Source organism: Schistocerca nitens, chromosome 1 (genome assembly GCF_023898315.1).
Source record: "Schistocerca nitens isolate TAMUIC-IGC-003100 chromosome 1, iqSchNite1.1, whole genome shotgun sequence".
NCBI classification, from domain to species: Eukaryota; Metazoa; Arthropoda; class Insecta; order Orthoptera; family Acrididae; genus Schistocerca; species Schistocerca nitens.
Window position 1 is genome coordinate 598002998 of NC_064614.1, and position 144179 is coordinate 598147176.

Consider the following 144179-nt stretch of genomic DNA (forward strand, 5'->3'; position numbering starts at 1 on the left):
GACTTCTTATTCCGAAAGTACTATGGAACTTTTATTGATAACAACGTGGCATGTCAACAGGTCACAATTGTTCGCGATTTGTTTTCAAGAACATTCTGGACATTTCGACCGAATGATATGACCATACAGATCGAACGACATGAATCCCATCGAACATTTATGGGACATAGTCAATAGGTCAGTTCGTACATAAAATTCTGCATCAGCAACACTTCCGCAATTATGGACGGCTATACAGGCAGCATGGCTTAGTAATTCTGCAGGGGGCCTCCAACGACTAGTTGACTCCATGCCACGTCGAGTTGCTGTAATACGTCGGGCAACAATATTAGCAGGTGTCCCATGACTTTAATTACATCATTTCATTCGGGTGGTACTTCTACATCTACATCTACATGGATACTCTGCAAATCATATTTAAGTGCCTGGAAGAGCGTTCATCAAACCACCTTCAAAACAATTCTCTATTATTCCAATCTCGTACAGCGCGCGGAATGAATGAAAACTATATCTTTGCCGGCCGCGAAGGCCGAGCGGTTCTAGGCGCTACAGTCTGGAACCGCGCGACCGCTACGGTCGCAGGTTCAAATCCTGCCTCGGTCATGGATGTGTGTGATTCCTTATGTTAGTTACGTTTAAGTAGTTCTAAGTTATAGGTGACTGATGACCTCAAAAGTTAAGTTCCATAGTGCTCAGAGCCATTTGAACCAACTTATATTTTTCCATACGAGCTCTGATTTCCCTTATTTCATCGTGGTGATCGTTTCTCCCTATGTAGGTCGTGTCAACAAAATATTTTCGCATTCGGAGGAGAAAGTTCGTGATTGGAATTTCGTGAGAAGATTCCGTCGCAAGCAAAATCGTCTTTCTTTTAATGATTTCCGGCCCAAATCCTGTAACATTTCAGCGACACTCTCTCCCGTATTTCGTGATAATACAAAACGTGCTGCCTTTCTTTGAACTTTTTCGATGTACTCCGTCAGTCCTATCTGGTAAGGATCCCACACAGCGCAGCAGTATTCTAAAAGAGGACGGACAAGCGTAGTGTGGGCAGTCTCCTTAGTAGGTCTGTTACATTTTATAAGTGCCCTGCCAATAAAACGCAGTCTTTGGTTAGCGTTCCCCACAATATTTTCTGTGTGTTCTTTCCAATTTAAGTTGTTCGTAATTGTAATACCTAGGCATTTAGTTGAATTTACGGCTTTTAGATTAGACTGATTTATCGTGTAACCGAAGTTTAACGAGTTCCTTTTAGCACTCATGTGAATGACCTCACACTTTTCGTTATTTAGAGTCAACTGCCACTTTTCGCACCATTTAGATATATTTTCTAAATAGTTTTGCAGTTTGTTTTTATCTTCTGATGACTTAATTAGTCGATAAACGACAGCGTCATCTGCAAACAACCGAAGACGGCTTCTCAGATTGTCCCCTAAATCGTTTATATAGATAAGGAACAGCAAAGGGCCTATAACACTACATGGGGAGCGCCAGAAATGACTTCTGTTTTACTCGATGACTATCCGTCAGTTACTGCGAACTGTGACCTCTCTGAGAGGAAATCACATATTCAGTCACATAACTGAGACGATATTCCATAAGCACGCAATTTCACTAAGAGCCGCTTGTGTGGTACAGTGTCAAAAGCCTTCCGGAAATCCGTAAATACGGATTCTATCTGAAATCCCTTGTCAATAGCACTCAACACTACATGTGAATAGAGAGCTAGTTGTGTTTCACAGGAACGATGTTTTCTAAACCCATGTTGACTGTGTGTCAACAGACAGTTTTCGTCGAGGTAACTGATAATGTTCGAACACAATATCTGTTCTAAAATCTTGCTACATATCGACGTTAACGATATGGGCCTGTAATTTAGTGGATTACTCGTACAAACTTTCTTGAATATTGGTGAGACATGTGAAACTTTCCAGTCTTTGGGTACGGTGCTTTCGTCAAGCGAACGGCTGTATATGATTGTTAAGTATGGAGCTAATGCATCGGCATACTCCGAAAGGAACCTAATTGGTATAGAGTCTGGACCAGAAGACTTGCTTTTATTAAGTGATTTAAGTTTCTTCACTACTCCGAAGATATTTATTTCTACGTTACTCATGTTGGCAGCTGTTCTCGATTCTAATTCTGGAATATTTACTTCGTCTTCTTTTGTGAAGGCATTTCGGAAGACTGTGTTTAGTAACTCTGCTTTGACAGCACTGTCATCGATAGTATCTCCAATGCTATCGCGCAGAGAAGGCATTGATTGTTTCTTGCCGCTAACATACTTCACATACGACCAGAATCTATTTGGATTTCCGTCAAGTTTCGAGACAAAGTTTCGTTGTGGAAACTGTTGTAGGCATCTCGCATTGAAGTCCGCGCTTCTGTAAAGGATCGCCAATCTTGGGGATTTTGCGTCTGTGTAAATTTGGCATGTTTGGTTCGTTGTTTCTGCAACAGTGTTCTAACCCGTTTTGTGTACCAAGGAGGATCAGCTCCGTCGTTTGTTGGTTTATTTGGTATAAGCCACTCAATTGCTGCCAATACTATTTCCTTGAATGTAAGCCACATCTGGTCTACACTTATATTATTAATTTGGAATGAGTGGAGATTGTCTCTCAGGAAGGCGTCAAGTGAATTTTTTATCTGCTTTTTTGAATAGGTATTTTTTTCGCTTATTTTTCGAGGATTTGGGGATTACAATATTCAGTCTCGCTACGACAACCCTGTGTTCACTAATCCCTGAATCGGTTTTGATGCTCGTTATTAACTCAGGATTATTTGTTGCTAAGAGGTCAAGTGTGTTTTTACAACCATTTACTATTCGGGTGCGCTCATGAAGTAACTGCTCTAAATAATTTTCAGAGAATGCGTTTAGCACGATTTCGGATGATATTTTATGCGTACCTCCGGAATTAAACATGTATTTTCGCCAACCTATCGAGGGTAAATTAAAGTTACCACCAACTATTTTGGTATGAGTGGGGTACGTGTTTGAAATCAAACTCAAGGTTTCTTTGAACCTTTCAGCAACTGTATCATCTGAATTGGAAGATCGGTAAAAGTACCCAATTATTAATTTATTCCGGTTGCCAATAATGACCTCTGCCCATACTAACTCACAGGAAGTATCTACTTGAATTTCGCTACAAGTTAAACTACTTCTAACAGCAACAAACACGCCACCGCTGAGCTTACATCCGGCTTTAGCCAGCTTTCAGTGCCTATAACGATTTGAGCATCAGTGCTTTTTATTAGCGCTTGGAGCTCTGGTACTTTGCCAACACAGCTACGACAATTTACAACTGTTATACCAATGGTTCCTGCGTCTACGTTCTTCCTGTGTTCAGCCTGCACCCTTTGTGACTGAAGCCCTTCTTGTGCTTTCCCGAGACCCCCTAACCTAAAAAACCGCCCAGTCCACGCCACACAGTCCCTGCTACCCGTTTAGCCGCCTCCTAAGTATAGTGGACACGTGACCTATTCAGCGGAACCCGAAACCCAACCACCCTTTGGCGCAAGTCGAGGAATCTGTAGTCTACACGGTCGCAGAACCGTCTGAGCCTCTGATTCAGACCCTCCACTCGGCTCTGTATCAGAGATCCGCAATCGGTCATGTCGACTATGCTGCAAATGGTGAGCTCTGCTTTCATCTTGCAAGCAAGACTGGCAGCCTTTACCACTTCTGTTAGCCGCTCGAAACTGGAAAGACTCTCTTCTGATCCAAAGTGACACACATCGTTGGTACCGACGTAAACAACCACCTGCAGTTTGCTGCATCCTGTGCTCTTCATGGCATCAGGGAGGACCCTTTTCACATCTGGAATGACTCCACCCGGTATGCACACGGAGTGCAACTTTGGTTTTCTTACCCTTCTTGTCAGCCAAGTCCCTAAGGGGCCCCATAACACGCCTAACGTTGGAGCTCCAAACTACCAATAATGCCACCCTCTGCGCTTGCCAGTATCTTGCAGGCTGAGTGGTTTCCTCTGAAAGAGGACAGGCGACAGCATCTGGCTCAGCGACAGTGTCAGCCACAGACAGCACCTGGAACCTGTTTGTCAAACAAACCGGGGAGGCCTTACGTGCGCCCGCCTGGGAAGTCTCTCGCCGCCTGCTTCGCCCGGGGGCGACCTCCCACTCCACCACAGGTGAAGGGTCAGACTCAGTGCGAGCACCGGTGAGGACCGATCGGAGGACTCTGACGTGCTGGACGTCCGTTGGATCCCCTCACCGGCTCGCAACAGTGGTGCCCATCCACTGCAGCCTCAAGCTGTGTAACCGAAGCCATCACAGCCTGAAGCCGAAAGCGAAGTGTCACCAACTCGGCTCGCATCCGCACACAACAATCGCAGTCCCTGTCCATACTAAAGAACGTGGAAAACTAAACAATGCAGATAAACGAACTATCGGCTCGTGCTGCGCAACTCTACTGTAGACCCTGACGAAAACACACGAACTGTGTCTAGTAATACGGATATATTCGAAAATCTAACTACCGAAGCATTCGTGTGAAACTAAATAATTTGCCCCTGATTAGGAACTTGAAATGTGTCACCGGATTACTTTCCGACACAAACGAAAACGCGACAACTGCAGCTATTAGGTATTAAATTTACACCCAGAAACTCAAGAAACTAAACTATTAAAGCACACAGATGATACAATAAAATTCGCTCCTGGTTAGGAACTCGTAAATGGCACAAAAGCTGTTACTTCCCTGTTGCTGCGTCTATCTCGCTCGGCTACTGCTGCCTTACATTCAAACGTTTATTTTGTCAGTGTTTTGCGTGCTAAACTAGTGATGAAACGAGTATGTGGTCAGATATTTATATGAGAGGATTTGCAGAGGCACAGAAATAGTTCGTTTTTAGTAAGTTGGATGCTCATTTCAGGACCATGTTGTAGTTACTTAATGCAATACCACATGCTGTCAGTTTCGTCATTCTCTTCTGTATTTTAGATTAGTCAGTGCCTTACCGGCAGATGCGTATAGAACACTTGTATTTTCATGATTACTAGAAATTCGATTCACTGCAAAAATTGACATAATGTCTTTCGAAAAAATATGCGATTACTTATTAAAACAGACTTTTTATTGTCTGTCAAGATTGCATTAATTTTTTTTCAAATCATTGATACGTCTCCAATGCCTGACATAGCACAAAATTTCCGAAAATTGACATAATGTCTTTGCAAAAATCCGCAATTAGTCGGTAAAACTGTTTTTTTGTCTGTCTTGATTGTACTAGTGTTTAGCAATTAATTTTGAAAAGTAATGTAATCAAAGTGGACAATAAAAAGTCAGTTCAAATTATGTTCACACAATGTATTTTCTTAGTTGGTGAATTTGAAGTTAATGTAGAATAGCTGTTCATGTTCATTGTTATTGCCCTTTACTTCTGCCCCCCCCCTCCCCCCCCCCCCCAGTCATTTATAAAATTTTCGTACTTACCTTTGATGCACGTTTTGTGCGGTGCACTAATGAGCATACTTGTTGCTAACTTCACTTTGTCTATTCAGTTATCCATGGCACAGGGAATGAAATAGCTCAATCATATGCAGCTTTCTATGGTTATTACTAACGAATATCCAGTTCTATTGCATGACTAATTTTCAGGTTGTGAAAGGTAAGCTCAAACGCTGTTCCGGAATGAAGATTGCTGTGGCAGATTTTTGCAGTGCGTACTTATGTAACCAAGAGATTGCTTCACAGGAAAGGGTAGCGATGCCTTCACCTTTTGCAATATTACTTGCAGACTTTGTATTAACTACATCATTATTTAATTGCTTTTGATAGACATTTTCAGTGATAGACCATTTTCAGATTAAAGTAGGGTTATTCATTCACGGGGCATCACCCCATTGCATTGTATTTGGTTACAAGCCGACGACAGCCGTACTTTGTAATTCTGATAGGATTTTCCGAATGATATTCTTACTGTGTGATATTCAGTCATATAAGCTATGCCTGCCAGTATGAAGTTGTGAGTTTATTGTAGGTATGTTCCACTATGATTGATTCTTTTCTTACTATTTATTCAGACTGTATTATAATATTGATCAATGGGTCACAAACACTCAAATAACAAAGCTCAACTTCAATAAATCAGAGCTTACTCAATCCACTCATATTAGCAGACCTCGTATACCAGGACACTTACAAGGCATTTAATCATCGCTGTGATAACATCTTTGAATACTTGTTTCATTCTTTATTTAGACTGACATTCATATTCATTACTTCCATATACTAGGAAAATTGGTAGTGAATATATAATTAAATGGGTCAGCTTACCTAGATGCTGGTGTTCTCGCGTAGTTATTTGTTTGACGTGCTCCCTGTTATCCGTACCGTGATTCTAAATTATACAATATGTTTTAGAATTAAGCAATTTTTTGGTATTCAGCTTCTCATATGCGTGTCAGTACATTTGCGACAGTGTGGTTTACAGTATCAAGCACAAATATATTAGCTGTGATCAAAACATCGTTGGAAGTCAGACTTGTGTGGTTTTATTATTAAATCTGAAACGAACTTCGTAACGTTTTGCTGACACATAAAGAGAAGTTGCAGTTTAATTAATGTGCTGTAATTTAGAATTAATGAGTTGACAGTGGATGTTCGATGAAAAGTCTGGCTGAATCTTCTCTTGTTCGATATCTTGCGTGCTGTGTGGAACATCGATGTATGTTATCGTTATGGAGTAGCTTCGTTCCCCTCTTCAAGATTTTTCATTTGGCGCAACAGCGTGTAGAACGAGTACGACGCATTTAATAGCTACAACAAAAAAGAAACGTATCTTTACTAATTAACGTAGGAAAATTCTGATTTGTTGCCTTATTGAAATTATGTAAGAGCTAACAAAGAACTGCGAAGGACTAACTCTGGAATTTCATTGTGCGATGTTCTAAACATATAACCTAATTACTAGCTGTTTTACAGACAGGGTATGGGGAGCGCGGAAGCATACAGCGGTGCCTAATACAATCATTTAAAGGGGAACATACACCGATTAAAACAAAAGAACGACATTATCACAACAACTACACAGACAATAAGGTGTATTTCAGTAATTAGCTGCAACATATACCTGACAGAGACGGGGCGTGGCCTCTATGAGACAGTAAAACAGATATCGATTGCAATCATCTGTTGGAAGGGTTCAGTGACTGCCACAGAAATTTGAAACTGTCTCCTTCAACTCAGCTGATGCCCTTCGAGAGGAGTAGGCCACTTCCCGTCACCTGATTTCTACTATAGCATCACAAACACAACTGTACACCGCACAAGCACTCATTGCAGTAAGCCACATCATGAAGGTATAGAACTGATACTTCATGATAGGATGGACGATTCAGTAGCAGACTGACTTCTTTGGGACCCTGCCAAGAATAGCATTTCAGGATTCCCACATCAGCTCGTTAAGCTCATTTCGTGAGTAAGGAGGTCCTTTTGGCTTGTAGTGAGGTAAAAGTTTTGGCATTTTAGGTAATATAGCTTTATTTTCGTGGAAACAATCGTGTTTTTGCTACGTGAGTGGGCGCGGTTTAATTTGCTTTATTATTTTGTTATTTTGGTGTAAGCTTACGTCTACAGCCAAAACCTGTTGAGCGCTTTCACTCGCTTTGGTCACTCCTAGAGGCATCTTGCAAACCGGACTAATCCTCCTATCCAGTCTAATCTGCTCAAGAAATGGTGTAACCGTGTCTGGTGCACCTGGATGGTGCATCGGGTCCCTTTATCCAGCGCCTCAGCGCGAGCAACCGCTGGGAACGGACGCGTCCTCAAGACAGGCAAGCGCTGATTGTGTACAGGCTTGTGCACTTTGTATGTGCTTATGAATAAAAGTATTTTTATAGCGCTTCAGTATTTCTTCCTGAATATGGAGGTTCTTTTGGCTTTTGTGAGGTAACAGTTTTAGCATTTTAGGCAATATAGCTTTTTAGAAAATTCAAAATTCTGTGATCAATTGTGTGCCAAGAATACAAATTTCATGTGTAACCTTTCACCACGGACAACGTTGTGGCCGGAGGCGTTCATTTAATGACTGAGACCAGCAGCATTTACGTAGAGTTGTCAGTGCTCACAGACAAGCAACAATGCGTGAAATAAGTGCAGAAAACAATGTGGGACGTATGATGAACATATCTGTTAGGACAGTGAGACAAAATTGGGCGTTAACGGCTTACGGCAGCAGACTACAGACGTGAGTGTCTTTGCTAACATCACAACATTGCCTGCAGAATCTCTCCTGGGTGACAGACAATATCAGTTGGACCCTAGACGACAGAAAAACTGTCACCTGGTCAGACGACTCCTGATTTCAGTTGGTAAGAGGTGATGGTAGGGTTCAAGTTTGACACAGAACCCACAAAGCCGTGGACCCAAGTTGTCAACAAGGCACTATGCAAGCTGGTGGTGGCTCCATAATGGTGTGTGCTATGTTTACATGGTACGGACTGTGTCCTCTCATCCAACTGAATCAATCACTGGCTGGAAATGGTTATGTTCGGCTACTTGAAGACCTTTTGCAGCCGTTTGCAACAGAATTTTTGTGGATGACAATGAGCCATGTCGCCAGGCCACAATTGTTCGCGACTGGTTTGAAGAACATTCTGGACATTTTGAGAGTGATTTGGCCACCCAGATCAGCCAACATAAATCCCATTGAACGTTTGTGGGACATAATCGAGAGGTCAGTTCATGCGCAATGTCCTGCACTGGCAACACTTTTGCAATTATGGATGGCTATAGAGGCAGAAGGGCTCAATATTTCTACAGACCTAATAATATACACGATGTGCATGGATCACAAGGAAACCACGAGGGGATAGTAGTAATGGAAGAATAAGAGTAAGCGTTCAAACTAAAAAGGGCACAATTTAGGAGAGTAGACTTGCATCTACTGTTAAACCTGTACATGAAATGCCACAGGAAACAAAAAAATTTGGAAATGCGATGAAAATTCTGAATGAAAGGATATCAACTGTAGCAATCATTGAGGATATTATCATCCTCTGTGAAAGTGAGGAAGAATTAAAGCATCTCTCGAATGGAAGGAATAGTCTACTGGGTGCAGAATACAGACTGAGAAATAAAAAAAAAGGGAAATGAAAGTATTAGAGACCACCAGGAATGAAACTAGTAACAAACCTAACTTCAAAATTGGAATAGCTGACAAAATGTACAAATTCTGCTGCTTTGCAAGTATGTGATATTTGATGATCTCCTGGTGGGATCGACTCAGGAAAATGTCATCATCAGGAGAAACAAAACTGGTGTTCTATGGATGTGAGCACGGAATGTTTGATCCCTTAATCACTCAGGTAGGTTAGAAAATTTAAAAAGGGAAATGGATAGGTTGATGTCGGCTGTAATGCGAATCAATGAAGGTCGGTGAGAGGAGGGACAGGACTTTTGGTCAGGTGAATACAGGATTATAAATACAAAATTAAATAGGGGTAATGCAGGAATAGATTTAATAATGAATAAGAAAACAGGAATGTGGGTGAGCTACTATGAGCAGCATAGTGAACGTATTACCGTAGATAGACACAGCCAGCAGATGACATTCTGTGAGGACTACTGATATAGCCTTAATGACCTTGGGAGAGCCAAGTCTTATATTTGAAGTGAAATTAAGGAAACAGTAGTAAGTTCTCTCGCACCTTACCCTCAACACGGATGTACCTACCAATTCAGGACCAGATGCCTGCAAGTCAACTGTATACGTTTCATATTAGACTAAGGAAGCGTTTGTGTAAAGTTCAGATTTTATGTTTTTCTATTTGTGTGCCAGAGCAATCGGCCGGAAACTATGGTACAGCCCGACTGGGAAACTACATTAAAAAATCTTGTATATTCCCATGAAAAGTGTTCTCTTAGGTAGACAAACATACAGACATTTGAAATCCTTTTGGTTAACTCTTAGTGAGCCCATTTGAAACGGCCAAACTTATCTTCCTGATGAGGGACGTTACGCTGTCAGCCTGTGCAAGGACCCTTCTGCTACAGTAAGAAATGTGACTGTAAAATGTGTGTGACAGGTGATTCGACTATATATACTGAAGGGTTAGGAAAAGTGCCGTCTAAAACTTCCGGTTGGGTCGTGCGGTTAAAGGCGCTACAGTCTGGAACCGCAAGACCGCTGCGGTCGCAGGTTCGAATCCTGCCTCGGGCATGGATGTTTGTGATGTCCTTAGGTTAGTTAGGTTTAACTAGTTCTAAGTTCTAGGGGACTAATGACCTCAGCAGTTGAGTCCCATAGTGCTCAGAGCCATTTGAACTTCCGGTTGTGTGACTTTAACGCCCATCTCAAAGGAAGAATTTCTGTTGGTGATGGACAGCTTGCATGATGCCCCTCTATAGTCTAGGAAATATCTCTATTTACAAAGCTGACTTGATTTTGTGCCTCTTCAACAAGAGGCTGGTCTATGTAGATCTGGTAGCGAGGTCTTGGGTTCCTTTTAACGGGTGGATAGCATTCGTAAGTTGGTTGTTAGTGGTAGGTATTTACCAATTAGATCAAATCTCTATTAGGAGAGTAAATCTTTATTAGCAGCCATTTACTTTGAGGGAGATGTCTCGGTTTCAATGATGACCAACAACAGAAAGTGAGAAGTCCCAATAAGCGAGATCTAGGAAAATAAAGATGTCCAAGCAGAAAAGTCCTCTATGGTGCCACTCTATAGAGAAGAGAGTATTCTTCTACATCGGGCATTCACCAAGAGCCAAATGGTCCTTTCAGTGGCATAGATAGAAGTTGGCGTTCGACAGCGAGAGGAAGGAGTTACTGTTGTTGGAGAGATGTTGTATTATGAGATACGAAATGTCAGGAAGGCACCGAGCGAGGTGGCGCAGTGGTTAGCACACTGGACTCGCATTCGGGAGGACGACGGTTCAATCCCGTCTCCGGCCATCCTGATTTAGGTTTTCCGTGATTTCCCTAAATCGCTTCAGGCAAATGCCGGGATGGTTCCTTTGAAAGGGCACGGCCGATTTCCTTCCCCATCCTTCCCTCACCCGAGCTTGCGCTCCGTCTCTAATGACCTCGTTGTCGACGGGACGTTAAACACTAATATCCTCCTCCTCCTCAGGAAGGCACCCTGATGATGGGGTAGTTCTCAAATGGTGGATAGTAATTTAGAGGAAAGTGCTGCTCTTGATGTACTAGACCTCTAGTTCTTACATCTACATCTACATGATTACTCTGCAGTTCACATTTAAGTGCTTGGCAGAGGGTTCATCGAACCACCATCTCTCTACCATTCCACTCCCGAACAGCACGCGGGGAAAACGAACACCTAAACCTTTCTGTTCGAGCTCTGATTTCCCTTATTTTATTTTGATGAACCTTCCTACCTATGTAGGTTGGGCTCAACAAAATATTTTCGCATTCGGAAGAGAAAGTTGGTGACTGAAATTTCGTAAATAGATCTCGCCGCGACGAAAAACGTCTTTGCTTTAATGACTTCCATCCCAACTCGCGTATCATATCTGCCACACTCACTCCCCTATTACGTGATAATACAAAACGAGCTGCCCTTTTTTTCACCATTTCGATGTCCTCCGTCAATCCCACCTGGTAAGAATCCCACACCGCGCAGCAATATTCTAACAGAGGACGAACGAGTGTAGTGTAAGCTGTCTCTTTAGTGGTCTTGTTGCATCTTCTAAGTGTCCTGCCAATGAAACGCAACCTTTGTCTCGCCTTCCCCACAATATTATCTATGTGGTCTTCCCAACTGAAGTTGTTCGTGATTTTAACACCCAGGTACTTAGTTGAATTGACAGCCTTGAGAATTGTTCTATTTATCGAGTAATCGAATTCCAACGGATTTCTTTTGGAACTCATGTGGATCACCTTACACTTTTCGTTATTTAGCGTCAACTGCCACCTGCCACACCATACAGCAATCTTTTCTAAATCGCTTTGCAACTGATACTGGTCTTCGGATGATCTTACTAGACGGTAAATTACAGCATCATCTGCGAACAACCTAAGAGAACTGCTCAGATTGTCACCCAGGTCATTTATATACACTCCTGGAAATTGAAATAAGAACACCGTGAATTCATTGTCCCAGGAAGGGGAAACTTTATTGACACATTCCTGGGGTCAGATACATCACATGATCACACTGACAGAACCACAGGCACATAGACACAGGCAACAGAGCATGCACAATGTCGGCACTAGTACAGTGTATATCCACCTTTCGCAGCAATGCAGGCTGCTATTCTCCCATGGAGACGATCGTAGAGATGCTGGATGTAGTCCTGTGGAACGGCTTGCCACGCCATTTCCACCTGGCGCCTCAGTTGGACCAGCGTTCGTGCTGGACGTGCAGACCGCGTGAGACGACGCTTCATCCAGTCCCAAACATGCTCAATGGGGGACAGATCCGGAGATCTTGCTGGCCAGGGTAGTTGACTTACACCTTCTAGAGCACGTTGGGTGGCACGGGATACATGCGGACGTGCATTGTCCTGTTGGAACAGCAAGTTCCCTTGCCGGTCTAGGAATGGTAGAACGATGGGTTCGATGACGGTTTGGATGTACCGTGCACTATTCAGTGTCCCCTCGACGATCACCAGTGGTGTACGGCCAGTGTAGGAGATCGCTCCCCACACCATGATGCCGGGTGTTGGCCCTGTGTGCCTCGGTCGTATGCAGTCCTGATTGTGGCGCTCACCTGCACGGCGCCAAACACGCATACGACCATCATTGGCACCAAGGCAGAAGCGACTCTCATCGCTGAAGACGACACGTCTCCATTCGTCCCTCCATTCACGCCTGTCGCGACACCACTGGAGGCGGGCTGCACGATGTTGGGGCGTGAGCGGAAGACGGCCTAACGGTGTGCGGGACCGTAGCCCAGCTTCATGGAGACGGTTGCGAATGGTCCTCGCCGATACCCCAGGAGCAACAGTGTCCCTAATTTGCTGGGAAGTGGCGGTGCGGTTCCCTACGGCACTGCGTAGGATCCTACGGTCTTGGCGTGCATCCGTGCGTCGCTGCGGTCCGGTCCCAGGTCGACGGGCACGTGCACCTTCCATCGACCACTGGCGACAACATCGATGTACTGTGGAGACCTCACGCCCCACGTGTTGAGCAATTCGGTGGTACGTCCACCCGGCCTCCCGCATGCCCACTATACGCCCTCGCTCAAAGTCCGTCAACTGCACATACGGTTCACGTCCACGCTGTCGCGGCATGCTACCAGTGTTAAAGACTGCGATGGAGCTCCGTATGCCACGGCAAACTGGCTGACACTGACGGCGGCGGTGCACAAATGCTGCGCAGCTAGCGCCATTCGACGGCCAACACCGCGGTTCCTGGTGTGTCCGCTGTGCCGTGCGTGTGATCATTGCTTGTAAAGCCCTCTCGCAGTGTCCGGAGCAAGTATGGTGGGTCTGACACACCGGTGTCAATGTGTTCTTTTTTCCATTTCCAGGAGTGTAGATCAGGAACAGCAGAGGTCCCAGGACGCTTCCCTGGGGAACACCTGATATCACTTCAGTTTTACTCGATGATTTGCCGTCTATTACTACGAACTGCGACCTTCCTGACAGGAAATCACGAATCCAGTCGCACAACTGAGACGGGCACACCTGACGCGGCGGCTACTCACCGAGAGGAAGGTGTCCCTGTTGATGGGGTGCACCTTGCCGGCGGTGAGGAACGACGCCTTCTGAGCCCTGCTCATGACGATGCGCAGCAGGTTGGTCACCCGCCGGTCGGCTCCTGGCCACCGGCAGCTGTACACCGCGAATGAGACGTACTCGCTCTGTGGGCAAAATTTCCAACTTCAGTGGCTGACAGCACGGATTCATATTTAACCCTTTTGAAACTTCCCCTTTGAATGTAAAGAATGACAGTGCTAGAAAAACTCTTACGTTATTTGATTTTCAAACAGCTGAGCAAAACTCAACGTACTCAGTTTTCTCTTTACTTATTCTGATCATCACTAAACTGACACACAATATTTTTAGCGCAACTCAGTCTGACTTTTAATAATCCCTACAAAAGAATGGCCCTGACTAACAATAGCCTATACCTTTCGTGAATCACTTACCTCACAAAAATCTTCGTTACTCCAACTACTGCAATACAGCGAGCGCCAATGCTGCCAGCTAAATATAAGAAACTACTGAAGGCACTAACTACTGATAGGCATTGTTAGCAAATGAAAGATTTTGATAGAGAGTAAACAATGTATTTACCTTAATAATGTTCAAAAGTCATCATATATATATATATCAATTCATGAGATCCATCTTTACAAATTTCCTTTTTCTGACGGACACACGTCCAGATCGTCCGTTCTCAAAACTCTGGCATCTCTCTCCCCACATTCACCACTGCTGGCGGCTCACATGCAACTGCGCAATGCTACGCGCTGTTCACATCCAACTGCTCAACACTACATTAGCGAATATTCCAACAATGCCAACTAGCCACAGATTGTACACACCGCAGTCAGTGGTTTTCATACAGAGCGCAACGTGGCTTTACCAACATAAAAACCTAAACAGCATACTTACAGTTTGTTGCCTGCTGGTACCTCTAAGTACCACGTCTTGCGATCGTTGTTTATTCTGATTGCACACATGTTTCCCACAGCCTGGAATTATGGCACTTTTAAGTACATGTTCGTGTTGAGTTGTAAACACTTCACTGGCTTCTGGATCTCGTTTCCATAATCTATGGTGGCACCTGAAGGTTTGCTTTGGAAAGATCGTATTTGTTTTATTTACTGTCCTACGACTGTTGGCAATTTTGTGTTTACTAGCAAAGATATGATGAAGCTTAGCAGTTCTTTTGTTAAATCTGTAGTCTTTATTTACTAAATAAGCCGAAAACTGTGTGATACTTTACAGTACCGTCTGGCCGTATGTGCAATTTTCTTGTTGTCACACAAGCGTGGTTTGTTGCTTTCTTTGATTTTTCATGCTGCATTTCACTAACTTTCTCGATCTGTTTGCATAAGGGTCAGACTGCTTTTAGTGTTAGCACGGCTCTCACTACTGTCAATGTTGTTTCACACAGAAGTACCACTTTTTGGGCGATGGCCTTACTAACAGATGACAGAATCGTTGCTGCTCTTCTAAGAGGTCTGCCAGATTATTATCACGTTACGGAAGTAAGGAAGATCAGGACAATGATACTGATGCAAATCAAGCTAATAATCCTACCGGATTATACTTTGATGAGATTTTTGTAAAAACTTTAGATTTTGATGCAATCGTTGAAAGGAAAATATTTAAGGTACACTGCCGCCCGCTACTGACACGAAAAGGTGTCGATGAAGCCACACCTTCCCTTGCCGGCCGCGGTGGTCTCGCGGTTCTAGGCGCGCAGTACGGAACCGCGCGACTGCTACGGTCGCAGGTTCGAATCCTGCCTCGGGCATGGATGTGTGTGATGTCCTTAGGTTTAAGTAGTTCTAAGTTCTAGGGGACTGATGACCACAGCTGTTAAGTCCCATAGTGCTCAGAGCCATTTGAACCACACCTTCCCTTGGGGCCTCGATACCCGCAGATTTCGCAGTCGAAAACAATTAGCAGTGCGGTGAGGAACAGGACGGCGTTCTTCCCAATCTTTGAAGGTGCTGACCCTGTGTAAGGAAATCGTGGGCCTGAAACCCCACTGAACATGATCACACGCTTTGGAGTGTAGTGCGACCGCAATTTTTTGTTGTGCTATTCGGGCTGGAACTACTACGGATTAGCATTCGACGAAATCTGAATGTGATCTTCTTTTCCAGCCCTCCTGTGGCGTGATCACGGGGAGGGTGGGGCTATATAAATGGGGGAGGGGGCGTTGCGGCATTAACACATGCGTCAATAAAAGGCCACAGGTTACGTCTAAGAGGCCCCAATTCGACAACACGCTCAGTGCTACACATGCATCTTTGTCGAGCACTTTAAAAATGTACCTTGTAACGTCTCTTAGCAAAAGACATATTATGTAGTAAAGAGAAAACATTGTGTGTCATGTTTTTTTCTTGTATAAAATTATGTACTGTTTTTTTTATTTATTTTAGATAATATCTGTGTCGGCGAGTACTGAAACCGCCACAGACGATAAATATCAAACAAAGATGAGAATATGTGACTAGTATAAATAATACAGAACGAACATTAATGTCTCTGTCGTCTTCTTGGAGTTACGTGAGTAGGATAGCCTGTGACGTTGTATTTTACGCTAGCGTAGCATTCTTTTGTCAAGTTTGTATGAGGGACGCCATTAAGTTAAGTTTTGGAAAGGTGTGTAATTAATTGAATTATTTAAATATTTTGAATAGAGTTACTTAGTGAAACCTTGCATTATGATTTGTAATAAGCTTGCCTGGTATTTTATCCCATCCCTTTAAGACATTTTCAGTTATTTAAATATTATTCGTGGTGCAGAGCTGCGCTACGAACGAACGAGCCGTTGGCGCGGCGCATTCAAATTGCATTAAATGAAATCTATCATACCGCAAAGAAGCGGGCAGGTAATAGTGAAGTAAAATTATTTCTTTCAGCTTTCGGAATTGCAGAGCAGAGCAGCAGATTTTATGGTGTGTTTTACAGGTTGATGCGGGCTGCTGATAATATATTACTAACAGTGCAAAAAGATAATTTACTTTCATAACATAAAAGAAATCTTGCTGTGCGTAGTTCTGGTCTGGCAACCTTATAGTAAAAACATCTTTTTTCTCCGATAATAGTCTCATGTTCTCGTGTTAGTCGTAGTACTTATTGTTGTTTTACTGTTAACAAAAATCCACTGCAAAATTATGATGTTGAACAATCATTGCGTACTGTAACATCAGTATTGATAACGAAGTAATTTTCATTAACCTTTTCAATAACTATAAAGTAAGGAAGATATGTTGAACTTTATGGCGAGTTACAGTAACGAAAAAATGTTCCCTTAATAGAAAGCCAGATCCAGAACAATAAGAACATAATATATTTTGTTTTGTTGAAAATTAATGATCCAAAGAAAGGCATAGCACAGCATCACTAAAAGGTATTTCGGGTCTCTTTTCGTAGTAACATATTTTATCTCATACATTAGTTGTTACGCGAGTAATAGTAAAACAAAACAAACAGAAAAGAGACCGAAGCGAAAACCTGTACAGACATGATGATGATAATGATGTTCGGTTTGTGGAGCGCGCAACTGCTCGGTCATCAGCGCCCGTACAAAGTCCCAATTTTTACACAGTCCATTTTTTCACAATCCAATCTAGTCACTGTCACAAATGATCAAGATGATGATGATGAAATGATGAGGGCAACACAAACACCCAGTCCCCGGGCAGAGAAGCCCCCAACCCGGCCGGGAATCGAACCCGGGACCTCGTGATCCAGAGGCAGCAACGCTACCTGTACAGAGGCAGCCACTGATTACCGTGCGCTAGTGTGGCTCAGGCCTGATTTTCGACACCCCTAGATTTCGCGTGCGTCCAGCAGGCGCTAGTTCACCGACATAGCGCCACTCAGCTCAGGGCTGTCGAAAGGGATGCCTATCACGCCGGCGCCAGCAATCAGTGCCAGGCTGTCCATGGCTAAGAGGGCTGTTCCGAAAGAAAGGTCTGATCGGGTTCGAAATGGAAACCACAGTGAGAATACGATGAAGCTTTCCACACATGTGCTGGACAGTTTCTCTAGTATTCCCGTCGATCGTGCCACATCGCTCTTTCCAGTTCTGAGCGCACAGTGACCACGTAAAGACGTCTCCCGCCAACTATGAGTGCCTGGTGAGAGATTTCGCCCGACGGCATGCACCCCACGTAACGTAACTGTCATCTTTTTAATTCTTGATGAAACTCTCGGCTGCACTCTGCAGGGGCAATAAAAATGCTCCTGCAGTATCTTCAATGGCAAGTGTTTGATGACCCACAACACAGTCCCTAATTGGCTCCCCCTGAATTTCATCTCTGCTCACATAAACCGCTCTCTATAAAGACAACATTTTAGCACAAACAGTGAGCTGTAGACCAGCGTAGAGAACTGGCGGAAACCAGAGGGGGCTGCCTTCTCCGATGAGGGTACTGAAAAGTTGGTACAACGTTACGACAAATGTCTAAGTCGGATCGGCGACTACGTGAAGTAGCTGGAAGTGTAGCAACTGTTTCAAATAAAACATTTTTTGATTTTCACAGTGATTTCCATTTGGCAACCAATCGAACCTCACTTTTCCACATAGTCCGCATGTATTTTTAAACTGCTCAACAAAGCCGCGCAGGTGACACTGAGTGTGTACCTGGTACGAGGCGCCTTAGAGCGCCCTTCGCCGTTTTCCTCATGGATGTCTCAATGTCGCACCTCTCTGCGATTACGCCACAGGAGGACTGAAACAGCATGAACACCCTTTACTGCTCCCGATCACACTCAAATTTCATCGAATGCTTTTGAACGGTCCTTATTGGGTCCACCAGAGCAAAAAGTGGGATCCTGCTACACTCCAAAGAAGTACAATCACATTCAGTGCGGTTGCAGGCACACGATGTCCTTAGAAAAGGGCTCAATCGAGCAGGGTTGGGGGGGGGGGGGGAGTGTCAGCGGTGTCATAATTGCGAAGAACGTCGTCCTGTTGTCTATCGCACTGTAATTTTTTTTTTTTTTTTATCGCTACATGTTTGGAACCAACGCCCCAAGTGAAGGGGACAGAGGAAGGCTGTAGGAGGATTTCAGCCAAATAGGAGACAGTTACAGGGTTTCGAAAAAGGGACTCTTTACCTGTGTTGTGTAGTGTAGTTGTAGAAAAAGCATATGCTAGGCTGAGACTCACTGAAGTAAGCTTAACGAAATGTAAATCGTCCACGAAAGAAGTGACGAACAAAACAGTCGTCCGACCTATTCTTGACTATTGATCGCCAGTATAGGATCGTTACCGGGATGGATTAATAGAAGAGAGAAGAGAGTGAGTGAGAGAGAGAGAGAGCAGAAGATAGTAGATCCAGCAAGGAACGGCGCGTTTCGCCACGGTTTCGTTTAGTAAACGCGAGAACATTACAGAGGCGCTCATCGAAGCCTAGTGGCAGACGCTACAACACGGTGTCCTGCATTGCAGAGAGGTTTGCTCTTAAAATTCCAAATGCATAAGTTCTAAAAAGTGTCGGGCAACGCGTTACTTCCTTCCACATACACCACTGGAAATGACCACGCCGAGAAATTTAGAGAAACTAGAGTCCATACGGAGAACTGCTGACAGTCATTCTTCCAAGGCATCGTTCCTAAACTGAACAGAGATGATCGAGGAAGGACGATCAAAAAGTTTCCGTTTGAGAGCGTTGCTGCAGAGTATGTGCAACGTAGCACCACACTGATGTGGGCATATAAGCACCGACATGTAGACAAGGGATTAGTGTGGCATTCGTGTCTTTCCGATGTTCATGCTGTGATTGCGGAGACGTGAACTATGGTGACGTTGTTACCAAAACATATCCAAAAATGACCAATTTGTTGTTATTCTTTTCTTGGCTGCTGAAGGACAAACACCCATCGGAGAATACAGAACATGTATAGGGCAACATGAAAATTACAAGAGATGCTGCTGTTTCATGATAACGCTCGTCCCCATATCACAAATGTCCCACTCAAGTGGGAGATGCTCGGGCACCCGCCCTATTGTCTTGATCTCTACCCATGCTGTTACACGCCTTCACTCCATTAAAAAAGACTTTGATTTGTCGACGATTCCTGTCGGATGAGTATGAGCAGCAGGCAGTTACGGACTTCTTCACTCAGCAGGACATGGTATTTTACTAAACGGGTATCTTTAACCGTATGCCTCAGTCTGATAATTGCATCAATGCTCACAGAGAATTTGACTAATTGGCATACCGGTTATGGACTGTATGGCCTTTCAACGGAAACTTTTTGGTCGACCCTCATAGAAATTCTCCAATGGAGACATGAAGCACCATATTTTGAGATGAGAACAATTTTCATCTACCTTCTTGAAAAAAAAATCGCGGTGTATTTGACTCTATCTCAATTCAGCAAATGGATCGAAAACGTTTGTCCACTCTCTCCTTGCCTCACAGGTACTGCTTTTCAGTAATAATGGCACATATAAACAAAATTGATTGTATAGCTTCAAGGCATTTAATGTTACTTGATGGCGAGAGGGTTACTGGATATGATGATATCTCCATCAATTTTTCTGCCGGTAATAGAACAGAATTAGCCCCTCTCTTACCTAACGTTTATTGAAAGTGTCTGTAACTACGGAGCAATCTTTCCTGTTATTAAGGAAGATTGCTGACTGGACTTATGTATCTGCCTAAGATTTCTGCACTCCCGTGATATGCTTTTCGTCGTATCTGATGAAGGTTTTTGAATATTAAATTACCTTTCTCCATTACCAAAATTGCTTCCGTATGCTGTGACGCCAGACAACCAGCTCGCTGATGTCTTTCATACACACAGAAGATTGTAGCTAGCAGAGCTCATACTGGTGACGGGTTTTTTGACGAGGGGAATGAGATATGACCGTCAGGCCTACTGTTCGCAATATACAACGTGATGGACTTACATTTCGGTACTTTTTAAATGTTGGTGATCTATTTTAAAAACGGCAAATACTCATAATAATGGAATACATTAATAATAATAATAATAATTCCGTGTGGCTCAACGATCTGGCACGACTCTTTCAACCGAACGCAATTTCGTTGACTTGTGTGTCCCTAATCCACTCCTAATCCTAGTGGGGAAATGGATCCAACAGTTTAACGTGGAGTCCCAATCATGTGTCGTTCCTGCCGAATCTTCCCATCATTGAAAGATGAAGGCTAGTTAAAGGCAGACACAGATATCCGGCAGCCTTTCCGGTTCCAGGGATGCGCTTTCCCGCTACACGACCAGCCACGACTAGTACAACAATGGTCAGTACGTTATATTTTTCCTGATCTCCGAGACACAGAATGCTGATGGTTTATCACCGCACCAGAGTAGTTCTCAAAGGGAAAAGTTACTTCATGTAAGTATTTCCCAGATGTAATGAGATATTGGGGCGAAAAACGCAGTTGAATTGTGGACTTTCTGTTGTTGGGTTGAAAACGTCTACCCAGAAGTCTGAAACTTCACGTGTACTACTTGTGTTCTATTTTATGACAAAAGTTAACCATTCTCAACGTACTAGTTGATTTAGAGCAACAAAAAAGAAAAAAAAGAACTTAAGTAAAATTAACCATCAGAAAACCTATTTGCTGCTACCCTAACAACTGATGGACAAGCACACAACAACTTAGTGCTTCGTCTGCTATTATAAAGCAGGAGTCTGGTTGTGCACAACTGCATTGCGCCCTTAAGAAATTCTTTAGATAATAGTAAGCCAGCGTATGAAATAATCAATGAATGTTAAAGAAAAATAAGTTTGAAATATTAAATAAGGTTGTAAGAGGTCCGAGCAGATGTAATTTCGATGTATTGCTCATGCGCTGCCTGCGATATGCAAGGTATAAGAAAATCTCTGACCAGAGAGCAGTGTTGACTGCAGTAGGAACTGTGTAGCTGTAGCAGTAAGTTGTTGCTAGTCTGGAGTCTGCTCTGGTCTGGTATGGTGTATCGTGTTGGCTGGCCCGGTCGCGGTGCAGCGATGTCGGAGCCTGAGTATTATTGTATAAGGTAAAAAGCAGCCTTGCGCATATGTAGTAATGTTATCTCAAGTCGCATGTAAATGTTTTAAAACTCTCGTAATAATAATCTTCCTCATAAAAAGTTACTTTTAACAACCATTCATTTCAATTTAAAGAATTTACTAATTTCTCCCATCCATGACCATTCCGATTATTGCAATAGAAAAATCAGTTGCTTCCCTTCATAAATGACAGGTCGGCCAGCATTGCACAGAGCTGTGCCGGAAAAAATTTATTGTAAGAGCAGATATATCCGGCGACTTCACTGAGGTAAGAAATTTTTTCCTTTTTTTATTCAGAATGATCTTTCAGGGCCATGACGCAGCACTGCTGTCGTCCAAAATTTACCAGGTTAAATTCACAGTGAATTATTGAAAAGTCATAAATGAGCGACAGTTTAATTGAGAGGTTAGTTACATTGTATTATTACCAGGTTACTGAATTTATTTTTTTTATTGGGACGTTACACTGAATGTGAACGACGTAATTATAATTTTATTGTTAAGAGGTTTAGGAATTTTTCTGTTTTGAGCTTACACTAAACGTGAATATTATTTATGTTAATATTTTCTGTTTTGAGGTTACGCTAAATGTGAATGAATTTTGAGCTTAGATTAAATCAGAAAGAATTTTGTGGGCAGGTTACACTGAATGACGATATTTATTTATATTAATGATTTTAAATTATTGTGGGGAGGTTACAAGGTGAATCTGGAATAGTCCGCTAGGACAACAACTTACTCAGACACCAAAGTTTCGTTCAATGTCAGTTTTAATCAAGTCAAGAAAACAAGTTAATTGAAAAGGTGGTCATACAGTGATGATAATACCCCAAGAATTAAATATGATTTTCCAGTACTACTGCAAACAAAGCAAGCAAAGAGAACCCACAACGTTTACTTTTGTACCAAAGACATTGGCATGTGCTTTGATTCTTTGAACTAAGCACATTCTCTGCATGTAATCAGTCCGCTGAAGTCTACTGAATAAATGATCTTCAAATAAAGTGCAATATAACGATCCATACTAGCACACTATACGCATCTCCAGAATTACAAACTGTTGCACTGAAATGACTAACGTCGACTACCTGCACATAATGTTATAATAAGCGACTCTAAGCCAAGCAAGCTCTTACACAGACCTAGGACAGCCACCGAAATACCCCTAAACATGCTCTCCTTGCTCCTTCCTCAACTTTGTCACATGGCCACCACTATAGTCATGTCAACTCTTAACTTCTAGACAATAGTTTGAAATTAATTACACGTTTTTAAACAAGTCGAAACTGTCTCTCAACAAAATATTACAACCATTAGTAGGGATATTACAACCGTAGTTGGGATCGACTGCAATATCATCGGTTGATTATTGTGCCACTACTAATACATCAAAAAAGTCCTCGATTATAAATGGAATTAAACATTATGTGCAAAGAAAAGGGAAACGTTTGAAATGGTTAAGACACGCAGAGCTGTAAGACTGATTTCATGTTGCGAGAAACACTGTGATGTATTAAGGAAAATGATTTAAAGTGCTTATTTAATGACGAAAGCAACAATTCAGATAGTAAAATTAAATCTATATTTGCAACATTTAAAGAAAAACCAGGAAATCAGTTAAAGGGTGTGAAGACTTTTTTATCAAAGAAAACAGCGGAATAATAAATTATAGTGGTCAAGTAGTCAATGTATTTAATTATCACATCATTGAAGTAGCTTAAAGATTGGTATGGACAGCTCAAGGGATAGAGCAATACGAGGTGCATTCAAGTTCTAAGGCCTCCGATTTTTTTTCTCTGGACTGGAAAGAGATAGAAACATGCGCATTGTTTTAAAATGAGGCCGCGTTCATTGTCAATACGTCCCAGAGATGGCAGCACCGTACGGCAGATGGAATTTTACCGCCAGCGGTGAGAATGAGAACTGTTTTAAACACTTAAAATGGCGACGTTTTCCTTACTTGAACAGCGTGCAAACATTTGTTTTCTGAATTTGCGTGGTGTGAAACCAATTGAAATTCATCGACAGTTGAAGGAGACATGTGGTGATGGAGTTATGGATGTGTCGAAAGTGCGTTCGTGGGTGCGACAGATTAATGAAGGCAGAACATCGTGTGACAACAAACCGAAACAACCTCGGGCTCGCACAAGCCGGTCTGACGACATGATCGAGAAACTGGAGAGAATTGTTTTGGAGGATCGCCGAATGACTGTTGAAAAGATCGCCTCCAGAGTTGGCATTTCTGTAGGTTCTGTGCACACAATCCTGCATGACGACCTGAAAATGCGAAAAGTGTCATCCAGGTGGGTGCCACGAATGCTAACGGACGACCACATGGTTGCCCGTGTGGCATGTTGCCAAGCAATGTTGACGCGCAACGACAGCATGAATGGGACTTTCTTTTCGTCGGTTGTGACAATGGATGAGACGTGGATGCCATTTTTCAATCCAGAAACAAAGCGCCAGTCAGCTCAATGAAAGCACACAGATTCACCGCCACCAAAAAAATTTCGGGTAACCGCCAGTGCTGAAAAAATGATGGTGTCCATGTTCTGGGACAGCGAGGGCGTAATCCTTACCCATTGCGTTCCAAAGGGCACTACGGTAACAGGTGCATCCTACGAAAATGTTTTGAAGAACAAATTCCTTGCTGCACTGCAACAAAAACGTCCGGGAAGAGCTGCGCGTGTGCTGTTTCACCAAGACAACGCACATCGAGCTAACGTTACGCAACAGTTTCTTCGTGATAACAACTTTGAAGTGATTCCTCATGCTCCCTACTCACCTGATCTGGCTCCTAGTGACTTTTGGCTTTTTCCAACAATGAAAGACACTCTCCGTGGCCGCACATTCACCAACCGTGCTGTTATTGCCTCAGCGATTTTCCAGTGGTCAAAACAGACTCCTAAAGAAGCCTTCGCCGCTGCCATGGAATCATGGCTCATCGTTGTGAAAAATGTGTACGTCTGCAGGGCGATTACGTCGAGAAGTAACGCCAGTTTCATCGATTTCGGGTAAGTAGTTAATTAAAAAAAAAAAAAATCGGAGGCCTTAGAACTTGAATGCACCTCGTAGAATACACGCAACGTCTTATACATACAAGCGAATATCAATCAGTCTGCTATGAAAAAGAAGTTAAGGAAACTCATGAGGTTGATAAAAATGGAAATGAACATATGGCATCGTGGGCCGGGAGGCCCCATCCTGGGAAGTTCGGCCGCCAAATGCAAGTCTTATTCCAGACGACGCCACATTTGGCGACTTGAGCGCCGGTTATAAGGATGAAATGATGATGAGGACAACACAACACCCAGTCTCCGAACGGAGAAATTCTCTAACTCGGCCGGGAATCGAACCGGGCCCGCTTGCATGGGAGGCGGGCACGTTATCATCCAGCTTATCAGGCGGACATGACGTTGATAATATCTCTAGTGAAGTACTAAACTCGTGTTCTTGATGTGTATGCAACGTTTTCTGTCACATATGCGTCTCATCACTGTGACAGAGGGTATTTCCAGAGATGCTAAAACATTCTATTGTCACACCCTTTCACAAGAAAGATAGGAAGATGGATACTAATAATCACCAACCAATCTCACTGCTTATCTCGTTCTCTAAGGCACTGGAAAAAATTATATGTGCAAGAATCATGAAACTCCTATTTCAAAATAAGACGCTTAGCCAGTCTCAGTTAGGACTGTGTGACAGAATGTTGCCAATAGGTATCATTTATGACTTTCCTAAGCATCATTGAGCATTTCACAATATTCTGTTGACGAAGCTCATATATCATGGTATGAGATATCTAAATTAGTTTTCACCCAGTCTAAGTACAAGGATGCAGACAGTAACATTAAGAAACTCAGGGAGTGTACACACCGAAACAGCATCTTTAAAATGGGAACAAATCACTACAGGCGTACCACAGGTATGGATACTGGGTCCACTTTTGTTCTTGTTATGAATAAATGACCTTCAATCATTTATCCAAGAAATATAGTTCTCTTTGCTGGTGATGTAAATAGTATAACCAAGTCTCATGGAGTAACTCCAGCACTTGAAAATGTAAATAATATTTTACTGAAAATTAATGAGTAGACAGACACAGAATTTAGATAAAACACAATACATGCAATTCAGTACTTTACAAGACTTGACCACAGCATTATAAATAATGCATGAGGGCAGGTCACTAAATGAACCAGAATATTCTAAATTCTTAGGTGTTGATAATGATAGGAAGTACTCGTAGAAGTCCCATGTTACAGATCTTAAATGTCTAGTCTCTGCAAATTTTGCGTTAAGGACGATATAAGATTTTGGGGATGAAAATGTGAAAACAAGTTGACTTCTTTTTTCTTCTATCAATCAATGGCGCTTTATGGCATCATATTGTGGGGTGTCGTTGAGAAAAAAATGTTTGTTGCGCAGTAGCGCATAATAGGGATAATACGTGGTGTCCACTCTGGAACCTCTTGTAGACAGCTCTTTAAATGTTTGAGGATACTGACAACAGCCTATCGCTGTATTTACTCACTTATGAAATTTGCTGTCACGATACTATGCTTCACAACTTCTACTCTGCAAAAAAGAATTTCGGAACGTATAGTAGTGTAACTGTGCAGGTCTGTTTAAAAAATGGAGAAAGAGATAGTCAACATAGGTATAAAACAACGGACGTATTAAAAAATTAAGATGTAACATAATTGTAAAACTAACCCGTTCCACATCATAGCGAGAAGTCTCAATAATGATCTAGGGAAAATGAAAAAAAAAATCTCTGTCAGTTGACAGCAAAACCCCCATATCTCTTCCTATAAGTACTTTAGATAGTACGTACACTCACTGGTTATTGAAATTAGACATTTGCTGCACTCCTATCCACAAAATATGGTACCATGGTTCGAGAGAATTGAATTGGGTTTGAAGGCTGGCCTGCTCAAATCCTCGCAAGAGCCCAAGCTGCATAGAAACCGAGCAGCAATCACCCATCAGGCTTCAAGAAGAATAGAGCAGAATCCAACTTTCGATTCATAATAGTTAATGGATTGTTCTCCCCACACGTTGCACGATGTAATAATATCAAAAGAGGCCTTTCTACCTGACGTGTCTTTTCGAGGGTGAGTAGTGGGTCGTCAGAGATTCCACTATACGAGATCTTACAACTATTATAATGAAGCGACAAAGAAAGTTGTATAGGCATGCCTATTCAAATACAGAGGCAGAATACGGCGCTGCGTTCGGCAACGCCTATATAAGACAACGCCTATATAAGACGTAGTTGCTAGATCGGTTACTGCTGCTACAATGGCAGATAATCAAGATTTAAGTGAGTTTGAACGTGGTGTTATAGTCGACGCACGAGTGAAGGGACACAAAATCTCCGAGGTAGCGATGAAGTGAGCATTTTCCCGTACGACCATTTCACGAGTGTAACGTGAATATCAGGAATCCGGTAAAACGTCAAATCTCCGACATCGCTGCTGCCGGAAAAAGATGGTGCAAGAACAGGACCAACGACGACTGAAGAGAATCTTTGAGTGACAGAAATGCAACCCTTCCGCAAACTGCTGCAGATTTCAATGCTGGGCCATCAACAAGTGTCAGCCAGCGAACCATTCAACGAAACATCTTCGATATGGGCTTTTGGAGCCTAAGTTCCACTCATGTACCCTTGATGACTGCACGACACAAAACCTTACACCCCGCCTGGGCCTGTCAACACCGATATTGGTCTGTAGATGACTGGAAACATGTTGCCTGGTCGGAAGAGTCTCGTTTCAAATTGAATCAAGTGGATGGACGTGTACGGGTATGGAGACAACCTCATGAATCCATTGACTGTTCAAGGTTGTGGAGGCTCTGTAATGGTGTGGGGCGTGTGGAGTTGGAGTGATACGGGACGCCTGATACGCCTAGATACGACTCTGACACGTGATACGTACGTAAGCATCCTGTCTGATCACCTGCATCCATTCATGTTCATTGTGCGTTCCGACAGACTCGGGAAATTCTAGCTGGACAATGCGACACTCCCACACGTCCACAGTTGCTACAGAATTGCTTCTGGAACACACTTCTGAGTTTAAACACTTCCGCTGCCCACCATACTCACCAGACATGAACATTATTGAGCATATCTGTGATGCCTTGCGTGCAACGTGCTGTTCAGAAGAGATCTCCACGCCCTCACCCCCCCACCCCCATACTCTAAGGGATTTATGGACTGCCCTGCAGGATTCATAGTGTCAGTTCTCTGCAGCATTACTTCAGACATAAGTCGAGTCCATGCTACATCGTACTGCGGCATTTCTGCGTACCCGCGGGGGCCCTACACGTTGTTGATCAGGTGTACCACTTTCTTTGGTTCTTCGGTGTATATTAACCACAATAACGCCAGGAGTCTCAACAAGGAATATAATGCAGGTCTGACGTCGCGTCCATACCAAGACTCAGTTGTAAGTAAAGCAAATGGCAGGCTAGTCAGTGGCAGGATACTGGTAAACAGCACTTTGTCTACAAAGATAATGCCCAAATTTATGGGACCTGTATCCAGACCGAATTAGCATGAAGAGTGGTGCGTAATGGTCACAGACGTGTTCGTCTAGCTAGAGAATATAACTACAACGTTGAAAAATCTGAAGTGGCAGATGCTCGAAGGAAGACGCCATACATCTTACAAGATCCGTCTTTCAGCAGAGAAAATTACGAAAATCCTTCTGTCCCTCAGGAATCGTACAGATGGAGTTAGTCAAATAGAACCTCACACAGAAGCGTAAAAGAAGGTCACTCTCGCAGGTTCGAATCCTGCCTCGGGCATGGATGTGTGTGATGTCCTTAGGTTAGTTAGGTTTAAGTAGTTCTAAGTTGTAGGGGACTGATGACCTTAGATGTTAAGTCCCATAGTGCTCAGAGCCATTTTTTTGAATTGTCGTTAACAAGCTTTTCCTCGCATTTGAAACTGTTTTACAGTTGTTGGATGCTAAGGATCCAATTTCAAAAGAAAATTTAACTAAGTCGAAACCAGACATTGTTTATTTTACAAAATTGCTTACTAAATCTAATGGTGTTCACTTGCTCATAAAGGTGACAGTCTAAATTTGAGAAAAGCAAAGTCCATCGTTCCTGATTTTGTTGCCGGAATTAAACTAATGAAGCAAAAAAATGTACGCTGCGAATTTTCCCAGTTTCCCAGCATGTCACAAATAAACTGTCAAGATGGTGACGTTCAACATTTAAATGTCTTTCACAAAGACTTTGAAACTAGGATGTAAATTCAACACTGTGTTACGAGTCCACACAACGATACTGAAGAAGAGGATGTAAAACTATAAGAAGAACTGATTGGATTAAGCACTAACAGAGAACTTGAGGTACAGCTTATAAAGCGATATCAGCAATTGTGACTTCAGAGAAATATACCTGTTGCTTACCCGGTATTTTGGAATACTGCAAAAAAGTTTTTGATAGCTCTTCAAACTTCGTGGAACGTGGTTTCAGCACGATTGCCAATATTCTTATTATAAAGAACACAAAGCATTGGAAATCACTGACCGAGATTTAAGGTTGAACCTAACTAAACTGAATCAGAATATTCAAAATATAACAAAGCATCTGGCTCATCTCTCTCATTAAAAACATTTATGCATTAATTTTATTAGATTTGCTTTTTGTGTCGTTTCAATTAATAAATGCATACAACTCAAGATTTTTTAATTTTTCGCCCGACACTTCTACACTTAAATCCATCAAAGAGAGTAGCACTTTATGAGCTGTCGAATATATATCTGAAGTTGATGAATTTGTAAAAATTCGATACATTGGAAGCAGAGGATCTACCCAAAACAGAAGAAAGTGACAAAAAAGTTTAGGGACCTCCTATGTGGATGAGAATTCAACTGCCCAGTTGTTAACTGTCGACAGCATTGGCGCAGACTCCTCGTAAACCTCCAGCAACTTTCGATAAATTTCCTTCAGAGAAATAAGATCCTAAGGAGAAGTTTTATGAGGTATGTGATTCCTTTTTACTCATCTGAAGATACGCACACATCCAACTACTTTAAAAACATGTATAAAAAAACTTCCGTATGCCGTTCAACATCTGACTTTAGTTGCTGCAAAAAAATTACGAACACTACAAAGAAAAAATTTCAGCGGTCTCACCTCAGTCTATAGGATAGGACGAGAACTATTCGTGTCATCCTCACACGACTCACACGATTTTATCAAAGTTGACGGTCTGCGTCCAAAGTACTCCAATTTTCGTGACGTCAATTCACGCAGTTTAAACTTACTGAGAATTCTTTTCACATTTCGTAGAGGAATGGACACTTGTATAATTATTCTCATTAGTCAAATGTGGTAGCGTTAGCTTCTTAAATGAACAATTAAAAGAAAGCTGCTCTTCAGCATCCGCCACGCTACTGTTCGGCAGTGCGGTAGCCGCGCCGATATGAATCGAGGTTCGCTTGGGCTACACAGTTACAAAGCTTTCGCAGCGACACGAATCAATAAAACGTTCTTGGAATTTCAGATGCGTCAGGCGACTAAATGTGTGCAGGTATCCGGCTGAACTGAAGCGTTTAGTCTTCGGAGATGGATTTCTGCAAAAATTTGTCTAAATGCTTTCTGGGGGATCGTAACTCACAGTTGTTCTTGTTTATAGTGCCGGCCGATGTGGCCGAGCGGTTCTAGGAGCTTCAGTCCGGAACCGCGCGACCGCTACGGTCGCAGGTTCGAATCCTGCCTCGGGCATGGATGTGTGTGATGTCCTTAGGTTAGTTAGGTTTAAGTAGTTCTAAGTTCTAGGGGACTGATGACCTCAGATGTTAAGTCTCATAGTGCTCAGAGCCATTTGAACCATTTGTTTATAGTCAAATTCATCTGAGACTCGATAGAGGGTGTAGTTCTCCCAAAGATATTTTTTGCGACGACACACTGTGATGAATGCTTCATTATTAGGACTTAACAAAATACGAGTGCCTAGGTGCATTACTAGCGACGGTATGTAAAAGAGAAACTTTAGGAAACACGAAACCAATTTTCGTTCTGATAGATGTGAAAACAGGTAGATAAACACCACCGAATTATGATGCGTACTGCACGACCAGTCATCAGACATTCTTGGCACCTACTGCACCTAGAACAGAGCACTCCGACATATGCAGCTGAAACACTTCAAATTTTCTATGTAACACTGTTTATTTTGCAAGGAACAGCTCTATAACGCTGATGTAGAAACTGTACTATTCCAAACAGGACCTCGAGTGTGAAAAACGCGGTTATAGAAAATGTCTCCATGACAAAGACCCAGCGCAGTGGTTCTCAAGCTTTCTGAGACCATCACCCCTCGGTGCAATCGGACAGTAGCTAGTATCTCCCCATATCCCCCATCGTATGTTGCATGTTGAGCTTTAGCTTTTACTTCTTACAGTTGCAGGGTTAATATTTTGTTCGTTATTACTGTTGTTCGCTGTGTGACGGTGAACAATGTCAGAAGTAGCAACATTGTATTTTCGTAAGTTTTGGCCGTTATTAAGAAGGTTTATTTGTTTGTATTTTCTCCAACCACTCACTTTTATTTGTTTTATGTTTACTTTAACATATTGCAACACGTTGCGAGCGTGTTCTGCCCATCTTCATGCATTTGTGCATATATAAAATTGTTACTTAAAACTAAATTGTCTTAAGCTAAATTAACATAGAACTCTTTGGTTACTGTTCGCTGATGGAGTGGCTGGCGGTGTATTTGGATGGAGGGGTCTAGCAGTGACCGGAAATGGATGTTAAGTGTTGTCTTCTGCAGGCGTGGAGCTATCTCACGTTGTTTACTATGACTATAGCCCTAATCACATTAATGTGACAATCACCAATCTTCGATGTCAGCGTGCAATAACCACTCACCGACGGCAGGTGCTAGCACTAGCAGTGGAGGCTATATAAAGCATGCCAAGTGGGAGGGGGGCGGAGGGGGGAGGGGGTGGAGGCCGGACATTGTCGTTGTTGTAATGAGGAAACAGAGCAATTTTCCGACGTCCAAATGGGCATGATCATTTGCTGCCAGGACAAGGGTGGAAGCATTTCCGAAATGGCTAAGTTTGTAATCTAATCGCATGTTGCCATAGGTAAAGTATCTCGTGCAAGCCAAAATGGCGCTATCCAAAACTAGAGCCGAGACAACTGCGGTGCAGCATGGGCTACAGATGTCAGGGTGAACGACGTCTGTGGAGATGTGCACGGGCGAAAAGACGTGCAAGAGTTGAGCAGCTGACCATCCAGATGAACCAAGAGGCTACCAATAGTGTCTCCTTAACGACTGTTCAGTTAACGTAGCTGCAGATGGACCTCCGCAACAGACGCTTGGGTCATGCACCCATGTTGACTTCTGTTCATCGGTGACGAAGCCTGGAATTTTCACGCCAATAACGCTACTGGACGTCCTCTGAGTGACGACAGGTGGCCTTTTCTCATTAATTACGTTTTATGCTCCATCAGACAGACGGTCTGTGGCGTGTACGGAGTGAAATGTCTGAAAGCAAACACTCTGTAACAATCGTCGGAAGGTTCCACGCCGGAGATGAGAGCATTATGGTCTGGGGAATGTCTTCTTGGCATTTCCTGGGTGATCTCATTCTGGAAGGCACAATGGATCAATACAAGTATGTATCTCTCGTTGGGGACCGTGTTCATCCCTACAGGCAGTTTGGTTTTCTTTGCATGATGACGTCTACCAGCAGGACAATACAACGTGGCACACAACTCGCAATGTATGTGAATGGTCCAGAGAGCACCAAGATTAATTTACCGTACTCCCCTAGCCACCAAACTCACCGCATTGAAACCCAGTCAAGAATCTGTGTGGTCTCCTTTTTGGGGTTTTTCGCGCCATGCATCCTCAGCCGAGAAACTTAACGCAGCTGGCCACGGGACTGGAGTCGACATGGTTCCACAACCCTGATAATACCTTAAAAAACTCACTGATTCTCTTTCTGCACCTGTCGCAGCGGTCCGTGCTGCAAAATGAGGTTATTCAGGCTTTTGACAAGTCGTCACATTAATATGACTGGACCGTACAGTTGCGTATTATGTACGTACAATGTCAACAATTATTCTTGATAATATTCACAAACATTGTGTTGCTGACAACACACACTGCCGTGGCAAACTAAAAGGAGGAGAACGCTCGCTTCAGCGTTGAAACATCGAAGTTAGTGATAAAACAGAAGGCCTTATGAATCTAAAAATGGCTCTGAGCACTATAGGACTTAACTTCTAAGGTCATCAGTCCCCTAGAACTTAGAACTACTTAAACATAACTAACCTAAGGACATCACAAACATCCATGCCCGAGGCAGGATTTGAACCTGCGACCGTAGCGGCCGTGCGGTTCCAGACTGTAGCGCCTAGAACTGCTCGGCCACTCTGGCCGGCTCCTTATGAATCTAATACATCACAATACACAATAGTATTCCTCATATGAACACAATGAGCTCGTAAAAACGTAAGGGCATAATCGTTAGGCTGTCACCTTCTCATTGCAATTTCAATCCAATAGAACTGATAAGGGCCTAAAATATAGACTGTGTTACTAGCAACAATATAAAATTCTCTGCCTCTTGTCGAGTCACTCACAACTGACCAATCCCAAGTGTCAATAAGCGATCTTGATGAAATTTGGTGAGTGTGAACAGGGGGGGCAAGTAGTGCAATACGCCTTTTTTTGCCAATTTCACTTTTGAGTGGTGAAACACTTTCGGAAAGAAATTTGGAATTTCGGGTTTAGAGCGAATGTCATCGAAACGATAAGTTGATATGTAATTAATGTTGTCGAAAACTGTATAATCAGCTTTCGAAATTTTGTAAAATACCTCACCGGCATTAATTCATTTTGAAAAATGAAAACTTCAGTTACAAGACAGATTAGAGAAGCTTTTAAGCTACATATATATCCCTGTATAGTAAAGCTGGGTTTGGAAATACCAATAAAGCTAAAATGAATACATGGTACAGTTCTACCAGAAACACTAAAAACAGTCCGTCGTCGTAGATGGAGTAGTTTGCTGGATTGGGCAAGCTGAATGAAATGTAAGATTACGAATCGGTTCCTCACGGGAAGTGGCGATACCTCTGCGCGCCTCCGTGTGTTCCGCCCAAATGGCACTTCTCAAGTTATTTTGAGCGCACTGTTCTACTAACCGTGTTACGCTGTGGCACTAAAAGTCACCTCTACAAATTGTTACAATTCGTGGTTTCTGTTAATTAGTACTAAAAGAACCGAAACACGTATTAAGCTCATCGGATTCCATAATCGCACAGCATGATCAGGCAAATACCATATTCAAGACACCAGCCAGATTCTCACACACTCGTAAGCATTTCTTCACGGTTCACAGGCTATCAGGGTGTTACTTGCACCACAATGTGCTTTAAAGTTCAGCAGTGCTTATCTACTTATCTTTTACACCTACCAAAGTTGAACTTAGATTCCGTGTTTTCTAAAGTTTCTCTTCTGCAAAACCAACGCTAATAGTGCACCTGGACACTCGTATTTTTGTTAAATCTTTCTAGTATAGTTAGCAATCTTGTGAGCCCTGGAATCACGTCAAGACGGGACTATGTCACATTTTCCACTGTGGCACGAACATCAGTAAGCTGCCAGAACGCATTATGTAGTATACTGTCTCACTATTTGAAACTTGTTAATGGATGCTTGACATCCGAAACTGGTCATCAACAAATTATAATGTGCAAGTGATATTGTATACCATTTCCTCCGTCGACATATGTTGTCAGAAGCAACAACGAGTTAACAAAATGTATCTGCACTCATATCCTCCGCCGGTACCGAAATCACAAAAAACCGCGTTCAGCTAGATGTCCATGGATTTGAGAACGCATCAACTAGTTTTATCACAAAAAGTCTGAATAGTATTAAATTACTAAGGGCTTGAATATAGCACCAAAACTAAAATCTGCGTGTTACCTCCTACGTACAGAAGAAACCCGCAGTGAAGATGAAATGGGTACTGTCTTATCTTTAGCAGTCTTCTTCATACACGTATTCCTACAATACAGAGCCATCTAGCAGTTCCGGTAACTTTGTAGTACAAGTGCATCTCAACAGTTGTATCTCGTTCATCTAAAAGCACTGTCGTCTTCATTCATATGCTAAACGGGTACTTGGAAGTGTACTAGGTAAGTGCGTGGCAAACTCTGTCCTTGAAAAGATATTCTGCTTGTAGCCACAGCCACAGAAGAGTTACATCCTATTAGAAACACTTCTACAAACTTTGGGCACATTATTTTACCTTAAAACAAGAAACATATGGCTGAAAACACATCGTATTTGAGTTATTGGTGAAAGAACATTTTGCCGAGTTCTCAAGCCAGAAAACCGGAACTAATGATCAAAACGCCATATGACAGCTTACGATTGTCGGATCATAGACAGTGCACCCTTTCAAACACCCGTGGACGGTGTCGACTGACTTCGCATACTGTATGACACGTTAGTAAAGCGTCTTTGTATTAGGAATGTCTGCTGCACAAATAAATTGTGTAAGTCGGCCCTTCACATGTGAAGGGAACGTTCAGACTACACAACTGATCCTCTAGCAAATCTGAAGAGCGTTATGAATAAAATTCTTGCAGATAACAGTGGTAAGATGTAATGGGATGATGCATAGATCTACAGCTACATGTACATCCTCACGTATGATTTTTGAACTTCTGTGAATTTCATGACAGAGCGTACGTCACTCCATACCGGTTGTTACGCCTTTTTCCCGTTCCATTCACGCGTGGAGCGCGGAAAAATGATTGTTTCAGTGCCTCAGTGTGTCCTGTAATTAATCTAATCTTATCCTCACGATCCATATGGGAGCGATTTGTAGAGATTGTAGTACATTCCTAGAGTCATCATTTACAGCCAGTTCTTGAAACTTTGTTAGCAGACTTTCTCAGGACAGTTTCCACCTATCTTCAACAGTCTGCCAGGTGAGTTCTTTCAGCGTCCCTGTGACACTCTCCTGCGGGTCAAACAAACATGTGACCATTTGTGCTGCCCTTCTCTGTATACGTCTAGTATCCTCTGTTAGCCGTATTTGGTACGAATCCCACACATCTGAGCAATGTTCGAGCATGGGTCACGCAAGTGATTTCTAAGCAATCTCCTTTGCAGACTGATTGCGTTTCCCCATTATTCTAACAGTAAATCGAAGTCTACCACCTGCTTCACTCACAATTGAGCCTATGTGATCATCCCATTTCACATCCCTACTAAGTGTTTCTCCCAGGCACAAATGACGGAAGCCGGCCGCGGTGGTCTCGCGGTTCTAGGCGCGCAGTCCGGAACCGTGCGACTGCTACGGTCGCAGGTTCGAATCCTGCCTCGGGCATGGATGTGTGTGATGTCCTTAGGTTAGTTAGGTTTAAGTAGTTCTAAGTTCTAGGGGACTGATGACCACAGCAGTTGAGTCCCATAGTGCTCAGAGCCATTTTGAACAAATGACGGAAGATCGATGATATTTAGTTTTTGTGGATGTTTTATTAAACTACAAACTAATGACTAAACGAGACAGTTTGTTCTGCTTGTTTCTAACAATCATTTTTAATAGAATGATGGAGCAGTTTTCAGTGCATCACGAGTGCTACCTACGTCTCTCAAAAAATGTGTGTAATATGCTTATTATTTGTATATCACTTGATTGCTGGAATTAGAGTTTTCATTTCTGAACTGCCAGAAGCCAGGAACTGGAAGACTGACAATGCTTTGTGTGTGTGACCACTGCCGCTAATAATAATAATAATACCATGTAGGTCCTACAACAGTGTAGTAGCCATTACACAGTTACTGCTGTGGATTAGTTCGTTTTTTGTTGCGAAGTGAATTGTGAAGCAATTTTGGATCAATTGTGTGAACTGTTTATAACTCGCAGAAGGCATTATCAGAAGATATTTAAACACATGTGTGTATATGTCTACAATTTACTGTCATAGATGCACGACACAAAGAACGAAACATATGTGTAGTGGGTAGATCATGTGAAGAAGATTATGTTCATACATTCGTTTCACAAGCTGTAGTCTCCACCACATTGTGTCAAACGTTAATGTTAGTATTTAAAATATGTAATTATTCCCAACTAATGTAATGAGCATTGTCTCCTTGGGAAATAGTGATAACGGTAATAATCTTTTAAAAGTAACTTAATTTCGTGACCGAAACGCAATCGAACCCTTTTGCTTTTACCCCTGAGAAAATTGCATATACCACTAAGGTGGCAATTACCCCCAGGTTGGGAACCACTGCTATAATAGAAAAAAAATATGAATATGAGCGCAAGTCTGGCAAGTTATGTTGAGGAACGCTATCCATTTTTACTTACTTCTTCCATTATACCATGTCCAGCCCAGCAGTAGATGAATATCTGAAGAGCTGGGATCGGTAGAAAGAGGATGTTTTCGATCACTCCACCATCATCTGGATTCTGAAATGAGAAAACGTTTCATCCTGATTGGTGTCGGGAAATGAATGAGCGGTGGATCACCAGCTTTGCAAATTGTGCTTCAATGTTTGTACAGTCTATGCAGTGACGTTACTGTTTACAATATGAAATAACTTCTTTGCAAGAGTGTATGAACAAAACCGTACTTTACACAAAGGATGAACAGCAAGAAATTACACTGCTTCTGAAGGATTAGCCTTGTATTCGGGAAGATGGAGGCTTAATACCATCCGGCTATACTGATTAAACGTAGCTGCAACATGAACTGACGAAGGATGCTTGCGAACATATTGAAAAACATTTGCAGCCTGTAAAATTCTGAATGGACTGCTGAGGAAAAAGTCACTGACTGGAAGCAAGCTGACTTCATTATTCCAATATTGCATGTTTTGGACGTACATTTGATTTATGTTTTGTTCTTTTGCCGGATATGTCCAACAACCTTGTCAACGCTGTCCACAGATAAACAAAAACTACTAATACTACCACTAATTCTTCTAGATAACGGTCGTAAAGGCAGCGTGGACGAAATTAGTTTTAGTTGCAATGGACGTACAGAGTGTCCTGTAAGACAGAACTAACTAATAAATTATTATTATTATTATTATTATTACTTACGAAAGTGGAAGCAACTGTAAATAAAAAATGTAACTTGAAAGGAAATGGGAAATTCTGAGCAACTTGCGAGTAAAACTGCCCATGCTTCCACCGTACACAAACTATGCTATAAGTCGAATATTTTTCATGTCATCTACCCGTAAATCATAGCCCTTTCTTTCCATTATCAATGATCAATTGTGAGCTGAATTATTCATTCATTTTACAGTGTCACTCGTGCAATGTAGAAAGGTATATTACAGAACATGCAGCTTCCATGCAAACACATTATATTGCTATGCTTCTGTGCTATGCTACGTCATAGTCGACAATTTCTGTGAAGTATTTAGTTAATACTCTCCCCTGTTCATTCGTGACTAACACACGTGTTCCCTGTTGTTTCCACTTTAGTTCATTTAGACATTCCGAATGAGAAATGCTCGTATGGTAGAAGACTCCATAACAACGGTTTTACTTTACAAAACGTATCGTTACAGGCATTCCCTCTTTGCTTCCATTTAAAAGAGATCCTAGAACCAAAAGAAAGTGGAACATATTCAGCGAATCGTTCTTGCACACTTGCTCCCTGTTATACATACACATTGCACCGAGTGCAAATGGTCAATTGTTCTGTAGTTTGCTAATGAGCCGTTCTCCTGTTTCTTCCACATGTTCAACAATTCATTTGGTGAGATAACTGAATGCCCTTTCAAATTCCAACAACTCTTAGACTGACAAACCACCAACCACCCGCATCCACGATTCAGAATGTGATGCAAATTTTGCAATTACAAATTACAAAAAATCCTCAAAGAAACTTAACAACACACAAACTTCTGTCGTTTACGCTCTAGAAAATCAGGTAGAAAGTCGTACTTCACTGGTATCCTATTTAAACTCAAAATTCAGTTGGTACCCCCCCCCCCCCCCCCCCAGAATGCAAATTCTGTATCTTCATGAGGACATCGTATGTAACAGCTCTAAAGTGGAATTTATTACAAGTAAAACTTAATTTCATACGATGTTTAACAATTTGTATGAGGCAATATAATTCGATAACTAAGTTGTATATCCTGAAGTCGTGAAACTTTCATTATCTTACGCGAATGGGTTAGAAGAAACGTATTTTCATTTAAAATTACGTTGCACCTATTATTTTAGCTTGCATGGAAATAAACACACGAGTACATTTGAATAAATAGGAAATAAGGCCAAAAGAACTAGTATGAACATAGTAAACAAGTAAATAAACGTTGAGCGCTACCAAAACTACGGTTCGATAGTTTAGGTACACTACGTGAACGATGTAGGAAATGGTAGGATTATGGGTAGTATTAGTGGAATTGGTAGGGAAAGCAACATGAATGAACGTGTAAGAGAGACAACGAGAGCCGGCGACTTCTCTTTGAAAATTTTGTTTTTTTTTTGGGTCGTTTGTTTTGCATATAATTAGAACAACACGTCATTCAGTGTTAGCCCTTACATTATATAAATTGCATTTTATAAGCAATTAAAGTTAGTTGATCGCTTCTGCACTTTTATATACCCAATGAAATTGATACAAGTAAAGTTTATATAAAAATGTATAATTATTGTTATTATTTTGTATTCAATAGAACTTTCTTCATCATGATCAAAGCCAAGAGTTTCCTGTTATTATTCATAAATGCGAAAGTTCTTGTTTTGCAGTTTTTATTTAATTTCACCTTTTTGTTGAAGAAATTGCGTTTTATAGTGCTACATAATAAATATGTGTTGTTTTCTTTACTTTTACAACAACGTCCCTCTTTTTTCACGTAACAAATCAAAAATTTTGGAATGAAAACAGAATTAAACGTTGACAGTTTCAGTTTTGCTGTAAATACTGTTTATTCTTAAGTAAAAGACAGGAGGGTGACTATGTAGAACAAAAATGTTTCCTAGGTTTCCCAGCTCTTTACACATCCTCACTCAATTTCTAGAGTTTCGCCGCTTTTGATTTTTAGGGGAAGCTAGAAAGACACTGATCGTATACACAAAGAAAACAATCGTTATGATGTAACGCCCCATAGGTATGCAACACAACTAACGTACCCATTACACTGGGACACCTTAACTGACCAAAACCACTAGGGAAGCTAACGTAGTCTACGCTTACTTATGGTAGTCATTCTGCACCGAGACTCCGATGCGTTAACTCCCTTGTAGTCACGGAGCGTATTTTACTTCGAGTTGTTTATCTAGTGTTTCTCAGTCACTTGTGTTCATGCTAAGTTGTGAGGAAACCTAAATTCTTCTTGGGCGACACGTTGATAATGTGCAACAGTTAGCACAAGAGCCACGTAAAGTTATTCTAAACACGGAGAGTTGGGCGAACGAGGAGGGCGGCTGCCCAGCTCCTTTACTGACAGCCGTGTGTCTTTCGACGGCAGGCCAGCAGCCACTGCACTCAGCGGTCGCGGAGGCCATGGAAGTTCTCAGCGATCATCCCAGCCCAGTGCTTCGGGTGCCGTGCAGAAGCGGATCTCGGAGTATGAGGAAGAACAGAAGAGAGACGAACGAGCAGCAATCGCCGTGGAGCAGTACAACAACCAAATAAGGGAAGTAGCCAGCTTATCGCAGCAGTGCGTAGATAACGCTTTGGCAGTAGAGAGCCACGCAGCTGTAGACTCATCCCTGAACCTGTACTTGCCGAGCTCTTCTAGTGTTGCACAGACTCGTGATACAAACAATGCTGTTCCCTTCCGTCGGTCCGTTTATGCAATGAATAAAAATAAACGTTATCGAGACAATGACATTGGCCCTTTCTGTACATATGTGGAAAGACGTACAGGAAATGGTTACAGGTTGCATCAGATGGCAATTGGAAAGCTTGTGTACACAACAAACTCAGAATGTAGGCAAGACATTACGAATATCTTATCAATAGTGAAAGGGTCCTGTAGCCACCTTTATTAGTCCGGTAGCCCACTTTCACTAGCATTTCTCTTTCTTTTCCTTGTTTCTCTTTTTTCATAACTCTCATAGTGGTGTGACTGAATGAATGTGGTTGTGCGTCACGTTGCTAGACGGTGGCGTAGTCTGCTGCAGAAAGTCTGCGATAGTTTGGCATGTTTGGGTTTTCCGGGCCACGCGGAGCGTGGAAGAGGCTGGAGAAGAAAAAGGGAGGCAGTCTGCCGCCGGTACGGGAAGCGTCCACAGCTGTGCTCCAGTCGAAGAAGGGTGAGTTAGACTGACCGCTTGGCGCGTTGTTACTAGGCGAGAGGAGAGCTGTTACCTTTTAATCTCGCTTTTCAACTCTGAAAGATTGCTTTGCCTTGTCGCAGCAAGGAATGCGAAACTTTGGCAGATTTTTCTTTTAGTAAATTTCTATAGCAGACTTGGCTCCGCCGGAAGAGCGCCACACAAAGGTGTCGATGAGAAGTGAGCACTCGCTTCTGAATGAATGTCTGTTTGCCTTCAGCTGTGCCTGGATAAGCTTTCATTTTTCTAAATATTAATAGCTTTGCCTTCTCGTAAATTTTTCTTGCTATATGTGTCTTTCGTCCGTGGGGAGCCAACCACGGGGTTGAAAATTAGAGTTTGTTGGGCTACCGTCATCACTGACTGTCCGATCTTATGTTTGTTTTAAAAAATATTAATTGTTCACGATTGCGTGATGTGATTTTGTTGCAACTTGGCCACGATACCTAGAAATTGCGTCTCCACAAACCACGTGGTCACGCGGGTCTACTGCGAAACGTGTACCGTTTCACGAGTTATTACGATCATTTATCAGGCAACAGCAGTTGTATGAATGATTCACACCAATGATTTTAGGTGTAGATTATAACGGTGAATGTATCGATGTTTTTTTTAATGTTTTAGGAATTAATGTTATCAGGAATTGTGTACATGCCTCACATCCATATCTTAGGAATAAATGATTTTATCCACAATTTTCTCTTGTATTCGGAGGTTACGGTTTAGCACCTAAGCCACTCACCAAGCGCCTTTCCCGTGAGCACATCCAACGCGTTTCCTTACGTGCAGGTCCAGTGATTAGTTTCCCCTTTTATTTTAAAACAAATGCTTTAGATTAAGTCTTATTTTCAGGTGTGTTGCTGGGAGCTGGTCTTATGCACAGTGTTCATGCATTTTCTATTTTATTTTAAATGTTTGATTTTCGTGAACAGTGCCCGGGCAATACTATTAATTACATCGCATCCCCTATGAGCGATATCACAACGTATGCATTTTTATGAGTTTTTGGTCTGTGATCAAATTAATTTATTTTCCGACTCGGCCGAACCTTTGATTAGTTTTATGATTAGAGTCGGCGGCGACCCTAATCTTAACGTAATAACCCGTAGAAACAGGTTAGTTACAATAGGACGGAGCAGCATCAAAATTGATCTTAACTCTACCAGAACAGCTAACTTACTGGTATTTTCAGCTCACCAATACAAAGTCACGTCATCACGCGCCAGGGTGTAAGCAGAAAAGTTGACAATAGCTTAAATGAGGAGGAACCCATGCATGTGATAGTTTCACCCTATGAAGTCTTATATGGCAGGCGCATGTCCAAAAAAAGGAAATAAAGCACGGAATTATCACTATCGCACCATTTGGCTCGTTTGTGGTTCAGTTTGCTATGAAAGTACTGGCAGACTCCGTTTCAATTTGCATGACGCGTTGCCCAGTGGATACATATTGTGCGGCGACGTTTTAACTGTCTCAGATTTAATCATGTAAACACCAGTGCTGCTCAGCCATAATATGCGGCAAATGTGGTGGAAATCATGCGCTAGTCGACTGCCCCACCAGTCAGCCGCGGTGTTTACATCGCAACAGGCGCACGAGGCGGTAAACCGGGAGTGACCAGAGTACCCGCGGCAGAGGTAAGTTAAGGAAGTCGCTGCTAGGCAAGGCGTCACTTTCGTGGAAGCCGAGACGGCTATCTCATATAGACTGTGTGCCGAAGCAGTGCACTCTCCTCCACCCCTGCGTGATGGTCGCGCCTTCCCAGCTCTGCCGGCTCAGCCGCACAGATACACAGCCACAAAGCAGCGACGCCAGGCCGCTCGCCCCGCGCACACACCCCCGATGGACCACGTCACCACCTCTGCACTCGAACACCCTGCCAATGGGACCGATCCGCAGCAAACCGCACCCACCGCAACACCACCATGTCGCTGAACGGCTCTTGTAACGAAAGTTCCACTCCGGGGTCCGCAGCTCGTGGTCGTGCGGTAGCGTTCTCGCTTCCCACGCCCGAGTTCAAATGGTTCAAATGGCTCTGAGCACTATGGGGCTCAACTGCTGTGGTCATAAGTCCCCTAGAACTTAGAACTACTTAAACCTAACTAACCTAAGGACAGCACACAACACCCAGCCATCACGAGGCAGAGAAAATCCCTGACCCCGCCGGGAATCGAACCCGGGAACCCGGGCGTGGGAAGCGAGAACGCTACCGCACGACCACGAGATGCGGGCCACACCCGAGTTCCCGGGTTCGATTCCCGGCGGGTTCAGGGATTTTCTCTGCCTCGTGATGACTGGGTGTTGTGTGCTGTCCTTAGGTTAGTTAGCTTTAAGTAGTTGTAAGTTCTAGGGGACTGATGACCATAGATGTTAAGTCCCATAGTGCTCAGAGCCAGAGCCATTCCGGGGATAGAAACAGGCAGACCGTCCGTTCCGGAGTCACTCACATTGCAAGACAAACTTTTCAATCTTATCACACAGATCATGCACGAATCAAAAAGACAGCACAAGGACCAGTCAATTCCACAGCAATACGCCAGATGTTACTGGAAATTGTGACTCAGCAAAATGGCGATTAACGCCAGGACAGTCATTTCCAAGAGAGAAACCCCGCAAACAGAATTACTTTCACAAGACATACACATTGCAGCTATCCCAGAAACGTGGTTTAAACCACATTCATTGTCCTCGCTCCAAGGTTTCCAGATTTTTGGGGAAGACATACACGACGAAAAACGCAGAGTTCGTTAGATCTTCGTTTCCTGCTTCTGCTAGATACGTCGACCACACGCAAATGGCTTTTAGGCTCTAGCGATGTGCACTCGCTTCAAGACTTCACACCTCTCCATAGTGGCACTATACTGCCCTCCAAGAAGATAATCGAAACTGATGAGTGGCACACATTGGTTAATCAGCTCGACCCCCTCTCCTGTTGACTTCAATGCGTACCATACGACCTGTGGATGCGAGATAGACGGTAGATATGGAGCAGCTGTTTTGGACATTACAGAAGAATTCAATTTATTTATTCTGAACAACTATTGCCCAACTCTCATCCCACCGCCTTGAAGACGCTCGTCTGCAATAGATAACACCATATGTTCTTCGAATATCTCCTAAGAATTTAAGTGGGAGATCTGCTACTGCCCGCTGGGGTCTGATCATTTTGTTATTCGAATAATATCATAAACGATATTGAACCAACTACATACATGCCGTCACCAAAATGGAACACATCCAAAACAGACTGGGAGGCGTATAAAACATACATCAAGGAACATCTTGAAGCAGGTTTACTGCACGGACCCGCAGACAAACGTTACAGTCTGGTCATTCCCCTAACAAATAGGGCGGCCGTATTTTCCAAATGCCAAGTCAAACCGATCCGAAGGCCGAAAGATCTTTCAGTTCCATGATGGATTCAAGACTGTTCAAGACAAGTTCCCAAATGAAAGTTAACTTACAGCATCTATAAAAGAGAACACACCTGGGCGAATTTTCTCAAATACCAACAGGTGGCCGCCGCTACCAGACTGTTTTTGAAGCAGAGAAAAAAAAAAACAGTCTTGTATACTCACCAGAGAAACTCCGTTGTCATCGGTTTGGTCCACCATATGCAAATTCAGGAACAAATCTCCATTGAGTAAAGGTTTACATGGCTGGCTTGATGACTTCCTGCAAATTGTCATGGCCCCATCGGTCATCCCTGAATCACTGCCAACCTCGGATGCCACTTCTCCCTCGTCCCTGGGATGGAGGCAGTCCTTACTGACTCCATTTCTATTCAGAGAACTGCGGAACATCTTAAAAGGTACCAGCAGTGCTTTTCCAGGATTTGACGACATCCACTAGAAAATGCCAGACAATTTGCTGGACGAAGCCTCACACATATTGCTCGACATCTGCAATCATTGTGGAAACTAGGCACTTACGTAATTAATTGTTCCCATACTCAAGCCTGGCAAAGACCCTGATTTGGGCAGTTCATACCCTCCTATAAATGTTTCTACTTGCATGTTTAAAACGTTAGAAAGGATCATGAAGCACCGTTTGGAAGCGTGGTTTGAGAGGAATTCATTGAGTGTGACCAGGTAAAAATAGCATCTACAACGAGGCAGACACATGTTGGCTTGGTTCCTGCTTTCACGCTGTATGATCGGCCCCAACTGCTCTGTCAAGAGGGTCAATATGGAGCTAGAGCAGCTGCTTCAGGCGGCTACTTTGTCAGGCACAGGTTTGGTTCTTGTTGATGCTATTGGTAGGTGGGTCTTCACAAGACATGGCCTGCATGTCAATAGGAAAGGGAAGGATAAACTGGCTGGGATGATAGCAAAATCTTTAGGGGGGGGGGGGGGAGGGGGGAACTGAAACTCATGGGAGTACTTTTTTAGGCTAAGATCAGTGTTCAATCATCAATCATCCAACATAGATTGAAATTAAGCTTAATGAGAAGTTCAGACAGTCAGGTACTACAGATGTTAAAATATCACAAGATTCTCATAACAGTGCAGAAAAAATAATGTTAGTATGTCACAAGATTCTCATAAAAGCACAGTGAAAATTAAAGTTAGGACACTACTGGCCATTAAAATTGCTATACCACGAAGATTACGTGCTACATACGTGAAATTTAACCGCCAGGAAGAACATCTTGTGATATGCAAATGATTACCTTTTCAGAGCATTCACACAAGGTTAGCGCCGGTGGCGACACATACAAGGTGCTGACATGAGGAAAGTTTCCAACCGATTTCTCATACACAAGCAGCAGTTGACCGGCGTTGCCTGGTGAATCGTTGTTGTGATGCCTCGTGTAAGGGGAAGAAATGCGTACCATCACGTTTCTGACTTTGATAAAGGTCGGATTGTAGCCTATCGCGACTGCGATTTATCGTATCGCGACATTGCTGCTTGCGTTGGTCGAGATCCAATGACTGTTAGCAGAATATGGAATCGGTGGGTTCAGGAGGGCAATATGAAACGCCGTGCTGGATCCCAACGGCCTCGTATCACTAGCAGTCGAGATGACAGGCATCTTATCCGCATGGCTGTAACGGATTGTGCAGCCACGTCTCGATCCCTGAGTCAACAGATGGGGACGCTTGCAAGACAACCATCTGCACGAGCAGTTTGACGACGTTTGCAGCAGCATGGACTATCAGCTCGGAGACCATGGCTGCGGTTACTCTTGACGCTGCATCACAGACAGGAGCGCCTACGATGGTGTACTCAACGACGAACCTGGGTGCACGAAAAGCAAAACGTCATTTTTTCGGATGAATCCAGGTTCTGTTTACAGCATCATGATGGTCGCATCCGTGTTTGGCGACATAGTGGTTGACACACTGTGACGTCGCAACTAGTGCGCGATCGCCCATTTGTCTATTAGAAGCTTTACTTCAGAATGTATTTGGGCTGCAATGTAAGCCGGTACAGTATAATACGGTCAGTAACGGACGAGTTGTGTCCTGCAGACTGACGTCACGACCGTCTGTTGCAGCTGTGCGTGTGAAAGCAGTGGAGTAGCGCTGGCAGGCCAACTACATTATACGAAACTAAAAATATTAACAACTAATAAAGGAATAACCTGAGGAACGTCATATTTGATGTATATCCTTCTGTTGTGAAAACAAACAATATGTCGAAGTCTGAGATCAAAAATACACTCCTGGAAATTGAAATAAGAACACCGTGAATTCATTGTCCCAGGAAGGGGAAACTTTATTGACACATTCCTGGGGTCAGATACATCACATGATCACACTGACAGAACCACAGGCACATAGACACAGGCAACAGAGCATGCACAATGTCGGCACTAGTACAGTGTATATCCACCTTTCGCAGCAATGCAGGCTGCTATTCTCCCATGGAGACGATCGTAGAGATGCTGGATGTAGTCCTGTGGAACGGCTTGCCATGCCATTTCCACCTGGCGCCTCAGTTGGACCAGCGTTCGTGCTGGACGTGCAGACCGCGTGAGACGACGCTTCATCCAGTCCCAAACATGCTCAATGGGGGACAGATCCGGAGATCTTGCTGGCCAGGGTAGTTGACTTACACCTTCTAGAGCACGTTGGGTGGCACGGGATACATGCGGACGTGCATTGTCCTGTTGGAACAGCAAGTTCCCTTGCCGGTCTAGGAATGGTAGAACGATGGGTTCGATCACGGTTTGGATGTACCGTGCACTATTTAGTGTCCCCTCGACGATCACCAGTGGTGTACGGCCAGTGTAGGAGATCGCTCCCCACACCATGATGCCGGGTGTTGGCCCTGTGTGCCTAGGTCGAATGCAGTCCTGATTGTGGCGCTCACCTGCACGGCGCCAAACACGCATACGACCATCATTGGCACCAAGGCAGAAGCGACTCTCATCGCTGAAGACGACACGTCTCCATTCGTCCCTCCATTCACGCCTGTCGCGACACCACTGGAGGCGGGCTGCACGATGTTGGGGCGTGAGCGGAAGACGGCCTAACGGTGTGCGGGACCGTAGCCCAGCTTCATGGAGACGGTTGCGAATGGTCCTCGCCGATACCCCAGGAGCAACAGTGTCCCTAATTTGCTGGGAATTGGCGGTGCGGTCCCCTACGGCACTGCGTAGGATCCTACGGTCTTGGCGTGCATCCGCGCGTCGCTGCGGTCCGGTCCCAGGTCGACGGGCACGTGCACCTTCCGCCGACCACTGGCGACAACATCGATGTACTGTGGAGACCTCACGCCCCACGTGTTGAGCAATTCGGCGGTACGTCCACCCGGCCTCCCGCATGCCCACTATACGCCCTCGCTCAAAGTCCAACTGCACATACGGTTCACGTCCACGCTGTCGCGGCATGCTACCAGTGTTATGGACTGCGATGGAGCTCCGTATGCCACGGCAAACTGGCTGACACTGATGGCGGCGGTGCACAAATGCTGCGCAGCTAGCGCCATTCGACGGCCAACACCGCGGTTCCTGGTGTGTCCGCTGTGCCGTGCGTGTGATCATTGCTTGTACAGCCCTCTCGCAGTGTCCGGAGCAAGTATGGTGGGTCTGACACACCGGTGTCAATGTATTCTTTTTTCCATTTCCAGGAGTGTAGTTGTATTTTGGAAGTTAGTAAAATTTCATAAAAAAACGTAATTTTCCGACAGTAAAGAATTTAAATAAACACAGTGTTGTAATAGTTCACCTTCAGTGACTATGTATGGTGATCTGATAACACTCCCAGTGTTCATATATAAATTTGGAAAGTTTTTAGTTTCAGAAAACCTCTGTGACTTTTCTATAATAATAATTTCAAGAATTCTAAGTAAATATGTGTATTGTGTGTTAGGGTGCATGTGAATGAGGATGCGCGCGTGCGAGTATGTGGGACCTTCGGCATTATTAAAAATCATTCATGTAATTATCTACAGGAACTGGCAAGTGTTCCAACTATGTAACGTGGGCACGAATCCACTAGTGGTTCCCCTACTAGTGAACGTCGGATGTCCAAGTATGTATGCTTATGTATAAGACAGCCAGAACATTCGCGACTACATAATAAATTTCCAGGTATAGAGTAAAGCTTATAGTTCATTTTGTTTTGTTTATTTAATCAGAGAGTTTTGTGTTACTAAATTTGATGACGTCAATGAACCTAGAGAAGTTGTTGGTGCTTGCCGCGCCCTAGAAGTGAGTTCTCATTGGTCGTAAATACTGACAGCCAATGAGAAGCGAGACGGTTGGCCGCCTAGCGAGGAGATATAGTTTTGAGTGTGGGAGAGTGAGGGGGGAGTCGCGAGCCAGCTTTGATTGGAGGCGGTTATGCTGGATGTGACTTTTCGCATTATGTGTAAGATGAAGTCTTGGGATGACTTCCGCGTTATGGTCCAGTGTTAATGGTATCTGGTAGTGACCAGAAACTGTTTATGAAAACTTTAGAGTGTTGTGATAATTCGTTCCGACGAAAATCGCGAGTGAACTTTGAATTATATAGCGTGGCGGTACTGAGTATATACTTACTTGAGTATTTTATGTGGAGCATTAACTTTTACTAAAGACAACCACTGAATATCGTGTGCAGAAGTAATTGGCCGATCATTGACTGTGTTACAAGTAATTGGTTTCGGAATTTGGGAAGGTAAAAGTTCTGGCTGTTTTAGGTATGGTGATAACTGTGAGCAGAAACTTTAGTAATTTTCGTAAATGTGGGCTGATGCTCTTGCTTAACGGCAATAAAGATCTATTGAAGGTTTAAATTTGAACTTCATGCTTAAAGTACGAGTGACATCCCCTTTCCGAATCATTTCCTTAAAGTACATAGAAAATTTTCAGCAAATTTTACTTATAGCGGCCTCTGGCGTGTAGCTATGAGGTTACAGTTTCCTCAACACTGCTTTTCTGTGATCTCGTAAGTGGCTGCAGTCAGGAGTTTACGTGCGAAGATCTACCGCTGTAAAGAGGTAGGTGAACAAAAATTATAAAAAAAATTGCATTGCAGCAGCAAAATATAATCCGTTGCAATTGGTGCATCGCACGCACGCACGCACGTAAAAATCCGTCGCAGCACATTGGAAGTATGTATTCGTCATCGCCATCCTGGCGTATCACCCAACGTGATGGTATGGGGTGCCATTGGTTACACGTCTCGGTCACCTCTTGTTCGCATTGACGGCACTTTGAACAGTGGACGTTACATTTCAGATGTGTTACGACCCGTTTCTCTACCCTTCATTTGATCCCTGCGAAACCCTAAATTTCAGCAGGATAATGCATGACTGCATGTTGAAGGTCCTGTACCGGCCTTTCTGGATACAGAAAATGTTCGACTGCTGCCCTGGCCAGCACATTCTTCAGATCTCTCACCAATTGAAAACGTCTGGTCAATGATGGCCGAGCAGCTGGCTTGTCACCATACACCAGTCACTACTCTTGATGAACTGTGGTTCAAATGGTTCAAATGGCTCTGAGCACTATGGGACTCAACTGCTGAGGTTAATAGTCCCCTAGAACTTAGAACTACTTAAACCTAACTAACCTAAGGACATCACAAACATCCATGCCCGAGGCAGGATTCGAACCTGCGACTGTAGCGGTCTTGCGGTTCCAGACTGCAGCGCCTTTAACCGCACGGCCACTTCGGCCGGCAACTGTGGTATCGTGTTGAAGCTGCATGGGCAGCAATACCTGTACACGCCATCCAAGGTCTGTTTGACTCAATGCCCAGGCGTATCAAGGCCGTTATTACGGCCAGAGGTGGTTGTTCTGGGATCTTATTTCTCAGGATCTATGCACCCAAATTCTGTGAAAATGTAATCACATGTCAGTTCTAGTATAATATATTTGTCCAATGAATACCCGTTAATAATCTGCATTTCTTCTTAGTGTAGCAATTTTAATGGCCAGTAGTGTATATTGCATAAGAATATCAGGGGACTGAAAAACAAAGTAGATGAAGTTCCTGTTTGTTTAGAATATTTAGACACTGAGGGTGGGATATATGTACTATGCCTGTCTGAACATCATATAGTCACAGGTATGGAAATGGTAACTATGGGTGCTATCTGTCAGACAGAGGAAAGCAAGTTATTGTTTTGGGGATTTCAATGTATATTTTCTGAAAGAGTGCGATAGAAAGCTTAATCTTGAAGTATTACTTGGTTCTTTCATTTGACATCAGTTATTGATTTTCCTACTCGGATGGTACAGGAAACCACTCAGATAGATAATGTTTTCATAGACCAAGATAAATTTACTCAAATAAAAACTTGTACTGTTAAGAATGGTCTGTCTGATCATGATGCACAGATAGTTACAGTATATGACATAGTTCCATACAGTAATCCAAAACAGTCCTCCAAAATAGTGCATTGAATTAACGATTTAACAATGGAAAATTTTAAGGAAAGCTTGCAACAGTTAGACAGGGAACGTGATGCTAATCTAAAATTTAACCTATTTCATGATACCTTTGTGAGTATATTTGAAAACAGATTTCCTAAGAAAACAGTGAAATATAATTGTAATAAACCATGTAAAAAGCCATAGCTTACTAAAGGGATAAAAATATCTTGTAAACAGAAAAGGGAAATGTAGCTTATAGCTAGGAGCAGTAATGATCCCAAAAGAGAGAAACATTATAAAAACTTCTGTACTGTATTAAGAAAAATTTTTAAAAAGTGCAGCAGTATACGCATTATGTCTGACATTAGCACATCTGATAATAAAATTAAAACAATTTGGAATATTGTTTTAAGGGAAACAGGGCAATCAAGAGCACAGGAAGATTGTATTTCTATCAAACTAAATGAAAAATTTATTAAAAGGAAGTCAGAAGTATATCTTGTAACTAATGAGGAGGTATTGAATAGGATTGGGGAGAAGAGAAGTTTGTGGCACAACTTGACTAGAAGAAGGGATCGGTTGGTAGGACATGTTTTGAGGCATCAAGGGATCACAAATTTAGCATTGGAGGGCAGCGTGGAGGGTAAAAATGGTAGAGGGAGACCAAGAGATGAATACACTAAGCAGATTCAGAAGGATGTAGGTTGCAGTAGGTACTGGGAGATGAAGAAGCTTGCACAGGATAGAGTAGCATGGAGAGCTGCATCAAACCAGTCTCAGGACTGAAGACCACAACAACAACAACAATCATTTTAAGTGTTCTAGAGAAAATAAGATCCAGCTATTCATTAAAAAATGCAAGGCAGTATATGGAAAAGGCAATACCCATGCAATTTGATAAAATTGAAATTCATCCACCTCTCCTACTGAAATTAGGAAAATAATAAAATCACTCAAAACAAGCTCACATGGAATTGATGGCCTTTCAGACTGAGTACTAAAAGCTTGTCACCAGCAAATAAGTAAGATTCTCAGCCACATATGTAGTAGCTCACTGAAACAGGGCATTTTTTCAGACAGACTGAAATACGCTATTGTTAAATCATTGCATAAAAAAGGGGATAGGTCTGATGCTAACAACTATTGTCCAGTCTCACTTCGGTCAGCTTTATCCAAAATTCTTGAAAAAGTAATGCATTCAAGAGTAGCATCACATGTTTATAGAAATGAAGTGCTAACAAAATGTCAATTTCGTTTTCAGAAAGGCTTTTCAACAGAAAATGCTGTATATGCCTTCACTGATCAAATATTAAATGAATTGAATAACTGAACATAACTCATTGGCATATTTTGTGATCTCTCAAAGGCTTTTGACTGTGTGAATCATGAGAATCTTCTAGATAAGCTTAAGTGTTGTGGTATAAGTGGGACAGTGCACAAATGGTTCAATTTATATTTAGCTGGAAGAATGCAGAAGGTTGAAATCAACATTGCAGATATTCTGCAAAAATTAGCAGAGTCCTCTAAGTGGGGAGGTATCAAGAATGGTGTCCCACATGGTTCAGTCTTGGGTCCCTTATTGTTCTTATCATATATTAATGACTTGCCACTATATATTCATGAAAATGCAAAGCTAGTTCTTTTTGCTGATGATACAAGTATAGTAATCACACCCAATAAGCAAGAATCAGCTGAGGCAATTGTAAACAATGTGTTTTAGAAAATTATTATGTGGTTCTCTGCAAATGCACTCTCACTAAATTCTGAGAAAACACAGTTTTACAGTTCTGTACAGTGAATGGCATAACACCATTGATAAATATAGACTATGAAAAGAAGTCTGTTGCTGAGGAAGAATATTCAACATTTCTGTGTGTGTGCACTGATGAGAAATTGAATTGGAAGAAACACATCGAAGATCTGCTGAGATGGTTAGGTTCAGCTGCTTATGCTGTTAGGGTTATTGCAAATTTTGGTGATAAACACAACAGTAAATTAGCCTGCTATGCCTATTTTCATTCACTGCTTTCATATGGTATCATATTTTGGGGCAATTAATCATTAAGAGAGAAAGTATTCATTGCACAAAAGCGTGTAATCAGAATAATAGTTGGAGCCCACTCAAGATTGCCTTGCAGACATTTATTGAAGGAACTCGGGATATTCACAGTACCTTCGCAATACATATATTCACTTATGAAATTTGTTATTAATAACCCATCCCAATTCAAAAATAACAGCGAAGTGTGTAGCTAAAACACTAGAAGATAGGATGACCTTCACTATTCTGGATTAAATCTCACTTTCTCACAGAAAAGGGTGAATTATGCTGCCACAAAAATCTTTGGTCGTTTGTCAAATAGCATTAAGAGTCTGACAGATAGCTAACCAACAATTAAAAGCCAATTAAGAGAATTTCTGAATGACAACTCCTTCTACTCAGTGGATGAATTTTTAGATATGAAGTAGTAGCTCTAAATCAATAATTAATTAATTATTTTGTGTAAAGAACACTTATGTTAAAGTGACACGTTCCACATCATTACGAAATGTCGTATTCACGATCTATGGAAGAAGGTGTAATGCATGTATGTAACTATGTACTACCTTCTGTCCCGCTCTCAATACCGATTTTGAAAAGGAAGAGGCACCATAGACAACCTAGGTCTCTTAACTACCGACATAGAACGTATTTATGCTTTTAATGGTTACTTGACGGCACTGTTTTTCGATGTTTTCGGAGCGTATGATATTGTGGACGTGAATGTCCTGATCCGGAAGCTCCAGTCAGTGGGTGTCCTACACTTCATTACCCGCAATCTTTGCTCTCTCCTACGGCAACGTGTAATCCGCATCAGACAACAGGACAATACCTTGCATGGACCGCGTATTTTCTGCAGAGGATTGAAGCAAGTCTCCATCTTAAGTCATATTCTTTATGCAGTGTACTCGTCAAACCTCAGCACAATTTTTGGTCCCACAGTAAAAATCCTAATTTACGACGATAACATCTGGATGTACAAGTTTTCTCTCAGCTTGAGAATGACGCTACGGTGGTTGGCTCGAGCGGCGTGCGTGCTGTATTCGTAGACGTGCAGAACTGGACTGAATCTGGCAGAAATAAAATCTTATCTTTACATTCCAGAGATGGACGACAACGCCCGAGATACGAGTAGAGCCTTTTACCATTCCAGGAAGGAGCCCAGTCAAGTGGCTTGGACTCATTGTCGACAGCAGACTGACGTGTGCAAGCCATGTGGAATATTTGATTTCCAAGATCGGTCGATCACTGATTGTCCCACGGCCGGTATCTCTCGTGTGGTGGGGAGCTGATGTTACAGTCCGAAATGATTCGGTCTTTACTGGATTATGGGTGCATGTTATATGTCAACGCCTCGACCCTTTGCTCTATAATACTCTCTGCCTAGTGCATTTAAATTGGAATACGACTTAGTAAACTACCATCCAACAATCTTCTATCAGCCCAGAGGACGGGATCGTTTCCTACCTGACTGCATAAATCTGGCCTTTATTCGTCAAATTTTCACTAACGGCTCCAAAGCAAGAGAGGGCACCGGCTTTTCTTACTTCTGCGGAGATCCACTGTCTTGGACTATGTTTAAGCTACCAACGGAAGCTAGCACCTTCAGTACTGAAGTTATTGCAGTTAAGGAAATCCTTCAATATGCGGCAAATCAGTTCGACGACATACACTCCTGGAAATGGAAAAAAGAACACATTGACACCGGTGTGTCAGACCCACCATACTTGCTCCGGACACTGCGAGAGGGCTGTACAAGCAATGATCACACGCACGGCACAGCGGACACACCAGGAACCGCGGTGTTGGCCGTCGAATGGCGCTAGCTGCGCAGCATTTGTGCACCGCCGCCGTCAGTGTCAGCCAGTTTGCCGTGGCATACGGAGCTCCATCGCAGTCTTTAACACTGGTAGCATGCCGCGACAGCGTGGACGTGAACCGTATGTGCAGTTGACGGACTTTGAGCGAGGGCGTATAGTGGGCATGCGGGAGGCCGGGTGGACGTACCGCCGAATTGCTCAACACGTGGGGCGTGAGGTCTCCACAGTACATAGATGTTGTCGCCAGTGGTCGGCGGAAGGTGCACGTGCCCATCGACCTGGGACCGGACCGCAGCGACGCACGGATGCACGCCAAGACCGTAGGATCCTACGCAGTGCCGTAGGGGACCGCACCGCCACTTCCCAGCAAATTAGGGACACTGTTGCTCCTGGGGTATCGGCGAGGACCATTCGCAACCGTCTCCATGAAGCTGGGCTACGGTCCCGCACACCGTTAGGCCGTCTTCCGCTCACGCCCCAACATCGTGCAGCCCGCCTCCAGTGGTGTCGCGACAGGCGTAAATGGAGGGACGAATGGAGACGTGTCGTCTTCAGCGATGAGAGTCGCTTCTGCCTTGGTGCTAATGATGGTCGTATGCGTGTTTGGCGCCGTGCAGGTGAGCGCCACAATCAGGACTGCATACGACCGAGGCACACAGGGCCAACACCCGGCATCATGGTGTGGGGAGCGATCTCCTACACTGGCCGTACACCACTGGTGATCGTCGAGGGGACACTGAATAGTGCACGGTATATCCAAACCGTCATCGAACCCATCGTTCTACCATTCCAAGACCGGCAAGGGAACTTGCTGTTCCAACAGGACAATGCACGTCCGCATGTATCCCGTGCCACCCAACGTGCTCTAGAAGGTGTAAGTCAACTACCCTGGCCAGCAAGATCTCCGGATCTGTCCCCCATTGAGCATGTTTGGGACTGGATGAAGCGTCGTCTCACGCGGTCTGCACGTCCAGCACGAACGCTGGTCCAACTGAGGCGCCAGGTGGAAATGGCATGGCAAGCCGTTCCACAGGACTACATCCAGCATCTCTACGATCGTCTCCATGGGAGAATAGCAGCCTGCATTGCTGCGAAAGGTGGATATACACTGTACTAGTGCCGACATTGTGCATGCTCTGTTGCCTGTGTCTATGTGCCTGTGGTTCTGTCAGTGTGATCATGTGATGTATCTGACCCCAGGAATGTGTCAATAAAGTTTCCCCTCCCTGGGACAATGAATTCACGGTGTTCTTATTTCAGTTTCCAGGAGTGTATTTAGTGTCACGGATTCGAGGAGAGCACTGGAAAACCTAGAAACGCAGCAACGCTAACCGCCATGTGCTCGGTGTAATGAAGTTAAACTATCAGTGTGAAAGTTATCATTAACTTGTGCAGTTATTATGGATCAAGGGACACTCTAAAAAATGAAATGAGCGTATGGCATCGTTGGCCGGGAAGCCTCAAGTGGGGAATTTCGGCAGCCAAGTGCAAGTCTTATTTCAGTCGACGCCACACTGGGTGACTTGCGCGCCTGTGATGGGGATGAAATGATCATGAGGACAACACAAAACCCAGTCCCCGAGCGGAGAAAACCTCCAACCCAGTCAGGGATCGAACCCGGGCCCACTTGCATGGGAGGCGAGCACGTTACCACCCAGGCAAGCAAGCGGACAAGGGACACTCTGGTACCTCGTGTAACGAGATGGCCGACCACCTAGCGAAACAAAGTGTGAGTGAGCGCCAGATTTGCTGCACTTGCCTTCCACATATAGGCTTTGCTACTGGCGTAAAGGAAAGGGTTCATTAAGAAGGGTCGAAGACGTGGGAGTTCTCACAACAGTTCAAAGGAAGGCATTATGCAGCAATACAGCCGGGTATTCCGCGAAAAACCTGATTCTCACAAATCAACCTATCTAGATGTCATACTACGACTATAACGCGCATCCGGCTGGGTCAAGGCTGCTACCATTCATATCTTTATAGGACGAAAGTTTAGCCATCTCTATACTGCAAACTCCACCCAACTGAGACTGCAGACCTCAACCATGTGATACTAGGGTGTTCAAGCTATAAAAAACAACGCCACAGGTTTCTTAAGGCCTTGATAAGAGCAGGAATTCCCCAACCAACATCAGTGGCGGACCTGTTTCGACAGCTGACCACAACGGACTATGTCAGTGTATGGGTCTAAGCACTATGGGACATCTGGGGTCCTCATTCCCCTAGACTTAGAACTACTTCAACCTAACTAACCTAAGGACATCACACACATCCATGCACGAGGCAGGATTCGAACCTGCGACAGTAGCGGTCCCGCGGTTCCAGACTGAAGCGCCTAGAACCGCTCAGCCACCGCGGCCGGCTGCCCATTTTTTACAGAAGTGGAAATTCAGTTATAAGTCAGACATAAAGGTTCCAGCACAAGAATATGGAGCGTGTTGAGTGTGTGGATGTACAGAGTGTACCATGAAATTAACCAAGAATTAATCTAATTTCTAATGCCTCTGTTGTATGTATGATATTGTATACCAAACCTGTAGTTACTTTTCTGGCTAAATGGTTAAAGAAGTAGGCCAGTGTAGTTTTATAACTTTATTTACGTCCGAGCCGTGGCTCTGTTATGATTTACATGATAGGAACTGATAATTTAGTACAAAGGGACTCTGTATAAATACTACTCTTTCTGGCTGCAGCTCCGAGGGGTGACCTACGTTAGTCTACAAGTCTACATGGATCATCAACAAGTCATCACCTCCAGGCTCTGCCGCTGCCAACTGCAGCCCTGCTGTTCGCACTAAGTCTGATGCAGTGGTCATAGTGCCCTACAACCTGCTGGCCATCTGCTGGTGTAACTCAGCTGCTGCTGGTTTATTACCCTGGAAGTGTACAACTAAAACTCGAGCCCAGGAGCGTGCAGCCACTCAGCCACCATTGCCTGTGTAAGCAAACTCCTTACTGTAAACCAGTGCTTACGTGAGCAGGCACTGCTGCTGCCAACCGTCTCACCCGCGCTGGATCTGTGATGGGGTCCTGCATGCCGCTGAACAATCAGGCTGCCTCTAATCTATGTGATAGTGTGATATCCATTATGGCTGCCTCCAGTTGCTGGAATCAGGGACCTTACTGTCGTTGCCGTCATCGTTTCACTGGTCGTGCGATACCACAAGCTCCCGGGCCACTTGCTGACGACCGCACCTCTTCACCAGCCTATACAGTTTATGACCTGGGGGAGTTGACTTCTGCAACCATCGTTACAACTGCTGTAGTCTGCTGAGCAATAAATGAATGTTCTAACAATGATGCTTTCATGACGATACGGGACGATTACAAGGCATCCACTCACTGCTCCACTGCTACCGTGTCCAGGGCAGTGATTTGCTGGCCTCCTGACCTCTGCCAACCCAGTTCCACCAGCAACCATAGAGGCCTGCCACCCCCAGGCTCCATAGAATGTGCAATAATGCAAAAGTGAAGATGTAACTCTGCCAGGCACTTAAACGTGATTTGCAGAGTATCCATGTAGATTGTAGATACTTCGTTTATTCAGAAGTCAACTCTAGTGAAAAGTTCCAAATGACAGTAGCTGATTGTGATGAGATGTAAAATCGACGATAAAAGGTAATTTCTCCAGTAATCAGTGACAGCCTACTTAGAATACTCAGTGCACACGAGATTCTTTCGGTAAGACTGTCAATGAGATAGAGTGTAACTTTGTACTTACGAATGTTATTTGGTACAAGGTGAGACAAATGCCACCCACGCAAAGGAGAAACTGCGCCAGAGGAACTGGATTCATCAAGTTTTCTAAGAAATCGAGGTATCTGTGAAAGAGAAACAGTAATGGTTGAAGCAATTCCAACGGTACTGGAGCAGAGGTGCAGCATACATAAGTAAAGGAAATATACACGATAATGAAAATAAAGAACAGATATTTCCACGTAACACGAACAAAAAAAAACACTTTCAACACTTATACAATCAACAGATTTATTGCTTTTGAGCTGTTATCCAGGTAGCATGATGCTAAAGAGACGCGTTTGAACTCACGGTCTCGTTGCTCATCATTAACGCTCTGCGCGCGTCTTCCACGATCAGTCCTGTAGGTAGAGGGAGGGAGCTCCGTCTAAAAATAGTAAAGGTTAGTGGTAACATTCCATGTGAAGACCCAAACCATTCTTGAAACCATTTTAAGAAAGTACCTTCAGCTGCCGTGGTGCACTTCTATCTCTTTATCAGAAGCCATAGGTATTGCATTTTTCATTTTTAGGCATGGGAGTACATATGAAACAGGTGGTGCATTATCGTTCGAGCAGCATAGACGTTGCAATGTGCTAAGATTGTTAGTTGATGAAAAGCTGTCAGGTCTCTAGCCGAGCGGTGGTGTTGAAATACCGCGAGAACGCGACGAGATCATTCTCGTAACCTACTAACTTCACTTCCACATAAGAGGATAAGCATCATACATCGAATTGCCCTACTTTGAACTCTTTCCATGTCCTCCGTCAACCCTATCCGGTAACGATGCCATATCACGAAGCAATGCCCAGAAGATGACCTACAGGTGTAGTGTAGGTAGTCTCTGTGGTAGATTTGTTGTATGTTCTAATTGGTCTGCCATAAAACGCAGTCTTTGGTTCGCCTTCCCCACAACACCCTTTTAAGTGATGTTTCTAATTTCAGATGTTCGTAATTGTACTCCCTATGTACTGACCCGACAAACTTAAAATTTCCAACCCCAAATTTAACATGTGTTGCTTCATACTCATGTTAAAGATGTTATGATTAAATGTTTCCCTGAGACATCTCTTCATTATCTACGATAGTGTTCGAAGCAAAAGAAATGAATTAAAATTTTTGCCACGGCCGGGACTCGAACCTGGGTCTTCTTGATTGCTAGGCAGAAATGCTAACTCTTCGGCAGTTCGTGCAGCAATGTTGACCATTGTATTGTGGTGGTGTAATGATTAGCATTTCTGCCGAACAAGCAAGAAGACCAGTCTTCGAGTCCCGGCCGCAGCACAAACACAGATTAAGAACGAGACATGGCCTATTAATACTTTCTTGGGAACCGCAGATATCACTTTTGAAGACTTCCAGTCAATTACTACGAAATATGACATTTCTATGCATTTCTTATTCCAGCTACACACCACAAAATATTTACAAGTCAGGACATTAATTTCAGTTGACCATCTTCAGACCTAATATATATATATATATATATATATATATATATATATATATATATATATATATATATATATATACGGAGCTAGTACATGGTACGAAACATAGCAAAAATTACAGAAACAAGAGATCAGCAATCAATTTAAGCAAAAAAGAAACATTCGCATGCCCCAACAGAAAAAGTATACTACTCATGTCCAGTCGTATATGTGAAAATGATACACTCACATTCATTAGCCATACAAGGTTCGTCTTATCTCTATAAAATTTTTACTTCCACACAAATAATTCGCTATTAGCAGTAAGGTACGTTACAAAGGGTACCTTAAGCCACTACTAGTCATTTCCTTTACAGTTCCACCCGCAAATGGAGCGAGGGAAAAACGACTATCTATACTACGCCGTAGGAGCCGTAATATCTTTTGTATTCGTGGTCCTTACTCGAAATGTACGTTGGCGGCAGTAGAATCGTCCTGAAGTCAGCCCCAAGTGCGGTTCTATAAATTTTCCGGTAAGTATTTCACGAAAGGAATGTCGGTTTCCTTCCAAGGATTCCCATATCAGTTCACTGAGCATTACCATAAAACTCGCGAGTTTATCGAACCTATCGGTAACGAATCTAGCTCCAAGCCTGTGAGCTGCTTCGATGCTTTCCTTTACTCCGACCTGAAAGGGGATCCCAAACACTCGAGAAGTACTCAAGATTTGTTACACTGGTGATCTACATGCTACCTCCTCCATACACTACCGGAAAAGAAATTAGTATGCCCTTTTAGAGGTTTCCAGTTCACTCCGGATTTATTGCTGCAACAGTGCATATGAAGTACACGAGACAATTACAATTACAGATAAATAGCGCAAACGGTTCTGACGTACAAGGTGTCGACCCATGCTGAAATACCACGTGGCGTAGCCTCTACAGGTGGCAACGCAGGTGCTGATTCTGACACCCAGCCCATCGTACTGATGGTGAATACTTTCCTGGCATGTGTTATGCCACACCTGCTTGACCTGTTCACGTAGTTCTGTAAGAGTTGTTGGTCCAGCGATTGTGCTGGCCAGGGAAGTTGCTGAATGTCTTGCATATCGCGCTGAGTTTCACATGCAGTATGTACGCGAGCGTTACCCTATTGGAGCAACACATCACCGTCCTGTTGCAAGAACGGCTAAAAAAGGGGTCTAAAAACATTTAGCACATACCGAGATACCGAGCGCTGGTTAGCGTCCTGAGGTGGGGCCAGTATGTCTTGGGAGAATGCACTCAACTTCACAGCGCTGCCGCGCGGGGTAGCCGTGTGGCGGAGGCGCCTTGCCACGGTTCGCGCGGCTATCCCTTGTCGGAGGTTCGAGTCCTCCCTCGGGCATGGGTGTGTGTGTTGTCGTTAGCGTAAGTTAGTTTAAGTTAGACTAAGTAGTGTGTAAGCTTAGGGACTGATGATCTCAGCAGTTTGGTCCCATAGGAACTTATAGTCTGGGAGACGAGTCTTTGGTATTGACAGCTCGGTAGTGTCTTTCCGTTGCCTAGCGACCGCAGGCAGGCAGCCAATGACGGCCTGACTGAGCGGGTAGCAAGGGCCACGTTGCCGCTCTGAAACCCGGTCGCGCGCGCTTATGAAACTTACCAGTGTCTCGCGTGCAGGCGGTGCGGTCGTTCGTCGTTTGTCTGAAGTTGAATTCGCAGTTTATTTCGTTTTTGTTGTTTTTAGTGTTTCTTTGTTTGTTTCGTTGTAAACAATGTATAGTGCGGCGGGTAGTACCAGCCCAACACAAGAAGTGAAACGGAGGAAGATAAGTGTGCTACACACCCAGGCCCGTGAATTCGTGTGCTCTGTGAGGGATTACTTTGAGAAAGAAAAGGACAAAGGTGGGCCCTTAATTCCTGTTGTTCAGGTTGTGAAGAGAACTGCAGCAGCATTGAAAATAAGTAAGAACACTGTTGTAAAGATAGGGAAAGAACAGTATAGTGTAGATTGTGACGAGAGTGGCACAACAAAGCTGCACACACCAGGAAAGAAGCGACCGAGAAATAAGCAGGTGACAGCTTTGGACGATTTTCAGAAAGACGTGCCGGCCGAAGTGGCCGTGCGGTTACAGGCGCTGCAGTCTGGAACCGCAAGACCGCTACGGTCGCAGGTTCGAATCCTGCCTCGGGTATGGATGTTTGTGATGTCCTTAGGTTAGTTAGGTTTAACTAGTTCTAAGTTCTAGGGGACTAATGACCTCAGCAGTTGAGTCCCATAGTGCTCAGAGCCATTTGAACCATCAGAAAGACGCTATTCGTCGTCATATATTATAAGAGAAGGGAACATCCCACTCTATCTAAATTACTGGTGTCGCTTCAGAAAGACGATCTTTTTAAAGGGAGCAAATTTTCATTGCGTACAGTGTTGAAAGACATAGGCTTCAGCTATTCACTGTTTAACGGACGCAAAATATTAATGGAAAGGACAGATGTAGTTGCATGACGGTGCAGATTTATGCGCAGGATCATGGGTGTGGAATTCGAAAGTATAATGTGGTTAGATGAAACTTGGGTCAATGCCAGCCATTCTTTACGTAGAGGCTGGAATGATGGAACGCCCGAGGGGACAATGGCAGTGCCTGTTGGCAAAGGAGGGCGTATTATTGTCTTACATGCAGGAACATCGAAAGGTTTTGTGCCAAACTGCTTGAAAATGTTTCGGTCAAAAAAGACGGGAGATTACCATGAAGAAATGAACAGTGTAGTATTTCAAGAATGGTTCGAGACATCGCTTATGACGAATCTGACAAGTCCATCAGTGATTGTTATGGACAATGCGCCTTATCATTCCGTTGTTCACGATAAGGCACCAACCTTGGCAACAAAAAAGACGATATGATTCAGTGGTTGAAACGGCGAAAAGTAGATTTCAGAGAAGATTTAAGGAAGGCGGAACTGCTCGAAATTGTGGCACAAAAGAAACACCAATTTTCAACATATGTAATTGACGAGATTGTTAAAAGGCACGGGCATGAAATCGTTCGGCTTCCTCCATACCACTGTCACTTCAATGCAATTGAAGGAGTGTGTGCGCAGATAAAAAATTACATTGCTGCAAACAATAAAAAATTCACGATCTCTGAAGTGGAAACTCTCCTTCCAGCAGCTATCAATAAAGTGACAAGCGAGACGTGGGATAAAATTGTAAACAGCACTGCAAGTGCCATCAGAGAGGCGGCCAAAACCGAGGGGGTTGTGGAAGAATGCATCGAAAATTTAATTATACATCTGGGAGAGAGCAGTGATAGTTCGAGTAGTGCTGAGGAAGACAATGTCAAATCAGATTCTGACAGTGATGTGAGTGGTGTTTTTCCATTACAGTAACTACAACGTATTCAGGAATGTAAGGAGGGAGTTTGCTATCGATCTACAACCAGATCATCATATTGTGAGTACTTTCTTCAGATTATAACTCTTAATACACTGACCAATTATTCTGTAGCTTGTAGTAGAACAAATTAATAATGCTAATACTTCACAATGGAAACCAAAACTGCTAATGTTCAACAACTTGCGAAAATAGTTTTCATTTCAGTTGTGAAGTTTAACAAATAACTTTATTATGTTTCAGCATCTTAGATACTTGTACTAAATAGCTCTTATCAGCTGTCGAGTTAATATATTTCAAGCATCAACTTTAAATAAATTCACGCGTACCAATACGACTTGTATTTTGTCTCGCTTTTATTTCTGCTGCTAGAGAATGCGTGTAGCAGACAGGGCGCCGCGTGCTGTGAGCCACGTTCGGCAACAGCGCCGTCTGCCCACCGGAACTGTCAGTACCAATCACTCGTCTCACGGACTATAACACAAATTTCCACAGTGCTCACCAGGACTGTGTCGTACGCACAAACGAGCATCACTTGCGTGCAGGAAGAATCTGCTTTAATCGCTGAAGACCACGGCGCGCCATTCAGTCTTACAAGTGATCGTCTGACGGCACGAGTCGAGCCGTGCACGTCGATTCAGTGGCGTGAGTGGTAGACGGGCTAGAGGTGTGTATGCTCATAGTCCCACTGCTAACAACCAGATTTCAGCAGTCCGTGTTGAGACGCGTGTGTTCACAAGCCGCCTTATCTCTGCTGTGGTAGCTGTACGATCCGTCACGGCTGCCCTTACAATACAACAATCCTGGTCGGCGTCTGTGCTGTGTGGACGCCCAGAAACTCGTCTACGGGTGTGAATATGTTCACGTTGACCTCTGATATAAGCATCGTTGCATAACTAGTGCAACTCGTCCAACTTGTGTGGTAATTCCACACCTCCCGGAATGCCACAATTTGCTCCCTTTCAAAATCGCTCAGTTGCTTTTAGGAAACGCGAATGAGTCTCTGTGGCGTGGTTGCCTGCCTGATTCATACATTTATACCGCACTGAGCCTTTTGGCTGTGAGTATTCCTTATTAAAGGGTAGACGCAGATGGCACTCTGGTAACTATGCCACTACGCTATCTGTTGGCAGACGCCATTGGAGCCATCTACCACCTCCAGGTCAAAATATTTTTTTTTTCCGGTGGTACAGACGAGTTACACTTCCCTATGTTCTCCCAACAAACCGAAACCGACGATTCGCCTTCCCTACTACCAACCTCACTTATTCATACCATTTCATATCGCTTTGCAGTGCTACACCGTGATATTTTATCGACGTGACTGACACAAGCTGCACAATACTAATGCTGTATTCGAACACTAAAGGATTGAGATTCCTACTAATCCTCATAAACTTACGGTTTTCTGCTTTTAGAGCACGTTGCAATTTATCACGCCAACTAGAAATTCTGAGTTATCATATGCGTAGTATGTAGTCACTCAACAACGATACTTTCCTGTAAAATGCTGCATCATCAGCAAACAGCTGAAGATTGCGACTCACCCTCCCTGTCAGATTATTTATCTATACAGAGAATAAGAGCGGTCCTGTCAAGCTTCCCTGGAGTTCTCCTCTGATGAACACTCGCCATCGAGGTCAACATATTGCGTTCCATTCCTGAAGAGGTCTATCAGCTACTTACATACCTGGAAACCTAACCTACATGCTCGGAGCTTCATTGACAGCCTGCAGTAGGACACTGTGTCCAATACTCTCTGGACATCTGGGGATATGGAACGTGGGCCACACCTAAAGTTGTAAACAGCCCTATTGACACTCTAAAGAAACTATTAGGGCTATCGTCCAGCGGCGAATGATGTGTCTGCGGTATGGCACGTTAGGTGCGGTACTGCACAGTAATTCACAAGGCGTGTTCATTAGCTGTTTATTTAATAGACGAATGCACGAAATCTTTTCAATGGGAGTTAACACAGCTTTATATAAGTGCAGATACCAGTGTGCTTGCATATCATTTAACATCATTGATACTACATAATAGTAGGAGATAACATTTTAGGTGAGGTTCTCTAATTATTAATCATTTATTGGTTGATACTGGGTAGCATCACACTAACATTTCTGTAGAGTTGCATTCCTGAAGAGTAATTTTGCGCTGGTTCTGACAGCACAGAGAAATCGAGGGCCTCCACAGTCGTCGAAACAGAAGCAAGCCGAGGGAGATAGCGCTGGAGGTAGGGCAGTTTTCATGGTTCTCAAAAGAATAGGACAGTGGGAGCGTTCACTGTCTATGCCCACCAACCTGTCGCAAAGCAGGCGGTATGGGCTCCTCATGGAGGCTCGTTTCGTAGCTAAAAAGAGTCAGTGGCGAGGCGATGACTGAAAGCTTAAGATCACAGCGATAACATCTTACAAGCATCGCCACAGGCTTTCTAGCATGAAGGAATATGCGGGGGAGTTGTTGTTGTTGTGGTCTTCGGTCCTGAGACTGGTTTGATGCAGCTCTCCATGCTACTCTATACCGTGCAAGCTTCTTCATCTCCCAGTACCTACTGCAACCTACATCCTTCTGAATCTGCTTAGTGTGTTCATCTCTTGGTCTCCCTCTACGATTTTTACCCTCCACGCTGCCCTCCAGTGCTAAATTTGTGATCCCTTGATGCCTCAAAACATGTCCTACCAACCGATCCCTTCTTCTAGTCAAGTTGTGGCACAAACTTCTCTTCTCCCCAATCCTATTCCATACCTCCTCATTAGTTACGTGATCTACCCACCTTATCTTCAGCATTCTTCTGTAGCACCACATTTCGAAAGCTTCTATTCTCTTCTTGTCCAAACTAGTTATCGTCCATGTTTCACTTCCATACATGGCTACACTCCATACAAATACTTTCAGAAACGACTTCCTGACACTTAAATCTGCTGGGGACGGCTGCGGAAATTCTCACGCAAGATGCTAAGCTGTATTCCCGCAGCAAGACAGAGAAAGAAATATGATTGGCTGAATATGTAATCGTAGGAGGAGTTCAAGAATGTTCTAGAGCGTTTTATCGAAATGAGTATGAGCTGATAGAGGTTGACCGACGGCTTTATGGCTCGTAGTGTAGGAGGCATTCCGTTTCTAATGATAACAATGATTGGCCGCATGGAGAGTGCATGCTAACGATGCAAGGTTTGCTCCAAACTGGAGCACAGCAGATCAGGGGATACCCTGCCAGGTGTCGGTAGGACACACATCACTGGAGAGTGTTTTGAGACATTGCTGGGAAGGCGCCATTGAAAAGTCTCACCATTAAATTTCATAAAGTGCTGTTTTCGCCACTAGGAGCAAAATAATTCCTCTCCATGCGAGGAAGATGTTCTTCTTTGTGGAATTCGGACATTACGAAGTGCTTCTTTATGACCGCGCCCATGAGTCAAGTCTCTGCTCATGGCTTAAGCAGCAGAATTCTTGATTCGTGTATGGCATTTTACTGAAGTAGTTTTCGACCCTAGGAATTTGCGGTCGCTATTTCACGTCCTCTGTGCAGTCAGAAATTACAGCTACGCAACGCATTTCGTCTTAACGACGGCCGGCAGCACTGAGCAGATAGGAGCTAGAGAAATGCTCTTCCCAGCACTGAATTCGGTGATCCACGCACCATGGCTCGGCAGATAGGGAATCTTTAATAACACATGTGTTAAGTTCCACTTAGTGGATCTTGGAGCTCTTTAGTGTCAGTACGAGTCAAGGTGGTGGCTCTCTTAACGTCGATGCTGAACAGTATCAACCACTTAGTGTTTCTGTCGTATAAAGGGGGACGTGATTTCAAGTCATAGATGTTTTGCCGATGTCAAATTTAGATTAATGAGTCTGATTTAATGTTCTATGTCATTACCTGTTCAAATGGAACAACTGGTAATTAATCTGGGAAAAAAATGTGCAAAAATTATTACATGCATTAATAAAGTCACTGAAGATGAAGAGGAGGGAGACAAAAAGATCACTAAAATTGGTAGCAAAATGTTTATATCCAAAATATTGCACACAAGTAAGACCAGGGACAATAATATAATCCATTGTTACTAGTTATTATGACTTTGACAAACCATTATAATATTTGATTTTAAACTTAACATAAAAATCCGTATATAATTATCTCACCATAATAAAACAGTGTAAAATGAAAACAAGAGCTAATTTTGAATTGTCTTTGTGATATTCGCGATCAGCACATTAGAAGTTATAGGAATTGGCTATTTTCATTCGATTTACATTTTCATTGTTGCACAGTGCAACCATCACTCCAACACATGTTGTATGTAGAAGCACACCCAGAGTAGAGCATTGGAAAGAATAACATTGCACAATTGAAACGGTAATTGAATGAAAACGGTCTACAGCCCCAATAAAATAAATATAACAGTTGTCATGTACAAGCACCTAAATTACGCCCATGCACTCTACTGAACAAACAGTAATAGACAACTAGTCTGACAGTTGCATGACAGCATGGAGAGGTAACTGCCAAACGAACACATTTAGCACAACTATCTTACACGGCTATTGTTTACATAAGCTACAAATGGTTCAAATGACTCTGAGGTCATCAGTCCCCTAAAACTTAGAACTACTTAAACCTAACCAACCTAAGGACATCACACACATCCATGCCCGAGGCAGGATTCGAACCTCCGACCGTAGTGGTCGCGCGGTTCCAGACTGAAGCGCCTAGAACTGCTCGGCCACCACGACCGACTACGTAAGCTACAACAAAATTCATCATCTGTAGACCGAATCTCCGATAAAATAAATGAATCAGTTGTCAAATATGTGTGAGCACGTCTGTTGCAACTATGCAGGTGGTATTTACATATTAAAAGAACACGGCGAATCTTGTTTCGCTAATAAATGTGACTGTACAGTTGTTATGCATGCCGACTCGGTGTCATTTGTATGCTGTGTTTTTACAACGAACTACCATGCGTATGTCTTTTTAGGTCTGAAGGTGGCCATTACGGATTGGAATTAAAAATCTGAACTATAAATATTTTGCAGTCTGTAGCTGGAATAATAAATATGTAAATATCTTCCTGGATCACTAGAGACGTCTGCTTCGACTATGTGGCAACTCGTGAGAAATTCTGACAGGAAATCATGAATCCAGTCGCACAACGACACACCATGTTGGTGATCACGAGTGCCTGAAATCTGAGGGGATGAAGAAGCTCTGACTTTAGCAAGATAATAGGGAGATAAAATAGTTGACATAAAATGGAATGTAGCAGAAACATAACGATTTAGACAACTCTTAAAACAGAAAGGCTTGTTACTGGATGTCATCTGGCATAATGACATGTTTTAACAAACATTTGGATCGGTGAAAATAAATCCAAACGAGAGCCAATTGGAGATCTAAGTAGTGGATTTCTGGACATTAAGGAAGATGAGAAATTAATTTTGTTTCGGATTTTTTATAATCGAAGGGATCGCATTGTTAAAAAGAAGTCTACGGGTATCGGTGTCGCGTGCTGGCCCCTATTTCTATTGTAGGAGAAGTGGGATTCTTCCTACACGCCTACTGGGCGCCTTAAGATCGCTTAGTGCAACACCGAAACTGGTAGCAAAATAAAATAAGATAAAAAATTTAGACGGCAAAATGTTGTTTCCGATTTGACCTTTTACATCGAACAGTCGAGGTCCCGTAACCATCCTGTATGAAGATGGACTTAGAGAAAAATTCTATTTGATATGATGAATGGCAGCTTTCTCTAAACGTAGACAACTTAAGTTAATGCAGATGAGCAGGAAAAACGACCCTGTGATTTTCGAATGCAGTATAACGGTGTTTTGCTTGACACAGTCACGTCTATTAAATGCATAAAAAACCGAGAACGTTTTATTCATGTATGCCGTCGCGAAAGACTCCGAGGACAAGTCTGTTAAATATCTGGGCATAACGTTGCAAATCTTTATGAAATGGAACGGGCGCATAAGGTCGATTATGGGGAAGACGAATTGTCGTTTTCTATTTATTGGTAGAATTTTAGGTAAGTGTAGCTGATCTATGTATAAGGGAAACCGTGTGTAGAACACTTGTGCGACCTCTTCTTGAGTACTGCTCGACTGTTTGGGATTCCCACAAGGCCGCGTTAAGGAAGGCCTCGAAGCAATTCGGAGGCGTCTTGCTAGATTTGTAATCAGTAGGTTCGATCAGCATACGAGTAAAACGGAAATACTCCGAGAACTCAAATGGGTTCCCTAGAGGGAAGACGACGTTCTTTAAGCGAAACATTATTGAGAAAGTTTAGAGAACCAGTATTTTCGGCTAAATGCAGAACGTTTGTACTGCCACCAAGATGCATCTCGCATAAAGACCGCGAAGACAAGATAAGAGAAATTAAGGTTAGTTCCACTTGCGGATGAAACAGGAAAGGGAATGATTAGCAGTAGTACAAGATGCCCCCTTCCCTGCATCGTACGGTAGTTTACGGAACGTGTACAGGAGTAGACAAATATTTGCGAACACCAAAAACACAACATATTGCCATGCGTACCGTGTTTTACGGACTATAAGACGCTACGGACTATAACATATGCCTTAATTTTTAAGTAATTAAAAAAATTTCTTACCCTTTTTATTATTAGATTGTAATGCCAGACTAAAGAAATTCTTAGTTTATAAAACCGAACTGACCTTTAAAATCCCTAAAAATCGATAGGTACGCGTTTCGGGAGTCAAGCTCCCATCAGTCATCTGGCTGTCTACGTTCAACGCTTCATACATACACACTGAAGGAAGCACTAAATAATTATGAAATACTGAATACCTCTACTTTATTTTATTTCGCCACTACTTTGTGCTTTTTTAAGTGCATGTGTGTAACAAATTGATCGGAGACAGTCAAGTGATGAGAGCCTGAGCTGAGAAACGCGTAGTTGTGGACAACATTCCTCACATGTCGTATACACCCGTATCTACATTCATTGTCCGCGAATCACGCTCAATGCATTGCATAGGGCTCGACCCGCTGTACCAGTTAATAGGGCTTTTTCCCGTTCCATTCAGATAAGGAGCGCTGGAAGATTGATTGCTTAAATGCCTCTATGCGTACTATAATTAACCTAATCTTGTCCTCATGAACACTATCTGGGCGATACGTAGGGAATTGTAGTACATTCATAGAGACATCATTCACAGTCGGATCTTGAAACTCCGTCTGTCTTCAATATTTTGCCAGTTCAGTTCTTTCTGGGTCAAACAAAGCTGTGATCATTCGTGCTGCCCTTCCCTGTTAGTCCTGTTTGTACATGTCCCACACACTTGAGCAATATTCCAGGATGGGCCGCAAGAGTAATTTTTCAGCAACCCCCTTTGTAGCCTGATTGGATTCCACTAGTATTCCGCCAACAAACCGAAGTCTGATACTTGCTTTCCCACGACCGAACCTATGTGTTCGTCCCATTCCATATCCCTACTAAGCGTTACACCAAGGAATTTGTATGAGTTCGTCGATTACTGTTGCGACTCACTGATATTGTATTGGTAGGATACTACGTTTTTTCAACGCTTATCATGGTCTGACTGAATATTCGTGCACCTTCGTTTAGCTTACACTTCATTGTAGATAACTGCATCATTTGCGAAAAGTCTGAAGTTACTATTAATATTGTCCGCAAGGTGATTAATATACAACATGAACACAACCGAAATTAGTTCTAGATCTGTCGATGACTCTCCATCCAAGACAAAATGATGCGTCCTCCCTACCGAGCAATCCTCAATCCAATCACAAATTTCACCTGATATCCCACGCGATTTTACTTTCGATAATAAGCCTAGGTGTGGTACTGAGTCAAACGCTTTTCGGAAATCGAGAAGTACTGGATCTACCTGACTGCATGGTTCCATGGCTTTGAGTATGTCATGTGAGGAAAGTGCGAGTTGGGTTTCATATGACCGATGTTTTTGAAATCCATGCTGGTTGGCATGGAGGAGCTCGCACTGTTCGAGATATCTCATTACATCTGAAGTCCTAAGATTCTACAACGAACCGACGTCAGCCGGCCGGGATGGCCGAGCGGTTCTAAGCGCTACAGTCTGGAACCGCGCGACCGCTACGGTCGCAGGTTCGAATCCTGCCTCGGGCATGGATGTGTGTGATGTCCTTAGGTTAGTTAGGTTTAAGTAGTTCTAAGTTCTGATGACCTCAGAAGTTAAGTCGCATAGTGCTCAGAGCCATTTTTGTGCCTTACTCCAGCTAGTGGGCACGTTTTTGTTCGAGGGATCTATGGTCGCCAATTGGGTACAGAATCTGACAGGGATTCCATTGGGCCCTGGGGCTTTGTTCAGTTTTAACGATTTCAACGCCACTATCTATTTCACTCATCTCTTCCATGGTACAAGGATTAAATTGGGGCAATGATCCTGGGTTTCTTTTGTAAAGGAACATTTGGAAACACAGTTAAGTATTTCAGCTTTTGCTTTGCTATTGTCAATTTCAGTGCACGTCTTATCTATTTGTGACTGGACACATGCTTCACACATTGCTCTCTTGACAGACAACGGAGTTTCATCCAGCGTCTCTCTGTCTATGCAGTAGTTTCTGTTTCTGTAGGAGCTTCCTTACAGTGACTGTGTACCATGGAAGGACCTTTCCCATCACGAACTGTCCTGGTGGGTACATATCTATCTAGTGCATGGCCAGCTATTATTATAAACTTGAGCCATACTTCCTTTACATGCCGCCGTCCTAAGGGTTTCAAATTCGTCATAGATCTATGACACTACTGCTACTTTGTCTCATTTGCTGAACAAATAAATCATTCTTTTCTTTAGTTATCGCTTTTACTTTGGTATTCACTGTTTCTAACATTTCCTTATGATCACTGATACCAGTTTCGGTGTGGACATCCTCAAAGAGATCAAGTCTATTTGCTACCATTAGACTTAATGCTGCCGTCATCAGTGGGGTTCTGAACTCTTTCTTCTAGGTAGTATTCAGCGAAAGCATTTAGAAACGTTTCACAAGATTTCTTGTCACGCTCACCGCTTTTTAGATGATCAATGTCGCTTCCAACAATTACAGCGTAACTAGGGAACTTCTGTAAAAGTGAAATGAGGTCTTCTCTAAAATTTTCGCTTACATCTAGAGGTGTGTCTGTTGGTCGATAAAAGCATCCTATTATAATTTTATGCCCAACCTTGATACTGTATCTTGTTCAAACAATATCACATGCAGTTTCAGTTTCTATCTCGGTGGATTTAAGTTTCTTGTCTACTGCAACAAATATACACCACCTCCATTTCCAATTTTCCTATTATTTTGATGTACACTTAAATTTTCTCAAAAGTTCTCACAACTGTCAACTCGAGGTTTTAACCAGCTTTCTGTGCCTAGTATTAAGCGAGCTTCAGTGCATTTTAGGAGAGCTTCAATTTCTGTCAATTTCGTTGCGAATGCTTCGGTAGATAAGCACTTAGATTTTAATATTCTCACGTGTGAAAGGTATTTCTTTGGATTTTACACTGAAAATTCTGGGTTTCCTGTGTACTACAATGCTAAATAACGATAGCAAACATTGTAAGCCAGTCCTATGCTTCTGAAAGAATAGTAGCTGTAAGATTAAAAGTTGATAGTGGAGATGACGAGTATTGTCGGGTCTATACCACAGAAGAAGGAAAACAACGTTCTGAACGAAGAGACAGTTTTAATAAGATACATCCTGAGGCATCAAGGAATTGTTTGTTTAGTAACGGAGAAAAATGTGTGCGGGGGGGGGGGGGGGTGGGGGGGTTGTGTAGGGGACAGGTTAAAGTGCATGTAAATTGTAATAGTTGAGCAGAGATGAAGAGGCTCCCAAAGGACAGACTAATGTGGAGATGTGGATCAAATAAGTCATCGAGCTAAATGCCACACCAACAACATGATTAATCGGTGATTACTATGTTTCCAATAATTAATAAATTTTTATCTATAAGTATGGTAACTCAGTGAATGGATCAGATTGCTGGGTGTGCTCGCAAATTAGTCATACTCAAAAGTAGATGAAATTTAACTATAAGTTGAGGGAAATATAACAGAATAAGTTGGCTTGCCTTAGTATTTCCTGGTGATCTCTCACACAGTTGCGCACTTCATCATACATGGAGACAGAACCGTGTGTGTTCCACTTCTGTTGTTGGCTGCCTTTGTCGGAGGAGTGCGCCAGGTCTTCTCCCGCCCCAGCGTCGCTCAAGCGCGATAGCCTTATGTTGAGTATGTTAAGCTGACCCGTAACGTGGATCATGACGGATCCGAAGAACACGTCCATGCCGAGGCTGGAGAAGTTCCAGTAGAGGACGGTGTGGCACTCCGACAGGTACGCTAGCGAGTACAGCGTGTGGTTGTGCACCTTGTGCACGCGAGTGATAGTGACGAGGGGCAGCGGGCTGCTCGGGTCGTCCGGGGGGAACTGCATGAAGAGGGGCACGGTGGCCCACATCTGGCCCAATACGAACATGTAGCCCAGCACGCCGAAGGTGAGCCGCTTCGCCTTCTTGTAGGCGGCCTGCAGGGCCGCCGCGATTTCGGCGTCTCCCTCGCAGTGCGGCCGCTGCCGGTCGATGAGGATGTTGAGTTCGTTGACCAGCCGGTAGTAGGACTCACTGTGGGTGTAGTGGTGGATCATCTTGACGGCTCCGTTGAAGCAGGTGAGCCCGGAGACGAGGGCGAAGGTGACCTCGGTCATGTTGCCCCAGATGGTGTAGCTGCGGAAGATGGCCAGCGCGCCGATGTGCAGCATGCTGGTGCAGACGGTGCCGAAGTAGAGCGGGTAGAGGCGCGCCAGGCAGCGGCCCTCCGGCCGCCACACCCCCGCCAGCCGCAGCACCCTGATGTTGCGCCACAGCACGTTCTCCGACGGGGAGGCGCCCTCCTGGTCCCCCGCCGCCTGGCCTTTGTTGGAGTCTACGGCAAAACATTAACAAACAGGAGGGAGTTACAACTCCACAGTCTGCGACTTTCTGTTTCACAAATAGTCGTACACAACAATTTGAAATTTCAGTCCTTTTACCTATTTATCGTATGGCAATGCGTATACAAAGACCAGGTAGGCGCCCGATACTTTGCTCGCGTAGACTGTACGCTCTACAAAGATTCTTTTGTTTTCCTTTTTTTCTAATTTTTATGTTGTTCACAAATTGCGACACCTTCTAAAATTTTCACGATAGTTAAGGCCATAGAACCAAGGTCTTTTCCGAATGTACATCTGACCAAAAAGCACGTCTGGTAGTTGCCTTTTGCGTTCTCTTAGTGCTATTTCCATAGAAACTTCCGTCCTCTAACACATATTTCTTTATATGTAACAGAGAAGTAAAATGCCAAATTTTCGTAGATATAGCTTTAAAAACGCTATCAGAATGAAATATTTCATAAACTATTTCACCCCCTTATTTCAAACCCATAGTGGTTGAAAGTTCAAAAACGTTGAAATGCGTATTTTTTATTTCTAACATAGAAGCCATATACAAATTTTCATAGATTTAGCTTCAAAATATTTTCATAAAAACTTCATCCCCTATTGCACCCTCATAGGGGTTGAATTTCCAAAAACAATGAAACATGTATTTTTTTGTGTTGCTTGAGGCTTTCCCGACGGACATGTTGTGTATATGGTTCTCGGGCGAGACGTCGGATGTCATAAAGAAAACTCCACAATAGTTCATCAGCGCAACTGGCCGACATCTTCAGGTGCGACGAACACACTGCAAAGGCATGACTAGAGCCCCCTATTTATGCCACTCTTAGGCAGAAAGTGCGCATGCGTGGAGGCGCCAAATTCGATGGCCAATAACGACGATATTAACCGATAGCTGGAAGGACAGCAACGCCACCTGCAAGATGAAGAACCAAGGACTTCGGCGCACGCGCGGAGGCTGCCGCTGCTGCTTTGCGCTGCCATCGGCCGCCCCTGCGACCTCTGTCGGAAGCCGCAAGCAAAGATGCGCGTCCGCGTAGGCGCGCGACTATCCTCCCGTTGTCAACAGAATATTTATGTTGCTGGCGAATCGTCATCCGTTGCATGACCAATAGTACTCCTCTCTGCTCTATGCGACTTCAATATGGTCACTGCTGGATCCCAAGCTGTACTGAGCTGAAAGCCCGTGTCTGTTTACAAGATTCGTCGAGCTACGTATTTGCACTGCTTCCTTAATAATACAGTCCCAGTCGAACTCGTCGACGCGAGAATTTTTGTGTGTTGATAATTCATAGAATGGCCTGTACTGAGACAATGCTCGGCCACTGCAGACTTCTCGGGTTGCTCCAGACGAGTGTAGCGTCGGTGTTCAGTACATCTCTCTTCTACAGTTTGTCCGAAGTACGACGTGCCGGAGCTACAAGGAATCTCGTAAACACAGGCTCTTCTTTGGCCAAGGCTGTCCTTAGTTGAGCCCAAGAGAGCTCTGAGTTTTGCCGGCGGACGAAAGACACATTTAATTTTATGCCTCTTCAATAATCTTCCTATTTTTGAAGAGACACCGCCGATGTTTGGCAAGATGACCATTCCCCTTTGTTCTTTGCCTTTTTCCAGTTCCTCACGTTGGGTAACCAGCTTCGGATATAAGGCACGGCGAATCTCCCGTTCGGAATATCCATTTTGTTGGAAAGTGGTACGCAGATGGAGTAATTCATTGGATAAGCTGTCTGAGTCTGATATGGCTCGTGGTCTGTGAACCAACGTCCTAAGTACGCCACTTCGTTGCGAAGGATGGTGACAGCTGGCGGCCTGTAAGTCCGTGTGTGTTGGTTTACGGTACACTGCGTGACCTAATGTGCCATCTTCTTTTCTCCGTACCAACACATCCAGGAATGGAAGTTCGCCGTTTTTCTCCACCTCCATAGTGAACTTGATGTTGGGATGAAGCGAGTTAAGATGCTCAAGAAATACATTCAGCGATGCCGTGCCGTGAGGCCAAATAACAAAGGTGTCGTCCACATATCGCCAAAAACACGTAGGTTTCAAATCCGACGACTGGAGAGCTTTCTCCTCGAAGTCTTCCATAAAAAGATTAGCCACAATGGGTGACAAGGGACTACCCATTGCGACGCCGTCAGTCTGTTCACAATATTGTCCATTGAATAAAAAATACGTCGAGGTGAGAACATGTTGGAGTAAGTCTAAAAGTTCCCCATCCAGCTTCTCGCTAATGAGCAACAACGATTCCTGTAATGGTACTCGAGTAAAAAGTGAGACTACGTCAAAACTTACGAGTATGTCTGATGGTGCGAGTCGTAAGTTCTTGAGCCGCTATCGTCGCTATTGGCCATCGAATTTGGCGCCTCCACGCATGCGCACTTCCTGCCTACGACTGGCATAAATAGGGGGCTCTAGTCATGCCTTAGCAGTATGTTCGTCGCACCTGAAGATGTCGGCCAGTTGCGCTGATGGAATATTGTGGAGTTTTCACTATGACATCCGACGTCTCGCCCGAGAACCATATACACAACATATATTTTTCTATTCGTAACCGAGAAGTCAAATACCAATTTTCATAGATGTAGCTTTAAAAATACTTTAGTAGTTGTTCATTAATGATTTTTTTAAAACTTTCACACACTGTTTCACACCCATGCAAGTTAAATTTCCAAAAATACTGAAACACGTATTACTTTATTTCTGATCGAGAAACCGTGTACCAATTTTCGCAGTATCTTCAAAATTGCGTCAGTAGCGACATATTTTCAAAAAAACCTTTCATTCCCTATTTTACCTCCTTAGGGCTGGAATTTCGAAAAATACTTTCTTAAACGAGGCCTACAGTATAAGATCAGCACTCTCTCCAAATTTCATGTTTCTATCCTTGGCGGTTTGGGCCAAGGGATGATGAGTCAGTCAGTTAGGACATTGCCTGTTATATATGTATATTACAAAACTATTACATGTCAACATTTAAACACAGCTCTCCAGCACAACAGGTATATACGACTGTCAACGTCTTTGATGTATTGCATCACACCACTTGTCGCTTTCAGGAAGTCTTCGAAAGAAACATTGTGGCAGGTGTGGGACATGTTGATACAAAGTGAGCGAGTGCCTGTCGTTCTGCACCACAGTCACACGATGGTGAGGGAGATTTGCCCCACTTGTGGAGAGTGTCTGCTCATCTTCCGTGGCCCGTTCGGGTGCGACTGACGGTAGTCAAAATTGCCCGAGGCTCGACAAATACAGGGGATTTCTTCTGTATGCAGGGCAGTTTAGGGCATTCTGAGGACAGTTCTGTTGCCAGCAGCGTTTCCATTCATCGATGTTATTGAATTTCCGTGAGATTCCTTGCTGTGATAAGAATGGGATGTCTTGATCTTAGTCTTTTTCACTCTGCAGGGAATATGTCGTTCAATACTGGAGGGTCGGCGCTATCAGCAATTTTCTGTTATGCACACGGTAGTGATCTCTTCCGTCTGATATCAGGAGGTGGGATGTGGCTCAAGATAGGTAAGCAGTATTTGGCAGTAGATCGTATTGACTCATTAACAATTCACATGGCTTCTTTAAGTTAAAAAAATGGCTCAGAGCACTATGGGACTTAACAGCTATGGTCATCAGTCCCCTAGAACTTAGAACTACTTAAACCTAACTAACCTAAGGACATCACACAACACCCAGTCATCACGAGGCAGAGAAAATCCCCTTCTTTAAGTTATATGTTTATTTTTTTCAGTGTGGGCTTTTAAGCCAGACCGGTGCACAACCCTCTGCTGCTGAGTGTACCAATCCGAGTGTTGATACTCGAAGAGTGTCTGCTAATGATTCCCAACGAGTGCCACAGAGTTCACAGAGAATGTTGTTTCTGCTTTTGGGCTTAGAAGAAGTTCGTGTCAAGTGCTCCTTAAAAGAAAATGCCCTGTCTAGCGTGAGTGCAAGATATTTTGGATGCATCAACTGAACACATAAAGTCTGGATGCATGTTATGATGAAGTTTGTTTCCCGCAAAATAGACATCAAGGGCTCTGTGTGACAGTCTATTGATCAGACGAAAACCTGCAATTTCTGTTTTATTTGAATTTCGTTTCAACCTCCATTTACGGAAATACTGGTTTAAGATGTCTAGATCAAAAGCTGGGATTTCTTCAGTTGTTTCAAGGGTTTGTGTTGGGTGCCTGTTGCCCAGTCGTCCACATAGCCAAACTTTCTGGACTGTGCTGGAGGAATATTAGTCATATATCAGTTAAACAATAGAGGAGCATGGACTGATTCCTATTATTCAATACTTCTGGACAGCTAGTGTTTCTTACTGTAACTAGTAACATGTTGTCAATCAGTTTTGTGGTCCATCTGCATGGGACAAGTTGTAATAATACACTACTGGCCATTAAAATTGCTGCACCACGAAGGTGACGTGCTACAGACGCGAAATTTAACCGACAGCAAGAAGTTTCTGTGATATGCAAGTGATTAGCTTTTCAGAGCATTCACACAAGGTTGGTGCCGGTGGCGACACCTACAACGTGCTGACATGAGCAAAGTTTCCAACCGATTTCTCATACACAAACAGCAGTTGACCGGCGTTGCCTGGTGAAACGTTGTTGTGATGCCTCGTGTAAGGAGGAGAAATACGTACTATCACGTTTCCGACTTTGATAAAGGTCGGGTTGTAGCCTATCGCGATTGCCTATTGCGGTTTATCGTATCGCGACATTGCTGCTCGCGTTGGTCGACATCCAAACACTGTTAGCAAAATATGGAATCGGTGGGTTCTGGAGGGTAATACGGAACGCCGTGCTGGATCCCAACGACCTCGTATCACTAGCAGTCGAGATGACAGGCATATCCGCATGGCTGTAACGGATCGTGCAGCCACGTCTCGATCCCTGAGTCAACAGATGGGGACATTTGCAAGACAACAACTATCTGCACGAACAGTTCGAGGACGTTTGCAGCAGCATGGGCTATCAGCTCGGAGACCATGGCTGCGGTTACCCTTGACAGGAGCGCCTGCAATGGTGTATTCAAAGACAAACCTGAGTGCGCGAATGACAAAACGTCATTTTTTCGGATGAATCCAGGTTGTGTTTACAGCATCATGATGGTCGCATCCGTGTTTGGCGACATCGCGTTGAACGCACATTGGAAGGGTGTATTCGTCATCGCCATACCGGCGTATCACCCGGCGTGATGGTATGGGGTGCCATTGGTTACACGTCTTGGTCACCTCTTGTTCGCATTGACGGCACTTTGAACAGTGGACATTGCATTTCAGATGTGTTGCAACTCGTGGCTTTACCCTTCATTCGATCCCCGCGAAACCCAACATTTCAGCAGGATAATGCATGACCGCTTGTAGCAGGCCCTGTACGGGCCTTTCTGGATACAGAAAATGTTCGACTGCTGCCCTGGCTAGCACATTCTCCAGATCTCTCACCAATTGAAAACGTCTGGTCAATGGTGACCGAGCAACTGGCTCGTCACAATACGCCATTCACTACTCTTGATGAACTGTGGTATCGTGTTGAAGCTACATGGGCAGCTGTACCTGTACACGTTATGCAAGCTCTGTTTGACTCAATGCCCAGGCGTATCAAGGCCGTTATTATGGTCAGAGGTGCTTGTTCTGGGTACTGATTTCTCAGGATCTATGCACCCAAACTGCGAGTAAATATAATCACATCTCAGTTCTAGTATAATATATTTGTCCAATGAATACCCGTTTATAATCTGCATTTCTTCTTGGTGTAGCAATTTTAATGGCCAGTAGTGTATATAAAGCAGTCCATGCCTGCAGACTGTGTCATATGCTGTACTTAGATCAACGAAAGCAACTGATGTTTTCTGTTTCATTTGGTATCTTGCTTCAATAAATATTGTTAAAGGTAAGACCTGATCCTGGTCAGTATCCAGCTTGCTCAATAGGAAAGTTCTGAGAGATCACTGGACTAATCGATTGTATAGAATTCTTTCAAGGAACGTATAAATAGTGCTTAATAGTGCGAGTGGGCGATGGGTCTTAGGCTGCTATCATCCCTCACCAGGCTTGAGTATTGCTATGATTTTTGAATACTTCATTTTTTTGTGGAACTGAAACAAATATCAAAATGTCAGAGGAGAAATCCGCCAGCCATCTTTTTGCATAATTCCACTATGCATAAGGTATTCTGGATGGATTCCATCATTTCCTGGTGCCTTCCCAGGTCCACATCAAGAGCACTGAGAGGGAAAATTTCATGCAAGACACATCAAAAGCAAACTTACACTGCTTAAAATGAACTCTAATGAACAATCTGAGTTGTCGAGAGCTTTCTCTGCATCTGAAGCTTCTGCTGCATTTAAAACTGTAAAACCTGGAAAGAGACCGGGAAATGAATGAATCCATTCAGAATTTCTTCAGCATAGTGAGAACCATGCAAAAAGTGGATGACGGGTTTCTTCTCTGACCTTATGATATCTGGTTCAATCCCATAAAAAATGAAGCTATCAAAAATCACAGCAATCTTCAAGCCAAACAAGACATCAGACCAGCCAAAGATGCAATCGCCCAGTCGCACATTTCAGTCATATCTCAAGGTGATCTGCCTCCATAGGTGCAGAGGCAGGGCTCGATCTGGGGAGGGGTCACAATTTATTAGTGTCTTCTGTAGTGTTGCTACGATTTTATGTAGTTAATATTCTCCAGTTTTAATGGATAGTGTTCGGTATGGTAACACACTGCTTGACAATTGCTAAGGAACAGAGGCATTGTTGGACAGGAATAATCACAGGCAGTTATGGATGACATCAAACACAGTAGATACATAACAGAGGTGAGTCAGTGTATTTATAACGAAAAATGTTGCTGATTTCACCAGATGGGAAAGCATCACGTTCATGTTTGACACAGGTCAAACTCCAGACATAAAGGTCGATATCGGACTCTCGTTAAGCAATATGGCACCCTTGGGCACTAATACATATTTTGCACCTGTTATTCATGCTGTTGAGGAGTACTTGTGGGATATTTTCCCACTCCTCTCTCAAGGGTCTTTCAGTTCTTTCACGGTTCAGGGAAGAGTTGTTCGCTGATAAATACGTCTGCCTAGAGCATCCCAGGCATCCTCTACAGGGTTTAGGTGCAGGGAGTTCACTTTATGTGTACGACATGTTAGCGGTTCTGTGTGGTCGGGAACTGCCTCCCAGAAACAAACGTCGGGACCTACCGCACTCCTAAACAGACGGACATGATCCAGAATAACCTCCCTGCAAACCACTGTGTTGTACTGGTACCTTGCTCAAAGATATGCAGCGGTTTTCCGCCATTGTGCATAATGCCTGGCCACACGTAACGACTAGACCATACCGAAGACGTTCGTGGACATTCTGTGAAGTGTAACGTGTTCCCTCTCTCTCCACCACTAGCTGGTAGTCAGAATCACTTGGTATTAAGAATCGTCGGAGAACATTTCTCTAGAACATTGTTGCTTACCACAACCAACATTCTCCTAAACCAACGATCTTTTCCCGCAGATGGCGTGGTTGAAGTGGAATGCATTTAACAAGCTTCCGAGCATACAAACCAGCCTGATATAGCAGCGGCGAAATGTTTCTGGCAGAGACACGTGTACCGATAGCGGTTGCAAGACCTACAGCGATCTGCCTGGGAGTGAGATTGTAGCCTCCCCCTCACTTATCGACCTTAATGACAGTGAAAAATTAAACCGCGTGTACCTAATGGAAATTTGGGTAAAGCAATCGTCACCGAAGTTAATTTGTCGGTAAAGAGGGAGGAAAGGGTTACATCTAAATGAAAGGAAAAATGCAAATGAAATTGGTGGAAATTAATTTTGAGAAAAGGGTAAAATTAATAAAGAAAGTAAATGTGCGGCCGTTACGTTAACAATTAATTGGCGTTAATTAGATATTTGACATTTGGGGTAAATTACGGTCGCCAGTCCTATGGACAACTACTATAATAACTGAAAATGAAAGATTAATGCACATATAATTAGCACTAAAAGCGTGGCAACTGAAGGTTGACACGTGTTGTGTGAAAACTGATTGTTTGTCAGAAGTAATAAATTTCGCTACACACTGACTTAATTTAGTAAAAGAATTAATAAAACCGGAAAATTGAAAGTTAATTTAGTGACTGAAATTAATAGTGAACTTTGTTTCTGAAGCACTACGAAATTCAATAAAATAAGGTTAGTCCTGGACTAACTCAACAATCATTTCAAAAGCTACTTAAATCTACGCAATTTAGAAATAAGAGATTTAACTTTGAACTTGAATTAAATGATTCTGAACAATTAACAATAGTAAAATTTAGTACGTACCAAGCTGAGCTGCAGTCACAGGTAAGTTAAAATATGGTAACAAAACTCGCACTCTTAATTTATGCTTGTGTAATCTAAATAATGTAGCCAGCTATGAATACTTTAACTGAACTTTGAAATTAAAGCAGTGAAATGGAATGATATTACTTTAATGCTGACGTTTGAATTCCAACGACACTCGGGTTCATTCCGGAAAAGGAAGGGACCCTGCTTGGTAATGCAATTGGGACAATGAGCAACAAAGGTTCATGCTAAGTTGCTGTAATTTTGCCAGGCAAATGGAACAATTTTGAAAAGCTGAGGCCTGCCATACAGTTCTAAAACTTTACGTGCTTCCAGTCTTCCTTGTTGGTTGATTGAAGGTTTGAAGTTGTCGATCGAAGAGGTGGCGACAGTCACTCATTGTCGGCCGTCGCTGTTGCAGAAGCTGAATGTTGGCGCGCCTCCTTCTCGACACGGTCACCAGGCGAAACGGGCTCTTGATGTGCGCCAGCTAATGCTTCCCGTGTCAGAAACTATCATAGCAAGTCGAGCGCAGTTACATGCTGCCAAACCCCGAAAGCGCGGCAGCTCGCGGGAGCGTCACACAACACACCTGCTCCACCGCGCTACTCCAGCTAGACTCTCTCTTCCCGCGCTCCACGCGGCAGAGTTAACACTACCAAAGATCCTAAACACTTTGGTTCTCCACACGACCTATCGATGTAATCGTTCGATAGCATAGTTTTCCCTAGGCCAGACTCAGCGTAAAAATACAAATAATATTTACAAAACAAACCAATTATACATCGACATATATATATACACAAATAGTAGAACACTTACAATATATAAAGACACAGAAATTTCATATCTTCAGGTAACAAAATAAGGAAAAATATTTATAGTACAATAGATGGAAATAGGAGGATATGCATTTCCAGCGTTACAAGATGTCTGTTCCTTTTCGCCATTAGGGCTACGTATCGATCCTCTTGCTGTGTATTGGGCCTTCTACGACCACCGGCATGATTTCGCATGTCATTCTCACCTTCGGTGGCCTTTTGAATCGGGGGATAACACTTTTGAACACCCCCGTCACTGTGGGCACAGTAGTGAGATTTGATCGGCTTTGAACAGTCCAACTGCTCGTCCACGATCATAAGAACTCAAGTGATGCCTTGCAGACATGTTTCCGTATCACAAGCAAGGTACACTAATCGCTTCCGCTATAGCCTTTGTCAAACACCATACTGTGTGAACGGTTGAATGCTCAGGCTTCGCTGCACTAAACTCGTGTCCTCCCACCATCCACGTTTTCTTTTACTGTCACTGATCGGACGTTCTGTACCAACTGTCAGCTGTTCCGTAACAATTGGCAGTTTTTACATAGCAAGTCTCAGTTGTTCCTTAGTACTGTCAAGCAGTGTATCTGTCATAGGGAGGACGGTGTCACCAGTAACTACACTACAAACATCGCAGTTATCGCTCTCTCTCTCTCTCTCTCTCTCTCTCTCTCTCTCTCTCTCTCTCTCTCTTCCTTTCTTGAGATTTCTTTTGATATGAACTTTTAGGTTTCAATTAACTTTTATCTTAGCGCAGTTACTGTATACCACTCACAAGAGAACTGCAAAAAATTTTCGTGGCCTTTAAACTTGTGAGTTTCAATGCTCGTAATAGTTGAACAAAATCACGTCGGGATATCGAGAGTCGATTAAAGACTTTTCCAGAGATAATGCTTTTTCAGAGATTTTTCAGAATGGATAGCAACTTATTTTGAGTGTTCCTTCCCCTTTCGTAACCACAGCTAATAAATGGACTTCGGAATCTTAAACAATTGCGCAGTGGACTGTTAGGTAAATAAAAATCAATCTCAAAATTATTTTTCTTTTACTTAATATATATTTATTTTGTGCTTTATCTTCGAAAATATCTTCATAACAACTCGATAAAGACATGATGAGACATTGTTACAAGCTCGTACAAAAGAGGGCTGAACACATTTGGTGTTTAACACTATTTCGTTTAAGTGTAGTAGCGTACATCCACTTTCTTCAAGGTGCGACCGCGAACATCTTCATCTCCTGATTTCTTGTAGTGACCTACACTGCCTCCCGGGTTCGATTCCCGGCGGGGTCAGGGATTTTCTCTGCCTCGTGATGACTGGGTGTTGTGTGATGTCCTTAGGTTAGTTAGGTTTAAGTAGTTCTAAGTTCTAGGGGACTGATGACCATAGATGTTAAGTCCCATAATGCTCAGAGCCATTTGAACCTACACTGCCACAAGGCTCGTCCGTAGATAACCAGTGGTCCATGTTGTCACGAAGTGTGCGCTCCACATGTAACAAAAAAGGAAAATACACTGATCAACAGTTTAAGAACACTCGTTCGAACAACCAGTACTTACCAGACTTCGCTCAGGTGGGAAAATACTGTGGAGTCTTAGTTAATACAGCGTATTGCGAAACTGTTCTTTCATATTAATACAGGAGTACAAGACATCAAAAGAAATGTACACTGAAGAGCCAAAGAAACTGGTACATTTGCCTAATATCACGGGGGGGCCCGCGAGCATGCAGAAGTGCCGCAACACGACGTGGCATGGACTCGACTAATGTCTGAAGTAGTGCTCTAGGGAATTGACATCATGAATCCTGTAGGGCTGTTCAAAATCCGTAAGATCTGTTCTGAATAGCGCATTGCAAGGCATCCCATATATGCTCAATAACGTTCATGATTGGGGAGTTCGGTGGCCAGCGGAAGCGTTTAAACTCAGAAGAGGGTTCCTGGAGCCACTCTGTAGCAATAATGGACGTGTGGTGTGTCCCATTGTCCTTCTGGAATTGCCCAAATCCGTTGGAATGCACAACGGACATGAATGGATGCAGGTGATCAGACAGGATGCTTACGTAAGTGTCACCAGTCAGAGTAGTATCTAGACGTATCAGGGGTCCAATATTACTCCAACAGGACACGCCCCACACTATTACAGAGCCTCCACCAGCATGAACAGCCCCCTGCTGACATGCAGTGTCCATGGATTCATGAGGTTGTCTCCATACCCATACACATCCAACAGCTCGATACAATTTGAAACAGGACCTGTCTGACCAGGCAACATGCATCCATTCATCAACAGTCCAATGTCGGTGTTGACGGGACGAGGTGAGGCGTCATCAAAGGAACACGAGTGGGCCTTCGGCTCCAAAAGCCCATATCGATGACGTTTCGTTAATGGTTCTCTCGATGACACTTGCTGATGGCCCAGCATTGCAATCTGCAGCAATTTGCGGAAGGGATGCACTTCTGTCACATTGAACGATTCTCTTCAGTCGTCGTTGGCCACGTTCTTGCAGGATCTTTTCCGGCCGCAGCGATGTCGGAGATTTGATCTTTTACCAGATTTCTGATATTCACGGTACACTCGTGAAATGGTCGTACGGGAAAATCCCCACTTTTTTGCTACGTCTGAGAGACTTTGTCCCATCACTCGTGCGCCGACCATAACACGACGTTCAAACTCACTTAAATCTTGATAACCTGCCATTGTAGCAGCACTAACCGATCTAACAACTGCTCCAGATACTTGTTATCTTATATAGGCGTTGCCGACCGGAGCGCCGTGTTCTGCCTGTTTACGTATCTCTGTATTTAGATACGCGTGCCTATAACAGTTTCTTTGGCGCTTCAGTGTATTTAGTTAATGGTACATATGTTTCCTGTCGGCACTTTCTAATACTTGGGACGATTTACACAAAAGGTAGTTTTGCATTCTCATTACAATAATGGAATTCACAGGAGCTTGCCTTGCTTGCAGGCACGCAGTACGTCGTCGGATCACTGGTCGCGTTGTCCGTTCGAAGATTCCTGGCATGTCCGCGATGGTACCAGCCGCGATGGCAATTCTAGCGACGAGGGCTTTAACTGTTGCCACAGTGGTTTCATACACCAGCTATTTCAAATGCTCGCAGAGAGAGAAATCCAGACACGTGAGGCCAGGTGACCTGGCTGATCAGAGTACGGGGCCACTGCAGTCGATCCATCGATTCCCGAAAGTGGCACTCAGATAGTTCCTCGTAGTAATGCTGAAATGGGCTGACGCCCTATCGTGCTAGAAGTACATCAACATTCAGAGTTACATCCTCCAGCAGTTCTCGCAACACATGTTCCACGAAGATGCGATATTTCCGACCGTTGAGACTGAATGGAACAATATATGGTCCAATCAAACTATCATAGAGAGTGCCGGCTCACACATTAACACTAAATCGCTGTTGATGAGCATGAGCTCGAGTACCTCGTGGGTTCACAAATGCCCAAAAATGCGAACTGTTGATATTTGAATATCGGTATACACTCCAGTCAGCGACACCGATGCAGCAGCTTACGTCAGAACCACTAATAAAATGTTCCTTATCATTACAAGTTGACTTCAGAGACCATAAGTTTCCTATCTAAATATATTTCTTTCGATGTTGTCAACCTCTTGTCACTTCTCCTCCTCCAAGTTAATTTGCCACTCTCGCTTCTAACGTGCCACAGACGTCTAGGATTTTTTTCTCAGCGGTCCTTTTGGAGGATACGATAAATGAACATTTATCCGCTTACTTGTTTTCAACTGCAGTTTTATGTGGGCCCCACACTGCTTCCATTGTTCGTGAATGTCGTTCCTTATCTTCTTCTGTCCACTTTCCCCTAGTTCTTGATTTTTTTTTCTGTCCTGGAAGACCGCCTTTCGTATTGTTTCTCTCAAAACTGTTCTGCTTCCTATTCTGTCCAGCTCTACTCCTACATTTTTAACATCCTTTCCTGCTTCCATCAGCCCCGCGATTTTGGATTTGTAATTGTCTAGTAAGTCAAAGATTTGTTTCGTCGTTGTGTCATTATTCACCCTCCATATGTGCACACAGAATTTTAATATCCTTGTTCTCGTTGTATCTGTTACTTTTTAAACTTCCATTTAATGTAGTTTCGTATTAGATCTTAACCTATGTTCTGATTCCCTGCTAATTTTGGGTCCTACTACTTTTCATAGGAGTCTTCGTTCAATTTTTTCTAATTGTTCTAGCTCTCTCTCCATAATCAGTTTCTGCTGCATAGAGTGTTTCTGACCTGACCACTGTTTTATTGTGTTTCAGTTTAGTGTTCCACGATAATGGTTTTTTAGTAGATGCGTTTCATGTGATCTGAAAGGCCAACTCCATTTTATGTACTTTAGTCTCGATTGCCGTCTTTCTTTCTTGTTGTTTGATATCTATTATCTTAGATATTTAAAGCAATCTACTTATGATATTAGCCGGCCGTTGTGGCCGAGCGGTTCTAGGCGCTTCAGTCCGGAACCGAGCTGCTGCTACGATCGCAGGTTCGAATCCTGCCTCGGCCATGGATTTTTGTGATGTCCTTAGGGTAGTTAGGTTTAGTAAGTCTAGGGGACTGATGACCTCAGATGTTAAGCCCCAAAGTGCTTAGAACCATTTGAACCATTTGAACTTATGATATTGTGTTGTTATTTACTTTAAGCTTTTGAGGTGTACTACAGATTTTTGTGATGAACTGTTTTTTCAAATGCTATTAGTAATTCTAGAATTTTGATAATAACAACAATAAAAAACATAAAAGTTTTAATATAATTATACCTATTTAATTAATAACAACAAACTATATGAAATGTTTTAAAACAATAATAACAATAATAATAATTTCTTTACGTCAGTGTTGGTACAACACATTAAAATGACATCCAAGAAATTGCAGTTCAGGGTAAAACATCATTTGGATATCATTTGTTCGAAAAAATGGAGGAGAACATTTGGCATGCAATTGCTTTAAGAACTTTAATAGCAACAAAAGTGTAAACTTTGACAATGTAATAATTTACACAATATAAAGTCGACCCGTGCACTCTCTGTCATCGGTGTTTCACTTGGCACAGCGACTGTGAACGCAGGTCTGTAGACTACGGCTGTGTTTTCCGTTAGTGAAGTGTCTTTTATTTTCTGTCTTGCTGTACTCAGTTTCTTCGGGTTTGCTGGTTCAGCCTGTCATTGACAGGACTTTTTTATTTGGCTGGAGTTTTCTCTGCAGGGAGTCAAGCGCAAGTCCGTTCACGTGGCAGGCCCTCGTGCAAGCAGCTTAAAAGTATGTTTTGTTTTTCCATTCCAAGATCCTTAGTTTTCGTGGCACTTTAATCTCTGAAAAATTCGTTGTTATATTTGGAAACTGACATATTTAAAAATACAAACAATCTGAGTAAATTGTTCTTTGGGAGTATATATCACCCATGACCTTCTCCCCCCCCCCCCCTCTCTCCCTTTTGATCCGCATCTGTCCCTGCAGTATGTAGTGGTTGAAATTTTAGGCAATTTCATCTTTATATTTAACTGCACTTTAGTGCTGCATTTGCATTTTAAATAAACAGGAATCGCCATGTCTTAAATTGCACTAGATAACGACATTTGCGCATTATTTAAAAGGATTACGAGCACCAGTCACAGAAATGTAAGGAGATTAGTCATTAATATTTAATTTTTAGAAAAAAGTGCCTTTGAACCATGGAATTCAAATACAACTTACAAATTACTTTAACTCATGAAAGACGAAGAAATCATTTGCCCATTATCAATTACAAGATTCTCAATCGTTACCAGTGTCCCAATCGGACACTGACCCGTAGTCATAGAAGTCACATTTCTTGAACTACGTGCTGTACAGCGATATAATTTTGCAGGTACATTCAACAGTATATGTGGATACTGCTGCAAAATTTGGTGGGAATAGAGTTAGCAGTAATAAAGTAATAACTTAAAACGTCATACCTGTGAAACTCGGCTCTGTCTCGGAGGTTTTATGTCCCGGTTGCTATTATACAAACGGAACTGGCAAGCAGTCTTTAATGAGAGAGAGTTGTAGTCCATTTTACTGGGTGATGATAGGGCTGCTGTCGACGTGGCCACCCACTTAATTGGCTTAATTGGCTAGTTTATGTTTCTCTTCAGGCCAAACAAATTATTGTTCACCAGCCTTGTTGAAGATTTTTTACTATCAACAGTTCCCACAGCTGGAAGACCACACGCAACCTTTATGGTGGTTGGAATTCATTCACGAGGCAAACTCCATGTCGACAGCTAAGAATAAATATTCTGTGCCCTGTCAATTTGTCATCTGCTCCTCTTCTGCCTGACAGTGTGTCGGATCTACGATCGTTTCCATATTTCTCTCAGCAGAACATCAAACAGATGCTAAAGAGGCATTTGTAAGAAGCATCTCCTTGTCTGTAACATAGCAAACGTCTTAGCTCCAGTTTTAGAAGGTGCTTGAATCCGCACCCCTCCACTCTCCTCTGCGTGGATGCCCCCAAGAGAGTGCAAGGGGTAGGGGCTTCACCATCTGCCTTCCACAGCGGCGGGCAAGGTCCGCAGGGACGGCCCAGCCCCTATCTTCAGGTCCATTGTGAAGGCCTTACAAGTCATACACACGTTCCACAACGTCGCGGCGAAGCCATCCTTCAATGGCTGCTGCGAACGCTTCTTCAAGAGTTCATTTTGACCACTGGAAGGCCGCTCAAGCAATACCGGCACTACTGGACAGTTTGTGACCACAGAGTATGTCTTTCATCGCTCAAAAAGGCATCTGTTGTCACAATACTGTTGAAAACAAAGATCCGATTCATGCCGTCGTCATACACTGAAGAGCCAAAGAAACTAATACACCTGTCTAATATCGTACAGGGCCCCGATGAGCACCCAGAAGTGCCGCAGCACGACGTGGCATGGACTCGGCTAATTTCTGAAGTAGTGCTCCAGGGTACTGACACCACGAATCCTGCAGGGCTATCTGTAAATCGGAAAGAGTGCGAGCAGGTGGAGATCTCTTCTGAACAGCACGTTGCAAGGCATCGCAGGTATGCTCAATATCTGGGGAATTTGGTGGCCAGGGGAAGTGTTTAAACTCAGAAGAGTGTCTGTAGCCACTCTGTCGCAATTCTGGACGTGTGTGGTGACGCATTGTCCTGCTGAAACTGCCCAATGGACATGAATGGAAGCAGGTGATCAGACTGGACGCTTATGTACGTGTCACCTGTAGAGTCGTTTCTAGACGTATCAGGGGTCCCATATCACTTCAACAGCACACGCCCCACACCATTACGGAGCCTCCACCAGCTTGAACTGTCCCCTGTTGACATGCTGGATCCATGGATTCATGAGGTTATCTCCATACCTATACACGTCCACCCACTCGATACTATTTGAAACGAGACTCGTCCAACTAGGCAACGTGTTTCCCCCCGTCATCAACAGTCCAATGTCGGTGTTTACGGGTCGATGTGAGGCGCAAAGCTTTGTGTCGTGCAGTCATCAAGGGTACACGGGTGGGTCGGAGATTTGTTGTTTTACCGGATTCCTGGAATTCACGGTACACTCTGAAATGATCTTAGGGAAAATCTCCACTTCATCGCTATCTCAGTGAGTCTGTGTCCCATCGTTCGTGCGCCGACTATAACACCACGTTCAAACTCACTTAAATTTTGATAAATTACCATTTTAGCAGCAGTAACCGATCTAACAACTGCGTCAGACACTTGTTGTCTTGTATAGGCGTTGCCGACCGCAGCGCCGTGTTCTGCCTGTTTGTTTATTCTGTATTTGAATACGCTTGCCTATACCAGTTTCTTTGGCGCTTCAGGGTGTGTCAACAATGACTGGCAAATTGCTACGCGCCCAGCCTATACGTCATCCGTCAGCATTCGTAGTATCTAGCTCGAAAATACTTTCAGCATTTTCAGGTTATCATGCACGATTCTATGCACAGATCCCAAAGTAATGCCAATTTCACAATCAATTGACGATCGTCCAAAACAGCTATGTGGTAATCATGTTGTCAGACCAGTTAGTGCGAGACAGAGGTTGTTACCGTTCGTTGCCGCACCATATTCAAGCTGCTTTGAACAGCCGTACCTAAAACGCAACGTACTCTACATTCATAACATCACCAACATACGTTTCACTAAACTGGCGATGAATTTCAATGAATGTCATACCACACAAGTGGAGAAACCGAGTGATTACTAGCTGTTGTTGTGACGGAAACTCCCCGGTTTCTAGTATCAAATAGACTCCACACTCTCTCTGCTGCCAGTATAGTTCTGTCGTATAGTGTTGCCATGTGCGACATGCATACACAAAGAGTGACCGCTAAACCATATGTTTCTATCTGCTTCCAATCCTGAGGAAGAAAAAGTGGGGGAACTTAGAAATTGCATTCAACATAAAACACTGGCTGCGACGCTAACCCTTCCACAGAAAGTTAGCTATACGATACAGTCATCATCTCTCCCCATTATGAGTTCAACATGCGAGAAACGTCGCAAATCACTGTGCATTTCTAACTAAGAGCGGCCTTCAATAAATAATGAAACAAATTATTATTGTTGTCCAATTTCGCTTGAAAAAATGCGGAATTTTTTGTGAGACATCGTGGAATATTCTCTCTTCAGTAACTACAGTTTCATGAAGATCTGATAGTGTCAACGCTATACGTAGACTTCAAAATGGTGTCTGTAACGAAGGTGTGTTTCAAACAAAGAGCTGTCTTTGAGTTCCTTTTGGCGGAAAACCAGAGCATCGCAGATGTTCATAGGCGCTTACAAAATTTGTGGGGAGACCTGGCAGTAAACAAAAGCAAGTTGAGTCGTTGGGCGAGACGTCTGTCATTATCGCAACTGTCCGATCTGGCACGTGCCGGCGGGCCGCACACAGGTGTAGCTCCAGCAATGTTGGAACGTGCGGACACTCTCATAAGAAAGGATCACTGTCAAGCGCCTCGCTGATCGACTGGACGTCCCTGTTGGTAGTGCTGGCATACTCGTCCAATAGTTGGAGTACTCAGCAGTGTGTGGCTGCCGGGTTCCTCGCAGCCTAACACAAGACCATAAAGTGCAACAAAGGATCATCTGTGCGGAATCGTTTGCACGCAGGGTACGAGTCTGATAGTGACAATTTTTTGTCGAACATCGTCACAGGTGATGAAACCTGGGTTCATCACTTCGAACCGGAAACAAAAGGGCGATCAATGGAACGGCGCCGCATGATCTCTCCTCCGAGAAAAAGTTCAAGGCCGCATCCTCAACCGGTAAAGTCATGGCGACGGTTTTCTGGGACTCTGAAGGATATATTTTGTTTTACGTCCTCTGAAGTGTATTGTGCCACCCTCAGGAAACTGAAGAAACGACTTCAGTGTTTCGTCGACACGAAAATGAAACGAACCTCTCCTTCTTCATGACGACGAAAGGCTGCACATAAGTCTGCGCACCCGAGAGCAGCTCACGAAAGTTCATTGAACTGCTCTTCCTTATCCACCGTACAGCCCGGATCTCGCACATTCCGACTTCCATCTGTTTGGCTCAATGAAGGATGCACTCCACGGGAAGAAGTACGAGGATGATCGTGACGTTACTGATATAGGACGAAGCTGGCTCCGACGTCGACCAGTAGAGTGGTACCATGCTCGTGTACGTGCCCTCCCAGTAGGGTGACGCAAGGCAGAGATTATGTTGATAAATAGGGCTTTGTAGCAAAAAGAATGGTAAATAACATGGTGCAGATTGGAATCCTGAATAAAACCAAGAAAAAAGTGTGTTGCATTATTTACTGAACGCCCCTCATACGACACTTCACAAATGGTGAAAAGTCAGCTACAATGATGTAACGGTTATATGTGTGCACTGTAATTGACCGTCTTGTTGAGCTTAGCATGCAGCGTCCTATCTTGCGAGACAAGGAGATGAAGTGGATCCGGGATTATCTTGCGCAATGAATTAATGGCTAGTGTTTGGAGCACAATGTAACATGAATGTGGTTTTCAAGCAGTTTTCAACGCTCAATTGGGAAAATTATGGGCTGGTTATTGATCTCCGGCTCACAATACACAACACACAATGCAAAATCTGCACGATTCACCTACAGATGGTTCACATGACTTCCGTCCCTAACTATGGTGACAAGATCGGTCTCACATGTTGTGAGAAAGCTGGAACAGAAGAAAATCAAAACATTTGAGACGTGCCACACTTTTTATTCTATTCGGGTTAACTTTGTTCAGCTTTGAGCATTTATATCTTAACTCCACTTGCACTACAAAAGAATTGTTCACAGCTGGAAACGAAGCTCAAAGTAAGTTGAGTTTTATCCACAAGCAGCAGTACAGCAATCTACGACTTTGACCACTTTGACCGATCTTGAAATCTGGCGACGGACGCTAAATCACTGACCTTGAATGCATGACCATACACACACACAGTAACAAAGTAGTCCCCCTATCTATGACGTCATTTTCATAAAGTCACAAGCCACGCTCCTCTTTCCATTACGTCACGGTGATGGGAAGGTAAAAACAAACGCAAGATAGTACAAACTGACCCTGTGTTCAGAATGATCTGAACGACGTGAGTTATTTTCAGAAATATCCAAAGATATCGACAATATAGCATTATTTCCACATCACTATTTTAATTATGATAAAATACGTAAGCACCACCTGAATTGCAGAAATTTGTGCCATTCACTAAAAATTCTGCCTCATCAGTAAATTCATCCCTCTCTTTTTGTCTGTCTCTCTCTCTCACAGACACGCATATATGCAAGCCCACTGTCATTAAAATCGAAGACGGATTCATGTTCAAAGATATCTGAACGATCTGAGTTAATTTTCAAAAATACGTAAAGGTATCAACTTACAGTATCTCCACATCAAAAATACTTAAGCACGCACACACATTGTATAATTTCCGACCTTTATATTTCATTTTTCTCTTTTGTTCTACGTTTCAAGAAAAAAATGTTTTGTGAAATACTATACTATCTCGTCAGTAAGTTTCATCTCACATATGCATACACAGAATCAAAAGTTGCATAACAGGTGTAACAGTATTCCCACATCTGTGTTGTTTATTAAAAGTACTCAGGCACATAAAATTCTGGCTTATCAGGAAATTTCATCTCACTTTCTCTATTTTAAATTCCACAAAAAAAAAATTTTATTTCAAATACGAGTACTGTACTGCCTCATTAGATAATGTCATTTCTCTCTGTTTTATACATCAATAAAAAAATGTTAGCGTAAAATACTATATTGCTTCATCAGTAAATTTCATCTCTCTGTTTTACACTTCTCTAAAAAAAAGTTTGTCAAAGTAATTTTTACTTTAAATTATAAAATTAGAATCACAGAGTTACAGCTACAAGTGTGAGATTTGTAGATCGACAAGCTGATCAGCTAATTTAGTAATACAGAGAACCTTTAAGTGCACGTGTTAACATTTCACACACGTTAGATTAATTGTTACAGATTGTAAGATATCACATTGATGGTCAAACACCTGAAGAATTTTCAGAGGAAACAAACAAAAACAATGTACTTTAGTGATGTATTATGTGCGTTTATTTTCACGTAGTAAAACCGTTACAAATCGCATTTAATGTTATTACATTTTTACATATATGGTAAAATCAGTTAGAAACCACATTTAATAGTTTCGCACATATATTAAAATCTGTTATAAATCACAGTTAACGTTTCTTTTTTTACATTTTCAGTCATCGTTTAGAGGGGTGGGGCGGGGGATGGGGCAGCGATACCAAGCACAAAAATGTAAAAATAAGCCTTCAACCGAACCTTTAGCTACCACACCTGTACATATTCGACTTTTAAATGCACGTTTCGGAGAAATACATTCCAGATCGTTGGCTGCAATTACTTTAAAGTACTGCAGAGATGGTTCACTAATTATTACAAACACTAAGCAAAATGTCGAGTATAAACAAAATTACTACACTTCCTTCCCTTATTTTTGCAAGACACGTAAGTAGCACAAATTCAGTGCTCTTTCAGTATTTTCGCAAGACACTTCACTAATACAGTAAAATTGCTAGGTTCGTATTTATGTAAACAGCCAACTATGTCCATGTTCTATAGCCTACCAAAACTTCCAGAGTCTAAGAAAAAGACAAGGCATTCTTCAGCATTTCGAACGCTGCTCTGATAAGGTATTCGTATTTGTTTTAAGATGACAACCCTTGCTTTTCCATACCCCCGCCCCCCCCCCCCCCCGCCCCTCACACCGCGTCCCACCAGCAACCTTGAAAGGCGAAAGATATAAAATTGTTAATAGTAATATATGTCAGACCTCCATTTTTTTTAGAGTTGTACGCATGCCCAACAAGAAAAACACTGAATAATGATGACATCAACAGCACTCCACTCCTAGAGGCAGCCTCGCTTTTATAACCAACCTCTCTGCTGAACCAGCAGTTCGTGACCTCTATGCACATTCAGGGATTGGTCATATTTCGCTGAGCCGACTCGAATGCACATAGGTATGCACTCTCATGCGCATTAAGGAATAGATAACGCAATCTCAAATGCATGTGCCAGTAGTCTTCCTCTCATTACCTCTAAGCTGCATAACAAATGGAATAGTTACATTGACTGGTTTTGTAGTAATAATTACATTTCAGAGGTCGAGCATTTCGCGCAAGTAACTGCTGCATTGCGTGCACGTGCATGACGTTGCACGAGACAGATGAGACTTGCGCTTTGATATCAGGGCCATATGGTCCACCACTCGCCAGCCATCATTTGCCGCCATCCGCCGAGCAATCATTCATTGCTCTCAATGCGCTGTGTGTGTGTGTGTGTGTGTGTGTGTGTGTGTGTGTGTGTGTGTGGTGTGTCAGTTTTATGTTACGCCTTTTAAAATCTCACGTTGATACACTACGAGGAGAATATATACCATTGTTAGAGGCAAGACTAGAATACTCTGTTGATCGTGCCAGTTCTTGTGTCTTCTTTCTTCCATTCTCATAATGCTCGTTACTGTGAATGCCGCCTAGCAGAATTCTAAATTTAAAAGGCACAGTGTGGCCGTCTTGGCATATCTTATTTTGATATAATGAGATACAGACCATACTTAATTGATTATTTCACTGCTGCTGCCGGCATAATAATGGTTACTCGGCATCATACAGCACCAAGGTAAGTCCATCTATACACTGTGTGATCAAAACTATCTGGATACCTTGCTGAAAATGACTTAAAAGTTCGTGGCACCCTCCATCGGCAATGCTGGAATTCAGTATGGTGTTGGCCCACCCTTACCCTTGATGATACCTTCCACTCTCGCAGGCATACGTTCAGTCACGTGCTGGAAGGTTTCTTTGGGAATGGCAGTTGGCAGTCCATTCTTCACGGAGTGCTGCACTGAGGAGAGGTATCGATGTCGGTCAGTGAGAACTAGCATGAGATCGGCGTTCCAAAACATCCCAAAGGTGTTCTATAGGCTTCAGGTCAGGACTCTGTGCAGACCAGTCCATTACAGAGATTTTATTGTCGTGTAACCACTCCGCCACAGGCCGTGCATTATGAACAGGTGCTCGATAGTGTTGAAATATGCAATCGCCATCCCCGAATTGCTCTTTAACAGTGAGAAGGAAGAAGGTGCTTAAAATATCAGTGTAGGCCTGTGCTGTGATAGTGTCATGCAAAACAACAAGGAGTGCAAGCCCTCTCTATGAAAAACACGACCACAACATAATAGCACCGCCTCCGAATTTTGCTATTGGCACTACACACGCTGATAGATGACATTCACCGGGCATTCGCAATACCCATACCGTGCCATCGGATCGCCACATTGTGTACCGTGATCCGTCACTCCACGCAACGTTTTGCCACTGTTGAATCGTCCAATGTTTACGCTCCTTACACCAAGCGCGGCGTTGTTTGACATTTACTGGAGTAATGTTTGGCTTATGAGCAGCCGTTTGACCATGAAATCCAAGTTTTCTCACCTCCCGCCTAACTGTCATCGTACTTGCAGTAGGTCCTGATGCAGTTCGGAATTCGTGTGTGATGGTCTGGATAGATGTCTGCCCTCTTCAACTGTCGGCGATCTCTATCAGTCAACAGACAAGGTAGGCCCGTACACTTTTGTGCTGTACGTGTCCATTCACGTTTCCACTTCACTATCACGTTGGAAACAGTGGACCTATGGATGTTTAGGAGTGTGCAAATCTCGCGTACAGACGTATGACACAAGTGACACCCAATCACTTGACCACGTTCGAAATCCGTGAATTCCAAATGGTTCAAATGGCTCTGAGCACTATGGGACTTAACATCTGAGGTCATCAGTCCGCTAGAACTTAGAACTACTTAAACCTAACTAACATAAGGACATGATACACATCCATGCTCGGGGCAGGATTCGATCCTGCGACCGCAGCGGTCGCGCGGTTCCAGATTGAAGCGCCTAGAACCGGTCGGCCACACAGTCCGGCCCGTGATTTCCGCAGAACGCCCAATTCTGCTCTCTCACGATGTCTAATTACTTCTGAGGTCGCTGATACGGAGTACCTGGCAGCACAATGCACCTTGTATGGAAAACATATCTTAATGGGGGCGTCTGGATACTTTTGATAGCCTAGTGTCTGTATACATTAGGTTGGTGCATAAGTTCAAAGCGTTTTTGTTTTGCATGTTGGTATTCCGGTTGCTATGGGTTTATTTATAGATTTTCATTTTTTATTTGTAGTTCACTGTTGCTGTTTGGGTTTACATGTTGTCATTTTGTCATTTAGAGATATCAAGTGGAGATACGGACGCTACAAAATGGAGTGCCAGTTGGAGAAATCGGAACATTTCCGACATGTTCTTCTTTCTGAGTTCAATAGAGAGCTGACAGTAGCGGAGGCAGCCAAAAACATTTGCGTCATGTGTGGGGATAATGCCATTGCACAGAGTACAGCAAGGAAATGCTTTTCTCGTTTCAAGAAGAATTGTTTTGACATTAGTGAATCTCCACGTTCAGAAAGACCTTCGGATTTTGATGAAGATTGTTTAAACGCAGTAATCCACAATTATTCACGTCAGTGTTCTCGAGAACTGGCAAATCTGATGAACTGCGATAATTTCACCACTGTGCGACATTTGTATGCAATGGTGAAGGTTCAACAATCGTGTGTGTTGGTACCGCAAAATCACAAAAATCTGTGGGTGGCCATATCTGCATCTCCTGCACCTCTGCTTGTTCGTCGTCATGAACAACACCCACCGTTCCCATCCTGTATCATTACTAGTGACGAGAAATGGTGTCTTTATACTTACAAAAGGAAAAGAAAGGAATGGTTGAGCCCGAATGACGCAGCAACCCCTCGTACAAAGACCTGCATGCATCCACAAAAGATAGCGTTAAGCATCTAGTGGAGCAGCGACGGTGTGTTGTACTACCGAATTGCTTCCCCGAGGTGTAATCATCACTGCTGACATTTATTGTCAACAAATAAGATGTCTTGCAGACGCATTCCGAGAAGAATGATAAGGAATACTGAGTGAAGTTATGCATTCTGCTACACTGACAAAAAACACTGTACATGAGTTGGGTTGGGAAGTCATTGCACGCGCACCTTATTCATCTGATCTTGCGCCCTCAGATTTTCACCTTTTCCGCTCTCTATCGTATAACTTTGAAGGAACTTCCTTTCCCAATGAAAATGCCCTCCGAACATGGCTTGACAAGTTCTTCGCCTAAAAAATAGGTGATTTCTACGGTCGCGGAATCGAAAAATTCCCCCATCATTGGCAGGCTGTTATAAACAGTGAAGGAGAGTATATTACTAATAGCTTAAGTCTCTCCAAAGCTATATGTATTCTAAATCTCTTCAGCAACATTAGTGTAAAACAAAACCTTGATCCTAATGAATGTTTCACTTTTTCAAGTCTGATGAGGCTCTACCATTTTTTATTTTTATTATAAGCAAGATTATGTGAAGGCATATTTCTGTCGGCCACCATTATGGTGTGGACAGCTTTCACCTATGTCAAACATAAAGCAAAATTCTCAATATATCTAATATATATATATATATATATATATATAATGTTAGTGTAATTATATATAATGTAATCAGTATTTTAAAACGAGACAAACGTAATTTCTGGCATGTGTTCAGCTATCATGTGAAACCTGATATGAATTTTAATGCATTCGAAATGCTTAAACGAATAGGCATTGTGAAAATGCATTCAAATTTCTAGTTATAAACAAAAATAATGGTTTAAATAACACCCATCACCGTATTCTTTCTGATATTTGTGTTTAATAGAGTAATAGAAGAGGAAAGACTGAAACTGTAATCCGGTGGCTTCATTAAAACATCCAACTCGAACAATCGTAAATGTGCATCAAAAATATTCTATCTGAGTGCTTCTATCAAAATTATTTAAAGTCTCAACCCTATACGAGATATCATATTTTTGCCAAATAATTCAGTCCTTTTGCATACTATTACACATGGCGTCAGTTTACGTCGTCTTGATTGTTTTTTTTTATTTCCCACCATCGTGAGATTATGGAAAAGAGGAGGGGAGGGCTTTTGACGTTGTGATCATGAAGTAATAGGTGGGAAGCGTGGCTTGTGATATTACATGTGACATCATACGTTCAGTGTCAGTGACCATCTGAGACGCAGCCAGGGTTCAAAGTCGCTCAATGTGTTCTACATCTACTTCTACATCAATACTGCGCAAGCCACCTGATGGTGTGAGGCAGATTGTACTTCTGGTGCCACTAACTGATCCCCCCTATCCCTATTCCACCCGCGAATGGCACGTGGAAAGAATGATTCTTAGTAGGCCTCTGTATTAGCTCTAACTTCTCGAATTTTCTTGTCGTTGTCATTTCGCGAGATGAGGGAGGAAGAAATATGTTGTCCAAGGCTTCCCGGAAAGTACTCCCCGATTTTTGAATAGTAAACCTCTACGTGAAACACAATGCGTCTCTTGTAGAGCCTGCCACAGGAATTTGTTGAGCATCTCTGTAACGCTCTCGAGGATACTAAACAAACCCGAGACGAAACGTGCCGCCCTTAGTTGGATCTTCCCTATGTCTTCTATCAGTCCTACCTGGTAAGAATCCCAGCCTGATGAACAATACTCACGAAGCAGTCGAACAAGCGCCTTGTAAGCCACTTCCTTCGTGGATGAGCTATATTTCCTTAAGATTCCTCCTATGAGTCCCAGTCTGATATCTGCTTTTCTACTACCTGGTTTATGTGGTCATTCCATTTAAGGTCGTTCAGGATAGCTACTCCTAGATGTTCTATGGTAGGTGCTGTTTCCAGCAAATTGTCGTTAATAGAGTAGTTGTAAAGGAATGGATTTCTTTTCCTCTGTATGCGCAATATGTTACATATATTTACGTTCAGGGTCAACTGCCAGAGCCTGCATCATTCATCAGTCCCCTGCAGGTCATAGTGCAAATCGATACTGCCTTCTGGCCCTACTACATTAAGCTGGCCGCTGTGGCCGAGCGGTTCTAGGCGCTTCAGTCCGGAACCGCGCTGCTGCTACGGTCACAGCTTCGAATCCTACCTCGGGCATGGATGTGTGTGATGCCCTTAGGTTAGTTAGGCTTAAGTAGTTCTAAGACTAGGGGACTGATGACCTCAGATGTTAAGACCCATAGTGCTCAGAGCCATTTGAAACGTTTAATCGCTATTACTTTCTTATAGACAACCGCATCATCTGCGAAGAGTCTTAAAGAACTTCCGACGCTTTCTCCTAGGTAATTTGTATAATTTGTAAACAGTAACGGTCCTATCACACTTCCTTGGGTTACATCGGAAATTACCTTTACATCTGCCGATTTTGGTCCGTTAAGAGCAACGTGTTGATTTCTGTCTGCAAGGAGCTATTGAATCCAGTCGCAAATCTGGTCCGACATTCGGTAAGCTTGTATTTTTGTTCAGTAAACGGCAGTGTGGGATCATGTCAAATGACTTCCTGAAGTCAAGGAACACGGCATCAAACTGAACGCCGTTGTCTACAGCGCTAAGAATCTCGTGGATGGGCCGGCCGGAGTGGCCGAGCGGTTAAAGGCGCTACAGTCTGGAACCGCACGACCGCTACGGTCGCAGGTTCGAATCCTGCCTCGGGCATGGATGTGTGTGATGTCCTTAGGTTAGTTAGGTTTAAGTAGTTCTAAGTTCTAGGGGACTTATGACCACAGCAGTTGAGTCCCATAGTGCTCAGAGCCATTTGAACCATTTGAATCTCGTGGATGAACAAAGCGAGCTGAGTTTCGCAAGAGCGCCGTTTGCGGAATCCCTGTTGATTTTTGTTGAGGGGATTTTCGTTGTCCCAAAACCCATAGTTCTTTGGCATGAAACACATTCCATAATTCTACAACAGATTGTCTTCGACCATGTACGCCTATAATTATGTGCATTTGTCCTTCGATCCTTCCTGAAAAAGCAATGATCTGCGCATTTTACTGTCGCTAGGTACGTCTAGTTGCCCCAGCTAAGTACGATAAACTGTTACTAGAAGGTGAGAAAGTTCTTTCGCACAATCTTTGTAGAATCTTACAGGTACTTCATCTAGTTCTGATGCCTTTCACCCCCACACTAAAGGATTGCATTTGCTTTTACATTCTGCGATCGGTTATCTCAATATCTACCATCTCGATGTTCGTATGATGACTGAAGGAGGGACCGTATTACGTTCTTCCGAGATGAAACGACTTTGGAAGACCAAATTCAGTATTTAGGTCTTCTTTCTGAAATTTGCCGTTTCCGTGCCACAGTGGTCGTTGAGTGACTGAATGAGTGCCTTCTAACCGCTTACTGATTTTCATAAGACTAAAAGCTCTTATGGTTTTCAGTGAGACTAGTTGTCAAAATTTTATTTTCAAAGTCATTGAACCCTTCTCTAATTGCTCTCCTTACTTTCGTTTTCGCATCTTTTAGGTTTTGTTTGCCAGCTAGGTTTTGGCTTCTCTTGAATATATGACGAAGATCTCTTTGTTTACTTAGCAGTTTCCTGACACAGCTATTAAACCACTGTGGGTCTTCCGCATCCCTTAAGACTTTACTCGGAAAATACATATTGAACGATATATGATATCGTCGTTATTGGCCATCGAATTTTGCTCCTCCACGCATTCGCACTTTCTGCCTAAGAGTGGCATAAATAGGGGGCTCTAGTCATGCCTTTGCAGTGTGTTCGTCGCACCTGAAGATGTCGGCCAGTTGCGCTGATGAACTATTATGGAGTTTTCACTATGGCATCCGACGCCTCGCCCGAGAACCATATATGCATGTCCGTCGGGAAAGCCTCAAGCAACACAAAAAAATACATGTTTCACTGTTTTTGGAAATTCAACCCCTATGAGGGTGCAATAGGGGATGAAGTTTTTATGAAAATATTTTGAAGCTAAATCTATGAAAATTTGTATATGGCTTCTATGTTAGAAATAAAAAATACGCATTTCAAAGTTTTTGAACCTTCAACCACTATGGGTTTGAAATAAGAGGGTGAAATAGTTTATGAAATATTTCATTCTGATAGCATTTTTAGAGCTATATCTACGAAAATTTGGCATTTTACTTCTCTGTTACATATAAAGAAATATGTGTTAGAGGACGGAAGTTTCTATGGAAATATGGAATCTACCTGCTGCCCCTCATAAATACTTCGCATGATATCATGTGAGAAAGGGCAAGTCGAGTTTCGCACAAGCGATGGTGTGCTAATTCGTGGACAGAACATTTTTGGTCTCAAGGAAATTTCTTAAATTCGGATTCAGAACATCTCCAAGAATTCTGCAGGAAATCGATGTTATGGATATTTGTCTGTAATTTTGTGGTCCGTTCCTTTACTCTTCTTATATACAGGTGTCACCTGTGCTTTTTTCCAGTCGCTTGGGACTTTGGGCTGGCGAAAGTTTCACAATAAATGCAAGCTAAGTAAGGAGCCAGTGCCTCTGATCACTTTTCTGTAAAACCGAATTTGGATTCCATCTGGACCTGGCGAATTGTTGTCAACTCTCTCAGTGGTTTCTCTAAGCCAGGAATGCATTTTACTATGTCGTCCATACGGGAATCTGTATGATGGTCAGACGACAGTATGTATGTACGAGTCTCCTACGTGAACGGTTCCTTAACCGCGAAATTTAAAACTTCGGCTTTCCTTTTGTCATCATCTGCTGCCACTCCAGACTGGGCAACTAATGGCTGATTGGAAACGTTAGACTCGCTTAAATATTTTACATAGGACCAGAGCTGCCTCGGATTCTCAGCCAGATCTTTCGCTAAGGCATGACGGTGTCAATTGAATGCTTCGCCTCCAACTTTGCATGTTCTGGTATTTACGAGCTATTGACCGTAGACTTTCTTGGAATGACTAATACTGTCACGGCTGTTTTATGGCCGGTGAAAACAGACGCACGAAGCTCTGCTAACCTCCGCCTGTCATCATTTGTGTGTTCTTTTGTTAATCGACAATTGAACAGAGTTTTTTTATGTCTTTAATCCACTTCTCGACCCATACTTCTCAAGAATACGATTTACAATCTATTTAAACTTTGCCCATAATCTTTCTACGCCCATCTTACGGGAACTAAATGATATCAAGTCATTGTCTAAGTGAGTTACTAACACGTGCATATCTGCTCTTTCTAGCAGAAACAATCACCTAGCATTCTTGACATTTATTAACTTTACAACCACAGTGCTATGATGACATCACGATCACTAATACCCGTCTCTATGTTGACACCATCGATAAGGTCACACCTGTTTGTAGCTACAAATTCTAAAATATTTCCGTCGCGTGTGGACTGCCAAACTAGCTGCCCAAGACAGTTTTCGGAAATGTGTCCAAAATAACATCGCAAGACTGTCTGTACCCCTGTACTCGGTAGGTTAAAATGGCCTCCAACTAGTATTGCATGAATTGGGTATTTACGCGCTATTGGCAGTAGGCTTTCTTTGAATGACTCCAAAACTCTCACTGCGGAATAGGGTGGCCGGTAAAAACATCCAACAGTTAACCTGATTTCACCTAGACCTGTTATACGCGACCAGATTACTTCAATGTCTCACTCAAATTCGATCTCAATAGAGACAATATTTTTGTTAACTGCAATGAACACTCCCGCTCCTATGATATCTAGTCTGTCTTTCCAATAAACTCACTAAATATCTCAAAGCTTTCTGCTTTAGATTTCAGTCAGCTCTCGGTTCCAAGAATAATTTGAGCCCGAGAACTTTCCTGGAGGGTAATAAATTCAGGAGCTTTTTTACGAATACATCAACAATTTACTGATAAAATTTTGAAGTTAAAATGTTCTGGGTTATTAGGCCGCGTCATATTTCTTCTAAACTGTTCGACGTTTCGACCCCTCTGCTGGGATCTTCCTCAGGATCTTTTGGTATCCACTACTGCTAGAACATTGTCAGAGACGAGTGTCGCGTCCATTTATAAAGGGGGAATTTTCTGGCGTTCGTGCTGGAGAAGTGATAGTATTGGTTAAAATTCATATGGCTACCATTGGTGGGCCATAGTCATAGGCTAATAAAGAAGAAGGGGCGTTGGTAGCTCATCTCCCGCGGATACCATTGGCGGTCATCGTCATTGGATAGAAGGGCACTATTCCACACTTATGCTGGAAAAGGGTTATTGGTTGAAATGCCTGCTACTGCTATTGGGTTGGTCGTCATCACTGGCTAGATTCGAAACGGACAGAGCAAGAGAGGGGGAATGTTTACACAAAATATTGTTGTTCACCGAGATGACTTGCAGCGCGCTGTTTATACCGCTCACACACCGCGGCCGCGTATTTACTTCCTTGATGGCAGGGAGACATGATGCCGGAAGCCTATAGCCGTCCTCTCTATTGAAATTAGATGCATTCTAGGAAATTTCAACCGCTTCTCGGACCTTTCTTCTATAAATGTTTGTTTCTTTAGCCAGTACACGTACGTTATTAAAATTGATGTCAGAGCCTCAGTTCTCGTGATGTTCCGCTACTGATGATTTTGCACTTTTTTTTTAGCCGCATGGCCGGCCGAAGTGGCCGTGCGGTTAAAGGCGCTGCAGTCTGGAACCGCAAGACCGCTACGGTCGCAGGTTCGAATCCTGCCTCGGGCATGGATGTTTGTGATGTCCTTAGGTTAGTTAGGTTTAACTAGTTCTAAGTTCTAGGGGACTAATGACCTCAGCAGTTGAGTCCCATAGTGCTCAGAGCCATTTGAACCATTTAGCCGCATGTGCCGTTCGTGTTCCTCAATGCGTTCTTTAACAGTTCTTCTCGTTTCGCCTACATACACTTTGCCGCAGCCACATGACACTTCATAAACGCCTGCATTGTGGAGGTAATCAGGTGCATCCGTTTTCCGTCGGAAAAAGTCTTTTATTTTGTTTTGACTAAAGAAAGATGTCTGAATGCCATTTTTCTTTAAAATTCTGCCCATGCGGCCAGTGACCCCAGAAACGAACGGTAACCTGACGGAGTGAGAAGGCGGTGCCTCGTCATTCTTATTAGCGGTATAAATACTCCGCCTAAAAGCCTTGTCGATTGAATGACTATCATACCCATTTGCCTTCAATGCCCTCTTTAAAAAATTCAAATCCGATTCCAAAATAAAATTTTGACAGTCGATGTGTCTGAGTGCGGTCTGTTTTATTTATCTGACAAGGGAACCTCCCCATCGCACCCCCCTGAGATTTAGTTATAAGTTGGCACAGTGGATAGGCCTTGAAAAACTGAACACAGATCAATTGAGAAAACAGGACGAAGTTGTGTGTAACTGTGAAAAAAATAAGCAAAATATACAAACTGAGTAGTTCAAGGGAAGATAAGCAACATGAAGGACGATGGGAACGCAGGAGCGCCGTGGTCTCGTGGTAACGTGAGTAGCTGCGGAACGGAAGGTCCTTGGTTCAAATCTTCCATTGAGTGAAAAGTTTAATTTTTTATTTTCAGTTTATGTGACAAACTCTGTTATCACATCCACAAGAAAACCTAAATCGGGCAAGGTAGAAGAATCTTTTTACCCATTCGCCAAGTGTACAAGTTAGGTGGGTTGACAACATATTCCTGTCATGTGACGCACATGCCGTCACCAGTGTCGTATAGAATATATCAGATGTGTTTTCCTGTGGAGGAATCGGTTGACCTATGACCTTGCGATCAAATGTTTTCTGTTCCCATTGGAGAGGCACGTCCTTTCGTCTACTAATCGCACGGTTTTGCGATGCGGTCGCAAAACACAGACACTAAACTTATTGCAGTGAACAGAGATGTCAATGAACGAACGGACAGATAATAACTATGAAAAAATAAAGAAAGTAAAATTTTCAGTCGAGGGTAGACTTGAACCAAGGACCTTTCATTCAGCAGCTGCTCACGCTACCACGGGACCACGGCGCTCCTACGCTCACTGCCTCCATTATGTGGCTTATGTGACCCATGGACTACTGTTTGTATATTTTGCTTCCTTTTTCACAGTTACACACAACTTCTTCCTGTTTTCTCAATTGATCTGTGTTCAGTTTATCAAGGCCTATCCACTGTGCCAACTTAAAACTAAATCTGAGGGGGGTGCGATGGGGAGGTTCCCTTGTGAGTATCATCTGGTGAGTGTTCATCAGAGTACCTCAAACTGCTACGTAGCCTAATAAACCCCAATGTGCACTCCACAAGTACTCTGCCACCCCAGTAGCTGCTTCCTTTGTGCAGTGCACCACTGACCTATCAAGAGGAGTCCTACAATTCCACACCCAGTAACACAGGTCCAGAGATCTACAGCCAAGACCATCGCTTGGCTCCAAACCAAATGAACACAATCAACTCTGGGAACAATACTGCGAACTGTGAGCTCTGCTTGCATCCCGCGTGAGAGGCCAGGACCCTTCGCAACTTCCCCCAGCCGCCTGTATGAATTGAGGACGGTCTAGGAACCTATGCTACAGGTGGCGTTGGTTCCGACGTGAGCCGCAACATGCAGACAACTGCACCATGCAAGCTCCATAGCAGCAGGCAAGTCCTCCTCCCCATATCGCATGAGGGCCCCCAGCAGACATACCGCGTGCAAATATGAAACTTCCTGGCAGATTAAATATGTGTGCCGAACGAGACTCGAACTCGGAGCCTCCCACAAGCTGTGGCTAAGCCATGTCTCCGCAATTTCCTTTCAAGAGTGCTAGTTCTGCAAGATTTGCAGAAGAGCTTCTGTGAAGTTTGGAAGGTAGGAGACGAGGTACTGGCAGAACTGAAGCTGTGAGGACGGGTCGTGAGTCGTGCTTGGGTAGCTCAGATGGTAGAGCACTTGCTCGCGAAAGGCAAAGGTCCCGAGTTCGAGTCTCGGTCCGGTACACAGTTTTATTCTGCCAGGAAGTTTCATATCAGCGCACAGTCCGCTGCAGAGTGAAAATTTCGTTTTGATACCGAGTGCACATTGGCTTTCTTTTTTGGAAGAATGTCCCATGGGTATCCTTCCACACCTGTTCCCCTCAAGAAACAACTCCCCTCGAGAAACACCTCATCTCACATGTCTCTGTGACAGTTTGGATTACCATGGGAGGGCCATGTGCAAACATAAAAAAAAAATGGTTCAAATGGCTCTGAGCACTATGGGACTCAACTGCTGTGGTCATCAGTCCCCTAGAACTTAGAACTAGTTAAACCTAACTAACCTAAGGACATCACACACATCCATGCCCGAGGCAGGATTCGAACCTGCGACCGTAGCAGTCGCGCGGTTCCGGACTGCGCGCCTAGAACCGCTAGACCACCGCGGCCGGCGTGCAAACATCGTCGCACACCAGACAACCATAATTTTTCTAATGCTACGCCTCATGCAAGCTACCAACGTTTCCTCTGAATTTACAACTAGAAAATACTCATCGCTGTACTCCGCTTACGCCGTATTCACAGAATAAAATAAAGAAACACCACCCCAGTCATCTGAAGTTCATTTCAAAACAATGAACTTCAGATGACTGGGGTGTTGTTTGTTTATTTTATTCCGTGAATATGGCGTAAGCGGAGTACAGCGATGAGTACCACCAAATTACTACAGTAACACTGCAGCGTCGAAATCATCCGTCGACACCATCTGACAGTCAATTTTCAACCATACAGTGGTACAGCCACCTCCAATCTCAAAGACTGTGGTATACTCTCAAGCAAAACAGATATATATAAAAAAAACATGCTACTAAAGCCCGGGTTCCCGGGTTCGATTCCCGGCGGGGTCAGGGATTTTCTCTGCCTCGTGATGACTGGGTGTTGTGTGATGTCCTTAGGTTAGTTAGGTTTAAGTAGTTCTAAGTTCTAGGGGACTGATGACCATAGATGTTAAGTCCCATAGTGCTCAGAGCCATTTGAACCATTTGTTACTAAAGTAAACACTTCTTAAAAGAATACACTTAATGAAATCCGAAAATTTTTAATACTCTATTATTCCTCTTTACACTTGCTCAACCCTAGGTATTAACACATTAGACAATGCGTGTGTATACTGTACAGTCGCAGTCTGCTTTACTCGCTACTCCCTCCACCCGTTTTTGGTACTGATGCACGCAACAGCGGTAAAGAGTCTGGCGTGCCCCAAAAGTGACGAAAATTCACAATTTGGATGACTGTTGCACGAGTTGAAGGTTGTAGCTTGACGTTCACTAGTTAGGTCACTTCGTTCACTTGATATGGTCGTTGATAACGAGTGAAAACTTCTTTTGTAAATGGTCATTAACATCTCCCATTGTACCATATGGTATTCAGGTAGCCTAACATTCTATCACCCATTTCAGTTCCTGACGTTCCAAGGCCTTTATATTTGCTTTTTCACTTGATTCCATACCTTCTGTAAAGTTTTTGGAAAATTCCATGCTGATTCACCATTCTTCCCTACCCTAGACTTCAATACCTCAAGTGTTGATGACATTTTCCAGTCTTATACTACCTCGTAAGGTGACAAACTCATGCTTTCATGAACCTTAAAAGTATGTGCTGTGACAGTAAATGTTGACAGCCCATCCCAATCGTTATGATCACTATTTACATAATGACTTACCATTTTCTCTATTGTGTGATGAACTCTCTCGGTTCTCCCATTCACTTATGGATGTAACACCCTTGTCCTAAACTTACAAATAAATAAGAAAATGACAAAGTTGCTTCAGTAACTCTGATACGAAATTGGTGCCTGATCCATTATCAACATCTCTGGACCACCGAACTTCAACAAGCAATTATACGCAATGGGCTTAGCCACTATGTCAGCTTAATGATTTGGGCAAGCCACCGTTCCCTTACAGTGTACAAATTTCATCTATTATTGCATTACATACGATTTCCTGCCGGCGTTTGCCCAGAAGAACCTAATATGTCCATACCACTCGTTTCTAATGGATTGATATCCTCTGGCAAGCTTTGCAATGGAATATACTGATGGCTCAATTCAGCCCACTATGTGAATGGTACACAGTTTTTCACATATTGTTCCACATCATGCATATATGTTTTCCTCTAGCATTGTTTAGCCACTTGCCATTCCATGTTCCTTCAACCCCCTGGCCACAAACATGTGATCATGTCCTTGGCTCAATATTTCCTCCCGTAGCTTGGCTGGAACCACAGCAAGAGGTTCTAGTATTGTTTCTTACATAACACTTAGTTGTGTGCAATGAACTGTGGTTGTGTTGCAAATTCCTTACAGTTATTGCAAGCTGCTTGTGCTTTCTGCTGCAAAGTGACGCACTTTTTGCAATACGCAAACCCTTCTACTGAGGCCATCTACAATCACATGGTTCTTGTCAGTTCCATGGATTACCACAAAATCGAACACGATAAGCTTCAGTGCCCAGCGCGGAAATATGCTTGATGGCTCTTTCAACCCAAACAGCCATTTTAATGCTGCACGATCCGTTACTTTAAATTTCCTACCGTACAAATAATATTGGAAAAATTTTACACTATATATGAGGCTCGAGGTTTCCTTCTCCAGGGTAGAGTAACTTCTTTCTGCTTAATTTAACTGGCATAAATCAAATACACTGAGTGCACTACTGCACATAGTTCTTGACTCAAGTGCATGTCTGCTTGCATCATGTGACAGGACCAGTTGGCAATAAATTTTTCAATTTACGAAATGTGTACCCACACTCTGATGTCGAATGATACTTTATTCCTTTTTTCAGTAAATGAATCAGAGGTTATGCTATTTCTGCAAATTTCGGAACGAACTTTCTATAATTATTTGCTAAACACTGGAAAGACTGCAACTCCTTCTCTGTACAAGTTGTCAGAAAATCTTGTACAGCCTTTACTAATCTAGGATCCGTCCAGACTGCACTACATGTGCTAAACCCTGTACTTCCTGTAGCGGTGAGTGACACTTCTCTATACTGCCAGCTAGGTGCACCACCTGCAACTGCTAAAACACCTCCCTCAGCTGTAGCATGTTACTCCATAAGCTTTGCAAAGACAGTTACATCATCCAGATATACCCTGCACAGCCTAGGTTTTTATCTTCACAAACTCTGTCTAAGAAATGTTGAAGCGTGTTTGGCACATTCTTTAATTCAAATGGGATAACACAATTTTGGTAAATTTCTGAACGAACATTAATGCCATTTTCGGTCAGTCCTCCAATGCTACTTCTAACTAATGATAGCCACTCCACAGATCCATTGTGGAAAAAAATCTGCACTGCTCCAAATTGCCCAAAGTCTTTTTTAGTATCAGATAATCAGCTACTGAGGAATCTGCAACCACAACAAAACCTGTATGATTTTGCACCATTCATACTCATTTTTGGGACAATCACTACCGGGGCTCCCAAAGTACTGGTACACTCTTCTGTAATATCATTCAGTGACTGTTGATTAATAAACCCATCCATCACAGGTCGTAAGCTATGCTTGTGCGTTATGGTTTATGATACCCTCGTTGTTAATTCCGAATTGAGATTCTGTGCTGTGTCACCAGGGCTCCTGGCAAAAACCCACTAGGGTTAGGGTTAAACAGGTGCTCAAACTCTAATATCAACGCCTCCATTGCCAATAATTCCATTCCTTCCAAGTGTTTTACTTTTTTCCATAATGCATTAAAATTGACAGACTCGTTAAGCTTGGAGTCCGAATTTATCACATCAATATTATTTTGCCCCAAAATCTCCAAAATGGCGACCAGAAATCCTTTAGACAAGTTCTCTATTCCGATGATCATTACGGTGTCATCGTCTGTCTCCTGTATGTGTGCCACACCCCTGCATACGAAACACCGTGGCTTATCCAACCAATCATTCTTCTTCAATGGCTCAGTCACACATAATAATTTATTGGCAAATCGATTCCTACTTTCACCCATACTAGTTTTCTCATACCCTGCGGTACTTCATTGCACAACTTAACCTTTAGTGGCATTGCACATAGGCTAATTGATTCCCCTTTCCAGAGAGACAAACCGTGAGGCAGTGGGGCACTGACATCAGTTTCCCCCAAATGCAGCACTGTCACGTTTAGTTCCACTTTACGTTTTCCATGATGTTCATGTCACAAATATAGCCTTAAGACTGCACAATAACAGTCATCAGTATGAAGCAAAATTTCCATATATCCACAGAAATGTTTTACCCCTACCAGAAATCTCAGTATCGCCGATCCCAGCTAACAAACATTACAACCTACTCGAGATGACTTATATCGCACTGTACTTAACATCCTCTACCACACGAGGTCTCAACTTGCCAGTATCCAATAAAAACCAGTTAAGCTAAATTCTGTTTCTGCACACGTATTAGATGTGCTCAAGTCTTTCTGAGAGCGCCGCTCAGCGGCCATGGAGGCTTCCCTGTCCTCTACGGTAAGTTGCTATTCCTAAAGCATACCTTTCTACCATGCTCTGTATTCTGTCTACAGTCTCCTTCTCGATAATTCCTCTTCCACATTATCTACACTGTGGTTGACTGCATTCCACCATATGTGTTCTGACTACCCACAATGGTAGTGCTTGACATCGGCGGAAAAATCCTCCTTTTCTCTTGGACTTGGATCACTGCGTCTATTTTCTCCAATGCTGTTGCCGTTCTTGTGGCTCCATCTAAGTTTTTAGGAAATTCTGCCCCTTTTTTCCTCGATACATCGGGAGGCAATCCCTGCAAAAATGCGTCCAAAACTCTCTGTTCTGCCTCTTACAGTAGGGCTTTATTAATATCATCACTTTCCACCAGTTCGTAATTATTGATATTAAGCCTTCCAATCTTGTTCACGAAACTTTCTGTGGACTAGCCCTGTTTCTGTGACACGCTGTTTAATTGCTCCTGGCAATAAACCTGTAATAAGCCTATCCTCAGAACTTCAAGTGTCTGAGCATTCCATAACTGCTCTTGAAACAAATGAGGCTGTTAACAGGTTGTCTTTAAACGCTAACAGATCCTCCCCTGCTTTGCCTGAAAAAGGAGAAACTGCGGTAGCGGTACTAGCATCTAGGATCGGTGCTGACATACTGGGCGAGGATCTGTCTTCCACTGATGCATCTAAATGCTTACACAAACCCCTGTTGCCTGCCCTTATTCGTGACATTTGATTCAGCAAGTTTTGAACTGCCAGTACAGTGGTAACCCTCCATACCTGTGGTTAGTTTATTGCAAAGTTTCTGTCTACTACAAAAGGAAAAATACAATCGGAAAGGACTTAGTACTAATATCACTGTTACATTTTTTCTACAGACACTTTTAATCTTTATGCGTGAGCGACAACCATGTGCATTTCTACATTCCCTAGCCTAGGCATACCCAAATCATTGCTGAAGACTGGGAGCATGGAGCACTGTGCCATAACAAGTTGCACTGTCCACACGTAAATGGGCGCAAACCACCACCGTTTACTTAGCGTGCCCCCTAAATTCACTCAAATCACTGACTGAGTCAACTTGCACCAGTCGAACATTCCACCGAACCCCTCAGTCGACAGAATTAGATATTGTCGAACACTTACAAGGAAAAAAAAAAGTTTGTTTCCACTCACCACATTGAAATGCTGTCTGATTGGCGCCCCGTGAAGTCGCTCGTTGTTACTGGCTTTCTCCTGATATCAGTTCTTATGTTGCCGGGAAAACAGACACCATTAAATGCCAGAATGGTCGTTTCTACTTCAGGATGGTGTGAGCTGGACATTGGGCAAAGTTCCACCGATATCACGGCAAGTGCAGAATCAGAAGGCCTCAGTTAGTAACAACACCCTTGATTCCGATAGTCATCCGTACAAAGTCGGGCGTTGGCTTCCCGATGCTTTCCGTACCCTCCCAGGCAGCAGTTTCTACCTCAGCACAACAGCCGGCAGCATGCTTGGCTCATGGCAATGTGAGTACGCAGGGCATCTGAATGCTGTCCCAGCAAAATAGCAGCAGCTGGTGAGGCCTTGCAGATGCAAGGTTTTCGTCAGACGTTCATCGGGTGGCAGGTAGCAGGTGTTCATTGGACTGCCAGCCGTACCCAGCAGCTGATCAGACACGTGGGTGCGCAGCCATCAAACCCACGTCAGCAATTCGAGACCAAGAACTAACAGGTCTGGCAGCGGTTTCCAGACCAGTTGTCAACTGATGACACTGCTAGATGCATTTCTAACTGCTTGGCCTACACAGGACCGACAGATGGCGTGGAGAACGTCAGGGATCGGCTGTAGTCGAATAGAAGGCTCTGATAGCGTCTGAGCGGCGCATATTTATAGCTACGACTATTCTGTCTAGCTTTGTTGTGATTGGTCTCTGCCTGTGGTTAAATACGTGACGAAGGCATTACATCATTGTGGCACAACACGTGAAAATACAGCTCACCACTGTGGTGGACTGGAATCTTGTAGAAGAAATATTCTAGCATCCTGCAACAGTGTAATTCTTCATGCTTTCCCGGCGATCTGTTGACATCTTGGATATTCGGGAATCCAGCCGGGTGTTCGCGTCGTTCTCGCACGATATTTCAACAGCAGCGCCTCGCTGTCTTCTTCAGGTGCTACCTGAGACTGATCCTTGGGTCGATCGAGTCCAGTATTTATGCGTGAAAGGAGCTGGGCGTTCCCTGATCGGCCCGCGCCGAGTCGAGTGTTCCGTCTGTAGTCCGCGCCCGCCAGACTCGGCTTCAATGGACCCCTCCAGTCGCGGATGTTCCGACTGCCGTCCGCGCCCGTTTTGGCCGTCCTCAACGGTTGTGGTTGTCATCTGAGGTGTGTCAGACCCGTTCTGAGATGTTGGGTACTCTGTCTAATGACTGTTACTACGATTTCCACTTCTGTTTCGTGCTGGGCACTCCATAATCGGTCCGCGCCGCGTCGTGTGTTCCGTCTGCGGTCCGCGCTCGCCAGACGCGGCTACATTGGAAATCTGTCAGATACAGTTAGTGAAATAAATCTTATGGAAAAAAGCGCGTAGAATTGGAATCAAAATTTCAGCTGTTAAAATAAAATTCGTGACAAACATAAAACTGCACCAAAATAATACAAACACGATTAGGTAAAACAGAGCTCATCATAAAACTTGAATAATTTGGAGAAAGTATACAGGGTGATTCAACTGCTCCTACCGACAGGTTTTATACAACCAACAGTGCGCTCATGTACCACGTGCAAGATCTCCATATCCTCTCGCTCAATACGCACAAACTATTAGTCCTACAGAAAATGTGAACAAGACCTTTTTGTAGTAAATTTAATGTAGTTTAATTTTGTACTTGGATACGTTTTCGCTAGAGACCACAGTTCTCGAATTATTCAAGAAATATGTACAAAGGTAACCCTCAAAAGCGTTTTTCTTTAATAACTCGAAAACCGTGGCCTCCAGTGAAAACACATCCTAATATAATTAAATTTCCTACAAAAAGGTCCTGTTTATTTTTTCTGTAGGACTAATAGTTTGTAAGTAGCGAGCACGAGAATATGAAAACCTCACACATGGTTTTTGAAAGCATTGTGGTTTCCCTAGAACCCAGCGTTGGGACAGTTGAAACACCCTGTTTAGCAGAATCGAAAAGAAAAAATTAATAAAATGGAAAGAGCATAAGGTTTGACAAAATATATCTACAACAAGATATACATATCGAGAAAAAAACTTATATACTATACCACAGTGGTAAGAACAAAATGTTTATATGATGTGAATGCTTAACAAGAAACTATAACCTAGACAGAATAGAGGACTTGAAAAATAATGGCTGAAATATACCCTACAGAAGGTAGGAAAATGACAAGTAAGAAGGCAATCTTAGAAAATATAAACAACTTATACGAGGCAATGGCAAAGCGAAGATTAATGTTATTTGGACACCTCTACCTAATTAATGGAAATAGGCTAACGAAGTAAGTAATCCTGTATTTCTGCAAAAATAAATCGACAATAGCATGGACAATAGTAAGAAAAAGGATCCAGAAAGAAACAAAATTAAAGAATCGGAAATAACAAAAAGAAACTTTTTTAATCATACGATACTAAATTTAGAAGGCTTTCAAGGAAGAAGGCATAAGAATACGGGAACAACATAGGCATAGCAAATGGAAAGACAACATGGAGAAAGGCTGAATAACTACTGAAAAATTAAGAAGCAACACAGAAAGAAGAGGAACTCAAATCACATCTGATCCTAGTTGGCCAGTACAAAGGTAAAATAAAAATACAAGCAGAATAGCATGATGACAAACGCTGTACCGTGACGCTATGGTTAGGCCACTGGATTTTCATTCAGCAGGAGCGAGGTTCAAATGCATACCCAGCAGTCCAGATTTTGGTTTTCCGTGCCCCCCCTTAAATCTCTGGAGTAGCTCCTTTGAAACGAACACGGAAGATATCCTTCCACTTGCCAGTCTATCCGAACATATGCTCCTTCGTTAACTATCTCATCGTCAACGGGACGTGAACCTTAATTTCTTGCGTGGTTTTGGAGCAGTATCCCGACCCAGAGAAGTAGAGGTTGTAGACTTGCACATCTCGTCGTGCAACGACGTGATTGTGGACTTTTAATACACCGTTATGATGTGTGTACAGATACAGCATTCAACATATCTGTACTGACTGTAAATGGAATGGCGTCTGATGTGTAACTACAATAATGCTTGAATTAACCCTACCAGTACCAATGCGTTTTCCATAACATATACTGCCAATGGGAGGGGTCATAGTTTTTAAAGGGTTATAGATGTGTAAGAAGCGCTGTGAACTTGAAAAGTCACACTCACTACTAAGAATTAAGTTTTTGCCTTACGTTTTACTGAAAAATGAAAGGCAATAACGGAATCTGGTATAACAAATGATTGAAAACAATAAATATTTTTTTTCAAAATGTTGAAATATAAAGTACATCACCAGATCACAATATTTTCAAGAGGTGAGCATAAAGTACACCCTCGCCTTCTTTTGATATTGCGACGGTTGAAACGGATGTGTTGGCTATATGGTTTACATGGTGTAGCCTATTTTTTAATTAAACAGCGATTCACACCTTCGGAACATTGATGTTAAATCATTAAAAAACTGCTTGGGTCGTCTCTTACGTTGCAACACGATCAGAGCATCTGTTCTTAATTCACGACGTGTGATCTCTCAGACCGTGCGAGAATTTTCAAACTCCCTCTGCAGAGTCAACTCAGGCAGAATACTTCTGTACCCCAACCCCCTACCGTTCTTAAATTGCTGACATTACAACGTTTTATTGTCGGCTGCATTATCACCTTCTTCGTTTGTTGTTTGCATGTATTGGTTTCCTTAGAACGCGCCTCGTGAATTACGTAGCTGCTTTCTGCAGTATAGTACAAAAAGCGTTGGCAGGAATGTGTCAGTTTTAACACTCCTAAGTTTGATGAAATTTTTAGTCGGTGGCTGGAGGAAGATTTCAGTAATATAGATCAAAAATTGAACGAAAAAGACGACGATTTTGCAATAGCTAGTGATCATAATTCTGTTAGCGAACAAGAAAACCATTCAGAGGAAGAACTTCAGAAAGGTGGTGGGGACTTTTCTATTCCTCCAACAAAATACTTCAAGTGTTCGTTAAAATCAAATATGTTCTGAACAGTGCTTAAGAAAAATGTAGATCCAAACATTAAATGTCAATTTTCCAGGCTTCTTTCTTGAACCTATCGAGTGCAATTTTTGTGTCCTAGTTTAAATCCTGGGTTTTCTTTGAAAATTCACTTGTTAAAGATAGACTGCAGTTTTTCAGAGTGTAAAATACTGTTCTCTAACAGTTTAATTATATGCAGTACTTAAAAACCGCAGAAAAGTGTGTGATTCTGTGCGATAAAAGATAAAACGCTACCGGCTTTATTCACTTTGATAAAATCAACAAGGAGTATTACCACAAATCTTAGACAATAGGAAAAATAAATGTTATGTAACTTAAATCAAAATTATCGATTGATTTACCTCTTAAATCTAGGTTTAAACGTGGACATACTAGAGAAAGCACCTCATAGTACACGTTACTGAAAATCATCTCGTGAATTAAGGATTAGGCTGCCGCTGGAACATCAAATCTGAATTTAAGTCTCGCATTTGCAGCAGCCTAAGCTTTTCTTTTCAGTGTACTTTGGTATCCCGAGAACTTTATTCCACAGGTCTGAATACAGGTGAAAAGAAGATAACAGAGATCCCATAGGGAATCGAACTGAGAATCTTCGGAGTTGTAGACTGACCTCTATAAACTCCTCCACCGTGCCAACATTGAAATACGTATACATTATTCCGGCATTATATTCTAGTCTTCAAATCACTGTTTTCCCTTTACAATGATACAAAGAAAATCTGTTTTATTTATGCTTGTGTATTAGTGCTCTCAATATAAAACTGGAAGACATTTCCAGATGTATAATGCGTGAAGTTGTAGCGTAAGTAATCGACATACTCAGTCCATATTTAATTTCGTTACACAATAATAATAATAATAATAATAATAATAATAATAATAACACTACACATAATAAATGCTAATGAAATTGGGTAGATTAAAATGAAAATAGCATATTTTTTCAGCCAAAATACCTTCAAAAACAAATGCACTCTAAAACTCTCCAAAATTAGTAGATTGACTCTATGCTCCTGATACACTTATTCTTACCAGGAAAATGGATACCAAAAACTTTGAAAACAGCGAAGGTAAATGGGTTTGTATACAAATAGCTTTTCTGCTACCAGTCACGATTTTGTTTTTATTTATGTTCTATACGACATGTTTCGAGAAATGATTCCCATATTCAAGAGCGTTTTTCTCTGTGTATTATTCGATTTTTTCGCAATGTTCTTGATGTGTGAAGTTCTGCATTGTTCTATTGACTTCACTACAATACATAAAGGAAAAACGAGAAATTTTACATATTTCAGTAAAGTCAATAGAACAACGCAGAACCTCTCAGCCGGCCGGAGTGGCCGTGCGGTTCTAGGCGCTGCAGTCTGGAACCGAGCCACCGCTATGGTCGCAGGTTCAAATCCTGCATCGGGCATGGATGTGTGTGCTGTCCTTAGGTTAGTTATGTTTAATTAGTTCTAAGTTCTAGGCAACTGATGACCTCAGAAGTTAAGTCACATAGTGCTCAGAGCCATTTGAACCCAGAACCTCTCATATCGAAAACATTACCAAAAAATGGAATAGTAGATAGAGAAAAACGCACTTCAACATGGGAATCATTTCTTGAAACATGTCTATAAAATAAAAACAAAAAGAATATTGTCACTGGTAGCATAAAAGTTATTTATAAACAAGCCCAATATTTTCACAGTCGCTGGCTTTCACAAAACATTTCTAACGTATCAAACCAGAGAAGGTAAAATAATATAAAAGCCCTCGAACCAATATCCATAGACGATTTTCTCAGGCTAAGAGGCAATCACGAAATCAAACAGTTCACAAATATTTGCAGTGACATTAGAATAAGCAGATTAAATTTTGACGCCAATATCAATGGGATTAACCGTAGTTACAAGACATATCAGAATCTCGTGAAACACGGAGTAAAGAAGAAACATGCACTAATATTAGCAGCAGAGGGAAATTTTTCGGTCTAAAGTTGAGTAACGACAAGTTTAGGATTATGGATAACCGAAGGAGAACACTTGATCAGAAGCGAGGAAACAAGCCGCGCGGGGTAGCCGCGCGGTCTCAAGCGCCTTGTAACGGTCCGCGCGGCTTCCCCCGTCGGAGGTTCGAGTCCTCCCTCGGGCATGTGTGTGTGTGTGTGTGTGTGTGTGTGTGTGTTGTTCGTAGCGTAAGTTAGTATGATTAAGTAGTGTGTAAGCTTATGGACCAATGACCTCAGCAGTTTGGTCCCATAAGACCTTACGACAAATTTCCAAACTTTCCGAGGAAGCAAGCCCACAGCAATATAACGAAGTAAACATGATCACAGAATTTCTATATATTTTGTGGACTCCTAACTGGGCTCATTTGTACAAAATAGAAAAATAAACACGTAGTCAGGCCCGCTGAACCAAGAGCGCTCACCGTGTGTGGTGTTATTCTCTGCCTAAGCTTCAATGGACGCCAGTTTGTACCTCTATCTGGTGAACACTCCGCTCCCTCGGTAGTCAATTTCAGCTTGTGAATCGAGGCCACTTCTCCTTCAAGCAGTTCCACAGTACTCCTCGACACGCTGAGTGTATCCTGCTTCAATCCTACACTCAACGGAAAATCTTTTTAAATAACGGAGATCTAAACCACGTTTTCCGTGCGAGATTCGTAGAGGCTGGCCACACAGCTAAGGAGGAGGACTCGTAAAACTACAAAAAAAGAATTTCCACAACGGCAAACACCTTGAAGGCCACAGTATTTATTACTTAAAAGTTCACACACTAACTACATATTTACGATATGCATGCATTTATCACTGAATTAGGAACTGACACCACAAAGCTGAAATGCTTGCATAGTCGGAAGGGGTATCAAATTTAAAAATGGAACACACAAAGAGCACTATCAATTACGAAAATGTTATTTGTAAACGGTAGAAGAATTATTCACTAATACCTTACACATGCCAAAAATCGTCTAGAAATCTTACATTTGCTCCCTTGTACAAGTATCGGCTTTGTACGTGATCCGATAGCCACCATTTCGGCAGAGTTCACTCTCGTAGACTGAATCCAGATGTCTAACCGTTTCCAGTTTTATGGCCACACTATTCTTTTAAAGTAAAGTTTACCGTGCTTAAATCATGAGGCCGATGTTCGCTCCAAGTGATGTACTGAACTCAACACTCATTCATTTTCTCCAGTGCCTGATTGTTTTTAATGAGGGTTTTACAAACGACACCAGTTTCCAGAATACCATCTGCTACTTCCAACGCATTTTTGCCGAAAACTGTAACGGGGAGCTTTTATTCTGTCTCGTTCTCTGGAAATAAATAATTCTGTTTTAACTCGAAGGAGAAAGAAAAACATTTTGCCTGTGGTCAGTTTCGCTCTCCTTGTAATTAAAGAGAAAATTTTCTATTTTCCATACCACAAAAACTGTTGCTGCGGATTAATTTATGCAGTTCCGCACCGAAAGATGTTGTTCGTTTATTACTTTGAAGACACGGAGATTTGTTCACAATTTCTCCTTTCAGCTCTTTCCACCGCGTAATTCTTCTTTCGTGCGTTAAAACAAAAGCTTCCTACTTAAAACGAATACAGTCTTTTGTTTCTCTTCCTCAGGCTGTCAATAGGATACCTGCATCGATTAAAAATTGCATTAATTGTTCAGCAAGTTTTTGTGCTAGAAAGGTAGCCGAGTTTCGTGTGTTAAAACACTTCTGTAACGTCAAAAGAAGAAGAATTCAAATTGCCGTTAATGCGCAATAGAACGATTTTCCTCTTCTTTGATGTAACTCCGTATCCAATGCGTGGCACTGCTTGTAGTGGTACACGTAGAGATTCTGCCAAACCAAGAGTGTCCTTGTACACACATATTGAACAAGAGCATTCATATGAGCAAAATGTGTGGACAGGACTATACATTTTACTTGGCGCGATTTATTTGGCATCATGGATATAATCTGGAGGGAGAACTGACCAGCATGGTACATCCAGTACTCTTATACTCTTCGGTAATGTGGATATGATGTCATAAAATGTAAATTACAGTCTGTGATGCGAGGCTGTGACTGGGCTATTGGCCTAACTGCAGGCAGAGAGCAGCCTTTCTTGGCCGCGGCGCTTGAGGAGGCGGGTGGCGCGCCCATTGCCCCCGGCCGCCTTTTATCCCCGGGGAAGATGCCCGATATTCATTTGACAGCAGGCTGAGTTGTTCTGGGACCGTATATGACGTCAAACATTGCCGTTATATTATAAGCAGCAGACACTTGAGACTCAAAATGGATTAACGCGGTCATTCTTTGCACGGCAATACCAGATTAGATTAGATTAGATTAGATTAGTTTTTCGTTGCACAGATCCGTGCTGAGGAGATCCTCGTGGATGTGGAACATGTCAAATTTTTTTAATTTTTTTAAAGCTGAAATAACAATACTAATAGTATGAATATATACAATACATCATCTGTTTCTATTAAAAAATTCGTCAATGGATTAGAAGGAGTTGGCCACTAGTAAGTCTTTCAGGCTCCTTTTAAACTAATCTTTATTTGTAACTAAATTTTTTATGTTTGCTGGCAAATGATTGAAGATGAGTCTTCTTGTGTAGTGGGCCCCTTTTTGAACTAAAGTAAGTGCTTTTAAGTCTTTGTGCGGATCATTTTTGTTCCTGGTATTCTATGTATGAACTGAGCTGTTTGCTGGAAAAAGAGATGTATTATTTAGGACAAATTTCATTAAGGAGTAAATATACTGAGAGGCTGTAGTTAGTATACCCAGTTCTTTGAAGAGGTTTCTACAGGACATCAGTGAATTTATTCCACAAATAATACGTATTACACACTTTTGGACACTGAAAACTTTTGTTTGACTTGAAGAGTTACCCAAAAATATTATACCATATGACATTATGGAATGAAAGTAGGCAAAGTATGCAAGCTTTTTCATTTTTATGTCGCCTATGTCTGCTAACACTCGAATTGCAAATGCAGATTTGTTAAGGCGTTTCTGCAGTTCTGTGGTGTGCTCCTCCCAACTGAATTTATTATCAAGTTGTAATCTAACGAATTTAAGACTGTCAACTTCTTCTATCTGCTCTTCTTCATACTTTATGCATATGCTGGGTGGAAACCTCTTACAGGTTCTGAATTGCATATGGTGAGTCTTTTCGAAGTTTAATGTCAGTGACTTGGCTTTAAACCATTTATTAATATCCATGAAAATATCATTAGCAGAGCTTTCTAGAACTACACTCGACATACTATTTATTGCAATACTTGTGTCATCTGCAAACAAAACGAACTCTGCTTCTGGCAGTGTAACTGATGAGAGATTATTAATGTACAAAAGAAAAAGCAATGATCCTAAGATGGATCCTTGTGGGACACCACATGTAATTTCTTCCCATTCTGATGATGACTGATGACTTAATTCACTATTCCCTTGCACTGACACCCTTTGTTTCCTGTTAGCGAGGTATGACTTGAACCATTTTGCAGCATTGCCCGTGACACCATAGAATTCTAATTTATTTAAAAGGATGTTGTGGTTCACACAATCGAATGCCTTAGACAAATCACGTAATAAGAATAACGTATTAGGTAGAGCGACATCTCAAACTGAACTTGAAACTGTACGTAGGTGGAGCGAAAAACGTGTGAAGGCGGGAGCTTGACAGTAAATACAGGACACCGAAATATTCACTACATGGTGAAATAGTAAAACTAAGCTGAGGCGAAACCCTACGTAATACTAACCTGCATAAGAAATTACCACTGCATCCAAATCAGGGCAGTAAAATTAAGCTTCGGTTAACTTAAAGAAAATATTATCTACAAGTAATGACAAAATAAAATAAAGTGGTATATGGTCCACAACGAAAAGAGAAATAGCAAAGCAAAAATATACAACTTAAGATATATATTTTAAGTTGAATAAATTTTGATGGAATAATTATAAGAAAGAAGAAACATCACAAATTGACCGGAAAGTACCGGAAACTAAAGACAGGAAAGAGCCACGGCAAGTTCGTAACATGCCGTTGCAAGCAAGCACACGTCAACTGTAGAAAGAGACTGTGCTTAAACAGAAGTCTTGATCAGACACCCGAGCATAGCAACGAAAATTTACAAGGTACTGACTGAAAATGAAAGAGATAATGTCCTAACATTGCTAGTTGGAACATGATGTAAAATGAAATATTACATAGCACAATCCAAGAAGGACTAAAATGGATGCAGCCAGATAAATTATGTTCAAAAGAAGTGTGTAACAAATTTATCTGATGCATTGAGCGAGAGGAATGTTTATTTGCGAGTAAGGGCGATTATCGGATTTTCCAGTAATTACATTAATATTGAGATCTCACATTTCAAAATTAATTCACTTTGTAAAATCATGAGATAGACAATTTTTTGTTTGTGTTTCCTTATTCCGTATTTTCTTCAATTACATTGTTCCATATTTTAATTATTTAATAATTCTCAAAAATATATTATTTACTTGTGTGTCCTTAATTTGTTTTCTGGAAATTACATTTCTTTCAATTTGATGACATCATTTGATGTGCAAGATGTGCAGGTGAAATACCCACAGACTTCAAAAAGAATATAATAATTCCAATGCAAAAGAAAGCAGTTGCTGACAGGTATGAAAATTACTGAACTATCAGTGCAATAAGTCGTGGCCGCAAAGTACTAACAAGAATTCTTTACAGAAGAATGGAAAACTGGTATAGCCAGTTTGTATTCCGGAGAAGTATAGGAACACGCCAGTCGATACTGACCCTACGGATTACGTTAGAAGACAGGTGAAGCATTTGTAGACTTAGAGAAAACTTTTGACAATGTTGACTGGAATACTCTCTGTGAAATACTGAAGATAACAGGGGCAAAATACAGGGAGCGAAGGGCTATTTACAATTTGTACAGAAACCAGATGGCAGCTACAAGAGCTGAGGACATGAAAGGGAAGCTATGGTTGAGAAGGAAGTGAGACAGGGTTGCAACCTATCACCGACGTTATTCAATCTAAACATTGAGCAATCACTAAACGAAACAAAAGAAAACTTTAGAGCAGAAATTGAAGTTTAGGGAGAAGAAATAAAAACTTTGAGGTTTGCAGATGAAATTGCAATTCTGTAGAGACAGCAAAGAAGTTGGAAGAGCAGTTGAAAGGAATGGACACGTCCTTGAAAGGAGGAAATAAGATGAACATCAACAAAAGCAAACAAAGGATAATGGGATGTAGACGAATTAAGTCAGGTGACGCCGAAGGAAGGAGGTTATGAAACGAGACACTTGAAGCAATTGTTATTTGAGAATCAAAATAACTGATGACGGGCGAAGTAGAAAGGATATAAAATGTAGACTGGCAATGGCAAGAAAAGTGTTTCTTAGAAAGAGAAATTAGTTAACATCGAGTATTGATTTAAGTGTCAGGAAGTCTTTCCAGAATTATTTGTATGGAGTGTAGCCATGTATGGAAGTGAAACATGGAAAATAAACAGTTTAGACAAGAAGAGAATAGAAGCTTTTTTATGTGGTGCTACAGAAGAATGCTGGATGGGTCGATCTCGTAACTAATGAAGAGGTACTGAATAGATTTGGAGCGACTAGTGCTCGTAGTAGAAAGATCTGGTTCGAATCCAAGAGGGAATATTTGGCCAGAGAGGAAAGAAGGGTTGATATATTGTTCGTGATCATACATTAAACCAATTTCAGGGGTCAAACTGCAGATCTCTCAGCTGTCTTATGTAGCGAGGCTAAGTGATACTATTAATGGTAATCTGTCAGTTCTGTTTAGATTATAAGCTCGGTAGCTTCCTTTACATTATCAGAGAGTAGCAGGCTACTTTCTGGCACGGCCCTTCAAATGTTACCTCATTCATCAACAACATGAAGGCAGCACTATATTTTATACGTATTCATCAAAGTCATATAAAATAATCAAATGCCCTTAAGACACAGCTCTCAAATATTGCGAAGGAAAGAAACCACTGGTGTCTGGGGAAGATAGCCTCTCGAATTAGTCGCTGAACAAGCTGTCGTAATCTACGTCCCGGTATTGTCATTCGACTTTTCCTTTCTGTAATGATTACAAAACAAATGTTACCGTGCCATTTATAGATTTAGTTTTATACTTTATGCCAATACGAAAGGCCAAGACACAAATCTAAGAAGTTGTAGAAAAGCTTTCACAGTACTGAAACTACAAGGCCTTACTTCTCGTAACTATCTGGAACGGACAAGTTAAAAAAGCGCTATGTGAAATAAACCAACGGCGACATAACTATTGGGTTTTACAAGAGAACGAGACCGACAAAATTTTTTGCTTCGCAATTGGTATGACGTATTCAGTAAAAACCGTGGTATCGAATTCCGCCTTCCTATAGTCATCCCTCAAACCGAGCAAAGTGGCTCAGTGATTAAGTCAGAAAACCTACATACTGGAGGAGCCGTGTTTCAGTCCGCATCTGGCCTTCCTAATTTAGATTTCTAATCGTTTATTTCAGTCACTTGAGACGGATGTCGCGACGGCTTCTCTGAAAAAGCCAAGGATGACTTCCGCTCCATCCTAGCTCAGTCCGAGCTCAAATTGCTTCTGTATCTATCTCGTCATCGAATAAAGATTAACCCTAATCTTCCTTGAAATTCCTATGCGATCGTGAGCACTGTGACATCACTAGAAGATGTGGTACTACGATTGTTTCATTATTTAACTGTAGGTTTGTTCCTGTTTTGTAACTCATACAAAAATCAATCTCCGTTCGTCAAAGAATCTCAGTGATCATATATATAGTCTCTCTGCTTCTATCCAAGCTATTTCCCGAATTAATTTTTAAAAATGTTATTCAGGTTCTTTCTGCAACATGAGAGAGAAAAGCTGGATGAACCAGAGCGTACGATACCACACGTCAATTTTGACCAATGATGTCATAACACGTCCCAAGATGCAACACACGCAAGATTTCAAGATGGCGACCAGCACTCGTAACCATTTCCATTGGCGGCCTAATATAATCATGAATTATGATACGGCGAATATTCTTATTTATATTTGTGGAACCTAATGGGGCAACCGTATGGAAGTTTTGGGCGGGGAGAAACTAATAAATGTAGAAATTAACTGGATAACCGGGGAAAAGTGGGGGCTTTGGGAGGGGAGAAACCAACATCTAACATAACAACTGCAAAATCGCATTATTAGAAAAACATCCAAAATACAAAAACGAAAAAAAAAACACGGCGATAAATAATAAAACACGAACAACGCGCGGTATCAGCAACTTGAGTAGAGCTATACAGCTCACCTTGAAAGCTCACTACGAACACAGAAATCCTACGAAAAAACAGCAGCACGACATCAAAACCTTAATTCTGAAAGAACTCGCGAAAACTAACGAAACGTGGTGTCTACCAACTATGTTGACCAATATCGCTCCAACTGACACACCATTTCCGAGACATAGATTCTAAAAGAAATCTCAATGCTCACCGTTACGAAAAATGATGAAAACTAAAAAAAACGCGGTATTGACAAAATCATTACGAAAACAGAAAAAATTAAACAAAATAGAATACTACATTCATTAAAAAAGAGTCCGCAGCTCGTGGTCCTGCGGTAGCGTTCTCGCTTCCTGCGCACGGGGTCCCGGTTTCGATTCCCGGCGGGGTTAGGGATTTTCTCTACCTCGTGATGACTGGGTGTTGTGTGTTCTCCATCATCATTTCATCATCATTGACTTGCAAGTCGCCGAAGTGGCGTCAACTAAAAAGGACTTGCAATACGGCGGCCGAACTTCCCCGCATGGGGCCTCCCGGTCAACAATGCCATACGATCATTTCATTTTCATTTCATTAAAAAAGAGAAACTTTTCTGTCGCAGAATGAAGCTCCTACGCCGGCCAGTGTGGCCGTGCGGTTCTAGGCGCTACAGTCTGGAACCGCGTGACCGCTACGGTCGCAGGTTCGAATCCTGCCTCGGGCATGGATGTGTGTGGTGTCCTTAGGTTAGTTAGGTTTAAGTAGTTCTAAGTTCTAGGGGACTGATGACCACAGATGTTAAGTTTCATAGTGCTCAGAGCCATTTTGAAGCTCCTACACGCCCGCACTAGCGTGGTTGCCGTCACAAAAGCCCTACTGTCACTTCTGCGAGTGTTAGTTATTCGAACTGAGGAGCTCAGAGGATGCAGGACAGTGACGTTGTCGACAAGTATGGGTAAGATTACCCACTAATACGGGCCCTTCGACAGGTAGAAGTGGACAGAAACATACGAACAAATAGCGGGTGAAGGACAGAGGGAAAAACTGCTATGGCAAGCGCCATGGGGAAAAATCCACTATTCCAGTCTGAAAGAGTAGTAACGGCACTAGTGAACTTGCTGCCTGCTGCATATCACACGAGGGTAGGGTGTGTTGGTAGCGGGTATCATACACCTCGATACCAGTGCCATAGCCATGTGTTGATCACAAACAGTTAAGTCCGAATCAGCGCGGTAGCGCCATGCGCTGACACCTCAGCTGCGCTCTGCCCGTGGTCACGGCAGCCAGCAGGCCCAGTTTGGCTGCAGCTTAAATTCTGTGCGCGTCTCCTTGCTGCTGCGTTACTTCCTTCTGCACGGCGTCTTCAGCGGCTGCCGGTGTAGCGCTGTAGGTGGCTTTGCAAGCCCCACAGATTACCGCACAGGCACTGGAGAAGGCAGGTCTGATGGAGGCAGTCCTCAGTCTTGGTGATACTTCTCGACTCTGCCCCTTAGAGCTGCTTACTGAGCGTCTTCGGCCAGCTTTGGTACCGTCTGCTCCGTTGGAGTAGTAACAGTAGCAGGTGTCGTCTTCTCTGCGACCACCCCAGTGTTTTCTTGCATCTCTGATGCCTACCAAATGAGTGGTCGGCCACTCGGTGGAATCTTTCCCGGCCTTCCGCTCCGAGGACGTCGCTTTGGTGAGAGCAAACTCGTCTTCTGTTGCAGCATAAAATGCCACGTGCAGCTGCCGCAGCTGGCGGCATGCCTCCTCCGTCTCCGCAGTGAGGGCGTCCTTGAGAGCAGCCCTCTCAAGCGCCATCAAGGCTTTGAAGGCCAGCTAAATCGTGCACTGATTAGCGCATATCGCCGGCCTTTTGTTGCAATTTCTTAGGGTCGGGCAGCGTATCCCTCCGTGCGCTTACGGCTCGTCAGACCCATCATTCAGTCCGTTCGCGCACAGGGGAACTGCCACCGATTCCTCGCTCTGCTGCGCTGGTTTCGGAGTGGATGGTCAGCGTCGTCTTAGTTCGTCTTTGCGGCTGGGGCCGCCATCCCGCCGTTGACGAAGCTGCGGCTTGAGATAGTCGAGAAGCCCCACCAATTGCTAACATGAGGCCCACCGCCGCGGGCGCACGTCAGCGTTCCCAAACTCTGTTTTTTAATTTTTTTTTATTTTATTATTTACGTTTCAATAGCGAATTTTTTTTCTTTATTCCCTTCCCTTGGAAGCCCAAAACCTCGATTTTTCGAAGAAACCCCATCGTCATACCGAAGTTTTAGGAAGGTTCGAGAAGGGTAGTTTTATCTCTATATCTCTTTATCAATATTTCAACTGCTTAGCACTTGCAACTTTCAGTGGGAACATTCTTTATATCGAAGTCAGCCCTATATATCAAGTTTTTCATTTGATACCTCTGTAGCCGGCCGTAGTGGAAGAGCGGTTCTGGGCGCTACAGTCTAGAACCGCGCGACCGCTACGGTCGCAGGTTCGAATCCTGCCTCGGACATGGATGTGTGTGATGTCCTTAGGTTAGTTAGGTTTGAGTAGTTCTAAGTTCTAGGGGACTGATGACCTCAGAAGTTAAGTCGCATAGTGCTCAGCGCCATTTGAACCATTTGATGCCTCTGTATGTCGAAGTGCGCACAAATAGGGAAATCGCAGTCCTTCCCCTCCATGATTTGATTCGTCAGTGAGATCCGCGTCGCGTTGCAATTCCCACGCCGTCCGTGCAGGTGCGATTTTAGGTAGTGTTTGTATTGATTGAGTGTGAGCTACAAGAGTCAGCCATGGGCTCTAAGCAGAAATGTCTGACAATCGCTGAAAACTAAGAGTTAATTGATGAAGTGAAAACGGAGTGAAAAAAACGAAATGAATTGCTGCAGAGTTTGGGATTCCGGCAAACACCCTAACGACAACAATTTAGAATTAAGATCGCGTGATTACCACAGATGAAGTGACAGATCGGAAACGATAACGAAAGGCTCGTTTCCATATTTAGAAGATTGAATAGTCCAGTGGTTCTGACAACAGAGGAACAATAACGCGAGCTTTTGTGGACTTATTTGGAAAGAAAAGGCAGATTATTGTGCAGCGGCGATGGAATGCGACACTTTTCGTGTGAGTAATGGTTGCTTAGCAAATTTCAGGAAAAGACACGGTATTGTTTTCCGAACAGTACGTGGGGAAAGTACCAGTGCGGATAACAAAATTCGTGATAATTGAAAGTTAGAATTGCAGAGGATCATTCAAATTTACAAAGCGGATGATGTTTTTAACGCAGACAAAGTTGGACTTTTTTTACAAATGTCTTCCAGGCAAAGCTTTGACTTTCTGAGGAGAAAACTATCAAGGGGGCAAGCTAAGCAAAGATCGTTTTACTGTCTGTTAGCAGCAAATATGAGCGGCACAGAAAAATTCAAGTCACTTACGACTGAAAAACCTAAAAACAATTTCCGGGTGTAAGTCTTTCCCTGTGGAGTACACTGTGAGCAGGAAAGCATGGATGACTTCAGAAGTGTTTTCCAACTCGTCAAAAGGATTTTGTTAGTAAAATGACGTGGCAGGTTTGTGGACAATTGCAGTACTCATAATGCTGTCCCTCCTTTTAAAATGTCTAGTATTTCCATCTCCCCCAACTATTTCGGAAATGCCAAAGGAATGTTATTTATCTCTTCTCCCTTATTTGATTGAAAGTCTTTCAACATTCTATTACATCATGACTCTAATACTCGATGCTCTGTGTCTTCGGCATCGACTCCCATGTCTTCCTCAATCTCGCCCTCGGAGAGGCCTTCAGTATACTCTTTCCACTTATGCGCTCTTTCCTATGCTCTTAACAGCGGGGTTCTCATTGCTCTCTTAACGTTGCCACCCTTGCTTTTAATGCTACCGAAGGTTGTTCTGAGTTTTCCGTATCTTGAATCAGTCCTTCTGAAGACCATTTCTGTTTCGATTTCTTCGCATTTTTCGCATTTCACTTTATCTTTCCGACTCTTCCTATTTATTTCATTTCTAAGTGACTTACACGGAGGCGACAAAAGTCTTGGGATGTCTCCTAATATCGTGTAGGACATCCGTTTGCCTGACGCAGCAATGGACTCATCAAATCGTCGAAAGTTTTCTGCAGAAATATTGAGCCATACTCCCTCTATAGCTGTCCATAATTACAAAAGTGTTGCCGGTGCACGATTCTGTGCACAAACTGACAGCTCGATTACGAGGTGCGGCTAGAAAAAACCGGACTGATGCTGGAAAAAACATTTATTTACAAATATTTACAATTTCATGTTATCTCCTTCAATGTACTCTCCTCCTCGGTCTCTACACCGCTCCATATGAATTTTCCACTGTTCATAGCAATGCTGCAGATCATTTTCGGTAAATCCATACATTACTTCCGTCGCTTTTTCTTTTACTGCTTCAACAGTCTCAAATCTAGTTCCTTTCAAAGCTGACTTGACTTTAGGGAAAAGAAAAAAGTCACAGGGGGCCAAATCAGGTGAGTAGGGTGGATGATCTAAGATGGGAATGTTGTGTTTTGCCAAAAACGTCTTCACTGACAACGCACTGTGAGCTGGGGCATTGTCTTGGTGAAGGATCCATGACTTTTTTCTCCATAAATCGTTCCGTTTTCTCCGTACTCGCTCACGTGGGGTAGCCAGGACGCTAATGTAGTAATGCCGATTCACTGTTTGTCCCTCTGGTACGCAATCAATGTGCACAATCCCTTTGATGTCAAAAAAAAAAAAAAACAATCATCATTGCCTTGAATTTCGATTTTGACATTCGTGCTTTTTTTTGTCGTGGAGAACCAGGAGTTTTCCAATGCATCGATTGGCGTTTAGTTTCGGGATCGTAAGTAAAAAACCACGATTCATCGCAAGTAATAACATTTTGTAAGAAGGTGGGATCACTTTCAATGTTTTCCAGGATGTCAGAACAAATCATTCTTCGGCGTTCCTTCTGTTCAATTGTGAGACACTTTGGAACCATTTTTGAACACACTTTGTTCATGTTGAAACTTTCATGAAGAATCTGCCTAACACTTTCCTTGTCAACTCCTGTTAACTCAGACACTGCTCTGATTGTTAAACGGCGATCTTGTCGAACAAGTTTACCGATTTCTTCAATGTTTGCATCAGTTTTTGCTGACAATGGTCTGCCAGTGCGAGTGTCATCACTGGTGTCTTCGCGGCCATCTTTAAATCGTTTAAACCACTCAAACACTTGTGTTCGCGATAAACAATCATCGCCGTACACTTGTTGTAACATTACAAACGTTTCACTTGCAGATTTTCCTAGTCTGAAACAAAATTTGATGTTAACACGCTGTTCTTTCTGTACACTCAACATTTTCCGACGCACAGACAAAACGTCAACTACTTAAAACAGACGCCACGGGCAGACTGAGTGCAGGAGGCAGATGAAACTCGAGCAGTAGGCGGAGCGAGAGTCACGTGACAGGCCACGCGACTTTCAGCCTTATTGCATTCGTTTTATTGTTTCACCAGTACTAGTTCGGTTTTTTTCTAGCCACACCTCGTATTTCCCATAGATGTTCGATGGAAAGCATGTCCGCCGGCCGAAGTGGCCGAGCGGTTCTAGGGACTAAAGTCTGGAACTGCGCGACCGCTACGGTCGCAGGTTCGAATCCTGCCTCGGGCATGGATGTGTGTCATGTCCTTAGGTTAGTTAGGTTTAAGTAGTTCTAAGTTCTAGGGGACTGATGATCTCAGAAGTTAAGTCCCATAGAGCTCAGAGCCATTTGAACCATTTTTGAAAGCATGTCGGGCAATCTTAGTGGCCATTTCATTTGCTCGAATTGTCCGGAATGTTCTTCAAACCAATCTTGAATGACTGTGGCCCAGTTTGTTATCCATAAAAATTCCATAGTAGTTTGGGAACATGAACTCCATGAATAGCTACAAATGGTCTCCAAGAAACCGAACATAACCATTTCCAGTCAATGATCTGTTCAATTAGACCAGAGAACTCAGCCCATTCGATGTAAATACAGCCCATACCATTAAGGAGTTACAAACTTTCACAGTGCCTGGTTGACAACCTGCGTCCATGGCTCGTGCGATTTGGGCCACACTCGTACCCTACGGTCAGCTCTTACCCACAGATATCGGAACCCATCTGACAAAGCCGCGGTTTTCCAGGCATCTAAAGGCCAAGCGATATGGTCAACAGCCCAGGTGAGGCGTTGCAGGCGACTTCATGCTGTTAGCAAAGGCACTCGCGCCGGTCGTCTGCTGCTACAGCCCGTTAACGCCAAATTTCGACTCACTGTCCTAGTGGACACGTTCATCGTACGTTCCACAACTGATTTCTGCGGTTGTTTCTTGTAGTGGTGCTTCTCTGTTAGCACTGACAGCTAACTCTACACAAACGCTGCTGCCCTCTTTCGTTAAGTGAAGGCCGTTGGCCACTGCATTGCCCGTGATGAGAGATAACGCATTCAGTTTGATAGTTTTGACTCACTCTTGGCACTGTAGATCTCGCAGTATAGAATTTCGGAAATCTGTTCACATGAATCACCTGAGTACAACTGCCAGTTCTGCCTACGCACCGTCCGTTTATACTCGTACTTTGTGTACACGATATTGCTGTCATATACAGGGTGTTACAAAAAGGCACTGCCAAACTTCACGAAACATTCCTTACACACAAATAAAGAAAAGATGTTATGTGGACATGTGTCCAGAAACGCTTAATTTCCATGTCAGAGCTCATTTTAGTTTCGTCAGTATGTACTGTACTTCCTCGATTCACCGCCAGTTGGCCCAATTGAAGGAAGTTAATCTTGACTTCAGTGCTTGTGTTGGCATGCGACTCATTGCTCTACAGTACTAGCATCAAGCACATCAGTACGTAGCATCAACAGGTTGGGCCCCATGTTCTTCCACCTACACTCAATGGAGCGCGTTATCATGATTTCATACGGGATACTCTACCTGTGCTGCTAGAACATGTGCCTTTACAAGTACGACACAACATGTGGTTCATGCACGATGGAGCTCCTGCACATTTCAGTCGAAGTGTTCGTCCGCTTCTCAACAACAGATTCGGTGACCGATGGATTGGTAGAGGCGGACCAATTCCATGGCCTCCACGCTCTCCTGACCTCAACCCTCTTGACTTTCATTTATGGGGTCATGTCTTCGCGCTCGTATTGTGGACAGCTGCGATACAATACGCCGTTCTCCAGGGCTGCATCAGCGCATCAGGGATTCCATGCGACGGAGGGTGGATGCGTGTATCCTCGCTAACGGAGGACATTTTGAACATTTCATGTAACAAAGTGTTTGAAGTCACGCTGGTACGTTCTGTTGCTGTGTGTTTCCATTCCATGATTAATGTGATTTGAAGAGAAGTAATAAAATGAGCTCTAACATGGAAAGTAAGCGTTTCCGGACTCATGTCCACATAGCATATTTTCTTTCTTTGTGTGTGAGGAATGTTTCCTGAAAGTTTGGCCGTACCTTTTTGTAACACCCTGTATATATGCATATCGCTATCCCATGATTTTTGTCACCTCAGTGTATATTTCTGTTCCTGAATTTCCAAAGACATTGTTGTATTTCCTTCTTGTGTCGACAACTGAAGTATTTCTTCTGTTACCCAAGGTTCCTTTGCAGTTACCTTCCTTATAGCTACGTTTTTTCTTCCTAACTTCTGTGATATTCGTTTTTAACGTATTCGATTCTCTTCAATTGAACTGCCTACTCTAGTAATTCTTATCGCAGTATCTACATCCTTAGCGAACTTGAAGTGCGTCTCATCATTCCTCTTCTTCAGTACTTCGGTGTCAAACTTCCTTCCACAATGATTCTTCCGTACAGTTATCTTAAAATTCAATGTACTCGTTGTCATTACCAAATTATGATCTGACTTCGCATTTGCTCTGGGTACGCCTTACAATCCAATATCCGGTTTTGGAATCTCTGACCATGTGCAAGAGATTTAACAGATCTCTTTCATATAATTTGTCTCTTTATCGCTTTTTCACTGCTTTTAACTGCTTATTTGAGACTTTAGCTTGCCTCGAGGAACGAAACGCGTGTTGTTCTTTATTTATACCCCGTATAAAGAATGCCAGAATTATTCCTGTAGTCAAATCCTGTTTGTGAAAATGTTTGGATGAGTGGAATGTGCATCTCACGGGGTGACGGGAATTACTAGTCTCATTGACATGGTTCGCCAATCCTTGGGATGTGACGTATGGTCAACTTGATACACCTGCAGTGCTTCCTGCAGGCGCCTAGCATTACTTGGAAGGTTTTCTCTGTAAAGACGCATTTTGAAATTATCAATAAGTTGGTGGGGCGAGGGGGGGGGGGGGGGGGATGCTGCCGAGGCTATTGCCGACTGGGGTAGCTTAGACGGAGACTTTGCCGTTTTATTCACGCACGTGTGTAGGTCGCATCCCTCTGTGACCAAGTCGCAGGAGGGCGTGAAACAGGAGCACTGAAAAAGCATAGCACTCTTCTGCTGTTTCGAATCACGTTCAGGTTTCGTCGAATGGTTTCGAACGGTCCCCAGTGGTTTCACTCGGTACAACAGAGCAAAACTTGCGCTCACATTGCACTGCAAAGGCATGAGTTCGCCTTCAGTGGGGTTGCTAGCCCACGATGTCCTTAGAGAAGGATTGAAGCGTCAGGGAGATGTCATCAGTGTCAAACATTGTCGAGAACGACTTACTGTCGCTCATTTCATTGCAAACTGTTGTTTTCGACCGCGAAATGTGTGGAAATCAACGTCTTACTTTAGTTTAGTTATGTCATGTTCCGTAGATCATTTTCACGATTATTTTATCGATATGATGTGGAACAAGTCAGATTACAAGATATATACACACATATGAATAGTGCTAATATTAATGCTACTGAAATTTTTAGTTCTACACACGCAACTACATTTAGGGGTACAATTTTTTCTTCATTTTTTACCAGTTCTGAGACAGAAGCTCGTCCATGGAATAGAATGAGTTGTTCAAAAGAAATGATTTAAAGGTAGATTTAAAACCTGATCTGCTACCTGCCAGACACATTATGTTGTTGTGCAAATGATCAAAGATTTTTGTTGCTGAATAATGTACTCCTTTTTGAGCAACTGACAGCTTCAATAACGGATAGGGAAGGTCATTTTCCCCTCTAGTGTTGTACGTATGCACACACTGTTCTTCGCGATTTGAGATGTTTTATTTATAACGAATTTCATTAGCGAATATATATACTCTGATGGTGCAGTTAAAATACCTAACTCCTTGAACAGGTGCCTACATGACGTCCTTGGGTGAACACCTCTAATTGTTCTCATTGCTCTCTTCTGTGCAGTCAATACTTTATTTCTAAGCGGTGAGTTACCCCAGAAATCTACTCCATAAGACATTATTGAGAGGAGGTATGCAAAGTACGTTAGGAGGCTGATTTGTTTATTATCAAGACTAGCTATTATACGAAGAGCGAAACTTAATTGTTTGAGAAGCTCAGTAATATGCTTCTTCCAGTTCAAGTTGTCGTCAATGTGAACACCCAAAATTTTGGAGAACTATACGCTGTTAACTGAGCCCTGTTCATATGCTACATCAACTGTCGGTATGATTCTATTCAGTATACAGAACTGGATATAGTGAGTTTTTCAAAATTAAGGGAGAGTCAATTTTCTGAGAACCACTTAATAATTCTTTGGAAGACATCCTTAACAATATTTTCAGCTGCTTTTTCTGGAATGGGATTTATTATGACACTCGTGTCATCTGCGAAAAGTACTAGTTCTCCTTGGTGAACATTAAGTGAGAGGTCATTCACATGAATAAGGAACAGCAGAGGACCTAAAATTGAACCCTGTAGGACTCCGTTTGTGATAACTCCTCAGTCACTTAAATTTACCACCCTCCCAACATTATTTGTGTTATTCAGTACAACTTTTTGCTTTCTGTTCGTTAAGTATGATTCAAACCAACTGTGTGTATAGCCTTCAATTCCATAAAACCTGAGTTTTTCTAAGAGTGTGACATGATCCAAACAGTCAAATGCCTTAGAAAGATCACAAAAAATACCAACTGACGATAACTTGTTATTTAGGGCTTGTACTATTTGATGGGTAAATGTGTAGATAGCATTCTCAGTCGAGTAACCTTTCTGGAATCCGAATTGTGACATGCTCAGTAAATTATTTTCACTTAAATGTGAGACTACTCTTGAATACGTAACTTTTTCGAATACTTTAGAAAATGAAGTCAGCAATGAGATTGGTCTATAATTATTTAAGTCACTCTTGTCCCCTTTCTTATGAAAACGTTTGACAATCGCGTATTTCCATCTGTCTGGAAAAATTCCCTGTGCTAGCGAAGCATTACATATATCACAAAGGACTCCAATTATTAAATTAGAACAACACTTCAAAATTCTCTTAGATACTCCATCAACACCACACGAGCTCTTGTTTTTCAGTATATTTATAATTCCCTTAATTTCAGTGGGGGATGTTGCTGCTACCTCTAAAGACCTAAAGTCCTGGGGAATGACATTTTTAACATATTTGTTTTTGCTTCTTCAGCTGAAACCTTTAACCCTATTTTTGCTACTACATTCAGAAAGTGATTGTTAAAAATACTTGCAACTTGTCAATTATCACTCAAAACATCATCATTTAGCTTTATTGCTATGGTATGCTGTGCACTGTCAGGCTGCCCCGTCTCCCATTTGACAATATTCCATGTAGTTTTAATCTTAGTATCCGGATTATTAATTTCTGTCAGAACACATAAGCTTCCCGACTTCTTAATGGCTTTCCTTAAAATAGTACAGTATCTTTTGTAGTAAGCAAGTAACGTCGGATCCTGACTTATTCTGGCCTGTCCACATATTTCCCTCTTCCTATTACACGATACCTTAATTCCCTTAGTAACACTTGGCTTACTTGATTTTGTAATGGCTTTTGTGGATAACGTTTCAGGACAGCAACTCTCAAATATTGAGAGAAATGTACGCTGGAATAAACTGAATTTGGCATCAGCATCATTTTCTGTGGCTACTTCATCCAGTTCTGCCTCTTCTAGGCTGCTCTTAAAACTCTGTACCCTGTTCGCATCAATAAGCCTCCCTGCTTTGTATGAACCTGCCTGAAGCCTGTAAGGTGCTATATGTGTTATTCCGATTAACTGTGCATCATGATCAGATAGCCCTTTAATAACTGGGTACACATTAATTCTTTCTGTCTGAGCACTGTCTATGAAAATGTTATCGATAAGTGACCTACTATCCTGCTGATCACGAGCTGAAAAATTTTCAACAGATACTAGATTGTAACAACCAAACAAAGATTCTAGCTCATTTTTCCTATGCGTATCTTTTAAGAAATCTACATTAAAATCACCACAAACAACTAACTGCTTCTTTTTGTCTGACAGGTAGCTCAATAATACCTCTAGATTTTTCCATGAATAGCTGAAAGTTACCTTGAGGGGATTTGTAGATTGTACAAGTATAGAAGTATATTGCAGTAGCAACTCACAAGCACATGCTTCAAGGACCCGATCTACACAAAAACTATTTGTTTCAATAGTTTTGACTTTGTGTCCAATTTTTATATAAGTAGCATCTCCTTTTTCCAAGTGAGCTCTACATGAATAAGATGCTAATCTGTAATCCCTTAAATTTAACTTCTGCATCCCTGCGGTTACATTGTGTTCAGAGAGACACAAAACATCTATACCTTCAGAATTTACCCCATTTTCTATGCACAAAAGAAGCTCATCTATCTTATTTTTCAATCTCTAATGTTCTGATGAAACACACAAATTTTATTTCTTTGGATACTGCTACAGACATTATGGCACTGTTCTGTTTTAATCTCTTTCAATACTCTCTGTCTGTAACCTGACTCTAACCTAAAAAATGTGTCCCTCTGACTCCAGTAGTCACAGGTATTTCGTCTTGTGTGCATTTGGCCCCCCTTACATTTTCAGCAAGAAGATCAACAAAATGCGTGGTTTCATGGACGTCCTTTATGGCACCCCCTAAGGCATTTTCGTGTTGATTCTGAGCGGCGGTGCTTCTGAAACGTTTTCTTCTGCCACGTGTAAGAAAGCTGCGTGATTTCAACGCTGGGCATAGCGGTTCAGACCTCAGTCGCAGAGCCGTCAAACCAAGGGGTGAAATCTGAATAAGAGGGACTTTGACAACATTCCCACCTGGTGACATGTCCACGGAGGCGTTGTGCACAATTTTGGTAAAATTTGGTGCCAACGTGACATCGTTAGCCCACTTTACACGTCACCTGAACTTCTCATGTGTGGTCTTTTTTGCGCATATGTCGACACGTTGCTGTTTGAAGCGTTGTCGAGCGCGAGGGCGATGTCGCAGGGCGCCACGCTTTTGCACCGATGTAGAGGTAGGCTGTATGCACACTTGAGCCAAATTTAACTTGTGCCTCGCAATGGCAGACAATTACGGCGTTTCTAAAAAGTAATCCTTTAATGCCACGAGGGATTAGCCGAGCGGTCAGAGGCGCTGCAGTCATGGACAATGCGGCTGGTCCCGGCGGAGGTTCGAGTCCTCCCTCGGGCATGGGTGTGTTTGTCCTTTGGATGATTTAGGTCAAGTAGTGTGTAAGCTTAGGGACTAATGACCTTAGCAGTTAAGTCCCATAAGATTTCACACACATCATGATCCTTTAATTCTGTTGCTCACCGTATTCGTCGCACCATGATATATTTTTGTGGGTACATTCAGCGGCAGATGTGGAAACTGTCAGCGAAAAATGTTGCCAGTAGAGATAGTAGCAACGTAGTAATGAATTTAAAAGTGTAGCATGATGCGACAGTTTTTCATGCATCTCGATGTTTATGACATCACATCTCCTGAACTATGTGACGTACAATGATATAATTTTCCTGGTACATTCAGTGGTATACGTGATTACTGTTAACTAACGTACAGTTAGTTGTAAGAAAGTAATAAATTCACGGCTTTCCGGGCGGGAAGGCGTGCCGGTCCCCTGAACGAATCCGCCCGGGGGATTAGTGTCGAGGTCCGGTGTGGCGACCAGTGTGTGGATGGTTTCTAAGACGGTTTTCCATCTGCTTCGGCGAATGCGGGCTGGTTCCCCTTATTCCGCCTCAGTTACACTATGTCGGCGATTGCTGCGCAAACAAGCCTCTCCGTCGTTTCTAGATCCCCAGTTCCATACAATACAACACAATACAAGTAATAAATTAAAATGTCATGTCCGATTCGGTAGTTTTACTGTATGAACAGTGAAAATGTAGTAAGTAGCAAAGTTTTCTTCTTTCAAAATTTTGTAGATGTTTTCAGCGAGAAGAAGTTTTGCAAATGTTTGAAATTAAGTGTAAGGTTTGTTACGAGCTGTAACACCATAGCTCTAATACTCTACTGATTTATTTTGCCTTTTGTTTTGGTTTGATGTTATAACATTGAGTATCCGTAAAGGTTGTTGGATTGAATCGATAATACAAAATTGTATACTCCTTTCTCTGTACAAACTTTGGTGTCATGATTTGGTTCTATGCAAAGTAGTATATCTGTTATTTAAATTCTTTGTCCCATTTGGAGGGAACATAACTTACTGTATATAATTGTAATTTCTGTGTGAATAATTTTTTGTAGAAATGTCAATATATGCAAATGTTCTGTTTTATTTAATGCGTTTGTTTGCTGTTATGTAAATTGCAGACCTTCACTTAGGATTCTTAGTTAGTTTGTATGTAAAAGGTGTAGTGGTTCCCCTCGGTAACGGAACTGCGTAGCGCGCAAATTGTAGTTGGCCTAGGTAGAAAAGGTGGAAACAAGAGTCAGCCGGGGACGAGCTATCAAACTGAGCACTGCCATGTAAAAGTTGTATAGTGTGCTGGTTCCGAGAGAGGCTTTTTCTGCTACTTTCCAATGCCTCGGATGGATGGATAAATAGCTGGGACGATTCTGCAATTGGTATTCATCATCGCCACCAAGAAGCGCCAGAGTCCAGCAATTCTGTCTGCAAATCCGCCTACCAACATGCAGTTGCCACCACGTTGCGCAATCACTGTAAAGGAGTACTATAATAATGTACAGTGAAGGATCAGCTTGTTGGGTGATTTAGTGTGCACAAATATAAGGTAACTTATAACTGAATTTATGTACCTACCTTGATTTTTCCCTATCACAACACCTCTCAGGCTCGTCTCCATTTGAACTATGATTACCAAGTGTCCTATTTTGTGGAAAAAATGAAAGCCTCAAAGTTAGACAGTTAATTACATAATGTTGTTTGATCTTTGATGAGAAGGGAATATTCAGATTTACTGTGGATTTAGAGAAATTGTGGGAGGCAGTAAATGTAGTTTTGTGAAGTTTCGAAGTCACCTATTTAATCATTTACTTAAAAGTAGAAGACTGTGGTAATAAAGACAATTTGCTGTTTCTTTTATAAATTAAAGTTCTTAAAATTGAGGCTTATAAAGTTTTGCTTAGTTAATGATCATAGTGCTGCCTGTAGTAAATTTTAAAAGGTGAGTCAGTTTCTTGCAAATTTGTCAACATTGTGTTTCACTGTAGTAAAAGTGGAAAACTGCAATAGTAGAAAATTATATGTTCATGATTGCTAAGTGTTTGTCTCTCTTGTGCCATATCCCTTCATGCCATATCATGCCACCGCTGTAGAAACTACAAGTTTGTAGGTTGTAAGGTGATATATTTGGTTTACTTATTCTAGGATTGAACACAACTGTGAGAGCTGTATTGACTTGTTTAATGTTGCAATATTTGCATAGAAATACACGCTTTTACACAGTTTAGAATGTGACAATGTTAATACAGCTGTCGGGATAACGCATCTCGTCAACATCAAAAAGTGAAATAAGCCAAAACACAACAATATTAATTATTAACCCTCAGAAAGTTAAATTACCCTAAACACGACCATATTTAAGATTAACTCTAAGTTTATTTACAAAATTATTCTTACGATTTCGTTATGATGTTGGTCAGTACTATGATAAATCATCCGATTCCAGTTCAAAGTTCGGTACTATTTTTAGGATGACAATCAAGCCTACGATGAATGGTTAGTTATGTGAGAAATTGAGCAAAACAATATCCAAGGTCGCTCGAGTTTACAGTGGACGAAAGCTGGTGAACCAAGAAGTTTACTCCTCTGCACATGGTATTTACCTTAAGCTGCGATGAGCTGCCGTCTGTTAGGCCGCTCGCTCCTCTGAAATTCCTATAAAACCAATTAAAACCTTTGCTGATTTTTTTCAGCATTAACTCTCCCTATGTTTCTCTTTAGACGAGAAAACATGTACTCATCCCTAGTCTTAGAATATGGCTATATACACGCGCATGGTTGGAACAGCGTGCATATTACAATGCCCTCTCAGTTCTCGCAAGAACAGTTGTAAGTAGGCTGTTTAGGTTTTTTTATTGGTAACGCCACCTCTGTATGAAAATCACTGGCTGTGCTGTGTGCAGTCTGTGGCTGCTTTTCATTGTTGTAATACTCGCCATTGTAGTGTTAGGCAGCTGGCTGTGAACAGCGCGTAGCGTTGGGCAGTTGGAGGTGAGCCGCCAGCAGTGGTGGATGTGGGGAGAGAGATGGCGGAGTTTTGAAACTTGTCATGAACTGCTATATTTATATATGATGATATCAAGGTAAATACATTGTTTGTTCTCTATTAATATCTTTCATTTGCTAACTATCCCTATCAGTAGTTAGTGCCTTCCATAGTTTGAATCTTTTATTTAGCTGGCAGTAGTGGCGCTTGCTGTATTGCAGTAGTGGGAGAAACGAAGATTATTGTGAGGTAAGTGATTTAGTGATTTGTGAAAGGTATAGTTAAATGTTAGTCAGGGCCATTCCTTTGCAGGGATTTTTTTGAAAGTCAGATTGCGTTGCGCTAAAAAAATATTGTGCGTCAGTTTAAGCACAGTCGTGTAAAATTGTCAAAAAGGGGAGGTTTCATATGTCGACCCTTAGCCGAGGATACCTCACTGGAATCTTCTGATTTTTTTCTTGTAGTTTGTGTAATTAGTGTAGCTTTTGTTTATTGCTAGCGCGTAATTGTAGAGAGAATCTCCTTTGTAGTTGCAGTCTTTCATTGTTGTACAGTAAAACAGTTGTGGTATGCATGTAGATTTGCACCAAGTATTTCGCAGCTGCAATTAACTAGATATTATTTTCAGTGCTATGTTAATGTGTTCCCCTATTTTTGCTCTTCAAATTGTGTTTTTCTGTGTTGTCGTGTGAAACACTGTGACAATAATGGCGTGTGAAAAACGTAACACTAGGCTCCAAAGTAAATTGAGAAATGACAGCGAAGACGAAAGCAGTATGTTAGCGCCGCAGAGTAATGAATTAACTAATGTTAAAAGTAGTAATTTGGTAATTGCGCATAGGGAAATGGAGCTTGCGGCCAACAATGGCATTGGCAGTAAAAACAATTAGTGAGCAGGGAAGCATTATCGATCGATCGGTCGGCAATAGCTCGCCTCAGGAATCCGAAATGACAGGACACAATTTCGCAAATACTATAGATTCAGGTTCTGGGTCATCACCGTTTTCTCAAATGAGTCAAGACACATTTTCTGCTTGTCAAAATGTGAATGTTGCCGGTGAAAATGCACTGCCAAAAAGCATAGAGAAACAGATTCCAGACACTAATACATTATTATTGCAATTAATGCAACAAATGGAACAAAATCAGAGACAAACACAGCAACAGCTTCAAAAGTTAGACACCACACTTGAACAAACACGTGAAGATTTAACTAGTGAGTTACATAACATTGAATCGAAATGTCAAAAAGTCTGTAATGACGTAAAAACACAAATTTGTGAGCATTTTCAACCCATTTTTTCGCGGCATGAAAATGCATTACAGAATCACGAAGCAGCCATCATAGAACTGCAAACCATTGTTCATGAAAATCACGACACATTGAAAGCTAAAATTGACTCAGTTGCATCTACCGATTCGGTTACGCAACTTGCAAAAACTCAGGAAAACTTAAAGGACACAGTAGATACTCTGAAAATTGGTTCAGAAAAACACACTGAGGAAATAAGTACACTATCGGAGAAAGTAGCCGAACTTTCGGAGCAGTTCACTAACTTATCTACAAAGGTAGATGAGGATCTGAATGACACAAGACCTGTAGCCATCACTGACACAGAAGAGTATGAACAAATTAAGAAATTCGAGCAAAATCAGAATCAAATCAATACACAGTACAAAAGAGAAATCCGCGAAGTACAAGATCAGCTGACACAGGTAATACAAGAATTACGTATTTCAGAGGACACTCGCGCCCCAATACGGGAAGAGGGACATAGAAATACGGAACAACCACAAAATAATAACACAGGACACTTCGGAAATTATGAAAGAAATTGGCAAGGCACACCGAATTTTGAGATGGAACCGCCGACACGACGTAACAATGACCGATATGCTACTCGCCGACACGATGATTTTGACTATAAGCTGTTCATTACTACACGTAAATTCAAAACATTTAAGAATTCTGCCAACGACATTCATCCACAAGCGTGGCTTCATCAATTCTCTCATTGTTTTCCTCCCAACTGGTCGTTAGAACACAGATTAGAATTT

General features: G+C 42.7%; 1 protein-coding gene across 1 annotated transcript; it reads right to left on the reverse strand.

The window, feature by feature from the left end:
• Window positions 1-6516: 6516 nt before the first annotated feature.
• On the reverse strand, window positions 6517-120358 carry LOC126236516 (odorant receptor Or2-like). Its single transcript, XM_049945885.1, has 6 exons — window positions 120303-120358; window positions 73266-74115; window positions 58369-58468; window positions 37037-37138; window positions 13639-13794; window positions 6517-6781 (listed from the first exon to the last, which is right to left on the reverse strand). The coding sequence occupies exons 1-6, from the start codon at window positions 120352-120354 to the stop codon at window positions 6701-6703; spliced, it is 1341 nt and encodes a 446-aa protein (XP_049801842.1). The 5' UTR covers window positions 120355-120358; the 3' UTR covers window positions 6517-6700.
• Between the last annotated feature and the right edge of the window lie 23821 nt (window positions 120359-144179).

Bases quoted from the DNA above. Each gene is read 5' to 3' on its own strand.
- LOC126236516 (XM_049945885.1), bottom strand. From the start codon at position 120,354: ATGGTGGCTATCGGATCACGTACAAAGCCGATACTTGTACAAGGGAGC. The intron at 74,116-120,302 runs GTAAGATTTCTA...GTTTTGCCGTAG, and splicing joins ACTTGTACAAGGGAGCAAAT to ACTCCAACAAAGGCCAGGCG. The intron at 37,139-58,368 runs GTAAGTACAAAG...TTCTCATTTCAG, and splicing joins CCTTGTACCAAATAACATTC to AATCCAGATGATGGTGGAGT.